The sequence below is a fragment of the Canis aureus genome, chromosome 13, assembly GCF_053574225.1.
Source record: "Canis aureus isolate CA01 chromosome 13, VMU_Caureus_v.1.0, whole genome shotgun sequence".
In the NCBI taxonomy this organism is placed as follows: domain Eukaryota; kingdom Metazoa; phylum Chordata; class Mammalia; order Carnivora; family Canidae; genus Canis; species Canis aureus.
Genome location: NC_135623.1, coordinates 48195191 through 48339369, shown reverse-complemented (window position 1 = coordinate 48339369; position 144179 = coordinate 48195191). Strand labels below are relative to the sequence as shown.

The window sequence follows — 144179 nt, the reverse complement described above, 5'->3', positions numbered from 1 at the left end:
GCAATTCAAGCTGCTGCTTCTCCTCCATCTGCATCCCATTGCCTGACGCGTGTTACCCAGGCACAAGGGGTAAGAAAGTCCACTTGTCCTCTAGTGGGAGGAACTGGGAAGTCACATGGCAACAGCAGTTGATACAAAAAGGAGAAAGGGAATGAGAGCAATAATGCAGTTTGCTCATCCTGGGCCAATGAAACAAGAAAGAGAAACAATGCTTCAGGGCAGGTGCAAAATTGGGGAAGGGAACACTACTTCTGTGAGACAGGATCAGGTAACCACAGGTTGGAGGAGGAGGTGGGAGGCTGGAGCAGGAACAGGGAGCAGGGTCAGCAGCCACACCACCAGACCTCAGAGGATGTGGTGACTATTTCTTCCTCTCTGCCAGCATCTAGCCCGCCCACACCTCAGTTAAAGAAGCCTAATTTCTGTTGAATGAATTTTCCTACAACTCGCTCATCACAAGCAGGGCCACAGTAAGGTGTTGGGGCTATCTCAGGAAGGGCTTAAGTCTCACGTGGAGTAGAGTCGGGGCTTTGCAGGACTCACTGCGGAGGGGAACCCAGGAGGGCCTTGCTTCCTAGATCCCAAAGAAGTCTACCCTCTGCTCTCGGCTGGGCCTGCTTCTTCTGTTCTACAAGCCTCCCCACAGTTTTCCAACACACTTCCCTTTCCTAAGTCATCAGAGTTTGTTGTTGCTGCTTACAGCTTGAGAACAAAGTAACAGTGCCCACATGACTGCTGGGGGTGCCTGGAAAACCACGATGTCTGAATCGAGTTTTGGTGGCCCCATAGCCACATTAGCAACTGTCCCCTGAGATGCTTTTAATCACAGCTCCTCCATACTCAGGACTCCTTCCCTCTCCCTGCCTCCACTCTGCTTCTCTCAAACGGGCCTTCCCTCTGTATCTCAGTGTTGGCCTTGTAGTGGCTTCTGCTCACTACTTTCCCTCAGCTGATTCTACTTTGTGGTCCATATTCTTTAAGGGTGATTCCAGTCCAACATCCTCCAAAGAGAGGAGCTGTCCACATGCCGAGATCACCATACGGCATTGAGCTCCCTTGCCGGCCGCAGGTCTTAAGCTACACTACGTCTTGAGCCGCCTGCCCATAGCCTCTCTTGGGGCAGACGCTGGTCTTGGGTCTGCATAGTGGTGGCCAAATTCATGTAGATAGAGAGAATCAAGATTTGTATGTAAGGTGACTTCCCTTGGAAAGGACTATGGGTATGGCAGGCTCCCTCAATGCTGCACATTTGAGTGAGGAAGAAGTGAGGGTAGGATTTGGAGAAGGGAAGGGAATGGAAACCAGAAGGCTAACTTTACAAATGAGGGATCCCCAGGGGTATCAGCAGAGGGAGCCAGGCAAATGTTTTCAAGGCTGATTAGAACACCCTGGCAAATACCTTGACAGACATGCTGTCTTGCCCTGAGTTGCTCAAGCTGAAACAGGTCTAGGGAAGCCAGCCACGTGACCGCTTGGAACAACCACAGATGGATGCAGGCTGTCAGGTCCTGGAGTGTACACACAAGGATGAGCTAATGAGGGACTTTTCAGAAACCCTGAGGCCTTATAGAGCCCAAAAGGGGCCGGCGGCCCTCCCCTGACTTGGGGTGTGGAGCACTGGGGAGTTCTGTGGCAGGAGCTTTTGTCCTCCTGGTGGCGATTCTCCAGCCAAGAGAGTGGCTTTGCCCTTGGGGCTGTGAGGAGGTTTGATTACAGCTGATGGTCAAACCTGGGGATGTTCAGTTAGACAAAACCCAGGGAAATCAATCATCCCGCCCTCATGATTCCTTCAAACTCAAAATAAAATACAATTGTAATAACTGGCATTAATTAAAACTTTGCACTTTAGAAAATGTTTTTTTTTTTAATTTTGTTCATTTGAAAGAAAGAGAACACAGAGGGGGGGAGGAGCAGAGAGAGAGGGAGAAGCAGCCTCCCCCCGGAGTGGGGAGCTTGACACAGGGCTCTATCCTAGGACCCTGAGATCATGACCTAAGCTGAAGGCAGGTATTTCACCAACTGAGCCACCTGGGGGCCCCTAGAAAATGCTTTTAAATACCTAATTGTACATCATCTTTGAGGCCTTGCTTACTATTGCAGATACTAAGCTAAGCGTGTTGAATATTTGACCTCAATAATCTTTGCAATAAACCTTTGAAATAAGGGATATTATCTCTTTTTTACAGATTAAAAAAATTAAGGGCTGAGGAAGCTCATACAAAATGCCCAGAGTCACATATAGCCAAGACTCCAAATTAACCCAAAACCCAGCCCTTACCACCATGTTCTACTTCAATTTTCCAGATAGTTATAAAACCAATGAAGATGACATTTATCAGTTTCATTTTAAAGAGGAGGGATCGTAGCAAGATTAAGAGATTGAGACACTTACTCCAGGTCACAGCACTTGGTAGATAACTGACACAGAGGGTGGTGCACCAGCTATAGTAGAAAGATAATGTGCTTGAAATCAGACAAACTTGACTCAAACACCTATTGCAGAATGTATTTACTAAATGACTTAGGCAGATTTCTCAACATCTCTAAGTTATACAATGGGATCTTTATACCTACACCAAAGAGGAATTGTGAGGATTCAATGAGATAATTTACATGATGTCAAGGTTTTAGCTTTCTTCTTCCTCTCTAAAAGCTCTGCTGTTTCCACCAAGCTGGAAAAAAATGACATATTCCCAGCTCAAGCCCACAAATATAGATATAAAGATGAGAAGTCTAATTTACTGACGGGTGGTGTTCCAAAAAGATTCCTTTAGCAGATATTATCTGGAAACCTGGATGAATTCCCCAACATAAGTAGTTCAGTAGTAGGTTGAATTGTGTCCCCCCAAAACAGTACATTGAAATCCCTACTCCTGAAACCTATGAATGCGACCTTGTCTGGAAATAGACTTTCTGAAGATGTAATTACGATGAATCCATACTTAAAAAAAAAAAAAAAAAAGAAGGCATATTGGATTAAGGTGGATCCTAATCCAATGATGGGTATTCTTGTAAGGGAATGAGGGAAATTTGGACACAGAGGCACAGAAAAGAGGGCACCATGTGATATGAGGGCAGAAACAGACACTAGGATAATGCATGGATAAGCCAAGGAATGTTGAGGGTTGCCAGCAACCACCAGAGGCTACAAGACAGGCATGGGACAGATTTTCTCTCAGCATCTCCAGAAGAAACGAACCCTGTGGACACCTCGATTTCAGACTCCTAGTCTCCAGAACTGCTAGGGAGTACATCTCTGTTGTCTTAAACCATCCTGTAGACGGTACATGGTTATAGGAGCCCTGGGCAACTAATACAGTGTGTGTGTGTGTGTGTGTGTGTGTGTGTGTGTGTGTGTTTTAATGGAGTGTCAGCTTTTGTTGCATAAAATATAAAACCAGAACAAAGGTTTGTAGCTTCACACAACAGCTATTTTACTCAGCTAATGATTATGTGAGTCAGCAATTGGGGTAGACTTCCGTGGAGCCGTTCTTCTGAGCCTAGCCGGGCCCACTCATGCACCCACCGTCAGCTGCGGAGTCATTCAGGAAGCAACTGATCAATGAAAGCCACAGCTGGAATGGCCGGTCTCTGCACTTCAGTGGGCTCGCTTAGCCACTTGTGAGGGCAGCAGGAGAGTGTCCCAGAGCCACACACAGAGCCTTCTGAGACCTAGATTTGGAACTGGCGCACCATGTTTGCATGTTTGGCCAAACAAGTCACAAGGTTAGTCAGGATTCAAACTGGGGAGGTGGGGGGGAACTGGGGAAATAAACTCCACCTGTTGATGGGAAGATCTGTCAAGTCATGTGTCAAGGGGGCTTGGATACAAGGAAGGGAATAATGGTGGCCATTTTTACTAATAGTCCACCTCAAAAGGTACAAAAAGCCACGGTTCCCATTTAGGAGGGATCTCTAGTGGGTTTTGTCCAGGACCTCTACTCCCAACAACTTATGGAACATGGATTTTCCTTTGTACTCACAATAGCTCTGTTGGGTATCTAACCCCCTACTCCTTCTCTTAGGTTTTTGAGCATCCTGGAATATTTAGGGAGAAAGCTGTCCTCATAGATGCGCCAGGTGGGGATGAAGCAAAATCTTGGGACTCACCCCTTTCCCCACTCTTTCACTCCCATTCAGTGCAAGGTGTTGGGGCTATAGAAAGTCCTCATCGGATGCTGGCCATAAAATCAGCTTTCATAGTCTTGGGACACCCAAGGTGATGGATAATGCTCACTCAGACGAGGGCCTGGCATCCTGCAGGTGGTTCAGTTTCTGAGTACTCCATAAAGGCCCTGCATCTCTAATTCCGAATGTATGATATTAGGGTCCCACCTACCTTGCCAGTCTTTCTCCCAAACATTCCATTTCACCCAAAATTTCTACCAATACTGACTATGCAGCTAATGGAAATGAGTCAGTTGGACCAGGTAGGGACTGTGGCCCACTGAGGACCCTATTCTTTTGGAAAGAGACTGGCACTACCATCTCTGACTACTTGCTACCATGAGGGAGGGTAGGCCCTGGTTCTCAGACTATCCAATTTTTTTGAAGAAGCGAACAATCTGAATTTTTCTATGAAATCCAAGGATATTTAAGTATGGCCATTAAAATCCTAAGCTTGTGTTAACATAAAACTCTAAGATGTGTTCATTGGAACTTCTCTTCAGGATAGATTTGGCCTAAGGGGCACCAGATGGTGAAATTTGGGAAAGAAAGGAATATGCCTTTATTTCTATTTCCAGTCCCGCTCCTGAGACAATGGGTACAGAACTGACTGTTTTCCTGATATGAGAACTGATGGGGGTGGGGGGGAATGGAAGACGGAGACAATGTTGGCAAAGTGTGGACCCATGAGGACTAAAGCATGTGATATTATTAGTGGGGCAGCCTAGCATGAGGTCAGCCTGCGGGGGGCGGTTAACAGCATTGCTTGCTCCATTTAAAACCTGGGATCTGGAAAGTAGATTGACCTCTTTTTTAATCAAAATGCAGTCCAGGAACCAGCAGGATCAGCAGCATCTGGAAGCTGGTAAGAAATCTCAAGCCCTACCTAGGCCTAGTGAATCAGAACCTGCATTAAAAAAAAAACCCTTAATTCTTATGTACATTAAAGTTTGAGAGGTACTGAATTAACATATCTAAGTCTCAGGCTCTCCTTAACACAATGAGTGTGACAATGCGCCTCATAGAGTACAGAAACGTGGAATGAGTTCAAGAGTGCAAAGCACTGTGCCAAGTGCTGGGTACCCCAGGCACCCAGTCATCTTAATCAAACAAGGCTTAAATTTCTACATCTACATAAAAAGAACTATAAGAGTGAGAGGCGCCCAGGTGGCACAGCCGTTTAGGTATGCAACTCTTGGTTTTGACTCAAGGGGTGATATCATGGGCTGTGAAATGGAGCCCCCAGTTGAGCTCAGTGCTCCATACTCAGCAGGATTTCTGCATGAAGATCCTCTCCCTCTACCCCTGTCCCAACTCGCCTGCTCTCCCTCTTCCATCTCTCTCTTTCTTTTTCTCTCTCATAAATAAATTTTTTTTCAAAAAGGAATTATGGAAACAATAAAAAGAATCATATGGGAGACCCTAAACTTCCCCTATTACCAATGTTTTTTTTGTGTGCAGAAACGGTTTCTGAATTCTGGTGAGACACAAGGATTCGTCTTTTTCTTCTCTTCTGTGTAGCAGCTGCAGGTACCCCCCGCCCCCCGCCTGCCTCCAGAAGGGACTTATCAGAAGGAGACCTGGTAGGACTGTAGTGAGGCATCAGCAGCTAATGAGGAACAACGTTTACCAAGTGCCTAGCACCCTGCCTGGCACGTAAGAAGTGCTCAATAAATTGCATCTTTTATATCCCATCATTAGCTTCCTATAAATGAGTTAATAATGAATCAAATCCATCCTTACTCTCGGGCTTTCTGAATCAAATAACTCAGATTCTGAACAAGTACTTTCCCTAAATCATCTATGATGCATACTGGGGAGCAGGGAAGAAGGGAGGGGGAGGTTGCTTGCTTGTCTACTTATTATGAGATTTCATAATATTTGCATTTTTCTGCTTATATAAATAAAATGTACTCTCACACAGGAAGTATTTCAAAAGATAATTAAAACCATTTGAAGTCTTGTTACATAAGAATGTTAGCATGCTGTTTCTTTTCTTGCATACTCTCTCTGGGTGGTTACACACACAATACTTACACTATTGGATTGGGTACACACGGAGTACGCAATGTATGGATCCTGCTTTTTAAGTTTCACTTAACATTTTATTGTGATCATCTACTTATCAATAAAAAGATTTCAAATACTTTTTTTAAAAAAAAAGGTTTTATTTATTTATTTGAGAGAGAGAGAGCGAGCAAGAGCTCAGTGGAGGGACAGAGGGGCTTGATCCCAGGACCCTGAGGTCATGACTTGATCCGAAGGCAGCCGTGTAACCAACTGAGCCACCCAAGCACCCCAAACACTTTTCAATGAAGACCCTAATAGTTCCCAAGTAATGGCTCCACCATCATTTATTCCTTTACTATTGGTCATTGAGGTTATTACCAGGTTTTTGCTATTATAAGTAGTATTTCAATTACAGTCTTTAAAGATAAATCTTTGGCTATATTTCTGATTCTTTCTTTCTGTTTGTTTGGATATCAATCCCAGTGAATGGGACTTCTGGTTTACAGGGTATGAGGTTGTCAAAACACTTGCTATGTACCATAAAATTACTTCCGAAAGGGCTACACCAACTTGGATTCCTACTCACCATTGTGCAATATTTATTTCCATGGCCCGAATTCAGTATCACCAATTTTTCTCATTTTTATATTTTAAAGGGGCAGAAAAGTATCTCACTTACATTTTCATGTCTTTAATCACTGCAGAAGTTAAATATTTTTCTAATCTTTATTGACCATTGTCATAATTTATAAATGATTTGTGTCTTTTATCTATTTTCTACTGTAAATTTTTGGTATGACCTATTGGTTTATAAAAACCCATTTCTTACTGATACAAATTGCAAGTATTTTCTAGAATGTCCTCCACTTTTTAATGTGGTTATGACAATGTAATATGCTGAATTTTAAATTGTCCTTATAGTCTAATTTATTTGTTGTCTTCTATTTCTATTGTTTTGTGCTTAAAAATGTCTTCACATCCCACAAATCAGCTAAATAAGGGCCTATCTTGTCTTTTAATTGAGTCAAGTTTCCATTCCCAACTGGTTTTTAATGTTCCATAATCTCATCCTACTTTTTCTTAAATTTCAAGTTTTTTATTTAAATTCTAGCTAGTTAGCATACATGGTAAAATTGGTTTCAGGAGTAGAATTTAGTGATTCAGGACTTACATATAATAACACCCAGTGCTTCTCATCACAAGTGCCCTCCTTAATGCCCATCACTCATTACTCATCCCTGGTCCACCCCTCCAACAACCCTCAGTTCGTTCTCTATTGGTTAAGAATCTCTTACGATTTGACTCCCTCTCCTTTTTTCTCCCTTACCCTACATTCATCTGTTTCATTTCTTAAATCCTACATATGAGTGAAATCATATGGTTATTTGTCTTTCTCTGACTTATTTCACTTAGCATACTACAGTCTAGCTCCATCCATGTCCTTGCATATGGCAAATTTCATTCTTGCTGATAGCTGAGTAACAGTCCATTGTGTGTGTGTGTGTGTGTGTGTGTGTGTATATATATATATATATATATATATATATATATATATATATATATATCTCCCACATCTTCTTTATCCATTCATCAGTCAATAGACATTTGGGATCTTTCCAGAATTCGGCTATTGTTGATAATGCCACTATAAACATCAGGATGAATGTACCCTTTTGAATCTGTATTTTTGTATTCTTTGGGTAAATACCTAGTGATACAATGGCTAGATCATAGGATAGGTCTATTTTTAAGTCTTTGAGGAACCTCCACACTGTTTTCCAGAGTGGCTGAACCAGTTCATATTCCCACCAACACTGTAAGAGGGTTCCCCTTTCTCTGCATCCTCGCCAACATGTTATTTCCTGACTTGTTAGTCTTAGCCATTCTGACTGGTGTGAGGTGGTATCTCATTGTGGTTTTGGTTTGTTTTTCCCTGATGCCAAGTGATGTAGAGCATCTTTTCATGTGTTCATTGGTCATCTGCATGTCTCTTTTGGAAAAATATCTCTTCAAGTCTTCTGCCCATTTCTTAACTGGGTTGTTTATTTTGGGGCCGTTGAGTTTGCTAAGTTCTTTATAGGTTTTGGATATTAATCCTTTATCAGATATGTCATTTGCAAATATCCTCTCCCATTCTGTAGGTTGTCTTTTAGCTTTGTTGATTGTTTGCTTCACTGTGCAGAAGCTTTTTATCATGATGAAATCCCAATAGTTCATTTTTGTTTTTGTTTCTATTGCTTTTAGAGACGTGTCTTACATGATGTTGCTACAGCTGAGGTCAAAGAGGTTGCTGCCTGTGGTCTCATCCAGGATTTTGATGGATTCCTCTCTTATATTTAGGTCTTTTCATGCATTGTGAATTTATTTTTTGTGTGTAGTGTAAGAAAATGGTCCAGTTTCATTCTTCTGCAGTTTTCTCAACACCATTTGTTGAAGAGACTGTTTCTTTTTCCATTGGATATTCTTTCTTGCTTTGTAGAAGATTAGTTCATCATATTGTAGAAGATTAGTTGACCATAAATTTGTGAGTCCATTTCTGGGTTTTCTACTCTGTTCCATTGATCTATGTGTCTTTTTTTGTGCCAGTATCATACTTCTCATACTACTTTTTTGGTAAATATTGTCTCAAGATGTATTCCATTCCATTGATTCATTTACTAATGAGTGAATTATTACCATACTGCCTTCATTATTGTAACTTTCTAAGAATCTTTAACTTCTGAAGGTTGTACCCAGACTTCTGATATAATCACTCAGTTAGAACTTCTAAAAATTCTGGTTATACATTTTTTTAAATGTCTCTAACCATTAACTCTGTGATAAAAGAGCCTTGTATCTTATCTTATTAAACAGACAAGTTTATTCATATCAAAAAAGCTGAAATGACTTGCCCAAGATTTCTGATCTCACTAAAAGCAGGGCTGGAATTTGAACCCAGACTGCTACAACCAGCTTAGAGCACTTTCCACCACCTCATACTATTTTTTGCTTTCATGAGGTATCAACAAAATGCAGTAGTGGATGGTTTCAGTTCAACCAGGTGAGCATTAAACAAGATGCAAGTGCCTGGGGGCACTAAATACTACAAATTTCTTCAGTAAAGTTTCTAATGTAGAGAGTGTTGAATAAAGGGTGGAGAAAGAGGGAGAGATTCATTCCAACTAGAGGTTGGAGGTTTCCAGCAAGGGATGACCTCTGTACCGAGGCTCGAAGGATGGGTCGAATTGAGATAGAAGAGAAGATGAACAGTACAGGATGGACAATATCAGAGCATAAAACAACAGTATCTTCTGGGGCTCTTTTATTTGCTCCTTTACCCCGATATCACCAAGCCAATCTGTTAGCCCTCCTGCTGACTTTCAAAATAAATCCTGACTACACAAGTTCTTTATCACATTAGTGATCATCCCTGATGCCTGAGTATGTCCCTTGAAATGCCATTCATCCCCGAGATCCCGTCTGTCTGCTGAGCTCCCAGAACAGCCTCCTTGCATCCCCAACTTTACTCTTTACCTCATGATTTCCAACTAGCTTTCACTTTTGCCTACTAACCACCACCCCCCCAAAAAAAAATCCACTTCTCTCAGAAATATCTTCTTCAGAATCAAGTGTCTGGGATAAAAGGAGTGTGTTTCATAATGATCCAAATGAAGCTTTTCAATCAAGTACAGCAGGTGACAATGTTTGCTCATAGAGCAATTTTCTGAACCGTCCATTCTGTCAGTCCTGAGTTCTTCCATCTCCAGTTTTCTAATTCACTGGATTGTGTGAGAGCAAAATGAGACAACATATATGAAACATAAATGACTCTCCATATGTCACTTGCCATTGTTCCATGGTTAAGATCACATGTCATGGCCCTTCTGCCATGTACCACAATATTGCTATGGTCTGACATGATCTGTTCTCACCTTCTCCTTTGTGGTAATGGAACCACCGACATTTTTAGCTGAGTGCATGACTACATTAAAATACAACCAAACAAACAAAACTCAATATTTCCCAGACTTTTGCAGATAGATGTGGCCAATTGACTACATTTTGTGTATAAGCAGAGTGAGTGTGAGTTCGGGGTGCATCTTCCTCCTTTCCCTGACTGGAATGTGGATGTGATGCTGTACCATCTTGGACCAGATGGAACCAGAGAACACTTTGGGAAAAGTGGAGTAAGACACAAGGGTCTGGGTTCCTCCCACCAGGGCTCTCCAGTGCCATCCCTGAGCTTATTAGATATTGATGGTTGTGTGAAAACTCATTTTCCAAACTTACTTTAGCCACTGTTATTTTGGAACTCTGTTCTCTGTCCTAATGAATGCAACATGGATGTGCCAGAGGTTTCAGAGTCTCTGTGATGTTTCAGCCCCTTACTCTAAAATGCTGGACTTCTGCTTAGTTCAGACGGTCAAGGCACAGTGCTCAGATGGGGAGTACCATTCCTGCCTGGGCCAGATAATTCCACAGTTTCCAACTGCTTCTAACAGATCTCTCTGTGCTGTGGACAACAGTGTGGACAGACCTGGGCAAATATATTGCTTCCATGGTGGGTGAGAAGACTTCAATGAATCCACCACCTATGGGTAGTGGTTCTACATGAAAGACACAACTAAGATGTGGAACACAATCCTATAGACTGGTGTAAGTTGGTTGGGTTACTTTGGCGGCCCATTTAGCAGCATATATTAAAATTAAAATGGTAATGACCTCTAACCCAGCAATTTCACTGCTCCTTATCTGGCCTAGAGACAGACTCACTGCTGTATGACAAAGTGGTATGTGAAGCATTTTCATGGACAGCAAGCAATGCTGACAGATAATGAATGTCTTCAGCATGTAGATGCATACTTTGAAACTTTCTGCAGCTATTTCTTTGATGAGATGATTCACTCATACTGATTTCACAGGTATTATTTATTAGGACTATGGTAAAGTAAGACTTTAAATAAAAGCCACGACTCAATTTTACATGGATTTGGCGAATATCATGAAGTCATAATTTGAGTGAGTTATGTTAGTGATGATCTGACTTTCAGGACTCCACAGTGGGCTTTAGTGCTCTGTGCCAGCTCAGTGAGGAACTGTTGCTACATGTCTGTTGTCTCCCCACTAGCACAGACCTTGCTCTCCTTTGCCTGGCTAGTGCTACACATAAAGCTTGTGCAGAGAAAGCTCTTACTGAGTTTTGCCTATGAACTGAGTGACAGTTGCTTTGATATTGTGAATTGTGAGAGGGCTTTGGCTTTCCTCAGTGACGAACAGCCCCAGGGAAGGTTATGGTGGAGTTGACCTGCTTGCTGTAGGTCAGTGGATTTTGACCTTGGCTGCATGTAAGAAACACCTGTGGAGGTGTGTAAAGTCTCCATGCCAGGGCTGCATTCCAGATCAATTAAATAAGAATCTCTGGGTGTGGGACCGAAGACTCTATATTACTCTAGTCCCCAGGGTACTTTCAACATATAGTCAAAGTTGAGAACCATGAATGTGGGTGATAAAACTGCCACCAGCTAGCATAAGGGACTGAAAGTCAGTGGATCTCAAGGAAAATGACAGCACCCATAGATTCTCAGACTGCAGGTGCCTGGGTGGCTCAGTGGTTGAACGTCCGCCTTTGGCTCAGGGCGTGATCCTGGAGTTCCGGGATCGAGTCCCGCATCGGGGTCCCTGCATGGAGCCTGCTTCTCCCTCTGCCTGTCTCTGCCTCTCTCTGTGTGTCTCTCATGAATATATAAATAAAACCTTTAAAAAAAAGATTCTCAAAGTGTTAAGGACTTTGCTACAGAATGTTCCCTCTGCCAGAATGTTTTCCCTTTGGATAAACAGGTGGCTGACTCTCCCATCCCCTAAAGGTCACTGCCACTTTCTCACTGAGGCTGAGTCTGACCACAGAGTCTGCAGTTTTCATACTGCAATCTGTCTCCAACCGACCTCCCATGGCCTTCCTATTCCCCCTTGTTCTGCCCTACTCTTTCCTTTTCCAAAGTACTATTTACCCCCCAAACATATGCAATTTACTTATGAATTATATGTATTGTTTATGATTGTCTCATGGCTCTAGGATGTAAGCTTCTGAGGCACAAGGATCTTTGCTTTCTTCTCTAAATGAAAGAGCGCCATGTACATGGTGGGCACTCGGTAAATATTTGCTAAATGAACACAATTTAGAGCCAGCAAAGTCCTGCTAGATTGCTTGCTCAACCCAAACTTCTCATTGAACCAATGACAAAGCCGCAGACCAGAGAAGAGAAGTGCTCCAGGGCCACAGAGGGAGCCAATGGATGAACTGGGACTGGACGCCAGCCCTCTGACCCCTGACCCCATCCCCCTTCAGTCCAGGAAGCAGGTTGCCTCTTCAGAAATGTACACACAGTCCCAAATGGTGAACCTTGAAGGCCAGCCTTTTTTTCTGCCAGCATTTTCAAAAATCTCTTTGCTTTCAGAGGGCATCATTGCCATTAGGCCTTGATGAATATGATTCAAAATTTGGGAATGTCACTACTATATGCTGTCTATCCTATAATCACTCAACCTAGACACCATATAGAGATTGGCTTTTACCTGTTTTGTTCTTTTTCTCTCTTTCTTAGCAATTTTTGTTTGTTTCTTTTTGTTTTGTTTTGTTTTCCTTAATCTGGGCTAAAATAAAGAAGCCATGAGATCTGCACTCTGGATTTTGTAAATGAGCCTGCTGCTCATCACACTTCCTGGCAAGATAAGGCTTAAATGGCATTTGCAGAAATGCTGCGCTATCTCTTAAGCAATCCGGCTCCTGTGTGGGCCCCTTGGTAACAGCTTGGCAAATCCACAAAAGGAATGCGACTATATAGTTTGTGTGCAGACCGCAGAGTTATTATGGCTTCCAAATTGCCTAGCAGGTCATTAATCATAGGCCAAGATAGGCCATCGCTGCGGCAGTGGAGTGAAAGCGTCCAGCATAATGCCAGCGAAATCATGTTTAACATGCAGCTCTTGCCGGGGTAGATATGGAAGGGGGAGAGGCAAGGAAAAAAATCACTCCCCTTTTAGGAAAGAAAACTTCTACTTATCTTTGATTTGCATTCAGTCCTCCCTCAATAGTCCTTAAGCCTGTTATTTAATTCATTTTGGTGCCAGGGTTCATCACAAAGCAAAAACCCTAAGCGAGACCTATGCAGTCTGTGACCTCCAAACCCCCTGTCTTTTCTTGTCAGTTCTATGTCATTTGTGCAGTTGAACTCCACCAATTTGAAATGCTGACCTCTTCCATAGACAACCTTATTCTCCTCCAGTGAAAGAAAGGCCCAGGGCCGACAAACCACTCAAGCGGAGATGGCAAGAAAAGAGAAAAGTGGTTGACTCGTAAATCAATTTCCACAGCCCACCCAAAACCCACACACACATTGAATTTGTATAAATTAAAAAAAAAATTGCTGAATGGATTTATAAAGAAGAGGGCTCCAAGAACAAAATAAAAAAAAATTGGGGCCAGGAAGAATGAAAGTCGAATCCCTGCTCCCCGTGGGCCCAAACAGCACTGAGGGCCTCCCCACTTCTTCTACACCTGGACTCCCTGAAGTTGTTTCAAAAGAAAAGTCGAGAATAAAACACAGGAGAAAAGTTCCATGTCCCTGGCAAAGGGGACAAAAGAAAAAGGGGTAGGAAAACCACCAGAAGAACAGAATTTAAGTTGGAGAGCCCAGGACTGACAGGCACAAGACCTGGGATGTGTACATGGCCCACATGCAGTGAGCCACGCGTGGGCACACATGCCACAGGACCCCAGGGCTGGGCGCAGGTCCTGCCCACCGGTGAGCACAGACCTGGATCATCTCCTGTGGCCTGTAATTCCACACAGCCAGTGTCTTTTTCTTGCCACGTCCATCACTTCTCTTAGATCTTAGATCTTTCCCGTCAGAACCAATCAGCAACTAGATGATGTTATTTAATTAAAATCTGCATGTATTGAGCGCCTACTATGGTTTCTGCACTAGGCATGGAGGATATGACTATAGCTCCTTACCCCAGTATCTAACAACCTACTGTGAACACAAAATATAAAAGAAAAAAATTAAGAGAGTATAAATATGAGTTTCTCTTTTAGCAAATAAATTCATTTTTCTTAGATTCTCTCCATACATTACCCCCCAGCCCCCACTCACCCATTTTCCTTGCTACCTGGGTTTTTTTTAGGCTGAGAGGAAAATCTTCAAGTCAGTTTGTGTTTTGCTACAGACTGTTTTATCTGTTGTCTAGGCCTTCTGACATCTGGGAACAAAGGAGGAAGGAAGGAAGGAAGGAAGGAAGGAAGGAAGGAAGGAAGGAAGAAGGAAAGAAGGAAAAGAAAGAAAGAAAGAAAGAAAGAAAGAAAGAAAGAAAGTTCTCTTCTTGTGTCCTGAAAATTGAGGATTTCTCCCTAATTTGAAGCACACACTAATGAACCTTTTTGTTCAGTTACATTTAAGACTTGCAAGACTTGTTAGACAGTTAATGAGGATTCACGAATTGTCAGAACTGAGAGGGAAGCATCATGGAGTTTCCTGGCTCCTTTTCCTAAGAGCTATTGTTCTCAGAGCTGCAAATGCTCCTTGTAACTCCTGGAGGTCAATGTGAAAATTGTCATCATTTCTCTTCCTGATACAGCAGAGTCTACTTAATAGAAGTGATTTGGGCAAGTGTTTCTGAATTTCAAACACAATTCAAAGTCCTTTTGTCTTGGTCATTTCTTTCCAAAAAAAAAAAAAAAAAAGACACGAGCAAATACATTAGGGAACATTGTGATGAGGGGGACTAAATAACAACAGACTATGTAAAAATTCCAGAGAAGAAATGATCTGTGTGAGGTGAGGTCAAGGTAGGCTTCCTGGAGGATGTTTGAGCCAGAGCATAAAGGGTAAAGGAATACACCAGACCAATATAGATGGCACGGGACAAAGGTTGTGGGAGGAGAAAAAGCAGGGGTGTGCAGGGATTATAAGGTGTTTGGTGTTGCTGGGTTATAGGGGTCAGCAGGGATGACTGGTGACCTGGATGGGACTGCAGGCAGAAGCTCAGTCATCAACCATTTCAGTGAGGCACTATCGCAGACAGCGGGAAGACCACTGCAGATGAAAGTGGCCACACTGCAGAGCCATCACTCTGGTGGCAGTGGTGGCATCTGCATAGTATTTTTAAAGTAGTTGTCCATGTTGGATTGGATTGGATGTGACATATACAAGGGGTCCACCTCAGAGGCAGAGACCCAGAGATGAGGAGGTCCTAAACAGAAGTAGAAGAAATCGGGCTGGGAAAGCAGGGGCTGTGTTTGAGAAATAAGTATAGGGTGTCTAGAAATCCTGGAAACAGAGAAAAAAATTTTGTGTGAACAAAGTATTTGTTACGTTTTCAGATAACATGCTCCGTGTGTTTCCTTCAGCATCTAGACGCCTTGACAGGCAAAATATCTCTAAATTAAAGCCCTAATCTGAGGAAAGAGATCAATAAATAATTAGAATATCTTCCCTGTTTTTATAGGTTTTTCAGATACTATATAGAATCTTCTGGATTTAGTGATGCTCACTGGCTGCCAGTTGGAAAGGAGGCACGAGAGAATCTTGGAACTGGCTTGGGTGTCGGGTCAAAGATACTTGGTAGGTTAGCAACATCAGAAATCCAGATTCGGAGAACAAATCTGGTATGGTCTTTCTATCAACATATTTGAAACCTCCTAAACAGCTAGTGATTACTGAATGAAGACCCTTAGAGACCTTAGGAATGGGGGAAAATAGGAAGGACTGAACATGGCGTTTCAAGACCAATGTCAGTGTCGTGGGCTTAAATGCAGAATCCAGTAACAAAAGGAACTAGTTAGGAAAGTTTGAAATTCTTGCCATCTAGGAATCTGACTGAGAACATAACCCTTTGACAGAACGTGCGTGGCATACTCTCCATGGGCTCTAGTCTTGGAAATAACCCTTCCTGGCTGGGTGATGTTGGCACAGCTAATGTCTCTAGGCCTCCACTTCGTCCTTGGTAGCTCAGAGGGTTGGAAGAGGAGGCCCTGAATTACTCAGAGCTTCCACAAACAAACTTGAGGTTGCTGTGTTGAGAGATCTGGTCTGATTTCTAACTTAGAAGTACAGACAAATATGGAAGACTGAAAGGACTGGGAGATTGGTGGTGGAACCCATGAAATGGTGTAAAGTGACGATTTTTTTTTAAGATTTTTTTTTTAAAGATTTTGTTTATTTAAGAGAGAGAGAATGAACACGAGCAGGGGGAGGGGCAGAGGGAGAGGGAGACATGGAGTCCCCACTGAGCAGGGAGCTCCATGTGGTCCTGGGATCATAACCTGAGCTGCAGGCAGATGCTTAGCCTACTAAGCCCTCCAGGTGCCCTGGTATGAAGTGAACACTTGAAGTGGGATCTACTGTAGCGGGACCCCGAGCCTCTGGAACCCGGTATTCATCCTCCTCTTCCTCCTTGCTAACAGAACCCCATTTGTGTTTGAAGCAGCCACATTCACAGCTTAAAAAGCTGTATGTGGCTACTTTTGCTTCATCCCATTAGCCACTTGACATAGTTCTGGCCAAGAAGATACAACTGGGGCTTCCAGAGGAGTTTTCAGGAAAGTACATTTTGGATGGCACAGCCCCCTTTCTCTTCATCCTCCCCTCTTAGAAACCAGAAATGATCTGAGGTGGAGCAGTCATCCTGGGACCACAAGGCGCCAGGTCACACGCTATGTACTGATAGAAACCCACTCAGCACCTGCAGCCTGAGGGCATCCAGAGCTATCATACAACCCCAATTCCTCCAGGCAGACTTCTTGTTCAGAGAGAAAAGAAGGGGACAAGAGAGGCAGGGAGGGAGGTGGGGGCCAAGTCTCTCACATTTGGTTTTACCCTTACAGGCTGGGCATCCCACACATGCCAGCCAACATAGTTCTGATCAAAATGATGCCTGGCCTTCCCCATCCAGTGATGAGTGAGCCCACTTCCCTGCAATATTCAGTATGCTCGAGACAACCAGACATAGTAAATGACTGCTTCTGGAAAAGAGCTTGCTAATAACGATAAAACTAACTGCAGTCCTCCAGGACAGAGACCATATTTTATTCCTCTTTATAGTCCTGGTGCCCCAAGTGGCCATGACGGACTTTAGGATCACAATCCCGATGAGTTAGATGATTGATGAAGAGAAAGAAACCATCTCTTTTCTGTCAAGGAGTTATTCCATCCAGTTATTCCAGTTATTCCAATGACAGCCAACATTCACTGGTGATGATTTGTCATTTGTTCTGTAGGATTGACGCTCATCCCACCCACTCCCACCCCAGGTCACATAAACCAGTTTATGGGAGTGTCACATGGAACATAGAAGAAGCTACTAATGGTCTTACCAGTGTGTCTGACAGGATCCAGAAAGAAATGGATCCCCAGGTTCTGGAGTAAATGAAGGGCTCTCATGCTTCTGTCCAAGGCCATCAAGGACCATGACACTTGCCCTAAGAAATGGAGCAAAGTGAGGAGAGAAGCCCCTGGGAGACTCAGTGAGCACTTAGGGTTGGGGTGACTATGCCAGGAAGGCAGACATAGAAGAAACTCCTTCTTTTGCTCCCTCTCATCTGCCACACTCCTCACCAGAAAGGGGTCTTGCTGGAAGCACACCGTAAGTATGGCTTCTATCTCCACCTGCATCCACTTCCAGCCAGGATTCAAAGGAGAGTTTCTAAAGCTGCTCCAGTTGTCACCACCATCATCATCACCTTACAACAAGTATCTGCAAACTGTGACCTGACAGCCAGATCCGGTCTTTGTAAATAAAGTCTTATTACAATACAGTCACACTTTTATGTGTGTATTTTCTCTGCTTCTCTTACACTACTATCGCAGAAAATACCTGCTTGTTACCCTTTTTTCTTAAGATTTATTTACGTGAGAGAGAGCAGGGTAGGGCAGAGGCAGAGGAAGAGGACCTCAATGAGACTCCCCACGGAGCCTGTAGCCAATCATAGGGTGGGATGTCAGGACCCTGAAGTTGTGACCTGGGCCGAAACCAAGTGTCGGGTGCTCAACAGACTGAGCCCCCAGGTGGCCTTCTACTTATCCCCCTTTAGAGACATGGTTTGATGATCCCAGCTCTACAAGCTGTTTCATTTTTCGTTGTGTTTTTGGTTTTTGGTTTGGATCACCCAGCATCTGAGTGCCCTTCCCTCGCATGCTCTTAAACATTCTGGTAGAAAGGGGAGCCCGTCTCCTACGATAAAAGTGGGCCAGGCCACATACTGCTTTCCTGGTCTCCCATGCATCTGGGTCTCAACCAATCAGAAGCCCCCACCCAGATGTGGACCAGACAGCAAACAGCACAAGGACACAGAGATGGCAGAGAATTCGTCTTTGTCACAATGGCAGCTGGGAGTATAGTGAGTCAGTCAGTTTCCCAGCTACAGCCCCGTGGGTGCTGGTGGGAACCCAGCATCTTGTCTTGGAGATGGTGGTGGCATAGATGGTGGTGTCCCCAGGCTGGAGGCAAAAGTGGCTGCAGTTTCACCCAACTATCCTGGAGAATTACTTTCACCAGGGTCTTGGCTGCTGTCTGACCTCATTTTCTGACTCTCAGAATCAGCCTTTTCAGTTACTCTCCCAACAGCTAAAAGCCTTTCAGTAAGTTTTTTTTTCAGGGCAAACCAGTCAGTTTACCTCTCTGTTGCTTGCAATAAAACCACCAATAAAACCACTTTTTTTTTTTTTACACTAGTAGAGCAACTAGCAGATTACAGATCACCCTCATGCTAACCTGCCTTGCTCTGAGGATAACCCTGTTAAATGTGTTCTTATGCCCACTTAACAGATGAAGATACTGAGGCTAAGTGAGGTCAAACCATCTCTTTTAGTCGACACTTTGAGTCTGTTTTGACACAGGCATGGAATCTCTTTCTTCTATGCCAAGCAAGCAGAGCTCTTTTATAACACCAGGCATGTGCTCATTGGTTAGACTTCTAAATTAAACAAAGCTCATCGCTTCTTCAAAGCCCACAGAGGCCCGAGCACACTGTCACTGCTTACCAGCATCTTGTCATTTTTTGCCTCCTTTATTCCAGTCCAGGTGGCTTTATTTTTTCATTTGGAAATGTCGCCACCACGTCATTAGCAATGCACTGTTACCTGGCAGTAGGAAGAAGCATCCTAGGCCATATGGCTGAGTTCAATCTACATGGTCACGGTGTAATCCTGTTGAAATGGCTTCCTTTTGCAATCAAAACCGAATTTCACACTTTACCAAGATGGGGACAGCTCTTGTCTTCCCCAGAGCAATATAGATCTCCCCAGGCAGCCAAGGCCAATGGAAATGGCTTTCTTCTCTAGGCCAGCAGCAGGTGGGGAGCAGGGGTGGGAGGTCAGCGTGAATGGGGAGAGGCTGGAAATGAGAGGCAGGAATAGTTGGGGAGTCAGAAGCCAAAGTAACCCTCTGCCTTCCCCACCTACAGGATTACCACTGGGGAGATTCAGCCTCTGGAACTTTGGAAAAGTAGATTTGGGATATAAATCACCTCTATGCCATTGGCCATTTTATCTCATTCACAGTTGTCATTTCTAAAGTTGGCTGACTTCTCTCCCCAGATGGGCTGACATCACAATCACTGTCCACAAGCTGGCCTCATATCAGGACCACTCAGTTAATCAGACTCCCCAGCAGTATGTGTTTTAGGCAGATAGGTCCCTATGTATTCTAATGCAGCATCATTACAATGTAGTCCGGTGTATGAGAATCACTGCTGTAAGGAAATATGAAAAGTTGATTGAATGTCACCAGTGACGTAAGATAAGCAGGATGAATGAAGAAGGCATCACTTAAAAAAATACTGATTAGTAAAGTAGTTTGTTTGCTTGCTTGTTTAAAATATATAGTACCTCGTGAGGCCATGAGGAAGTCGGTGCTCCTCATTCTTGCTGGTGAAATTGTAACTGATTCAGCCTTTCTGAAGACAATCAGGGAACGTGAAGCCAGAAGTCTTCAGAAAGCACATTTCCTGTAACACAACTGTCCTCTTTTTTAAGATAGATCTTCGGGACATGATCATGTGTAGTTGTTTGGTCATAAAATTTCTTACCACAGGATTTATTCATATGTAGCAAAAAATAAAAATAATTAGTAAAAAATTAGCAAAAAATCTCTACGTAAAAATACACAGATTGTTTAAGATATCATGATACATTTAATCAACACTTGAAATCATTGGTTGTTGTAGAAGACTATGATGAATCAGAAACATGTAACCACATGATTTTTTATTGTCTTTCTTACCCCACAAACTGTAAAGGCTGGGCTCGTATTAGACTCTTGTTACAGCATCCTGAGGGTCTAGAATAGGGCTTGGGAAAATGTTTGTTGAATTAATAACTAAACTGATTCACCTTCATATTTTAAGTAGAAAAGTGAATTATATGATGCCATTTTGTAAAAAAAAAAAAAAAAGGTAATTGTACATTGACAGTTTTTCTCTCGTCAATATAATTATAGGTGATTGCTATTGTTTTCACTTATCAGTGAAACAGTGGAAAGATTGTTATTATATCACAGATCTATAAAGCTACATAAATTTCCGTAAATAGACATCACCATTTCCAATTCTATACAACACGCCCCATATAATCCTGCCGATATTATTTGAACCAAGAACTCCAGCATTAGAGTTACAGGTTGTTTTATATTTTCGAAACTATAAAAAACACTACTACAACTACCACATGCTCTGCTATAGGTCTTTTGAGCATATCTGATTTTTTTCCTTCCTTAGGAAAAGCACCAACAATCAGAATCAGCATGTCTGTTTTCATCTGTAAAGGATCTCCAGTGACAAATGAGCTATCAGCTAAAAAGTTTACCCTCTTTAGATGCTGCAAAGTAAATGGCCTCTTCTGTGTGTCCCGGTGAAGCTGGGTAATATTCCTAGAGGTGGGGAGGTGTACGCAAAGCAGGCTTCTTGGCCTCTGCAATAGGGAAGGACCGTTTGGGGAAAGAAGATGCCCAAGGCGGGCGCTTTGTTCTCTCCAAGGCTTGCTTCCATCCTCTTGGAAAGCGGAGAGACGCTATGGACTGTTTGAAGGCTGAAACTGGATTGGTCCAGCCCCTTCCTGGGGCTGTAATGTTTGCTTATTCTGTTTTTTTCACAGCAAGGATCTCATCATTGGTTTCTATAAACCACCACTGGCTGCACCACTGTAGTCAGGTAAACTACAGGCCTCACTTTATCATGTGCTTGTGGGAGGTGCTCCTAAGCGGGGTCTGTGCTTCAAATATGACTGCACTCTGAACACCTGCAGGCAATGTCCCATTTTCATTAAATATGCTCCAAGTAGACCTCATGCTTACACTCCTCCATTATTTCAGCGGGCGCTCCATGAGATAATGATTATTTATCAAGGACAGGCTCTGTCTCCTGGAAGACTCAAAGAAGGTTGTTCAGAGAACGAGAAAAAAAAAAAATGTGGGAAGACAAAAGATATGAAGAGCATGCTGTTCTCTGCAAACCAAACCGTCCCCACAAGGAATCAGTGGAAAACAACAATGGAGAAGTTGACCAACTATTGCAGAATTATTAAGCATTCTTACAATTATAAACTGAAGCTTTGTTTCTTTTCCTGTTTCTTTCCTTTTTCTTTCCTCCCTTCTTTCCTTCTTTTTCTTCCCCTCTTCCTCCTTCTTCCCTTTCTCTCTCTCTTTCTTTTGTTAAATTGATGTTTAGGAACTTGGAAGAGCTGATTGGGGGTGGAATTACAACAATGGGGTGACAGCAACCCCAGAGGTTTGGGAGCCAAAGCAAATTTAAGTCATCACCCAGTGATGACAGATGCCATGGGAGTGATGGCCACCCCTTGAATCTCTATGAGTGATTTCCTGAAAATCTTCCTTCTACGGCTTGGAGAAGAGGCCAAAGTTCTGAATCAACCTCAACTGCTGAGAGGACAAGGCTCCTAGGAGGAAAGCAAAAGGGCACATTCTAACTCTAGTGCTCACTTTCTCCCTAGCAAAGCCATCACTTTGTGGAGATTCCTTTCTTGCCTGCCTCACCAGGGAGCAGTAAGCCATAGCAAAACCCTCTGCCCTGACTGGAGGGTGACAGCTTCCTTCTTCTAGGCCCTGAAACTCATCTGTCTCCCTGGGACCCACCAGCACAGATTCTGCTTTATTAGCTCATCCATTCTTGGGCTGCGGACACCACAGAACAACAAAATACAAAACTGGCTGAAGATTTAGCTACAATCATCACTGCATCCATAGATCATTTTTGTTTCATGGATGTAAATGCACCTGTGACATATATTTTTTTCTGGGACAAAAAAACATAAAAGAATCAATACTATTTAATTTTCATGTGTATGTTCTTCTTTCTTTTCTTTCTTTCTTTCTTTCTTTCTTTCTTTCTTTCTTTCTTTCTTTCTTTCTTTCTTTCTTTCTTCTTTCTTTCTTTTTCTTTTTTTAAGAGAGGTGGGGAGGAACAGAGGGAAAAGGAGAGAACCCTAAGCAGGTTCCATGCCCAGGGCAGTGCCTGACATGGGACTCAACATGAAGCTCCCTCCCAGGACACTGAGATCATGACCTGAGCCAAAACTAAGAGTCAGTCACTTAACGGACCGCACCACCCCGTTTCCCCTCCAGTGAATTTTCTTGAGCAACCTACTATGCGCTAGATATCATGCTAGACACTTTTCCTTTTACACATATTCTATCTTTCTAATTCCCCTCATGGAGAAACATTAGTAGCTCCATGTATGCAGTAAGGAAACAAAGATTTAATGCCCTAGTTAATCGATGACCTACAGAAATTCCCAACCAGATTTCTCGATGTCCCAAATCAAATATCTTTCGAAACAAAATTATGATCAAAGAAAATCAAAAGGACCATTCCAAGGAACCCCTCCTTTCTTCCTTCTTTCCTTCCTTCCACAAGATTTTAGTGTCAAGCACGCGCCAGATGCTGTTCTAGATGCAGGAAATATTCTTGGTGATGGGAGAAAGACGGCAAATAACATCTTGGATATGGGTCATGTTTTCAAAAGCAGACAAACCAAGTTGGTCTCTGGATCATCTTGGAAAAACTAGGAGGTAGATTACTGTTGCAAGAACACAAATATTGAAGTCAGGCAAAACAAATTCTAATCCTGACTCTGCCACCACCTAGCTCTTAGGAGCGTGGAGAAGTCATATAGCTTTTTTTGAGCCCTTCATTTTCTTTCTCCATCTACATGGTGAAAATAATAACACACCACCTTATAGGCTTGCTCTGACTATGAACAAATAAGATGCCTGGCGCTTGGGAAATGCTGGATCAGCGGAGAGGAGGCTGCAGCTATGTGTGTACATTTTAAACTGTGGCCATTGCAGGAAAGAGGCCCTCCTACACTTGCCCTGGTCTGGGCGGGCTGTCCATATGCCCAACCGCCTCATCCCTCATGCTCTCTCCCAGGCATCTTGGGTGTCTCTTAGAAAGAAGCAGCTGGGGGATCTTTGCACACCCTGACACCGCAGAAACCATGGTTAGGCGGGCTCCTTCAGCCCGGGCTTTCAAATCTCTGCTCCTTCGCCTGGCGGGTGCTTCACGGGGTGGAGGGCCAATTCGCCATGGCGGTTTGTATCTGCAGTAGGCCTGACAGGCTTGGAGAGGAAGGCGTTAATGTTTTCTGACAGGCGACCCCTAATTGTGGGAGCTTTTCTTCTCTGGCTTTCTGTGAAATTCTGACTTAGGCGAGCAGCATAACAAAGTGGTAGGGCATTGAGCGGGTCTTGCACTACACTGAGCTGGGGTGGGGGTGGGGGTGGGGGGCTGAGGGGGGGTGGCCGGCATTATTCATGAAGACTTTCAGCTGTTTTTGTCTTTTAACTAACCTTTGAGTTTGATCAGAGGGCTGGCCGGCCTCCCTTTTGCCAAAGGCCCTGCTGGCACCTGGACAATGGAGACCGACTGTTTTTCCTAGTAAAGAGGGATAGCTGGGGGAGGCCGGGGCTGAGTGTACTAGAGGTGGGAGGAGAGGGCTGAGGGTGAGGGGGTAGCCAGCTTCACTGCTGTCTTGGTCTTGGGAGAGGGGTGATTACTGATGGACAGATTTCCAGCTTCCCAGCACCAGCAGCCACTCTGATGGCCCACTCTAGGCTCAACAACTTCATCCGGGGAAAATGCACCCACTGGGCTGGTTTTCTCATTGGGTTTTCAAATGCCACACTCCCTTTCCCCCAAATATTTTTCTTTCGCTCTTCTCCACACTCCATTCTCTCCTCCCACGGGGCTTCTGGACTTCAGTCGGGCTCCAGTCTGGAAGTGTCTGGGTGTTGCCGCTAACTGTAAATAACGAGAAGGGCAAAGAGCGAGTGCGGAAGGCGGGGGGAAGAGGAAGACATAAAGGGAGAAAGGGAAGTGAGAGAGAAGGAGAAAGTGACTCCATGACCCGGGGGAGATCCAGAGAAAGGCCGGCAGAGCGCTCCGGGCACCGCGGCCCTGGCAGGGCGGGCGGGGTGGGGGGCGGCGGTGGGGCGGGTCGGCGGCCGGGCAGGGGTAGCGCGCGGCCCGCCGCAGGGTAGCCGGGCGCGGGGAGGGGGGAGCGGGGGGAGGTGCTCTCCAAGGGCTCTCGCTTTTGGCAGGTGCCGAGCTTTTGTCCCCGGCATCCACTTCCTGCCCTGACTGCCCGGACCAGGGCCCAGTCCTTTCCAGCGCACTTTGCAGAAAGTGACTCCCTTCAAGGAGTGTGGGTTGGCGCCTCTTCCCCCCATCTCTTTCCCAAAATAGCCCGGGTCGCTAGCGCATCAAAGGCGGCTTTGTGAGCGGCCGCCCGCAGGCTGCCTGGAGGGGGGCGCACGTCGGGCGTTCCGGGAGCGCGTCCCACTCCCCTCTCCGACCTCCCTCCGTTCTCCCATTCATTCTTCCCTCTTCTCCTTCTTTGTCTCTTTCTCCCTCTGCTTTTCCCCCTCGGCTGTTTTCTCCCTTTCCCCCCACTCTCTCCTGCCTTCTCTACCCCGGACTTTATTTTCGAGTGTTTCTTCCTCCTCTCTTCCGCATCCCCTCTCCCCCTCTCTCCCTCCCATCCCCATCCCTCCCTCCCTCCCTCCCATCCCCATCCTTCCCTCTCTCTCTCCCATCCCCATCCCTCTTGCCCCGGTTCTTCTCTGACCCCCTCCATCTCTCTCCTCTCCTCTCTCCCACCTCCTGCCGGGTACACCCGGTTCACACCTCCGGGCTCCGGCTGCGCCCGAGCCCCTCTCCCCTCCAGCGCCCCGCCCCCCCACCCCACCCCTGCCGTCAGGTAGCGGGGCGAGGCCGGCGCGCGCAGCTGACAGCGGACGCATGCCTGCAGCCAATCAACGCCCGGATGCGCTGCAGCTTGAATAAATCATTAAACCTGACACGCGCTCGGGGCCCGCGCTCTGCGCTGCAACTCGCTTCCTGCCATTAACCTACACACCCTCTTTTGTAACAACCTAATCTTGCATACAAAGGACGAAGGAATATAACTTCGACCTGCCTTAGAGCCCAGCCCTTCGCCTGCGCCGCCTGGAGACAACCTTAGTGTCCGCCAATCCGCTTCCCTACCCTTGACTCTGATACCCTGGAGTTTCTGGGGGAATCCGAAAATGAACCATTTCTTGGCCCAGGAGTGGAAGGAGGGAGAAAAAAGTTCAGAGGCTTCTCAACAATAGGAAAAGGGAAAATAGGGTTGAGGATATTCAATGTATCAGCGACACATCCGTAGTGTTTTAAAAGATATTGCAGTAAAACAAGCTGCTCGGAGAGCTCACTCTGGAAGATATAAAACGAGTCCTAGAAATGTTGACTCAATTTAGTAACTTGTTCCTCCGTTTCTACATGAGTACGTAAATGGCTGCGTGAATGAATGAGGGCTTCCCCACCGAGGCATAGTTTTTGTTGGTCTTGGTACCAAGCCGCCGGCACCACTTTCTACCTGGTTCAGAGAGATCATGAGAAGCTGTCATCTCTTGCACTGAAATTTTTTGCATTGCCAGCTCCAAAGCCTTTTCGTTTTCTGATTCTTAAGGAAAGGTATCATCCTCATTTTCCGGAAGAGGACACTATAATGGAATTTTTTTTTTTTTTTTTTTTTTTTTGCGAACGTTCGGGTAAGCCATTCCTAGCTCAAAAAGATGACGTGATTTTACAAAGTTAGGTTTAGAACAGAGCTACGTTTGCCTCCGCCCTAATTAATTTTTTACAAATAAAATAGCCCTATGAGCCCCTGGAAATCTTATGCCAAACTACTACATCCTTGAGATCCTGTGGGAGAACAGTCCATGTACCAGCCAAGGTCAACAGGACCGGATGGCACACTTAAAAGGGTCAATGAAGAGTTTACTGGGAGAGGAGAGAGGGATGGGACTAGGGGAAGCAAAATGGTGCAGCACCCTAAGACTACTAACAAGGGGGAGCCATTACCACCTCTGTGCCTGAGGAGCAAGAGGAGGAAGCCGTTACTACATCTTAGCAACATCTGTTGTTGTGGGAGTGAGGCCTCCTGACAAGAGCTGTGAGGAGAGTCACTGCCAAAGCAACTGAGCCCAAGCAGTGAGGAGCAGGGCTATCAAGGACCCAACCTATGGCCCTACTACCTCTCCTTCTCCTTTTGGTGCCTGCCACTGCTCCAACCCAATAGAAAGCCAGAGGGCAAGGGAGCCCTAGTGGTGAGGTCCATAACAACCAGCCTCCTAAAACACAAAGCAGAGCAGAGAAGGTAGACCTGGAGGAGGAAAGAAGCACAGTTATCAATCCAACAGGGCAGACGGTCCATTTGGTCAGTAAATACCTGTCTCCCCAGGGGCAGTGAGATGCCTGTGCACAAGACAGGAGCAAGACAGGAGCAGTCCCTGTCCTCCTGGAGTTTATTTATAATCTAGCAGCAGGCAAGTGACAGCAATCATATAAACAAAAATACAGTGTTTTCACACAGTAGTTATACTGCCAGGAAGGAGAAACAGCCTAATGGATAGAGGATTGAGTGCCTGTGGCCAGTGGAGAGCTGCTTTACATAGAGCATTCAGGGAAACTCCTTGGAGGAGGTGGCATTTGAAGTGAGGTCACCTGACCTTCCCAGTGAAGACTGACTTAACTCCACATGTACCACCAGACTTCTTCCTATGTGGTTTACAGGTAAGCCTCAAATCCAGGCTGCAATATAGATGCATGAGCAGACTGATCCTGTGAAAATGAGAGACAAGGCTGGAAGTCAAGAAGAACAACAACAGGCACTCACGTTTACATAGAGCTGTACCATCTCCCCTACCCAGCTAGTGTTAACTGCTTTACATTTTTTCCTCATGGGGCTGGGGCAACCATCAACCCCCTGGAACAAGCAGGAACACTGAAGCTGGGATGGAACGGAATGGCTGTGGCTTCTGTGTTCTAGCACCCCAGCCCCGCAAGGAGAGCCAGGTGGGGATGCACATCCCACCCCCTTCTTCTGACTACATCTCAGTCCTACTCTTTGATGCTCTCTGCAGAGAGCAGACCTGCTTCTTCTCTCTTCCTTGGTGGGCCTGCCTGATGGGAACTTGAGATTGAGTTTTCTCCAGACACACACTCCTACTTCCAATTTAGAAATTTTAAAAGGCTTTGTCAAAGGGGTGTAACGTGCGTCCCAGCAGCTCCAGCTCAGACTGGTAAGGCTCGCATCCAACAGCGCGGCAGGCAGCGGCAGATCAGGTCGGCTTTCTCGCTCTCTCTCCCTCACTGCCCACTCCTGGTCCTGGACTTCAGGCATGTCTCCAGCCTTCACTCGGTGGTCTCCGGGCCATTGTTTGAATAGGTAAGATTTCTCAGTCAATAAAGTCAAGGCACTTTTCCTCAACAGTACCCCCTCCAAAAAAAAAAAAAAAAAAAAAGTGAGGCGGGGGCCAGGACGGGGGAGAGGCCACGATTGCTGGCTGCTGGGGTCTACATTTTGTATTTCGCTGACAGCCCAGGGCCACTGCAAAGCCCGCCGCGCAGCCAATGGGCAGCGGTGATTTATGGAGCTGACTAATGCCGGCTGAATGCGGCCTGTCAGAGCGCAGTGAATGGCTTCCCTTCCCCGCACAAGCCCAGGCTTTGTGTTGCTAAGCGATTAGAGCAGATGTAATGAGATTTTGCCCAATCCCTGCTTTGCCCTTTCCTAGCTTCGGCAAAATTGTGTGTTTTTGTGAATTTTTAGAGTTTGCCTTCGCATTGTGGCAAACAACGGCTAACTTTGCCTCGAGTTTAACGAGACTGGGTATTTCCCATTCAGAAGTGACTAAAAGAACACCTGTCTTCACGAGGAGAAGGGAGGGAAAATCCCCTTTGTGGGGGCTGAAACATTATCCTAATGTTATATTCATAGCCATAAATGACTTGCTACACTTTCTTTGCATACCTTATCTGGAAACTTGCAAAGGAGCTAAATTAAAAGAAATGGGGGGTACCCCAGCTCTGGTTCTCCAAATGAGAAGATAAAAATAAAAGCAGGCATCACAAAAGCATTACTTCCCTCAAGTAAGCTCTAAATTGGCCCACTGCTGGCAGAAAGTCTGATTATTTATGGCGATGAGGAATTTACTGATTTTTTTTCCCCTTAATTACGCTCATCTCTTTGAAAGGGACTGAAGCTTCAATGTGCATTCTATAGAGGGTCATTTAGCAAAATGACATCAGACACTGTGGCGTGCTCCGTGCATCGCGGCTTTAAAAAATGATTATTCTGTGCCACTAAATGGTATAGATGTACCAACACAGACTAGATTTTTAACTCTGGAAGACGTGCTGGCTCTCCGTTCTTTGTTGGGTTTTGTAAGATGCATTTTGCGCTAGGCTTTCCGCTTGGCTGGAGACACGCAAACTGAATCTGCAAGTAATGCAGGCGGCGAGTGAGGAGCCTGCGAGAGAAGGGGTAGGATTCTGATCACGTCCTTGCTAACTGACAAGAAGCAAGCCAGCCAAAAACCCACCAATTTCTTTTTGAATCTTGGTAATTGGGTACTTTTACACGCAGCTCACGCTATTCGGATAGAGTCACAAGCTTAGATAGGCCAGTGTCTCAAAGCGACCACACATTTCTAAGCTTTTATTCATTTAAATCTAACTCCTCCTGCAGGGAATTCATATCATATGCGTCCTTTACTTAAAATCAATATGGAAAGTGTGTGGAGTGGGGCAAAGGAATAGAAAATATGTGCCTAAAAGTGAAGGAAGAGCACGCCCGCCCCTGGGAGCAAGTACTGTGAAGGCTACCTCCCCCAGCCCGAGGTCTGGTACCACCAGCCTTCCACCCACCCCTCATGCCCATTATCTCATGCGGCCTTTCCACTTTCACGATGAGAAACTCCGAATGGGGGAATGGGGATAAGGGTTAGAAAGTAAGGTGAGGACCCTCTCTTCCCAGTTTATTTTTTTTTGGGGGGGTGGATTTTAAATCCATATAATCATCTCATCAAAAGATGTAGCAGCCATTCTTCATCACCTGTTCTTTAGGTGTATTTGTATGTTTGCAGCATAAAAGAGGAAGAAAGTGACCTTTGCTTATAGACATCTTTTTCCTCTACATTTATCATAGTGTCACCTCTGGTTGTAGCACTTACGTTTGTCATTTCTGCCAACTTAGCGTGTTTCACACCACCCTCTTTTCCCCTACCCACTCCTTCCCTTTGACATTTTGAAACTTGGACAGGGACTGTGGAGTCAAGGAAAACTTGGAGGCAGCTGATAATTTTCATTTATAAAAAAGAAAAAAGTTTTATTACGAAACTAGTTTGTATAAAACAGGGTTATACACGTTTCTTGTAAGTTTGTAATAAAACAGTAAGAAAAAAAAGGCAGTGATAGAAATTTCCCAAAAGGCAACCTATCAAAACCAACTGGCTGCCACACTTGACGTTTGGACAGTAGCTGCATAAACTTTGTTCTTCTTGAACAGTATTTAATAACATCATTAATACATTAACAAAGTTTCTATAAAGTAAGACACATTGGTGCTGAAGTACATCTGGTGGCCTTTTGATCTCACCTATGAGGAGAGTTCTTTACAAAACCACATAGGAGAAATGGCAGTTGTAACGTGAACTACACATCTAAAATATGCAGAGGTAATAGCATTACATGTTAAAGTATCAAGATATACACATTTTAAACCATTTGTACAAAACTCTATAAATTTTTTCTCTTTCTCTCTTATGTACAAAAATATCTTAATATATCCCCAAACTGGTTAGGATAGATACAAATAGATTTTTCTTATAATAAAAAAATTCACAAAAGATTGGAAGCATTCTATGATGAAAATGGTAGAAAAGATGATGTGAGGAAATGGGGATGTAGGGAGCCCCCCTCCCCCCGCCCCCGCCGAGGATCGGAGTTTCAAAGGACTGAGTAGAGCATAATTTCACTGCAGACAGATGTCCACAGCTTATAGGGATAGGATGGGGGATGCTTCGAAGAGAGACACCAACCCATTTCTATAGGGCTAAGAACTGCGCTTTCACAGAGGGCAGGGAGGTGAAGGCATCCTAGCGAGTGCTTTCGGTGGTTCTGCCTGTTACTGGTGGGTGGGAGTTTCTATAGGGCTCTGCTGCTCCCTTCTGCCGGGAGCCCAGTGCCTTTGCACACAAGCTGCATTCTGCGCGTTGACTCAGGTCCTAGTCACCCTTCAGAGCTCCGGCGACAATTGGAGTGCAAAGATACAGTTCTGAGCGCATCCCTGTTTTGCCAGAGCCTTGCTTCTCAGGCAGGCAATGCTTAGTTGGGTCTTGGGGTCGGTTGCCTGATGTTATTTTATTGTTTTTCCTTCTTTTCTTCTTTTTCTTTTTTTCTCCCTTCTGACATCACTGACAAGAAAGCATGAAAGATGCAGGTTGTGCGGTCCCCCTGTAACTTAAGAAGAAGGGGAGAGGTTAGTGTGAACTTGGTGGTGGTGGGGGGGAGTGGAGGTCTGGGAGAGGATCTGTCAGGTAGAGCACCTCTTCTGACAGGTCGGAGCATCTCCCCACCTCACCCCACCCTGAGGTCTTGGAGAACTGGGCAGAGCCCGCTCAGAGGCCAACACTGAAACTAACACACCAGAATCTGAAGTCGACAAAGTTTAACAGATTCTTTAATTGGGCCCGAGAGTCTCCGTGGAGACACCCCCTCCTACAGACACTAAGACGGAGGGAAAAAGGTGTAGGAAAGGAAATCTGTCCCGTCCGCTCCCAAATGCCACCTACCTGCTTCCAAAGTCCGTTGGCACCAGGGCCTGGCCAGGCCGAGCCCCTCAGAACCAGTTGGTGAAGTCGAGCAGCTCCTGCTCCTCGGGGCTCAGGGGGTCGTAGGAGCCCTCGTCGGACGAGTAGGAGGAGACCGGCGAGCCGGCCATGGAGTTCAAGTCGTTGGAGTAGTTGGGGGAGATGGTGGGCGACAGGACGCCCGCCTGGAAGGCGGCGCTCACCGCGTCGTGTTCGTCCAGCAGCTGCTGCAGCGCGCGTATGTACTCGACCGCCGAGCGCAGCGTCTCCACCTTGCTCATCTTCTTGTTGGCCGCGCCGTTGGGGACGTGCTCCCGCAGGGTGGCGAAGCCCAGGTTGACCAGCTTGACGCGGTTGCGCTCGCGCTCGTTGCGGCGCGCCACGGCGGCCGGCTGCTGCTGCGGCAGGCTGTAGCCGAAGCCGCTGAAGTTGAGGCGCCGTTTGCAGCGCATCAGTTCGGGCGAGGACGAGCGCTGTCGCTTCACTTGCTTGGACGCTGACTTGTGACCGCCCCCTGAGGGCTGGCCGTCCGCCGCCGGGCTCAGCTGCGGCGCCTGCTGCGGCTGCGGCTGCGGCTGCGGCTGCTGCTGCGCGCTCTGCGCCGCCGCCGCCGCCGCCGCCGTGGCGAAGAAGCAGGCTGCGGGCGGCAGGAAGGGCTGCGGCTGGGGCTGCGGCTGCGGCTGCGGCTGCGGCTGCGGGCCGGCGCCGCCGCTCTCCATCTTGGCAGAGCTCTCCATGCGCAGCGGCCGCCGAGGAGTCGCGCAAGGGGAGAAGCGAGGCCGCGAGGTGCGGGCGCGCGGGGGCACGCGGGCAGGACTCGGGTGCGCGAACCGAGAGGGGAAGAAGGGGAGAGCTGAACAGTGAGGCCGGAGGGAAGTTAGAAAAACACAAAATCCCCGGAGACTTCTTAGGGTGGGAGCAGAAGAAGGTGCAAACGCTTTTCCTCCTCCCTCCACTCCTCCTCCTCCCTCCCCTCCTCCCTTCGCGGGTTGGCTTCAGGAGCCTCGCGTGGCGCTCGCGTGTGAGGCTGCCGCTAGCGCCTTCTTGTTTAAAAAAAAAAAAAGAAGAAGCAGCAGCAGCAGCAGCAGCAGCAGCAAAAGTCAGTGGCGAGCACGCCCTGCTGAGTCTCCCGCTCCTCGCCCCCTAGGGCTGCGCTCTCTTGCGCCGGCTTTCGGTCTCTCCAGCCGTGGCTCGGGCTGTTTTTATTATTTTGTTAACTCCCTTCCTTTCTCTTTTCCTTCTTTAACTCGCCCTCCCTGGCCGCTCCCCTGTCGGTGCGCCTTCCACGTTCCCTGGCCAGAAGTGAGAGAGTGCTGGGCGGCTGGAGTGCGGCCGCCTTTTCAATGGGACACCCAGCCCCAAGCGCAGCCCTGGCCCCGCCTCGCCCCCCACTCCCCGCTGCTGCAGCGGGCGGCTGCGGCCCCCGCTCCCTCCTCCTCGCACCTCCTCCTCCCACCCACTCCCTAAACTCTCCCTCCTCCTCCCCCCTCCCCCCGCCCATTCCTTGCGCCCGCTCCTTGCAAACTCTCCATTCAGCCGGGTTTGTTGTTGCAGTGCGTGCGCCTGGCGCGTGCCGGACTCCAGGCTGAATAAACAGGCGGCGCGCTCAGGGCGGGCTGCAGCCGGGGGTGGCTCTAGAAAGGGGGGGGCCGGCGTCGCGGGAGTGGCCAGTGGCTCTGGGAGTTGGGGGTGTCTGGGGTAAAGGGTTTGGGGTGAAGGGCCTCGGGATTCTCCTGAGAACGTGGAGCAAAGCCCAGAGAAGTGTTTGAGCCAAAAAAGTGCCAAAGGGCGGTGTGCGGGTTGGGGACAGTGGGGCTCTATTTTTCCTGCTTTCTTCTCCTATTTACTGTCATTCTCTTGGGGGTCTTCACTGTTTGAGGGTGCTGAAGCAGATGTGCGATTGGAATAGTAAGATGGGGAGAGGAGAACTCCATGGGAATTACTGGACTAATAATTAAATTATTACTGGACTTGTAAATAAAAGTACTGTGGAGACTGGGTCTCGCTAGCTCTGTGGCCCTTGATAAGCGGCATCCTCTCCGAGCCTCAGTTTCCTCATCTGCAGCAATAGAAGTTTGAATGAGATGGTCTCTAATGTCCCATCCAGGTGTGGAAACTAGGATTTGCTCCCCTTGGCTGAGCAAATGTAGGGAGGTGATGTCACTGAGGGGTGATTGTGATCAGCGCTTTAGGTAGCTGGAGGGCAGTGATACCCCCCAGGATGACCTCAGTTGCCTCTAGCATCGCCCCCCCCCCCCCAAGGATTATTTCCGGACCAGCTGGGGGATGCCTAAGAGGGGAGCCCTCTGGGCTATTCCTAGGGTGAATCCGAGAAAAGAGATGGGGGTGGTGGAGGTTGAGGGGCCGGAGGAACTTTTCTGGTTGGTCGGCGCCGCCGCAGGCACCTCGGCGGCCTTGGCGCAGCTTCCATCCCGCCCCAGGCGTGTGCCCGGCGGGCCGGTGGCAGGCGACTGGGAGCGGAGCCCGGCGGGGCCGCGTGCTGGCGCCGCGAGGGAGGGGGAGGCGCTTGCAGCGGTCGCTTGGCCGCTTGGACAGCGCCCACCCAGGCGCCCTTCCTGGGCCTCGGCCCTGGCGCTTTCAGGCCGCAGCCAGGTCCAGCTTTGAGACGCCTTGGGACGCGGCTGAGCGGAGAATGAGGACCAAGCCACCGGGCCCATCTCTGTGCATCTCTGGTGGAGGCGGGGGAAGGAGGCTGGGGCGCGTCTACATGGAAGGATAAAGAGGCTAATCATTCGGTTGACTTGTTCAGTAGAGATAGTTTTGATCAGAGGCCTGCAAGCAGGGATGATTGTGGGGAATTATCCAAATAATTGCTTCCCGTTGGACTTCCCTTTGTGGAGAAGGGTCTTTCTAAAGGATCTGTGGGGGTGATCCAAGGAGCCACCTTTAGTTTGTGTGACTGGCTGCGGGTGTTGCCAGAACAATAGCGCTGGTGATGGGCTGCGAGGACCCATGGCACGGGGGATGAAGCTCCTCTCTTCTCCGGCTCACTTTTCTCTTTGAAAATCAGCAAGTTAGAGAAGCAGCAGAGGAACCCCGCGTGCAGAGAGCAGTTCTGTAAACTTCCTACCGCACAGTCCCGTCTCCGCCCTCCCTCCCTCACCCGGAACCTCAGGACTGCAGGGCTCCGGGCTCTGGGGGCTCGGTGGGATTTACACCTCTGTCCTCTCCCCCCACCCCAACCTACGCCAGAAAAGGTGTTGGGAGGACTCCAAGATCACTTGTCTTCCCTTCCGGTGAGGACAGGAGGTTGTGGGGCCTTGAACAGAGCCACACCACCCCTTTCCTCCCCAGGAAGCCTCAGACAGTCTGGCCAAGCCTTGGTTAGGAAGGCCCTTCTCCCCACCTATGTGCCCCAGCGGAGGGGTGTGGTGCAGGCCTCTAGGAGGCACCTAGGAAAAACCTCCTGGACCCGACCCACTCCTCGTGAGCAAAATGTGGGGAGTAGCGAACACTGAGGCATCTGAATGCTTTTTCTTTCGCAGGCTGATTCAAGCTCCTTTCCTTCCAGTTCAGTCTCTGTCATCCCACGTTTGATGAAGGTCCACAGCCTTGGCTCTGGTGTGATTTTGCGTTGCAACTTGGAACAAGCCCTTCTTCCTCTACCGCCCTCAGTTTCTCCATCTGTGCATGCGGCATACACACCCCGGCTCATTTTGAGATGTATCTAGGACTGCGGAGAATCTGCCAATAGCCAGCAGGCTCAGTTTCCATTTCAGTGCGGACTTCTCACAGGCATAGAGATCCTAATTATCAGGGACTTCAAGGCCAGAGCCTACTCCGCCCGCCCCCCCCCCCCCCCCCCCCCCCCCCCCCGACACACACACCATCAAATGGGCTTCCAAATGGAAGCTGCAACTCGTGAAGCCCTGCATTGTAGTGGCCCTATGCCCAGGAGAAAAGACAACAGGCCTGGGATCCTTCCTCCCTCCCCAGAACATTTGTCCCTATTCTCCCCACTCCAGCCCAGAGCCAAATCTCATCGTCACCCTCCCCACTCCTGCATCCTCAGCCTGCTTCCATACCGGTTTTGCAAAATCTCTTGGAACTCAGGTGTTCCCTGAGTTCTTCTGGATTAACGGGAAGAATGTTCCTCCTCGCCCTACCCCTCCCTAACCCAGCAGTGTCCTCTCCATCTTCTCCAACCAGAAGGCAGAGTGGCTCAGCATAGTTTTGTTAGGGGCCTGGCCTCTGCTCTGGGGACTGTGCACTGCCAAAGGGAGCTTTCCACTGAAATTGCCTTTCTGGTGGTGTCACCAGTTTCGAACAAAAGACTGGGGCTTAAGAGCCCCTGAGAATCCTGCCTCTGACCCAGAGACCTAGATTATGACCCACTCCTGCATGCACACACATACTCGCATACACACTCTTGAGAGAACCACCATGTACTCTTGTGATGGGGTGGTGGCAGGACACTGACCTCCTTTGGTGGGTATTTTCCAGAATGTAGACATCCCAGAAAAATGGGAAGATTTCTCTTTTTCCTCCCAAACAATAGAAGCCCTTACCTTCTGTAGCATCTCAGGCCACTCTTCTATGTTAGGGAATCCTGGAAGTGGACCAAACCTTAGATGAAACCTTGCCTGCCTTCAGCACTGGTATCTACATGGGGAGACACTTTCCTAGTATTGCAGGGGGACCTGCTGCCTGACGCCCCAAGTCTGCCACTTTAATTTCCACTCACAGTTGAAGGCCAGGATAGTGCTACCTTTGCTCACACACCATCCTCAAGCTCCAGAATTGTGCACCTTCTCTCTGTGGAAAGGAGAGATGCTGCATCTTTTTAAAAAGGCTCCATCTGTGCTTTTTCTTTATGGGAGAGGGGAGTGAACATTAAAAGTGAAACTAGATTTTTCCATTGAAAAGATAATTTAATAAAATTGTATTTGTAACTGCATCCCAAACAAAGAGCAAATAAAGTATAGAGAAGAACAGAGGCCTTTGGTTCTTTATGTGGAGATAAGATTTTAAGTGCAGCCCTCAATTTGGGTGAGCGCTAAGCCCCAGAAGCCACAGACGCTTCAAGAAAAGTGAGTATATGGGGTGCCATAGCAGATACTCGCTTTCCAGTAGCTTATAACACAGGGCCTCCGTCCTGGGGTGGAAGTTGCTCTAAGCTTGTACTTGACACCCAGGAAAGAGGAAAAGTTTCTTACTGCTTAATCTATTTTCTCCAAGCTCACCCTTCCCAAGGTAACCTCAGAAACCTGCTGCCCAGGCTGAGTTGGGCCTCATGGGCCTGGGATGGCCTGGAAAAGGGGAGGGGGGTAGTGGGAGGCAGGCCAAATACCATAAACCACGGATTTGGCTTAGCTTCTTGGTCACAGCGTCCAGGCCTGCACCTGCATTAAGGAATCCAGGCTTCAAACAAATCTATTTGCTTATTCAATATGCCTTTAAAAGGAAAAAAAAAGCTGGAAAAACAACAACAACAAAAAGCACAAACTATTATTTTATTGTGGCGTTTTTGGTTAGGGAGGGGAGATTCGGGTGGGGTGAGGGAGTAATTTGCAGCCACTCTCACAAGTCCTTTTGAAGTTCTCCAAATAAGGAGAAGTAACGCTGCTAAATCTTTATTTTTTCTAAAGCCCCATTTATATTATGATTAAATACCTTCCTGGGATAAGCATAAAGAAAGTCGTTAATCTATATAGCTCTCCAAAGAATCAATACATTCTGAACTTTTGTAGGATTTGTTACACTCTATTTTGTTACAGTAGGCCAGCTCCTCTCTCGGTCTAGGCACATGGCTCTCTTTCCCTCCCCACTCCCCACCTCCTCCAAGAATGAAAATAAAGTAAAGGTCTTTCAGGGTAAACAAAACCAGCTGATTCTTCACAGAGACCCCATGAATAGCTGGGAAAGAAAAAAAAAAAACTTACAATAAATGGTGCATTTTTTTCTCTGCTGGGTATAGTATTCAAGGATCAGGACAGTATTCAAACAGAGGTCCATTTTTTGCTCAGCAAGAGAGTTTAGAAAAGAAGCGTGGGGTCCATTGAGAGCTTTCCCCCCTTCACAATCACAGGGTTCTATGAAACCTATATTCCATGCCTTGTCGGAGTGTTTCTGGGGACCAATTATTGCTTTGTTGCACGGCTTCTTTGCTGAATCTTTGAACAGCAAGAAAAAGCGCTCTCGAGTCTACCCTTATTTTGACCATTTCAGTCATTACTCAGTGTAATAATTAATATGACAACTGGACGCTTGAGTTTGTATAGAAACACCTCAGCTATAGGAGCGAGCGTGCAGTGGGTGGTAACGAGCCGCACATCAGCCAGAGAAGCCACACACACAAAAAAAGGAATGAATGGCCAGAGAGAAAGAGAAGGAATAAAGATAAAATAGTTGGCACAACGCAGAGGAACATAAAACAGACTCGAACTAACGGAGAGCGGGAGGGGCGTGAGGGACAATTAGAAGGGGAGGAGGGGAAAACACCCTACAGAGGTTAACTTATTTTGAAACTGTTTTCTGAATAGAACCCTGGACGGGAGTGGCTGGCTTTCAGCGGCGCGTGTCTCAACGCTTTTGGGGGGGGGGGGGCAAAGGAGGGATCCCCCAAGCTTTAGGTTCCCTCCAGGGCAGGCACCCAGCAGACCACCAGCCCACCTTCCAGCTCCTCATTTGGCCAACATTTTTGCCCTTTTGCAAAAATCCTGTTCCCTGCGTTCAACTTCGGTCTTTGGAATTGGCAATAGAGAGAAGATCAGGCGCCAAGTGTAGACGAAGGAGATGAGTGGGATGGATTCTGGGGAGAGGGCCTTTCTGCTACACCCCGACGCAAGGCCGCCTCAGGAACAGCGCCCTGCGGGGCTCCCAGCAGGGAGAGTCGGGCCCTGGGAGCTCCGGGCCAAGATGCGCCCGCGTCCCAGCCCCGCGCACTGCCCGCCTCTGCAGGTCCCCGCAAGTGCGCCCCGGGGTTGCGACCCTGCTACGTGAAGGCATAATAAATAATTAGAGGGTTTAAGCGCGTTAGCCACAGCTCATGCTAATGAGCCAGATAAGGGCTCAAGGCTAACTCGAAGTGACAGTTTGCATATAGGAGGGAAGAAAAAAAGCCCTATTTTTCCCCAACTTGATTGCTCCTTCTCAAATTCAGACTCCCTTAACCACCTTCCCCCTTTTTCTCCTCCTACTTCCCTACCTCCCATTGCACACAAACACACACTCCACCTTTTTATGACCCTTCTGTGGGGTTTCACCCAGCACAGTGTCACAAAATCCCTGGGTGCCCCCATTTGACGTGCGGAGCAAGTTCGCTCTCAGCGCGCGGCCTGGCCGCTCTCAGCCCCGAGAAGAAAAGGTTCATGAGCCTTTCCTGACACAGTGGGGAATGCACCCAAGCTCCCATGCTCCGGGAAAGACTTTAAAGCTCAGGGTTAGGGGCCTCGGAGAGCTCTGGGGGGGCCCCCGAGCGCCCTTGGGTGCTCTCTGCACTCAACAAGGTGTAGGGAACTCCTGCCCGGAGCGAAGGATGCAGGCGCCTGGGGTTCTGGAGTTCCTGAAGCGCTCCTGCCACCTCCCTAAAGCAAAGGCAGTTTGCCGAAGTGGCTGAGGTCAGTCGTGTGTCCCCATTGTGTGGCCACGTGTCCTGTGTCCATCATCATCTCCCTAAGTCCGAGCTCAGCCCGACTCCTTGCGGCGCTGCCCGGGAGTGCTGTGGCCTATAAATCAGGCCGGCGGCTGTGAGCCGCCTCCACCTCAGTGAAGACCTGGACCACTGCCCCAACCACTGCCTGGAGGGCCCAGGGGAGAGTCTGCTTATGGGAGGTTAGGAAGGAGGCCCCCACTGAGCCCGCTGTCTACCTGGGAAACTGCCAGCGCCCAGGTGGGTTGATTAACTCTTTCTTCCCCGCCACTCTTCCGTAGGCCTGGTATGTAGAGGGTCTTTTGGGGGAAGAGGAGGTGGAGGGTGAGGAAGAGGGTGATTTCTGATACATTGATATTTCTTGACGTGGGACCTTAAAGAAACAGCAACAAAACCAAAATTAAATGAGTTGATATTTGTAATGTGGTGAAAACAGTGTCTGGCACACAAACACCGTCTGCGCATTTGTTAGATAAGTGCAAGGATACTGAATAGAAACAGGAGGTATGTGCTAGTCATGCAAGACGTTAGAAAATGCCACTTTGATCCAAAAATGATCAAGGATGGTAACGCTCATTGATCCATCAAACAACGACAGAACATAGTTAGAGATAAATAAGACAATCATTGCCTTCAATAAGCTTGTAGTTTAACAGGCAGAAAAGGAGGTGTGTAAGAAAAGAAGGTCTGTTAAAACCACAGTAGGACAACAATGGAGAGTCCTCTGTCGAAAACCCCTTTAGCCTGGACTCTCAACCTCCCTCATCCAACAGGTTACCCTCAAGTAAACACACAATCTAGTTAAGAAGGGTGGATTTGTTGTATAAACACATCTTAAAGTCATCCAGCTCCTCCTCCCCAACCAAATAGTCATCCGAGGCTTCTTCCAAGTCATAAGCAGACCCCAGTGAACTAAACACACAGACACCTATAGTGTTAGGTGCAGAGAAAAAGCAAATGACTTGAAGTCAAGACACAGATTCCAGGTTCTGGAACCTTCTAGCTCTGTGTCCTCTGGCAAATTACTCATCCTCTTCCTAGACTGTTTTTCATCTACAAAATGAGGGACTGTAAGATACCTCCCCTCCAGCTCTGACTGTATAGACAATACAGGCATCACCATGGGACCCTCTAGTGGCAATGGTGCCCCTCTTTGAGCAGACAAACATCCTTTCCAGTTTGTTTGTTTGTTTTTTTTTTTTATGGGAAGAACCTTTAGGGAGCAAGTGACCTCATCCACAAACTCATGATGTAGTCCAGCACCTGCTGGTACCAGGATTATGGCTCCAGGGGAAAGAGAAAGAAGTAGGCCATTGGCTCACCAGGATTCAGGTGTAAAGGGAAGAAACACCTCACTCTCACCAACAGCTTTGCTGGGGAAACAGGATTGTCCTTTACAGGCCTGAGCAGGTTTTGGTCAGGGATTCCGGGACCAGGAAAGCTAACAATCTTCCTTTGTGGGTTGTGGGAGTCGCTCGCCACCTGCCGGGTATTTCTAAAACTGCAGGGAGGACTGCATGAAAATCTTGCAATTAGATTCCTTCCTTAGGGGTCCGTTCTATAATTTGACCCTGTATGGTGATTCAGTTCAACCATACAGGTCTCCACAATATCCACATTAGGGATAAATGAGGTGCCTGTTAATTCTCAGATTACTTCGTTCCAGTCAAGTGACAATCTGGGGTCAATCCGCCTTTTTGATAAGCTATAAACTTTTTGTATTCTGAAGATGGAGTACTAGTACTCTAGAGGTTTTCGAGGTGATAAGATACAGCATCCATTGTTCAGAGCTGTAAATAACGTACCTCTTCTGATAAAGAAGTTACACTAGCCCCACAGATACACTCTCTTGGCAAAAAGGCATGCACTAGTGACTTCTGCAGGGGGTGGAGAGGATTGGTAAGTTATTACAGAGATAGTCTTTGATATTGGCCATATCTGTGTTGCTTCCTTGACTTCTGAGATTCCAGCAACCTTAACCTCCACTCCCCTTTGGCCACTCCTTTTCGGGCCATGTCTTGGGCTTTGTCTACAACCAGAACAGCTCCACCTGGGAAATCTTCGCTTTCCATTCTCCACTCTGATTCCTTCTCATTCTCATTTCTGGACATCTCTCCAACCTCCTTTCCCAAGTTCTTTTTCTTTCTAATCTGATCTCTCCTCAAGTCAGCCTGGAAAAGCTGTGACTGGTTAATTCCTAGCCCTATAACATAAAATGCTTATCTTCCATCCTAAAAAATAGTCAACCCATTCCTTGATCTTATGACCACCTTCACCTCTCAGTCAAATTTCTTAGAACAATACTCTACACCACAGTTCCATTTATTTAACTCCAACTGACCTTCTAAGGTTTGTCCCCGCCCCTACCCCCCAGAGTTCCTCACTTGGAAGGTTAGTTTTACAGTCAACTTGACTGGACCATGGGTTACTCAGTTATTTGGTTAAACATTATACTGGGTGTGTATCTGAGGGCAAATTAACATCTGAGTTGGTAGACTGAGTAGATTGCCCTCCCCACTGTGGGTGGGCATCTTCCAATCCACTGGAAGCCAGAAAACACCAAAAAGCATGAGTAAGGGAGACTTCTGTCTCTTTTTCTTTCTCTTTCTCTCCCTAAGCCTTTGGATTCAGACTAGAACTATACCATTTTTTTCTCCTGGGTGTCCAGCTTCCTGACTGCAGCTTTTGGGGGACTTTTCAGCCTTCATAACCATGTGACCCAATTCCTTATACTCTCTCTCTCTCTTTCATTATCTATTATCTATCTGTACAAATATAGATAGATACATGGGATGCCTGGGTGGCTCAGTGGTTGAGCATCTACCTTTGGCTCAGGGCATGATCCCGGGATCCTGGGATCGAGTCCTGCATTGGGCTGCATGCAGGGAGCCCGCTTCTCCCTCTGCCTGTGTCTCTGCCTCTCTCTCTCTATGTCTCTGGTGAATAAATAAATAAAATCTTTAAAAAAATAGATATAGATATCTCCCATTGGTTCTGTTTCTCTGAAGAATACACACTAACACATTCAACAATACTCCATTTTGCTAAATGTAATAGCTACTGAAAGTCCTGCACATGGCCCTGTTGATTGCTGACCTCTTTTTGATGTTCTCTCTTCCTTTGGCCACCATGATTCTTATCCCTTGGTAATTTTTTTCTCAGTACTAGTTTTTAGTGTTCCATTCCCAGAATAAAGTCTCCCAATGGCACATGTTGTCTGTAAGTTTTAGCTTTCATGTCTTTTGCTGATGACTCTCAAATTCTTATTTTTACCCTGGACCTCTCTCTGGGGCTCAAACTGAGTGACCAGCATCGCCACTGGGGTGCTCCACTGGTATATCCAGTGTCACATGTGTAAAACCGGACTCATTGTTCTGACTCCAATCTTTACCTCCTTTTTGTTCTGTAATTCAGGGCTTGGCACCATTCACCCATGAACTGAAAAAAAGAATTGTGGGAGTTGTACTACACTGTCACTGTTCTCTCACGCTGTCTCCACAGTTGCTGAGTCTTAACTGTACATAACTTATTTCGTTGTCTGTTCATATAATTTATATAGTTATATCTACCAATTTATATAAAATCACATATTTATATAATTAAATATATATTTATAAATAAATAAATATCATTTCCCTCCTGTCTATTTTCTCCTCCCTTTTTGTGCTAGTGTGCCTCTTGATGGATTTACACAATGAGAAATCCAAGACTTTGTATTTTATCAGTCATTCATTGAATTGTGTGCATTTTGAGATATAATTCTTTTATGATTTTAAAAATGATTTTTTATGGTTGCATCTATTATATGAATGAACTATAATTTAATTATTCCCCTACTGCTGAAGTTTTAATTTCTCCCCAAACCTTTTTGCCCTGAACAGTTTTGTGTATGTTTTTCTACATTTATGATTAAACTGATATGAATTGAGTACTTAGTATGGATCAGGCATGATGCTTAGTCTTAGAATTTAGAAAGACTAAGATTTGGTCTCTGAGCTAAGAGCTCTTAATCTAAAGGGAAGGGACAGAAGAGTGACAATAAGACAAGAGAGTTTATGAGTTTAATTATAAAGGAAGTTTCAAGATGCTCTCTGAGTTGATTTGGGGCAGTGAGTCAGAGGCAGCTTTTTGGAAGCGGTACTTGGGTTAACCAATTGAGTATTAATACTTAGTCCTGAGTCTCACCACTGAGGCAGCCTCCCTTGGCTTTGACTTTGGATTTTTCTTTCTTTTCCTTCTTTTTCTAAGATCTTATTTATTTATTCATGAGAGACACAGAGAGAGGCAGATACACAGGCAGAGGGAGAAGCAGGCTCCCTTCAGGGAGCCCGATGTGGGACTCGATCCCAGGACCCTGGGATGATGACCCAAGCCAAAGGCAGATGCTCAACCCCTGAGTCACCCAGGTGCCTGACTTTGGATTTTTCTTCAGACTGAATCTCACCCTGATCTGCTTAGATTTGGTGTTGTTACCCCATTGACCAATAGCTGAGCCCATTCTGCCCTAAAACATTTTCAGTCACTCTGTGACATTGTTGTCCTGCCCTCTGAGGAATCTGGTTTCAACCCAGTCCTGCTTGTATTTTGCAGCCATAGTTATAGTTCAATGGGATGTGGTAAATGTGTAGCAAAGGACTGACTCTACTCCTGATTTGTGGTATATGCTGATTTCCATGGTGCAAATATTCCCACTATGGCAGATTTCAGGCTACCACTGTGAACGTGTTGCTGAGGAGAGATGTGCAGTAGCATATTATTATGCAGTATTTATACCACACACATGTAACAGGCATAAAGAACCTGGAGAGCATGAACAATGACTCAGTAAAATAATTATGAAGGGATCCCTGGGTGGTGCAGCGGTTTGGCGCCTGCCTTTGGCCCAGGGCGCGATCCTGGAGACCCAGGATCGAATCCCACGTCGGGCTCCCGGTGCATGGAGTCTGCTTCTCCCTCTGCCTGCGTCTCTGCCTTCTCTCTCTCTCTCTCTCTCTCTCTCTCTCTGTGACTATCATAAATAAATAAAAAAAATTTTTAAAAAATAATTATGAAATGAATATTCATTATCTTGTTTTTAATATACTTATTTAATTTTAAGTTTCCATGATTTAGTTTTTAATCATGGATGTGTTTAGTAGCAGGCTCACAAAACCTCTGGAAAATCAGCTGTCACAAGTCTGTGTGAGCTGGCTTAATACACTATTGGTCGTAAACACAAGAACTGGTCCTGCCCACCTCTTCTTCTTTTTTTTTTTTTTTGTATGATTTTTGTTGGAGTTCGATTTGCCAACATATAGCATAACACCCAGTGCTCACCTCGTCAAGTGCTCCCCTCAGTGCCCGTCACCCAGTCACCCCATCCCCCCACCCACCTCCCCTTCCACTACCCCTTGTTTGTTTCCCAGAGTTAGGAGTCTCTCATGTTCTGTCACCCTCTCTGATTTTTCCCACTCATTTTCTCTCCTTTCCCATATAATCCCTTTCACTACTTTTTATATTCCCTGTATGAATGAAACCATATAATGTTCGTCCTTCTCTGATTGACTTACTTCACTCAGCATAATACCCTCCAGTTCCTCTCAATAGATGCAGAGAAAGCATTTGACAAAGTACAGCATCCATTCCTGATCAAAACTCTTCAGAGTGTAGGGATAGAGGGAACATTCCTCAGCATCTTAGGAGCCATCTGTGAAAAGCCCACAGCAAATATCATTCTCAATGGGAAAGCACTGGGAGCCTTTTCCCTAAGATCAGGAACACAACAGGGATGTCCACTCTCACCACGCTATTCAACATAGTATTAGAAGTCCTGGCCTCAGCAATAAAACAGCAAAAAAGAAATAAAAGGCATTCAAATTGGCAAAGAAGTAGTCACACTCTCCCTCTTCGCAGATGACATGATACTCTATGTAGAAAACCCAAAAGACTCCACCCCAAGATTGCTAGAACTCATACAGCAATTTGACAATGTAGCAGGATACAAAATCAATGCCCAGAAATCAGTGGCATTTCTGTATACTAACAGTGAGACTGAAGAAAGAGAAATTAAGGAGTCATTTACAATTGCACCCAAAAGCATAAGATACCTAGGAATAAACCTAACCAAAGAGATAAAGGATCCATACCCTAAAAGCTACAGAACACTTCTGAAAGAAATTGAGGAAGACACAAAGAGATGGAAAAATACTCCTTGCTCATGGATTGGAAGAATTAATATTGTGAAAATGTCAATGGTACCCAGGGCAATTTATACATTTAATGCAATCCCTATCAAAATACCATGGACTAAAAAAAAAAAAAAATACCATGGACTTTCTTCAGAGAATTGGGACAAATCATCTTAAGATTTGTGTGGAATCAGAAAAGACCCCGAATAGCCAGGGGAATATTGAAAAAAGAAAACCAAAGCCGGGGGCATCACAATGCCAGATTTCAGATTGCGCAGATTTCAAGCTGTGATCATCAAGACAGTGTGGTACTGGCACAAAAACAGACACATAGATAATTGAACAGAATAGAGAACCAGAAATGGACCCTCAACTCTATGGTCAACTAATATTCAACAAAGGAGGAAATACTATCCACTTGAAAAAAGGACAGTCTCTTCAATAGATGGTGCTGGGAAAATTGGACATCCACATGCAGAAGAATGAAACTAGACCATTCTTTTAACCATACACAAAGATAAACTCAAAATGGATGAAAGATCTAAATGTGAGACAAGATTCCATCAAAATCCTAGAGGAGAACACAGGCAACACCCTTCTTGAACTTGGCCACAGCAACTTCTTGCAAGATACATCTATGAAGGTAAGGGAAACAAAACCAAAAATGAACTATTGGGACTTAATCAAGATAAAAAGCTTCTGCACAGCAAAGGAAACAGTCAACAAAAGTGCCCACCTCTTCAAACTCAGCACATACCTCTCTCCTCCATTCTTTCTACTTCAATCACAACGGGCGTTTGCCCCTAAATGAAGTCCCATGTGTTCATTATTTCAGAGATTTTGTACAGAGGTTCCTTTCACAGGGAGCCTCTTCCCTCAGGTCTTTGTATTTAGAGTGAAGCCTTCCAATAATTCAAGCAATGCCATGTTGAATAGGTCTTCTTGTGCATCCAACTTAAATCAGCCTCTCCAAAAACAATCACTTCTATAATACCTCTTTTTAAAACTTTATTTCTTCTTAGTCATTATCAGTACTGAGTATATCTTGCTTTTCTTTTTTTTTGTCCGCTTGTGTACTGGGAACTGTTGTTCCCTAATAGAATGTGAAATCAATGAGAGCATTGACTGTCCTGCACATTATTATGTGGAACAGTGCCTGACACATAGTACATTCTCAACAAATATTTGTTGAATGAATGAACGTATGAATGATAGCACTCAGTGACCTCACTCTGATGTTGCCAAGAAGGAATGCTAATGTAATGGCTTCAAAAGTCTCCAGAATACACACACACACACACACACACACACTTCATTTCATTTAATAAACCTTTTATCAAATGCACTTGATTTGCCAACTGATTTTATTATAATCCAAAGAAATGTCTAAATTCTCCCCAGACTTCCAGGAATAGCCTGCTTTGAATTTTATTTTGGTTAAAACCACAACTTCACACATCAATTGCATTTAGTTTATGTGGGCATTTGTGGATGGTGATCTTCAGGTTTCTGGGTTGTCTGTGTGGGAGAGGTTATACTAAGAAGTACACCATAGAAATGAGGACCTGAAGAAGCTTGCTGAGAACTGATTTTGCTGGGTGAGAACTTCCTAGTTGTTACAATGAGACATTGCATTATTCTCTAAATCCGGATGAGAAAACAGGAGCTCTTGGACAGAGAAGTTCATCATAAATATCATTTCTGTGTCTCTCGTATTGTCAGAATTGGATTTGGCTGTGAGTGACAAAAATTTCAAAATAACAAGAGTTTAAACAAAATAGAAGTAAATTTGTCCGTATATCAAAGTCTAGTCAGAAGTCCAAGGCTGCTGGGGTAAAGCTCCATGGTGTCACGAACCAGGCTCCTTTTATCTCAATCCTTCCCTCTTTTTATTCTGAAAACCGCAGCCCCCATTCCTACATTTACCTTATAATCCAACATGGCTGCTCCAATTCCAGTCAACATTTCTACATTCCAAACTGCTAGAAGGAAAAAAATAAAAGAAGAAGGGCATGCCTCCTGTAGGGACACTTCTGAGATGTTGCAGACTTCTACTTTTTCTGTTTCTTTGGCCAAATATTAAACCTGCAGTTACATCTAACTTGAAAGAAAGAAGGAGAGTGTAGTGTTTTATTCTGTGAAGTCTTGGGTTTATCTGGCTAACATTTGGAGCTTCTATTTCCATGACAGAAAAGGAAAGAAAATGCTGGCCATTATTGCCACATCTCTTTTTTTTTTTTCCATCAAGTAGATCAAGTATTTCCTAAACATCAGTGTAATTCTTAGGATGAATTGCCATACTTCCATGAAATTGGCCAGCAAGGAAATAATAAGCCCAGTCGATATAGACTGTTTACTGCTCAAAGTGGGCAACATGCTTGTCATGTTTATATTGGTTCCCCTTGTCCTCCAAGTCCATAGGTATCAGAGTGATCCAGGTGGATGCTGAGTATACACTGGATCTGTGTCACAGCTGAGGAATGCTGAGGTTAGGAAACCCATATCTTCTATGGGGGCAATGGCAACTGTCCCATCCTCCTTGCCAAAGAGAGGCATCATCTTTACTATGGGATGCAAGCATATTTTCTCTAGGGAGAGGGGAAGACTTTATTACCATGGAATGTCTTTAGGGAAGAGATCTCAATCTCTCATACTGGTCAAGAACCAAGTCTGCCCTTGGACCCAGAGGGAGACACCATTTTCCCTCTTCCAAAGCTGTTGCTGTGCAAATGTCCTTGAAAAGGCAGTCCAAGACATAGTCCAAGAAATGTCAGGGAAATACCTCTCAATTTTCCCCTTCTCCAAATTCTGCATACATGCACAGACCTAATTAAATATTTAAGGGAATATTTCAAATTTAAAAACATCCATTGGTCTAGTTACTACTCTGATTATGTTAAATGTGGTTGTTTTCTGGTCATTATTTTGGATTCTGAGACTTTCTATGCAGGACTTGCTAAGAGATGGTAAAGCCCATTTTGCAATCCTTGACTCAACACTCACTTTAAAGATTTTTAAGGGCCTACTAGGACACTGATCCAAGTGACCAGAGAGAAAGAGTTTTATTAAAGAGAAGTTTATTAGTGTGTTGTGACATTTCTCTTTTCTTTCCAGACATCCCTTTTCTTCACCTTATGCCAAATCTAGGAGGGTAAAAAGAACCTATCAGAGAACTCAGCCTATGTCCTCTGAAATTTGAGGGATATAGGGACTATGCCCAACTCATGTATAAAGCTAGGAAGCTATCTAGCTTCTTTGAATATTAAACATGGACAGATGGTCACAATGAGGACAAGCTGGACTCCACCATTGGCAGGACAAGGTATGTTTTTCTTGAACTAGCTTCCACCATGAGAGGACCCCCACAGAAACAGAAATTTATTGTGATATAGCCTTCTTTTAGTCAGGAGCTATTACCTGAACTATGTTTAAAAGCTCCCAATGGGTAATCTTCTGGGCACTTACAAAACTCCCTATGAGAAAAATAATCAGAATTTGGATATTTTTTTTGGTCCCAGATGACAACAGTACTAGATTGTGACTGTAGATGCTTCCATGAAGAACATATATCTTCCATAGTGCAGTGTATCTGAGTTGTGGGTGGGAGGTAGGAATGAAGGTTAGGCCAGTGTCCTGCCTAGAGATTTCAAAAATAAAGGGTAGGGATCTAATCCAAGGTACAGATGGTTCACAGAAAAGTAAATAGAAATAACCTTGCTCAAAACAAAAGATTTGTAGTGAAAACTATAATGAGTTTTTTGTTCTCCAGATTATCAAAGATTTAAAAATATGAACTGCAGGAGGACCTCATGGCTGGTCTAAAGGCCACATGTCTTGGTATCTAACAATTATTCTGGTCCCATAACAATAAATTTGTAAATGTTCTTAGCCAAGCAGTTTACATTAGTGTGAAGAGTTTGAATGTGATACATGGGAAGCTGGTTCTGAGTTTGCTAAGTTTATGCTGTAGCTTCTTCATCAGTCTGTGCCATGTACAGCTGAGATCAATGAGTTGGATCAATGAAGTTATGCTTAGTCCAGACAAGATCCTGTCCAGAACTACTTTAATCTCACAGCCGTTAGTTGGGTATAAGGGGGGTGCTGAGTTTCCAGAGGTAAGATATATCTCTCATTCACTCAGATACTATCACCCACAAGTGTCTACTCTTTGGTGAGGTTTATGGGCTGGAAACTTATACCCCTTTTTGTCCCAAGATAATATTGATGATCTTTTTGCTGTGCATATTGACTCAGCAGACTTGTTTGATTTACTCAAGTGATGTCTGGTCTTTTTGTGTATCTGAACATACTTGCTGACATTTCTTAATACTGAGCTAAGCAACCTCATATGGGTTGGAAAAGTTATAAAGAAATAGACAGTATCACATTTTTCTTGTGTGAACAGGTAGAACACATATGGATTGGGGGACCATACATAGCAGTTTGCCTGTGATAGTCTTGGTTGATACCTGTTGTCTCCTTATCTATACCACAAGTACATCTTTTAGACTCAAAAACTTCCAGTTTGGATAGTGAATCATATGGCCACTCTTTGGAGGATGATTTGTCAATAGCTATTAAAATAATGAATGCCCATTTTTTTTGACCCAGAAATGCTGCTTACAGCATATTTTCATATAGACATGTTCTGATATGTGTGCAATGGTGCACGTGCAAAATTATTCATCATGGCATTATCTGTAATAGCAAAAGACTAGAGACAACAACAGTGTTAACAGAGTACTGATTAAATTATGATAATCCATACAAAGAAACACGATCTATTAAAAAAAGATTCAGGAAGATTTTTCATGTCATAAACAGGGTGATCTCAATATACATAAGTTAAACACATATTTTTTAAAAAAAATTTAAAGAATTTTAAAATTTATTTACTCATGAGAGACACACAGAGAGAGGCAGAGACAGAAGCAGGCTCCCTTTGGGGAGCTTGATGCAGGACTTGATCCTAGGACCCCAGGATCATGACCTGAGCTGAACGCAGATACTCAACTGCTGAGCTCCCCAGGTGCCCCATAAGTTAAACATTTAAAATGGCAAGGTGCATAACCATGTACACAATATTGCCATCTGAAAGGGCGAGGAATATACACACACAAATACAAGCACATATTTGCTTAAAAATCTCTGGAAGAAACTGATAATATTGTCTTTGGGGAAGAGACTTGGATGCTTATAGGATAGGGAAGTGTGGGAGATTTTTCATTATGTTTTAACTTTTTGATTTTTGATTTGTATGAGTACTTAAGTCTTCAAAGATAAGTAAATGATAAAAAATATATCTAAATGAAAAAAATGAATAACCACTTAGAAATAACCCAGTTTCTTAGGCAGTTTGGATTGCTATACCAAATATACTACATACGGGGAGGTTTAAGCAACAAACACTTATTTCTCACAGTTGTGGAGGCTGCCAAATCCAGGGTGTTGGCAGATCCACCACTGGGTGAAGGCCCCCTCTCTGGTTTGCAGATGGCCATCTTCTCATCATGGTAGAGAACTCCACTCCTAAGGGCTCCACCCTCATGACTTAATTACCTCCTGAAGGCCCCAAACACCATCACATTGGAGATTAAACATTCACCATAGGAATTTGGTAGGGCAGGGAGACACAAACATTTCAGTCCCTAACAGCCAGAAGAGGAATAAAAATAGAAAGGATAACTTTCAGATCAGTAAGAGAAAACCTTTCCTCCAATGGAAGGTTAAAAAGGAGAAAATAAATAGAAAGTATGGGAAGTGGAAAATATGAAATAAAATGGCAGAAATATGAACTGGCATAAAAGTTTTTATAATAAAAGTCATGGGCCAAACTTACTAATAAAAAGAAACTATTAGATTAGATTAAAATACAAGTTATATATGTATATATATATATAATCACACATATTTGTAATCTATGTATAAATACATGCTCTGCAACTTTGACTGATTTATTAATTTCTGAAATAGGAATTTAAAAATCTCATATATACATACACACATCTATATCTTCAAGAAACAAAGAATACCCATTCTTTGCCAGCATACCTGAAAAATTACACAAATGGACCACGTACACCTGGTTACAAAGCTTTTTTTTAAATTTTTAAAAATTTTTATTTATTTATGATAGTCACAGAGAGAGAGAGAGAGAGAGAGAGAGGCAGAGACATAGGCAGAGGGAGAAGCAGGCTCCATGCACCGGGAGCCCGACGTGGGATTCGATTCCGGGTCTCCAGGATCGCGCCTTGGGCCAAAGGCAGGCGCCAAACTGCTGCGCCACCCAGGGATCCCCTGGTTACAAAGCTTTGATAAATTCCAACGAATCAAAATCATGAAGACTGGGTTCTTTAACCGTAATATAATGCAGTTAGAAATTTATAAAAAAGAAAGAAAACCAAAAATATCCCAAGTAACTTGAATTTAAATAATATACTTCTAATAACTTTTGGGTTATTGAGAAAATTATATTCCAAACTTAGAGCCAAACAAAGTCAAGACTGTATTAAATTAATGACACACAGCTAAAACACTACTTAGAAAAATCTCATTTTAAATGCATTTCTGAGGAAACAAAGAATGTTGAAAACAAGCAAAGTGTTCAATTCAAGAAGTTGGGCAAAAGCAACAAAGCAAGCTCAAACAAGGAAATAATAAAGAAGTGGGGAGAAAATGCAATAAAAAACAGCACAAACATTAGAGAAGATCAGTCTTATGAATGCTGATTCTTGATGGGCAACATGTGGCAAGATGATGGAAGATGCAAATAAATATGGAACTAAAAAGAGAAAATTAATACAGATATGATAGACCTTTTAAAAATAAGAAAAGAAAAAAATAAAATAAAAATAAGAAAAGAATGCTATGAACCGGAGTATGTCACTTTTGTTGAGACCTTGACAGACTGACTTAATTCTTGAATGAGAAGAAATAGAAAGCATAAATAGGCCAAAAAGAGTTAAATGAACTAAAATATAATCTTCTACTTTTCCTGACCCCTTACATTTTAGATCCAATGTATTTATAAGAGATCTTACCAAATTTTCAAGGAACTAATAATTTCCATCTTCTATAGTTGTTCCAAAAATCACAAAAATAGAGAAAATTTTTTACAACTCCTTGAGTAAGGCTACTGTAGTCTTGATTTCAAAGTAAGATAATGACAGTACAAGTAATAAAGTGGCAGTCTCATTTCTGTAATAAACACAAATGGTAAAATCTTACATAAAATATAAATTGACCATATCTAATAATGTAGTACAAAATAATAAATCAGAAAAAAGGAAAGTTTATCCTAGTACGTAAGACCTTACACCCAGAAACTCTACCAATGTAATTTACCATGTTAATAGACTAGAAGGGATCCATCATGTAATTTTGCAGAAAAGGCCAACTTGCTAAGTTCAACACTTTGTGATAAAAACAAACAAACTTCAGTATACTAGAGACAGAGAGGATTTCATAAATTTAATGATGGTTCGGACACCAAAACCCTATATCATGCATAATACTAATGGAGAAATTTTGGCTGCATTTATCATAAACTGGAATCCAGCATGTACATCTGGTATTACTACTTTTATTTGACACAATGTCCACAGATTAACCAGTAAATTCAGAGCCAAATCAATAAAAATTTCAGCTATAATATGGAAGAACAAGTGTGCATTAATAGATAAGTAAACTTTGGGGAAAATAAGAGCAAGAAGGGAGACTTGCCTACTCAATATTAAGGTACACTACCAAACCATTCTGTAATATTAATAAATGCAGTATGATAATGACACAGGAGGAGACATAATGGAATAAGCCAATAGAATAAAATTAAAATCTCAGAGATAGATTCAAGTATAAATGGTGATTTGAAAAATTGTACACATGGTACCAAAAGTCAAACGGGTGACTCTTAATATGCATCTCTGAGAAGAGGTCATTTCATCTCAGTTCAGAAAATTCTGATGTAAAAACTCAGTGAGGAAAAGTCTTTGTCCATGTTGTCGAAAAACTGATTCATGACATGAAGAGAGGAGAGAGAGAGAAAAACAAAACAAAACAAAACAAAACAAACAAAACAAAACAAAACAAAACAAAACAAAACCATGGGTCATGACAGTATCCCATTCACAAAGATGCAGATAGATTAAAGATCCAAAAGTGAAAGAGAAAACGAACGATAATGAAAGAAGAGAATATCTTTGTGACTTAGAGATGAGGAAGCACTTCTTAAATAGACCCCCCCCCCAAATTTCAAAAGATATATTTTTATTACATCAGAATTATTTTTTTTCTCAAGGAAGAATGCCAGTTGACAGTTAACTGGCAGTGATATATTAGGACAGACAGACTAGTGACTGAGAGAGGCAGTGCTAATATCTAGACTCTACAAATTATTCCTGCAAGTCAACATGGATAAATAGGAATCCCTTCAGAAAAATAAGCAAAGTATATAACGAACTATTCACAGCATTGGAAATCCAAGGGGCATTAGTGTTTAAAGAGAGGCTCAAACCCAGTTGTCATAAGAGAAACGCAAAATATGAACAGCAAGGGCACACTTCTTCACTTTGATCAGATTGGCAAAGAATCAGATGTTTGGAAAATGCCAGATATTGGGGATGTCTACCACCAAGAAGCATTTGGCCTTTGGTAGGGGTGTAGACTAGTATGAGCCATTCAAGGGACCATCTGACACTCATGCAGTGAAGAATGCATGTTCTCTCTGACTGAAGATCCCACCCTTCTATTCAAGACAAATTCTCACACAGGTCCCTAAGGGGACAAGCATGAAGATGTTTATCACAGAATTGTTTGGGGTGGGGAGAGTTAGGGACAGCCTAGTGAAATGGAGAAGTCAAGTGTGGTGGACACTGACGACAGAGGACTCTACACCAGTTAGGAAAGCAAAGACCTAGATGCACATTCACAGCATCCTAAGAACAGGGTGAAAGAAAGAGAAACTACGAGATCTAAAGTACATCTACGTTCTATAGCAAAGCTATGCTACAGCATCACTTATATCTATGGAGAGTACACTTGTGCACCGATATTCCCCTGCATTTAAAAAATCCAAGCCTGGGTATTAGAAATTTTAAGGGATGTCACCTCTGGGAGAAGGGAGTGGAGGTAGGGAACGAAGATAAAAGAGAACGAATAAATAAAACAAGAAGGGACCTTGTAGTTTTTGATTATGTGCCACGAAACAGTAGATTATGATTAACTCAACCCTCCACATAGGAGGTTAAAATGAAAAGGGATTGATAACCTGCAGCGGTTGGGAAATCTTCAACTTCCAAATCAGTGAAGGTCAGCTCTAAGTGTACCAGCTACACAGCTTGCGACACAGTGTCCCTCTGCGTTGCCATCCACAGCATCTGAGTGGCCTGCAAGGCTGAACTCTGGGATGCTCCTTCGAATTAAACAAGAAGAGTTTAAACACCCTCTACAAACTGCATATCACAAGCAATGGGGGTTTTTATCTTAGTGCGTACAGAAATGTTCCCTTTTTGCTGGCATATTTATTTATTTATTTATTTATTTATTTTTAAAGAAGGTGGTCACTGGTTTTCTGAAGTAGCTGAAAATTAACTGTGCTCTACCCCCACTCCAGGTCTGGGGCATTTTTAGGTGAAATTGGATAAAGACTTCCGATTTGGAGAAAAGAGATATACTATTATTTTGCTGTTGTAGAAATAACTGTTGTTTGTATCTCAAAAAGGAAGAAAGGAGTATTCAAGAGCAAGCATCTTGGAATTGGGTGGAAGGTGGTTTGACTTTGGACTGCTTATTTAAACTTCCCGGGGCTCAGTTTCCTTATATGTAAAGTGGGGATGCATCGGGCTTGAGGTTGTTGAGCAGAAGAAATGACACAATGTGTGTGGAGAGCTTGGCTCACTCATGGTGTGAGCGTAAATAAGTAGCTGTCATTGTTCGCTTTCATCCGCGGCCTGCCCCTGGAGTACAGGTGTCGTCACACTCCTCGTTCTCTGCAGTATGACAGAGAGGGATGAAATGCTGCTTGTCAGGCAGCTCCAGGGCTGAGAAAAACTCTTTTCAGGTCTACCACATGAAAAAAAACACTGGAGTCCATGAAAGGATACAGAGTCTCCTGTGGGTGGAGGTCAGGGTTTGCCCTCCCATGTCCAACAACACCAATCTTCCAATTTACCAGATATTAATATTAGGAAATATTAAGCAGATGTTCAAGGGCTCCCTTTGGACAGAAATCACACTTCATGATGTCTATATTCTTAGCGGCCAGTTGGAAGCCTGACACCTCATAGAGACTCAAGGAATCCTACACAACAACCCTTAAAATCCCCATTTGAAAGACTAAGAAACTGAGGCACGAATTTGAGCAAAGCTACACGGCTCATCAGGGGTGGAACCGATAGTCTGTTTGTTTTGCAAATATGACAATTTTTTCCCCTTTGGCAAATGCTTGATGGCTCTCACAGAATGTGGGAGGGGCAAGGGGTGGATTTCTAGCAACCTCTATTATTGGTTTGTTTTCTGGCCATCAAGACTTTGATGTTCCTGGTTTTATTCCACATCTTTTGTGAACCTCTGACTTTGTGGTATCCTTTTTCTTTTCCTACTGGCAATGAATGCCTCATCTCAGCCTGCTCATCTGAACACACCCAGGTGCATGACATCTTCCCACCTACTTGGAGTCCGCTCTCCAATGTCCACCAGCTCAGTCCCAGCCCCTACTTCTGTTTGTATTTTCTTCTGAAGGCTGAGCTCTGACTAGGTTCATTTACTAATTCCTTTTCTGTCACACACACATAACAGTAGCCTGGCTGGGGAGGCAGGGCCCTCGGTTTCACTTGCAGCTTTTTCTTCGGTGCCTGGAATGCCACCTGGCCCCACAGGAGAGGTGCTTGGTCACCCATTGTCCCACACTTTTAAACAGGCTCTTCTATTTATTGAGCTTGAGGCTATTCAGCAAGAACCGTATTCAATGCTTAATGCATTTCCTCATTCTTACGCTTACTCATATTCTCACAAGATCCTGGCAGGGTGGCAATGCCACTGTCTTTTCGGGGCGCCCAGCAGGTGTGTGAACAGCTCAAGGACAGGCGACTGCATCTTGAACCAGGTTGTGCTCTTACCTTTGCTCTTTAGCTGCTGTTCTCAGCGTTTACAATGCTCCCTTCCCTCCTGATTAGCTCTCTGAAGTCAAAGCTCGGAAAGATAGTTGGCTTAATGGTTAATAGCGGGGACCCTGCCCGCACCAGTCATCGAAATTTAAATTAGGATCCTGGCTCTGCTCCTTTGGGGACAGGGGTCGGGGAAGAAAGGATGATTTCTTGCAACGCCTGTCACTTGTCACGAGCGGAGGCAAGGTCAAATGCACTGCAGAGAACCCACTCCCCGAGGCCTGCAGTCCTGGGTTGGCCAGCCCCGCCTAACCCCGGAGGCTGCGGGGAGCCTCAGCTCCGTGCAGAGCTGGCAGCCAGGTTGGGGCTCCCCTCCCGCGCCCGCAGCACCCTCCCCTCCCCCCGGGGTGGCCCGAGCGCAGCCCTGCACCCCTGCGTCAGGACAACGCCCACCGGGGGGCGTTGCCATGGACATCCTTGGAATCTGTCCTCTCCTCCAGCACCAGGTTTAAAACCTCAGCAGCACGTGTCGCCTGCAGAACTGCCCGCCACCAAGGCCCCAGCGGTAGGGACCAGGTGCACAGGGGCCGGCATGTCCGCGGAGGTCCTGGAACACCGGGGCTCCGGCAGTAAGCTCTCCGACGGGCAGGTGCGTTGGGCGGCCTGGTTGAGCCAGGAGGGAAGGGAGTTTGGGCCTCGGTGGAAAAGGGCCCGAGCAATGCAATGTGGGTGTTTCCTCCTCCCTTAGAAGCTCACGGAGGAATCTGAATTTATTTGAAGGTGATAAAAATATCCAGGAAGGCAACAGATAGCGCAGGCCCTCAACGCCTGTTCCCGAGGGAAGGACACTTGTCCTGTGCGGCTTTAAGGGAAACAGTGCTTTGATCTCCTAGAGTCTTGGATCAGAGCCGTCCGTCTCTGGGCAGGTCACTGTCCCTCTCTGTTGCCTGCTTTCTCTGTCCTGCCCTGCAGTGGCTGCATCTTAATGATCTGGAATGGGAGATGGGATTTTTCTAGATCCACTTTCCTGTAATATTCACGAAGTGCTCTCAGCCAGCTTTCAAAATGGCAAAATTGGAAGAAATTGTATCCTTCTTCAACTTCTGGAGAAAATGAGGCCTGAGGAAGTCTTAGACTTACTCAGACCTGGGGAAAGAGAAAATTAAACAGAGTGGAAGATGAAGAAGCCTTAGCCCTGAACTGGGAATGTGAGAGAATCCTAGATGTGACTGGGGATGTGCTCGGGGTGTGTTCTGTTCTCCGAGATTCATTGCCTTTTCTCTTGAGGTGAACAATTGCAGAATACACTCTGTGACTGAGTATTGCACTCCTAGGCTCTAGGGTTCAGACTGAAAGCCCAGCTCTGGGAGATAACACCGGTTTATAGACGTGTGTCATCTGTAGGATTAGTGGGAGCGATCTAGAGAACAGATAGGCAGGCAGTGGGGGGAAGGATGGTTGATGTTTTAGTACAACTAGAGAGACCACAGAACTTTGGACTGATTTTTTTTTTTTTTTTTGAGTCCTGTGAGAAAGACTTCCTTTGAAAAAGATGTGCGGTGCTTGGTAGAGAGACCTTCATGTTGAGGAGGGACAGGGCATCAAACCCCAGAAAAAATGCTGGCTCTGTCATTGTTTAGTTTCAGTGCCATTGGCAGGGGGCCCCCACAACCATGGGGGGATGGGGGTAAGTGATCTGGTTAGGGAGCCATGGGAGGTTAGAAGACTGAGAACCATAGATTGTGACTCTTGATGACTGGGGGATAGGGAGGAGCATTTAGAGCAGGCCTGGCATTGAAAGCAGGATAGTTAACTTTGCAAAGCTTCAGGTTTTTTCATTTTGAAATTGGAATAAAAAGCCCATGTCCTAGCATTGCTATAAGAATTAAATGAAATAGTATCTGTAAAGCTCTTAGCACAGTTCCTGGAGAATGGTGTCTAGCCAGAACTGGTTTGTTTACTCAACAAAATGTGTCTGGAGCATTGGCAAGAGAGATAAGCACTGAGTCAAGCACCGTGGTTGGTATAGCTACACCAGGGTGGGATCCTGGGTATGGAGTCAGGAGCCGTGAGCTCGTGTCTTTGGGCTACTAAAGCTGTGGAGTGGGGAAGTCACCCAGCTAGGAGGAAGGGGCTCAGTCTGATATCTGTAAAACTGAGGTGGTGGTGGTTGAGGGGGGGCAGTTTGGACTAGGTTGAGGGGGGACAGTTAGGATTCCTTCCGGCTCTGAGAGTCTGCAAAAAAGACATAGTTTATGCCTTCTCGAAGCTCCCGACATAGATGAACAGAACATGCTGGACATAATTCGGACATGAGCCTGGAAAGCATGTGATATGTCAAGTGCTCTACACATAACAACCCTACAAGAGCTGTTTGGTCCATTCGTTCACCCAGCAGGCTCACTGTGCATCTACTATGTGCCAGGCACAGCAGAGTTTCTGCACCAGTGAAACGTGTATTCTAGTGGAGGAGAAAAATAAGACAAAAACTAATCAGACGGACACATCATTTCATGTAGAGAAAAATGCTGTGAAGAAAAATAGAACAGGGCAGTGGGGTACAAGGTGAGGGGAATCATAGCACTGAACAGCGAAGCCAGTGATCAAATGCAGATCTCACCTCCATACCTGGGGCACTCCTGGAGAACACAGCTTCCTCCTGCAGAGATGCACTGGAATCTAGAGTATGATGTGTCCACGGCAAGATGTCTGCATCTTGTTTCTTGTCATCTTATACCGTGGGTGTGTACGCATTAATCACACCCGATTACAAGCTTCCTACCATAGCTCCAGAAAGCACTAAGATTGAAAGTGCCCCTGGAATACCTAGCTAAATCTTGCGTGTGATTTTGAAAAATGCTCTTTTCCAAAGATTACAGAGTGTATTTGTTAGATGCAACCATGGAGATTGTATTTTTCCTGTTAAGTGTATTGCCTTGTGATCAAAATTCTTTCCTTGCTGGGTGCTAGTAAAGTTATCTTTCTCTGCCCTATTTCTCCTATTTGGTTTCTGAGATACTTTTCTCTAACTTTTACCCATCCTGGGTGTACATATATTTCTAAGTCTGCTCTCATGCCTTTTGAAAACAAGATATAGATGATGAGCCTATGTTCTGGAAGAGATTTGCCCAAGGCCCCATGCTGGATCAACATGGCGACACTAGGATCTGAATCCACCCAAGGCCATACCATTTCACAAACATCCATGAGCTTTCTTTCATTTAAAGTCCCTCAAGTTTTGAAAAGGGGAGCTGTTGTCTCAGTTGGGTGTGTCACTAGGAGGCAGAAGGATGTGGAATTATTGGATCTATGTTCAAGTCCAAGCTCTGTCCCTCATTAGCTGGGTGTCCTTGGACAATCCACTGAAACTTGCAGAGCTTATTTCCTCATTTGCAAAATAATAGCACCCACCTCCTGGTGCTATTGTAAGGACTAGAGAGCTAATTACCTGTAAACTCTTGAAACAGTGCTAGTTGCTGCCAGCGATGATGTTCATTAGCTATAAAAAGCACCAAGTATGGCTCCTGGCACACAGTGGGTGTTCATTCAATGGCAAGTCCTATTATTAATATTAATAACAAGAAAGAGTAGTATCTTATCATATGGTAAATGTGAATTTGAAGATACATTTGGGAAAAGTCATAATTAAAAATAATCTGTGCATTTACCAGTGGTTTTAAAGTCTTCCATGGTTAAGAATCATCTGGGGTCTTCTGAAAATGCAGATTCTAAGATCCTACCCCAGACACTCAAATTTGATAGGTTAGGGCGGCGGGGCCCAGACATCTGCACTTGAACAGGGCATCATCCCCAGGTAATTTTGAAGTGGAGAAACAAGGAATATTCATTGAAGAACTCTGATCTAGGAAGCTTGTGGGGAGAAAGTGAAGGGGACAGATGTGGGTAAGAGTAGGCGGTCAGGAGTAGTGTTGAATACCTGGTCTACAGGAAACATGAGCTTAATATGAATATATTGCCCGTAGCAGAAGGAATTATCTAGAATGATATTTAGGAGTCTGGGTAACTGACCTGCTACCTTCCACCTGTGGGACTTCAGAGGAGTCACCCCTTCCTTTCTCTGGCATTGTGGCATCTGCCAAATACGGGGTGGAACTAGATGAACTCTAAAGATAGGGCCAGCTCTGCCAGTCAAGTGTCATGTGGGCATCAGAAGCTGAACGGAATGCTTAGAACCAGGAGGGGGTATTCATGTCAGCTTGGGAATACCGAGGTCTCCTGTAAGGAGGGAGACCCAAGAGGACTTTTGAAGGGAGCTAAGATATTTGAAAAGGGAGGGAGGAGGGTGGTGCAGAGCATTTGCTTTAAGGAGAAGCTGAAAAGACAAAGAGAAAGCTGGTTTGCTGGTGAGGTGAGTCCTGTGGGCGGAACTCGGGAGATGAGGTACCGAGATACTCCTGAATATCAGAAAGAGGTATTTTATCCGGCTGGCCATGGGGAGCCTTTAAAGAATTCTGAGCAGAAAGAGGACACAAGAGAAATTCTGTTAGGCTGGATGGATACAGATCACTAAGAGCTGGATTAGTGTGGGAGCAGTGGGAACAAAAGAAGGGCCTGACCTGACCCCGAGGGTCATTTCTGGGAAAGGTCAGTTAGGACTTGGACATACACAGGAGCAGGAAGGTGGTGGTGATGGGAGGGTTGGGGAGGGGTGCATTCAAGTCTGAATTGCCCTAGTCATAGGTGGTGGCTGTTAAGGTGTACCTGGAATGTGTTACTTTTCTTGGAGGCCAACAGAAGAGAATGTTGCCAATGGAACCAGAAATGGAAATCTTTTGTCATTTCAAGGAAACCAGGAAGGACTAGGGGCTCAGTGTGCTCTGGAGGAAGAAGAGTGGTGTCAGAGACTCCTGTGCATATCTCTGGCAGGGTTTAAAAAGGGGGAGGCAGGGCAGTGTCCTGCAAGAAGCTGTGAGTCACAGACGGATGTAGGCTGGGGTCCCATGGTGTGGGGTCCTGCCCTGGCTCTGTCGCTGACTGCATACCTAAGGGCAATTACTTACCTTCTCTGATGCTTCTTTTTGTTGTCAATAAGAGCGGACACTTGGTAGATAATAAAACCTACCTCCTGAATTGTACCAACATTCAATGAGATGATCCGAACCGAGTGCTTGTTCTAATGCCTGGAACATTATATAGACTCTTCATACATGGTAGATTAACTATACTGGAATTAAAAAAAAAAAGACAAAAAATCTGTATTCAAGAAAAATAACATCATGGTCCATTTAGGGGTATGTAACAGTTCAGTTTTCCCATTCACTGAAGCACCCTGCTGATGATTTTGGTTTTTGCCCCACACCTTTGGTTTCGGTGGAGTTCTTGGAAAATATTAATTTTTTGAATGAAAAGAACTTCATTTTGAGGGTCTCAATATTTCAGCAGGGCTTATGATGATGCCGAGTCACTGGGAGAGCTACTGGGAGAGTCATTGGGCAGGCTCTCAACAAGGCTTCTCACTGAGCTGACGTAATACCCATTCCACTAATTTCATTAACTTTCTTACAAGAGAGTAATTGTTCTGCATGGTTTTGTTTTGTTTTTCCTCCTGGTTTTAGGTACATGCTATTTATTTGTGGGTACACAGGGAACTTTAGATATTATTATAAAACTTGACTGTATAGTTTTTAAAAATTGCAGCAAACCCTGCAATGCCAACCCTAATTGCACCTTAGTTTGCTGTCATATGAAGGTGGAAAGTGCTAGATCCTTGTCATATTTTATTTAGTGTAAGACATCCATCTTCTGGCAGGTCATTTGTGTTACTTTTATGTATTTTTTGACTCTTTCAATAACTGGATATCTTAGATCCTAGCTTACAGGACATACAGCTTTCCTGAGCATGATGCTTCCCTGAGATCCTTGCCAAAGGCCAAACAATCATTCTTGTGTATTTATAATATTTCCATCATTTTTATATGTAAACTGTTCTATTGTTTTTTTTTTCATCATGTGAATACTGCTTACAGGGCTTATTATTAGCATGATTTTCTAGATGAGGAAACTTAGAAGGCCAAGCTATTTGCCCAAAGTGTTTCAGCCAGTAATTGAAAGACAGAGGACTTCAACCCAGATCTTTGGTCTCAAACACCTATTTTTAGTACTTTGTACACTGTATTTTTCAGTGTTTTCCTGAACAGTTTTTGAACTGTATTATACCATCTCTGAGGATCTCCGTGTTGTGTGTCTATTAAGCCAAATATTGAGGCCCTGAAGGATGAGGCATTGTCTTATTCATTTTCGGATCTTAGAGCTATAATGGTGTCTGGCCCTTGGTAGGTGCTCATTAAAAGCTATTGAATCTATAGGATGACCGTAACATCACTGAATAAAGGTTTCTGAAATTGAATTCTGACCTAGGGGCATCATTGAAAATATCACTTCCCTTAACTTACTTATCTTCTCCCAGAAGTTGGGTCCTTCTGTGTAGAATATATGTAGCTTATTGTATTCCAGGCCTTAACTAGAAGAGAAAGTTTATGCCAGACTCTTCCTTGAAGATTTCACAGGAAAACATTGTAATCAAGACCACTTCATCTTGTAGGAAACAAGCTACATTGAAGACAACTCCAACCAAAATGGTGCCATATCACTGATCTTCTCACTCAAAGAAGAAATTGGTGCCCTGGCCAAAGTCTTGCGGTTATTTGAGGTAAACATTCATTTCTGCCTTGGACAATGCATAGCAGACTTCTGGGTTATTTTCTAATTGAATGCCAGGAGAAGAACATGGGATCTGGAACTGAGAGGCTTGATTTTCAGCTCAGGCACTAACATTAACCAACTGTGTGACCTTAGTGAAGTCTTCCATTCTGTCAGAACTGCTGTGTCTCTATTCACAGAATCAGAATCTGTGAATCATTCAGAATCACGAGTTGTACACATAGGAAGCTGGCCATGGTTTCAGACATCTTTTATCAAGCTTTTCCTGAATTAATTACTATCTTTTTGGTATTCCCAAAGCACTTTACTTTTAAAGTGCTTCAGGCAGAGAACCTTGGCTTAGTCATCTTTATATCCTCTACAGACCAGTTTTATGCATATTTAATGTTCACTTAAGAATGAAATTAATTAGAAGCAAAGCAAATTAGGCTTTATTTTATTTTTTAATTTTTTTGTCCTGGATTTTAAGAAGGAATATTTTTGAACCAATTATTTTTTACTCTAAATTCTTTAATAAAATTATATTGCATGGGTACCTAGGTAGCACAGTCAGTTAAGTGTCTGACTCTTGGTTTCAGCTGTGGTGATGATCTCAGGGTCGTGACATGGAGCCCCATGTTGGGCTCAATGTAGAGTCTGCTTGGATTTCTCTCTCCCTCTAACCCTTCCCCACCACCTCTCTCTCTCTCTCTCTCTCTGTCAAATAAGTAAATCTTTAAAAAAATTATATATGGTGACTGAATGCATAAATCAACGGAGAAGAGACACATCTCTCATGCAGAATTCCAAATAATTTAAGTGGATACTCTATACTCAAAGAAGAACAGCATCACTCTCCACTCTTTAAGTGTGGGGGGCACAGTGTGACTTTCTTCTAAACAGGACAGGATGGAAAGGGGATGGAGAAACCAATACACAGTAGCTCAGCCAGGTGATGAAGGTCAGTATCAACAGTGATAAGTCATGTAGGTAGGAAGAACCCTTGATAGGGCTTGATAACAGCACTTTACCTCTGTGGTCTTCCTCCTCTGAAACCATAATCCCAATCCAGCTAGAAGAAAAACATCAGACAAGTCTCAATTAAGGGGCACTGTACAAAATACCTGACCCACACTCAACAAAACTATTTAGATCATCAAAACCAAAGAGTGTCTGAGGAACTGTCACAGTCAAGAGGAGGAGCCTAATGGGATATAACCTCTAAATGCAGTGTGGGTCTGGAGTGGGAGCCTGGTACAGGAAAAGGACATTAGATATAAAGGAAAAAAATTAAAATACAGTATGGTCTTTAGTTCATGAACATGCATCAGTATTAGTGCATTGGTTCTACCACACATTCCACAATAACGTACGGTGCTAATAGTAAGGGAAGCTGGGTGCAGAGTATACGAAAAATTTCTATATGTCATCTCAGTTTTTCTATACATCTAAAATAAATCTAAAATCTATCTAAAAAAATAAAGCCTATTTTTAAAAACATTGAACATGTCTATCCATAGGAGGTGGGGGGAGGGGGATGTCTGCCTGAATGAGAGCAAGCAACACAGAGAAGAAAGAGCACTTTCTGAATGACAAACTGTTCATAAGGAAAAATGAATCTGTAAGATGCTCCTATGCAACATTCTAGCCTTTGTATTATACAGTTAATCAGCATTTTCCCTCGAGAGGTCAGGCCTTAATCAGTTAATAAATTAAATAATAGTAAATTAACAGGATGTTTTCAACCTAATAAATAAACCACAAGCAACTAAATTACCAGTGCTAGCTAAAATGCACCCGGAGGGTGTGTGTGTGGTGTGTCTGTGAGTGTGTGTACTCTGGATGAACTTTTTAAAGCATTATCTAAAACTCAACTGCCATGGTCAATAAGTGGTATTATTATATACATCTACAGAGGAGGAAGTAGAAGTCACCATACCGGGATTGGTGGAGGGGCTTTTTGTCAATGTGTATTGTGGTTTTTTTTGTTTTTTTTTTTTTTTTCAAATATATTTCAGAACTTGCTCTAGACATTAGATGGATCGGCTTCCCTTCTGCCCTTCTAAACAGACTGGCAAAATGCAGAGTTAAGTTATCCTCCTTCCCATCCTCATTGAAGGAAGATAGAAAATTGAATTCTAGGGCAGCCCCAGTGGTGCAGCGGTTTAGCGCCGCCTGCAGCCAGGGTGTGATCCTGGAGACCCTGAATCTAGTTCCACGTCAGGCTCTCTGCATGGTGCCTGCTTCTCCTTCTAAGGCCTGTGTCTCTGCCTCTGCCTCTCTCTCTCTCTCTCTCTCTCTTTCTATGAATAAATGAATAAAATCTTTTAAAAAAAAAGAAAATTGAATTCTAGTGTCTGTGGAACCACAGTATATGATGTACCAGGCATAGCGGATGCTTGATTCTGTCCCCATTCAACCTGGTGGAGGAGATATGACTATGTTTTATGCGTGAAGGAAGTGGGGTTCTGAAAGGTTGAGGCATTTGTTTAAGGTCACACAGCTAACCTATCGCGATGACGGGATCCTGGATGGGCAAACCAGGAGCTCTCTCTGGTGCCCCATGCTTCTGCCCAAATACAACTGTCCCTGCATATCTGAATACTTCTGGAGGTTTTTTTTTAATGCAAATATCATGGCTCCATCCTCCTAGTCTTTGAGAGAAAGGGACCGGTCACTAGGTATTCCTTCTTTCTTTCAGATTGAAACAGTTATCAAAGTGCAAGAATAATAACTACCTACGTCCCTCTCATCCCTATCAACCACTATTAACATTTTGACAGGTTCACTTTCATTTTTTTTCTTATATGATTATGGTCTCAAACATTAAACATCAACGTACTGTTTATAAAGAACTACAGCATTAAAGATGTGTGGCAGTCCTTTCTGATCAGTCCTGTCATGCTGCAGACTTCCTGGCCAACGCAGCATTATTCTGAGTTTAGTATACTTTTTTTCTATATTTCAGTCCTTAAAAAAAATAAAATGATATCTACATTGACAAGTGCTGTGCTGTTCACACTTGTCCTGCAGCCTCTTGGGGTCGGCTCAGTAGAGCCCAGAACATGGACTCTGCAGAGACAGCTGTGGCTTTGGGAAAATTGCATAATTTCTCTGTGCTTCGTTTCCTCATAATAATACTAGCATTTGTTTCAAAGGGTAGTTGATAGGACTGAATGACTTACTGTAGGCAAAACCCTCTGAGTAGTTGCACAATTAAATATTCAGGAAGAATTGTTCTGTATTCTTTTCTGAATGCAGTGATTTTGAGATACATACATGTTGATACATCCAGATCCACTTAATAATTTCTGAAGAGTAGTTCATACACGTACCATATATTATTTATCTGTCCCCCTATTTTGGGCATCTGTGATATTTCCGATTTTCTGAAGTCATAGACAATTCTGCAGTACTTTGTTGTCGTTTTTGGTATGCAATGTGGAAATTTTGGGGGGGCATTCAATGAGTTAATCTTTATTAAACTATAAATATGAAGATCAATTATGCTTATTCTAAACAATAATGATAGAGAGCTTCTTAGATAAAAAAAGAAAGAACTACAGAAAGAAACAGACAATAAAAATCCAGCACTTTGCTGTGTACACATTATAGAGCAAAATATATGCACAAATTTTGAAAATAAAATGCTTAGCTAAATCAACTCACATACAAATACAAATTGAAAAAAGCAAGGGCTTTGCTGAGTGAAATAAGTCAATTGGAGAAGGACAAACATTATATGGTCTCATTCATTTGGGAAATATAAATAATAGTGAAAGGGAATAGAAGGGAAGGGAGAAGAAATGTGTGGGAAATATCAGAAAGGGAGACAGAACATGAAGACTCCTAACTCTGGGAAACGAACTAGGGGTAGTGGAAGAGGAGGAGGGCAGGGGGTGGGGGTGAATGGATGACGGGCACTGAGGGGGGCACCTGAGGGGATGAGCACTGGGTATTATTCTGTATGTTGGAAAATTGAACACCAATAAAAAATAAATTTATTCTTAAAAATAAATAAATAAATAAATAAATAAATAAATAAATAAATAAATAAATAGAAAAAAGCAAGGGCCTTCAAGGATAGCATTTGGAAAAGAAAAATTTAAGCTAGAATTTAATTGCTGGTCCTAAGGCTTGGACTTTTTAGTCTTATTTATTTATTTTTTTTGAGAGAGAGGGAGAGAGACAGAGAGAGAGAGAGAGAGATGATGATGAAGGGGAGGGACAAGCAGAGGGAGCCCAACTTGGGTTCCGGTTCATGACCTGAGCCAAAGGCTGATGCTTAACAGACTGAGCCACCAGGTGCACCTCAATATATTGTTTTAAAAGAAACTACTAAGTGGTCCTCTAAACTGTTAAATTACCCTGTAACATTTATGCTACCTTTAGTTTGCTGTGGGAACACTCATTTCTCTATACTTTTAAGGTTAGTTGTTTATCATTGCTTTTTAATCTTGGACAGTAGAAGGAGTAGGATGTACCAATTTATCATTTTAATTTTTGTTTCTCAGATTACAAGTGAGATGATAAGGTGTTTTTTCATATTACAGGACCTTAGATTTTATTCCTTTGTAAATTGTGACTTGTACATCCAGATTTTAAATTTTTTCTGTGGCAATTTTACCTTTTCCTTACAGATTTCTTGACATTTTATGTAATCTGAATACCTTTCTGTAGAATGACAAATATTTCCTCCCAGACTCTTTATTTTACTTGAATTTATGGTATCATAATCATACTGAACTTTTAAATTCTAATGTAATTAATATTTTCAGTCACTTCTATCCCTTCCACATGTGATCTATGAGCCCTGTCAGAAATCTTAGAAAAAGTATAAAGATCAGAAGGATGCTAGAAGACTAGAGAGAGTCCAAAGCCTTGATTTTTTATTTTTCTTTTCAAAACAAGGTAAAAAAATCTAGAATGAATTACTTAATATAGTTTGTCAACATTCAAAAGGAAATAGCAAGGACCAAGAGTCAGGCAGGGCAGGGCCATTAGAGGAAACAAGAGTAGCTCAGTAGAGCAGAGAGACTGTGAGGGCCCCAGCGTGTTTGTTGTGTATTTACATCTCTCGTGATATCAGGGTGACTGAGGTAGAAGAGCGAGTGTTAGATGGAAATACAGACAACACCCCTACATCATGTAGTTGACACTAAACCTCTGGACCATATAAAATGAAGCCAAAGATAATAAAAGGTAAAACTAATGAAAGAATCTAAACTACACTTTATGCAGTGTTTCCTAAATAATATTCCTTCGAATTCTGTATGTGAATAGGTATTTTATTAGAAGAGAGATCCAAGGGTAAATAAGTCTGGAAAATTCTCCGTCTAGATTTTGGAAAGCCATCGCACACACAAACATATTAAAGGCCCTGGGAAGCCCTACAGAGAGGGTATTTATCCAAGGTTATGGTGTCCGGTATTCCCCAAATGTATTTGGCCAGGCAGTCTTGCTCAGGGAAGGCCTACTGATATTTTGCAGGCATTAGTGTTCCACTAGATTCATGCTGTTTTAGAGTTATGAGCTCCACACCATCAGTTATAACCTAGGTTTTGGGGGCCCAAGGAGTAGAACTGTATTGGGTTAAGAGTATACTGTCTAGAACCAAACCGAGTTCAACACCTTGTTGCACTGCCTATGAGCTGGATGAGCTTGGAGCAGTTATATGACCTCTTGGTGGCTTAGTTTCCATATTTTTAAAAATAAAGGTAATAAGAATCTTTCACAGGGCTTCTGTGAAAATCAGATGAATTAATGTTTGTGGAGTGTTTGTTAGAGTACCTGACACATGGTAAGAGCGCAATAAATGTTTATTCTCGTTTCTGCATATCAGTTTTAGAGAGCCATTGAACTTCAGGGAGTCTTAAGTTCTCAGCAATGTGAAAAGGTGTTAAAGGATTAGGATTATTTGTCTTGAAGAGGGAAGATGGGGCAAGGACATATTTGAAGGGCTATTCTGGGAGAGAAATACTACTTTTTCTATTGCTTCAGAGGTAAAAGGGCAAGGTGTAGAAATCACAAGAGGCATATTTGGAATCACTTAAAGGCAACATTTCTACTGTGGAAGGGTGCCAGAAGGCATTACACAGAAGTATCCCCACTGTGAAAACAGCCAGTGAAAGGCAGGGCAGAATCTAAGCAAAAATCATGGTGTAAATAGACTTACTTGTTCTTAATAGAGACAAAGGCCACAAATCTATCCAGCTCCCCTAAGATTGGCGATGGAGGGAGAACATTCCATATGGAGAATCCTCTGTACCCTAGGAGTCCCTCACTGCAATCATATCCATGTTTTTTTTAAAAAAAGATTTTATTTATTTATTCATGAGAAACACACAGAGAGAAAGAGAGGCAGAAACACAGGCAGAGGGAGAAGCAGGCTCCATGCAGGGAGCCCAACATGGGACTTGATCCTGGGTCTCATGATCAGGATCAGGCCCTGGGCTGAAGGCTGCACTAAACTTCTGAGTCACCCGGGCTGCCCAATCACATCCATGTTTGATGACAGGACCATCCTTCGATGGCTTGCAGCATAGCAGACATGCAGCAGGGACATTTAACTACACCTTAGTACATGCTCAGAGTAATAAACCAAGGACTAAGAGTTGTGTGAACCTAGATGACCTGGACCCCTGTCCCAACTCCATATGGTGACAGCTTCATTAGCCCCTCGCCGTCAAGAGTGCCTATGGGCATCCCAACTCCTCAAACAAAACCTGAGATCTGCAGAGTGAGGGCAGATTTCCATGGTCAGGCTTCATTCCCTCCCTGGGAGCCCATCTTTTCCTCGGATGATTAGCACCAAAATCGCTGTCCCATGAAGGGAAGCTGTTACCTGCCAGTGGACCTGTGGACTTGTTGACCTCAGCTAGTAACAATACCAGAATGTAACACAATCACTTGGGTATTTATAACAGAGATACAGAAGTACTGTGTTGGCTTCATGGGGAGAGACTGAAGCAGATGTTTTCATGAACTGGGGTCAAATAGTTAGGAAGACACCAAGATGAAACTTGAAAACATGTGAACTTGAAAACATCTCACTGTCCTCAGTTGTTCTGATTTTCGGTTCTTCATGCATTTATTTAAACATTATCTGTAGCTCTCTGTATTTTTAGCCTCTACTAGCTCGTGTCCCGCCCCTTTGTGGAAAAATAGTCTCTTGAGAGTCTTTGCTGCAAGTGGCTTCGTAATAGGCTGTAAAATCAGATGTCAGGCCCCTGGGGAGGTTGCAAAGAAGAGGTCTCCCTCCCTCTGCTAGCATTCCACTAATCACCTTACTGTAAGTTCTCTAAGGAAGGGAATGAGCAAATACATGGATGGAGAGTACTGAGTTCATGGGTATTCTCAATTAGCACCGTTTACTTGATGGAGACACAGAGGTCTGACTAAGCAAGCTGCCCAAGGTTAGACACTTAACCAAAACTGCTTCAGAGGTCACCTCCTGTCTTCACGATGGACGGGGCTTTTGGAAACAAATGGAAAAGGCCCAGTCGGTATTGGCCACATTCACATCCTATGCTCTGCCTGTACCCAGAGGACCTGTGCCTTTTCTGTATCAGATATTCAGTGAGCTCATCCTCTCATATTTATGCATTCAATTAATGTTTTGTTTTTGTTTTTGTTTTTGTTTTTCTTGTTTTTTGTTTTTTGTTTTTTTTTTAGCATCCACTGCTTACAGATCCTGTAAAGGTGCTGGGGAGACTGGGGCGAGTCATGGTTGTTCTCTGCCCCTACAGAAAGGAGAGAAGCTCAGGGGCCCACAAGGCAGAGTCAGCCAGGAAGGGTTTCTTGCAGATGGAATGTTTGAGCTGACACCTGAAGGGGGTGGCCAGGAGAGAGAGGAGGGGGGAACTGAATTCCAGAACAAAGAACCACATCCCTTAAAGGCAGAGAATAAGCAAGCAGTCAGGCCGTAGAATCCTCACATCCTTTGTATCTGCCCACCTCAGAGTTCCTGGGGACAGAGGTTGGGTTGCAGGGTTACATGTAGGCAGATATGCCATGTTTACTATGTGAAGTTTGGACTTTAAGGTCCTGCCTGTAACCTCTGGGCCTGGAGAGCAGGACAGGATCTAGAATGAATCACGAGGGTTGCCTTGACCCCACTGGCCGTAGATCCAGAGCAGTCGTGAGCGGTAAAATGTCTACAGGAACACTGCTCCTTCAATCAAAATAAGAAGAGCTTTGAGCTCCATTAGGGGTGGGGAAAAAAAAGTTCTTACCACCCAGATGACTTCTTAAAATTTTCTTTAAAGGCCCTAATATGGATCATGATACAAAGAACAGCCATGTAACTCACTCCCTGCTTAAGAAATGACCAAAGTCCCTGGGCTTCCTCCCCAGATGTAGGGATTAATCTGAATCTGATATTATTCCCACCCATCCTCTTAGACTGTGCTATATATGGCTGCCCATTAGTGATGTAGGGCACAGAGTTGCAAGCTTTGACTCTTCGTAAAGTTGGAATTGTATGACGACTGTCATTCTGCAGCTTTCTCTCCTGATGATGGCATGACAAACGTTGCCATGATGATCTGCTCAGTGTTCTCATTGGTTCTCCCTGCTGTGTGTTCATGTGCGACTGTACTGCATCCTGTCCCACTGGTGGGCATTTAAGTTGCTCTCATTGTCCACCCGCACAGGTGGTGCAGCACTAACCCTCCTGCACGGGCAAGGGTTGACTACAAGGACTTCAGATTGAACACTGGTGTGGGTTTTAGCCGCTCAATCACTTAAGAGCTGGACATGTCTGAGAAAGAGCAACACAGGATATACTTTCTGAACTTTTATTATGAAATTCGATCCCACATGGTGACAATTTAAAGAGTGCCATGACCCCAATCACATGAGTTGTGATTGCTCTTTGGGAGCCCTGGACTGAAACTGGGCCTATTCTATCTTGTGACCCTTGGGGTGAGCAAAAGTATGAAGAGGAACACAAGGACACAACTGTTCTTTTCTCTAAAGAGGCCCCAGTTCTCCCCAGAGAGGAGTCTCCCCTGAGTTGGATGCAACTCCAGCTAAATGAGGGGAAGGTGAAGGGATAATCTAACAGAGACGGAGAAGACAGAGGCCAGAAAAGGCCCAGAGATTACAACGGAGATTTTTCCAGTGGGATCAAGTGTGTCCCTGAGGACGGTCTCCAGAGGGCATGAATCTGGCTGATGGTGCAGCTTGAACCCACTTGAGGAGTCTTTTCCAGGGCAGGGTGGGCAAAAATATGGTGCTCACGCCACAATTTCATCGTGTGGCCCACACTTTTCTGACGGTGTTTGATTTCCTATTCATCCCAGTGGATTTACTTCCAGATTATTGCTCTACCAGGGTGGTTCCGGGCCCTCTCACAGGACAAGATGGGCAAAACATATAAGAGGTCCCCCTTATGCCTGTGTCCCCCTCTCTACTCCTGTAACTATCATTTCTTACCCCAAATACTACAGGGGCCTCCAGACTGCTTCTGCCCTTGGCCCATGAGGCTACTCTTAAACAGACCACCTCTTTCAAAGTGTGAGTCAAGAAAGGTATCTTCTCTGCCTCATTACCCTCCATAGCTTCTTATTACCACTCTGAGCGAAACGTGAAGTCCAGGGAAGGGCCCATAGGTCCCTGTCGGTGACGGCTCACCTCATGTCCTGTTGCCCATCCTCTTGCTCATTCTGCTCCAGACACTCTAGGCCTGCTTGGCCTTCCTCAGTCATATTGTGTGCTGTCTTACCGCAGGACCCTTGCACTTGTGGTTCCCTCATACTTTTCTCTCTTGTTGACTTCAGATCTGTACTTACAAATCATCGGCTTATTTTTTGAGCTGTTCCTGTTTAAAATAGCACCTTATGGCAGCCCCCCCACCCCAGAATATTCAATCCCTCCTTCCTGCGTTATTTTTCTCCATTCAATCTGAAGATTGTCTATTCTAAAAATAAGTAGAAATATATATATTTCTACTTATTTTTCATAGTTACTGTTAATCTTCTGCTTCAAGAATGTAAGCTCAGGAAGAGCAGGGATTTTTCCCACCCTGTTCACACATATCCCAGCACCATGAACGGTGGCACATGGAAGGTGCTTGGTTGAATGAGTTGTTGAACGCTCCTGTCGGTTTACGTGAGACCAATGATTTGGGACATTCTTTTTTTTTAAATTTTTATTTATTTATGATAGTCACACACACAGAGAGAGAGAGAGAGAGAGAGAGAGAGAGAGAGGCAGAGACACAGGCAGAGGGAGAAGCAAGCTCCATGCACCGGGAGCCCAACGTGGGATTCGATCCCAGATCTCCAGGATCGCGCCCTGGGCCAAAGGCAGGCGCCAAACTGCTGCGCCACCCAGGGATCCCGATTTGGGACATTCTTAGTGAATATCTTTGATTTTCCCCCAGAAACCTCTGGAATAGGCCAGAGCTTAACTTCGTTCAAGTTTATTCTAAGGCAACAGCCTGTAGTGGTGCAAGAGACTCTCCTTTGCCAGCCTAGTCTTGTCTGAAAGTACCTTCTGCTTTTCTTTCTCCTTTTTGAAACATGCTTTAAAGAAAGAAGCTGAGAAAAATTTAGGGTAAAGCAAATAAAAAGGGAGAAACATCTCATAAAACATAAGGCATCTTGCCTCCCTGGAGAATGTATATTTACATCAAGTTGAAAGAGGCGAAGCATAATAGTAAGTCTTTACTGTATATCCATCAATGAAGCCAAAATTGTGTGAGGTGCTTTTCTCCTTTTTTATTTTCCCCCTGAGCTACGAGGTAATATTATTGTCTTTATTTTAACCATAAACCAAAGTTCAGGAGGACCAACTGTTGTGTCCAAGGGTGGAAAGCAGCAGAGCCAGAGCTTGAACTCAGGTTAGTTTCCAAAGCCCACTCTCCCCACTGTACCCTTCTCCTTTTCTCCAGCAGTGAAGCAGAAGAAGAAGGAATGGACCCTAAGCCAGAAAAGACCCAGAAGGGCAAATCCATTTTTCACCGTTGTGAATTCTGTGCATCTGTAGTTTTATTCACTAGTGACCAAGACCCTTATTTAGAAAAGTTTTCCTCAAGGATGGGAGCAGGAAGGGGTTTCTAGCTAATCCTTATTGAAATCAGAGGTTCATTTCAGTTTCTTTTTCTCTGAGTCCCCATGCTCTCTGCTCAGCCATCCTGATTAAGGTGTTACCTTGCTATCTTTTATGAGTTGATTCTGTTGGACAAGTCATGAAATTGTCTTCACAATTCCCTTCCACAATTCTCCGAGCTTCCCTTGCCTTCACTCAGATGTCTGTGATGTGGTCAACTTGTAAACCTACACAGACTCCTTTGCCTAAAAATAAAAATTAATTTACTAAAAGGTAGCTGTGATCATAATTGGGTTTGGAGGTTCATCTCTAAAGCCTCTCTTAGCAACCAAAATTATTGGTATCTAAGGATCCACACTGATAAGCTGGACAAACTCCAGTAAAGAAATTGCATGCCAAACTTGAGAGTTATTTATTAACAAATTGATTCAAATGGGAAAGAAATAGTTTAAAGAGTTTGGCGGGGTGTCCTTAGCTGAAAACTTCACTCACATTTAAAAGATAAATGTCTCTTTTCATTATAAGTCTGATATTATAACGCTTTTGGCAACTAAATAGGAGTTATACATAATCTCATAATAATTCACTTGGATGCATTTTATTCTAGTCTTTTTCTTTTTTTCTTTTGGCCCAGGCATAATTTTTTAAAATGTGTTTTAATTATCATATACTTATATGCATCCTGGGTATTTTCCCAAGTGGTTGTCATTGCAACCATTTAAGAAATAAATTTTTCATTATAAAAGTAATAAGTGTTGTTTTTAGAAAAGTCAAAGTATGATAAAAAATAGAAAGAAGGAAACAAAATTATCTGTAAATCCATCATCTGTAGACTACTACTGTTAACATATTTTGGAGTAGATTACTGACATGGCTTTATGCATGTTGTTGTTACTTGTTTTTTTTAAGATTTTATTTTTTTGTTTGAGAGAGAGAGAAAGAGAGAGTGAGTGGGAGAGAGCATGCACTGGTGGGGATTGAGGGCCAGAAGGAGAGGGAGAAGCACATACCCCCAGGACCCCGGGATCATGACTTCAGCCAAAGGCAGAGGTTCAACCAACTGAGCCACCAGGTGCCCCCTTTGGTTTGTTTTTTATTTTAATTGACGTAAAATTGACATACACCTTGTCAGTTTAAGGTGAACACCATAGTAATTTGATATTTTTAAATTTTTCAAAATGATCCCCACCAGAAGTCAGGTTACCATCGTCACCATCCAAAGTCATTACCATAGTATTGACAAAGTCCCTGTGCTGTACATCACATGCCCATGACTTATTTTCTTTGTAATTGGAAGCTTCCACCTGTTAATCCCCTTCATCTATTTCTCCTGCCTCCCAACTCCTACCTCCTCTGGTAACCAACATTTGTTTCCTGTATCTATGAGTCTGTTTCCATTTGTTTTTTTTTTTGTTGTTGTTGTTGTTAGTATTTTAAATTCCTCATGTAAGTGAAGCCTTATGGTATTTGTCTTTCTCTGTCTGACTTATTTCACTTAGCATAATACCTTGGGTCCATCATGTTGGTACAAATAGCAATTTTTTTTCTTTAGAGTTTTCTTTTTTATGGCTGAGTAAAATTCTACACACACACACGCACACACACACACACACACACACCACATCTTCTTTATCCATTCACCCATTGATGGACACTTAGGTTGCTTGCACAATTTTGGCTATCATAGTGAACATAGAGATGCATGCATCTCTTCAAATTGGTGTTTTTGTTTTACTTTTTTCAGATAAATACCTGGAAGTGGAATTGATAGACTGTATGGTAGTTCTGTTTTTATTTTTTTGAGGAACCTCCATACTGTTTTCCATAGTGGTTGCACCAATTTACGTTCCCACCAATGCTATCCAAGTTCCCTTTTTTTCAACATCCTTGCCAACACTTGTTATTTCTTGTCTTTGTGATAATAGCCAATCTGACCAGTATGGTTTTGATTTACATTTCCTTGATGATTAATGATGTTCAACATCTTTTTATGTACCTGTTGGTATGTCTTCTTTGGAAAAAATGTCTATTCAAGTCCTCTGCCCATTTTTTAATTGAGGTGTTTGTTTTTTGATATTAAGTTATGTAAGTTCTTTATATATTTTGGATACTAACCACTTATTGGATGTACGGTTTGCAATTATCTCCTAGTTGCTTTTTTTTTTTTTTTTTTTTTTGGTGGTTACCTTTGCTATGCCAAAGCATTTCAGTTTGATTTAGTCCTATTTGTTTATTTTAGCTTTTGTTGCCCTTGCCTGAAGAGATTGGTTCAAAAAAATACTGCTAAACCCAGTGTCAAAAAGCTTATTGCCTATTTTTTTTTAGGACTTTTATGGTTTCAGGTCTTACATTCAAGTCTTTATTTTGAATTTATTTTCATGTATAAGATAGTGATTTAGTTTCATTCTTTTGTATGTAGATGTCCAGTTTTCCCAGCACCGTTAATTAGGGAGACTCTCCTTTTCCCCATTATATATTCTTTCTCCTTTGGCATAGATTAATTGACCATATATGCAAGGGTTTATTTCTGGGCTCTCTCTTCTATTTCATTGACCTATGTGTTCATTTTTTATATATCTTATTTTATTTAAATTCAGTTAATTGATGTATAGCATATCATTAGTTTCAGATGTAGAGTTCAGTTATTCATCAGTTGCATCTAACACTCGGTGCTCATTACATAATATGCCCTCCTTAGTGCCAATCACCCAGTTACTCATATGTGGAATTTAAGAAACAGAGGATCATAGAGGAAGGGAGGGGAAAATAAAATAAGATGAAATCAGAGAGGGAGACAAACTATAAGAGACTCTTAACTTAGGATCTATGGGTTGTTTTCGTACCAGTACCATACTATTTTGATGACTATGGCTTTGTAGTATCATTTGAAATCAAGGCATGTAATATTTCCAGTTTTGTTCTTCTTTCTCAATTTCTTTGGCTACTTATGGTCTTTTGTAGTTCCATACAAATTTTAGGATTCATTGTTCTAGATCTGTGAAAAATGTCTTTGGAATTTTGATGGGGATTGTATTGAATCTGTTGAGTGCTTTGGGTAGTGTGGGCATTTTAACAATGTTAGTTCTTCCAATTCATGAGCACAGTATACCTTTCCATTTATTTGTGACTTCTTCAATTTCTTTCATCACTGTCTTACAATGTATAGGTTTTTCACATCCTGGTTAAATTTATTCCTAAGTATTTTATTCTGCTTGAGGTAATTGTAAATGGGATTGGTTTCTTAATTTTTATTCCTGATACCTCATTATTAGTGTATAGAAACACAACTGATTTTTGCATGTTTATTTCCTCTTCCACAGTTTTACTGAATTTTTTTTTTTTTTACTAGTTCTAGTAGTTTTTTGGTGGAGTCTTTAGGGCTTTCTATACGTTGTATCATGACATGTGCAAAGGGTGATAGGTTTACCTTTTCCTTTCCAATTTGGATGCCTTTTATTTTTTTTTTCTTGTCCAATTGCTGTGGCTAGGGCTTCCATGTTTTGTTTTGTTCTTGGTCTTAGAGCAAAAAATTTCAGCTTTTCACTGTTGAGTATGAAGTTAGCTGTGAGTTTCTCATATATGGCCTTTATTATGTTGAGGTATGTCCCTTTTATGTCTGTTTAGTTGAGAGCTTTTGTCATAAACGGATGTTATATTTTGTCAAGTTGATTTTTCTGTGTCTATTGAGATGACTGTGTGATTTTAATCCTTTGTTTTGTTAATGTGTTAATGGTATATAGCGTTGACTGATTTGTGAATGTTACTTGCTTTTCATTGGTGGCACATCTCCATTGAGTGATTCCACTATAATTCTCCTAATCATTCCCCTATTGTGGGAGTTTAATTAGTTTATAAATTTTGGTGAATTTTTTTCCCCATAAGTTAGATCTCCAGAATTATAAAAACTGAGTCATGGGGCATATGCTGTTTTATGGCTATTCCTAAAGTAAGAGGCTTCTCTCTGGAAGTGCTTTTGTGAAGGATGGAGTGTGGATGTTGAACACAACCATCAGTCTGTCTTCCAGGCTTTTTGCCACCTCCCACCTTTCTCATCCCTTACACCACCAGCTGTACTCTTGCCAATGAGCATGCCAGAGGTGTGTCCACTCTTGGTTCATGGCCTTGCTGTATTTTCTGCTCTACATGAGGCAGGAATTTATTATTTCTTCCTTTAAACTTTCACCTTAGGTAAATAGCAGGTGGAACTTACCCCTTCTCTTTCTATCTGAGCCAAGAAGGATGACATTGGTCTTTGCTTTGTTTAGGAAATTACCTCTGTTTGTCTGGAAAGCTTCAGAGCAACTGTTATCTCTCTGATCTTACCTCCTCCACATACTTTTTCTCTCTTTAGTTGGGACCCTCACATTGGGCTACCTAGTCATCACTGTCAAGGGTGTATTTCTGCAGTTGGTGCCCATAAACAATGGTTCCATCATGTGCCCTTGGGGATTATGCAGAAGAGAGTGTGGCAAGAATACCTGTGTGAGGTTACTTATTATTGTGCTTGCTATACTCAGGGGTTTTCATTTTTAGTGCTTTGCACATAAGTAAATAATAATGATAAAAGCTGATGTTTGTAGAATCCTCACTGTATCCCTGACAGGGAAGGCATTGAACAAGGTCAGAATACCAGTAACTTTCTGGCCACTTCTGGCAAAGCACCATCATCTCTGATTTCATGTTTTACAACTTAACCTACTCACAGAACATAATTCTAAACTATGAAGTGATAATCAAAATTAAAAGATGTCATCATTTTAATTATCCATGTTTTCTCTTCAACTGTATGCCCTTAACAATCAAGGAGAAAATGCACTTCCTGGAGCACCTGGATGGCTTAGTTGGTTAAGTGTCCTACTTGAGTGATTTTGGCTCAGGTCATGATCTCGGGGTAGTAAGAATAAGCCCTGTGTCGGGCTCCACACTGGATGTGGAGCCTGCCTGAGATTCTCTTTCCCTCTCCCTCTGTCCCTCCCTCCTCTTAAAAAAAAGATATACTTCCTGAACTATAATATTGATGAATTTCATGTTTTGGAATTTTAGAATTAGTCGAGTTAGATTTCTTTTCAGGGTACATTTTGTTCATTTAAATGTTTGGGACAACCTCTATCATTTATTTGTTTTAAGAAACTATAGAGCATATTCTTGGCTTTTCTCACAAAGAATGGCTCTGTCAATGAAATCAGACTTTCTGAATGAGAAGCAGATGACTACCATGCATTTAAATTTGAGAATCAAAATACATAAATGATTTTTTTCATGACAAAATTGATGATAGCTGAAACATCACCAGCCAAAGACACTAAAGTTGAGGAGCTATAGTATTGTATTTTTTTTTTGTTTTTGGCACTTAATAAAACCCACATATACATGAATCTTCCCATCTCAATTAGGCCTTGTGTGTCTACCCTATTTAGTACTGCAGCTTGTCCTTGCTTTCCCCCAGGACTGGCTATAACCTTCACTTGCTCTGCTTTGTGTTTTTCCCCTTGGCCTTGTTTTATCATAACCATTACAAAATAATACAGAAATCAGTTATCTTTTGTTTGTTATTTATCTCCCACAACTTAAATGTAAGCTTTGTAAAGGAAACTATCTTGGGTCTGTTTTTTTCACTGATATATATCAACCACCTGGGTTGATCAGTACCTGGAAGATACAACATATATTTTTTGCATAATCTGAGTGAAAAGTAATTGTATAAAAATATGAATGGTAGCTATACTAGCTAATTTTCATTGAGCATTTACCATGTATCCGAGGGTATGTATACATCATCTCTACCAATGCTCCCAACAAATTTATGAAGCAGGTATCATTAATATCACCAAATTACAGACAGGAAAAGGGAGCTTTAGAAACATGAAAGTAAATTGTTTAATCTTATAATCCATATGAGAACTTTGATATAAACCCAATAAGCCTGACTCCTGGGGACTCTATTTAAGCTGGGCAATGTTGCTTCTGTGTTATTAACTTACTGAGATATTATTATTATTGAGATTCTAGAGGATTTCATTTGGGAAAGAAGGTTTCCCTATGTAAACATTTTTGACAACTGCTTCCCTAGATATATGAACCAAACCAAAGTCTTAGGTTTGCAACTCTAGGCCTTTAGATGATTTACATGTGATTAAATTCTGTAGCATTTGCACTATTTCCCCCACTTTTGTTGCTTGGTTTTGTAAGGAAAAGTAAACAACTTTCAATACTTTAAGGACTTCCTTCTTTATATATATATATATATATATATATATATATATATATATATATCCTGTTCCTCCTTTCTCTGTGTTTTATTGTGTTGTTTTACTTTGGTTGTGTGTGTGTGTGTGTGTGTGTGTGTGCTTGTGTTTCAAGTAGGCTCTATCCTGGGCATGGAGCCCAATGTTGGGCTTAAACTCATGACTTGAGATCAAGACCTGAGCTGAGATCATAGTTGGATGCTTAACCAACTGAGCCACCCAGACACCACCCTAGTTTCGTGTATTTGTCTGTGTTAATTCCAGTGATTTTCTCCTTCACACTCCCTATTCTCTTTTCTAGGAGAATGATATAAACCTGACCCACATTGAATCCAGACCTTCTCGCTTAAAGAAAGATGAGTATGAATTTTTTACCTATCTGGATAAACGTAGTATGCCAGTCCTGGGAAACATCATCAAGATCTTGAGGCATGACATTGGTGCCACTGTTCATGAGCTTTCCCGGGATAAGAAGAAAGACACAGGTAAGAAACAGAGGGATTCTACAACACAAGCAACTCGACATTCTCATCAAAAAAAAATACTAGAAAAAATAATATCTACCACTGCAGGGGATTAAGCTACAGAAGGTATGTTAGGGACCTAGAGGAGTACGTAGCACATTTTAGACATTTAATATTTTTTTTCACTTCTTCAAGATAGTTATTTCTTATATTAATAATTTTCTTTCTCTTGCTGCAATTTTATATATTTTAAATTTTAGCAATCATGAATAAAGCTATTATGAACATTCATGTGCAGGTTTTTGTGTGGACATGAGTTTTTAGCTCCTTTGGGTACTTAGGAGTGTGATTGCTGAGATGAACTGTTTTTCCCCCAAAAAATAATCAAAACACACTTTTTTCTACTGTAAAATCGAAAGTTTTTTTTTCCCCCCAAACAGTGAAGACTTTGGATCAAGGGGGTTTCAAGCTCTGTAGCTGAAAATAACATTCTAATTGGCAGAGATGTCTTAAAATGAGGAAAGATGTGGGTCTTCCCTTTGCACAGGCCATTGAAACATTTTCTAAAAGATACCCCCAAGGCCTTCCCAGCAGATCTCTTCTCTTCCTGCCCTTGTCCTCCTATGGCTATCACCAAGACAAGGAAAGTTTATTCCTGGATTTTGCCCCTGCAGAGTGTGGAGAGCCAAGCACACGGGCTCAGGTCACTGAGGGGCAAGCACTTGGAATTCCTCCTCAGATCAACCCTTATTTGCCTTCCTTTCCTTCCACCTCCCAAGCTGCTTTGCTGATGACCGCCTTCTCTTGCTGTTCCGGCCACCTGCTCGCAACAGGAACTGCAGGCCCTCAGGACAAAGGGCCTGCCGGATCTTGGGGCAAACTCTGCCTCTGCTTGGAGCAGGTGGAGGCTAGGCCAGCTGGGGTCCTGGGGTAGGAAATCAAAGCAATTGAGCAGACAGGCAGCTCCTTGGGGAGCCAGGAAAGATGTATGTAGATCAGCTAAAGGGCGGGTAGCCTGAACTGGAGGCTCAGAAAAGAGGTTCTTAATGGAGATGTGCAAGAATAGTTAGGACTCCAGAGGTCCGGAACCAGAGAGTACTACACTTGGTGTGACTTTGGGCAAATGACTGACCTCCACGATCTCCCACTGCATCAAATGGGGGTAACAAGAATCTACCTTGTAGGATTGATGAAATAACACTGGTGGAACATTGGGAACCCTGTAGAGTCTGTTTAAGAATTTAATAGATTTCTCTATTCTTACCATTATCATCATTGTTATGATAAATCATGACCCAAGCACAGAGTCATGAAAAGCCAACCTGTACACAACAACTTTTTCTGAGAGTCTGAGAACTGGCAGATGACCTCAAAGGTCCTACAGCCCAACAGACTCCTTAATATTTCATTGTAAAAAATCAGAGGCCATGACTTGCCTTCAGGCACAGAGTAAACTCTGTGTGGTTGTGGGTAAGCCTGTGTCAAGCCACCCCGGTGCAGCATACATCGCGGTAGGAGCTGGGGGGAGAAAGTCTCAATACTACCCTTTTGGAGGCTGCAAGGGCAACAAGACACCCCGGTGAATATAGTCTAGGGACAGGTGTTATGATGAGGGCAAAGTGATGGAATCTGGCAGAGTGTTGACATTTGAAACAGTTGACATTTGAGCTGGTGAAGACAACACTGGTAGGTCTAACCCTTGAAAACAACACGTGTCTCATTTTATTTATTCAGGTTGTTGGTCATCCCAGTGCCTACTGGCTGCCCCTATCTGACACAGCTTCTGGACCCCCGTGTCCTCAGAACAAAATAGTGGCTCAGGGTGCCCACAGTTCTGAAACAGTACTGTCATGCCACTGCAGAGAAGGGTGGCTCTTTGGATTTCTCAGTTTTGTGAACTGGAGTGTGGGCCCAGAAACAGATCTTTATAGGGAAAACAACCATCCCTTTGCAGAGTTGTTCTTTCCATGGAACTCAGTGGGAGAATGATTAGAGGAAGAAAAGCATCATGGTAGACCTGAACCTTTGATTCTTTCACTCGACAAAGTGCCCTTTCTTTTGAGGGGCTCAGATCTCAGGAGTGAGTCTGACAGCAGGTTGAAGTGGGAGATCTGAACCCCTTGAATCAATTAGGCTAAACCACTTTCCACTCTCATTTTTAAACCATTCAAAAGGCCATGTGGGTGATAGAAAATGAAAGTTTTCAGTTTCTTAATTGCTAAAGTTCCCCACCCAAAACAGCTTAAGGGAAGGTTAATTATGGTGACATGTTAAAGAAACCTCAACCTTCTAAAATGCCTCCTGGAGGAGCTGATGTGACTTTAATAGGATTTTAATCCAGAGAGTCTTTTGAATACTTGAGGTCTATTCTCTTGCTACCCTCTCTCCTGAGGACCTCAAAGCCTTCTTCTACCCAACATGAAAGAGCATTAATATCTTCCATCGATCAATCTACTAATCCTTTTACCTTTCCCTTTGAGTCTTCTGCATGACATTACGTTTAGAGGGGGGATGGAAAATCCCTACATGGAGGCAGATTGCAGGCAGGAGAAGCAGACGGACAGAATGTCTTGGCTAGACAGAGGTCTAGGATTATCACCTTTTGAGAAATTTATCCAATTGGAGCTATTTTCCAAGAGCAAATGGACATCTGGTGGATTTTGTTCAAGTTGTGGTAATTATAAGAGTCCTGCGGTAGAGGCAAAGGGAGTCCAAAGTGCCAGTATGACTATATTTTCTGTGGGGAGTGGAAGGGCTGTTTATATATTTATTCATCTTTCTGTCTGTTTATCTGTGTTTCTATCTGTCTGGCCTGGGAGCACTTAGGATTTTGTCTTTTTTATTTGTATCAATTCCTGAAGCAATGATTTAAGGGAAAAAGTTATTGTGAAGAGACAAGAGCAGCATCATTACACTCATTCCTTTCTCCTTCCCACCCCACCCCCCGCCCCTGTCTTCCGGCCCCCTTGCTGCTCCAGCAGTACTGCCAGGATGGGCAGGGCGCTGAGAAGGCTGAGGCTTCAGAGAAGTTATGGGGGGAGGAAGGATAGAATTCCTTGGAGGAGCCTGAAAAGCCCCTGGGGTTGTGGGCAAGATGGTACACATGCGTGAGTTTCAAAGAGGTCATGGTTCCCAAGGAGGTGAGGACCCTTAGAGAAAAGCTGCTTAGGGCTGTAGGGGCTCCAGATGGCTGGGCCACCCGTGCCTATCTTTCCTCTCTCCCTTCCTCTGTGCTTCCATTCTTGCTGCCCTCTTCCCTTTGTCCTCTTCTTGGTTCCACATCTTCTCTTGTGTGTTTCACTTTGCCCCAGTGACATCTCTCAGTGCTGAAGGTGCACGTGGCTCTGGGTCTGCAGGAGACCAAGGATCTGCATGTTTGTAAAAGGATTGACAGCCTTTTTCAGTCTACCTGGATGCTTGCTGGGTGTGTGGATGTTGTCCTAAGTCATGACAGCTGGGGATTAAACTTCTGTTTCAGCAGAAAGCTTTATGGACACAAGCAGACCCTCGGCTAAGAGGATAAGCCAAAGCAGGGGGGTGTGTACCAAGCCCAGAGTTGGAAACGGAGCCTCTTGGTGTGGTTGGTATGGGGCTTGCTACCTCACAGTCTATGAGAGTCAGCTCTATTTGCTGGTGAGCAAAGATCCAGGGCAAACCCAGTCCATTTGCCAGATCACATGGCTCCGAGCTAAGGAAAATCATAAATTTATAAGCAGTCTCTCTATAAGAGGGATCCCTCATTTGGCTGCCAAATCCAGTGTTTTCAGAATTCTTTCCTGTTAGATATTTAAGCTTCACCACAGTCATCTCAGATAACTAGAGCAAGCAGATGCCACTATTCTCATTTTCAATATTAGGAAATGAGACACAGTGCTCATTTGGGACAGTGGAGACTCCACAATCCACGTGGCCATTCCAGTTTACCCCGTCAAATACCTTTTCTCTGTGTGACAAGTGTGTTCCCTCGGTTGAAGGAGGTGATAAGAAAATATGAGATGATTGTAACAACGTTGGTTTGCCATTCATGTTGGATTGAGGGAGCACATGATAGCCACTCAGAAAGGGCCATGAACGTAAGAGTCAAGACTTAGGGTTTGGACTCCTATTCTGTGTACTGCCAGCTAGATTTGAATCCCATCTGACCCTCTGACAGCTGAGTGACCTCATTACCTCTTCTTCCTCATATGTAAGATAGATCTAAGACTGACTTGGCCACTTTTTAGGGCTTATGGGGAAGATCATGGAAGATAGCCTGAAGGTTATGGCATTTGATGGATTGAACTTGCTTGAGTTGAGTAGCCCTTGAACTTAAACATCTTCAGGCCTCAGTAGGGAGGGGCTCTATGACCTACAACACCAGCCCACCATCAGGCTACTTGACACCATGAGCTGCACGGGTAGGGGCACTGACCAAGGGTAATGATTTAGAGTTGATGGCAGACACACCCTGGCTGGGTCCAGCCTCCCCTGGCAGCCAGAGAGACTAGTTCATGTGTGGGATGATGTGGGGGGGAGGGGCTCTGGGAATGACCTATCATTTCCAAACATTACTTCCTGTGAACACGATTTTGATGCTTCCCCTTAACCACTTGGCTGTGCGTCATGTTGGAAATAGCACTAGTCTAAGAGACAGAAGGCCAGCTTCTCCTGCAGGTTCCCTTCCTTCTTCACTACCTCCCTCTGTTCTTGCTTCCTTCTTTCTTTTCTTCTCCTCTTCCTTACCATTCTGACAATACCCATTACCCAAAACAGTATCCTCTTTTTTGGTTTGTTTGTTTGAATTCTCTTCAAAATATTTGTAGCATTTGGCCATGATACCCAAATCTTTAGTATTTTATAAATTATGTGGCTCCTACCTATTAAAATCCTAACTCTTGAGGGTTTCTTTCTCTTTCACTAACCATGGTTGGCTTTGCCATCTTCCACTCTTTCATTCATATCTATACCCTAATTCAGTTAATCATTCATCACTGAGCACCAACCCAGTGTCAACCACAGGATAGGGATGCAGTAGGAACAAAGATACTCATGGTGCCTAGACCCATGTGCCTTATTATCTAGTAGGTAGCTCCTAGGTGGCATGATATCTGTAGGAATAGGGAAGCGTGGTTTGCATCAGGGGCACTTAGGCACACAGAAGCCAGCCTCAGGCATGGTAGGGAGAAGGGGGAGCAGGATCAGGGAGGGACACCTGGAGAGACACAGACATGATAAGCAAGAGGCTTTAGATCGGCCATAACTCTGATCTAAAGATCTAAGACTGTAAGTGGCAGGTGCTCAGACTGAGTGCAGTGTAAGCTTTCAGGAACCAGAATTCAGTATCTGGGGATACAGTGGGCAAATTGCTAGTATATTTGTTTATAAGATACGTGACATCTTCCAAAGGATATTGGGAGGATAGTGTCAGTTTAGGATGATAATTGGAAAAAGGATGCTGTGTGTCATTTTTTTACTTATTCATGATATCACACATTCCCATTCATCCATTCCATCATTGATTTATTTCAACACATTTTACCTCTTTACTTCATGCTAAGGTGCTTTCATTCGTTTGATTTTCATTCTTATTTTTTTCACTATTATTTTAACATATGAATGGAGAGATCACATGATCGGTCTGTCATATCACTGATGAAAGTGAGCCCTGAACTTACCACTCCTCTGCTCTGTCTAGGAGGAGGCAGGAACACTTGGTTCACCCGATCTTGCCAAGACCCTCCTGAGAGGCATTCCTTCTCTGGAAAAAAAGCAGAGGCTCCTTAGAAGAGAAAAATAAAACCCTCAAAAGTCTTCATCCTGCAGGATGTTGGCACACTACCCTTTTCCTTTTTGGGGAGTTTCTCTGTGAGGCTGGAGGCCATTGCCTCAGAGGAGACATCCAGGAGCCTGGGAAGACAGGATGGGAACACCCTTCTATTTTGGGTCTAGGAAAGGAGGATTTATTGCTCTCCTTAAGACAGGCTGGAGGCAGAAGTCGGGGGGAAGGCTGGGTGCCTCATTGACTAGACCCTGGGGCTGATGGACGTCTGTCTGGTGAAGGGAGGGGGTTCACCAGAACACTCAGCCTGCTCCTTGAACTGTTATAAACTTAATAGGCCTTCTCTGACCCATTGGTCAGGAAGCAGGCTCCCACCAGGCCTGTGGGGCCTCTTGCTCAGGAGCGCTCCTGAGCCAGCCACCCCTTGGCGTCCGGGCTGAGCAGTTGACCCCGACTTAATGAGACCACGACGTGGGTGTCCAGGGCCAGCTCTCTTGCAGGCTGCTTCCCTCGGAGCCAAATCAATATTTATTAATGATCTGTCCCCCTCCAGTGCCTCTGGCTTCACAGAGGGCCTCTGTTGTACCAGCCTGCCCGAGTCATTCATTAACGCCGAGCCTAGTGGCCGGTGAGGCGGTCAAGGGGCCCACAGAGGCCAGCCCACCGTGGAGATATTTGCAAAGGTCATTAATGAGCTAATCTGATTTAAGTTTTCAAGATGAAGGCCTGGGTCATTGGGGTCAGTCTCTATTCCCAGCACTCTGCCAGGGGTGGGCGGGGGAGAGGCCCGCCACTGCCACTGAAGAAGAGAAAGGAAATGTGAAGGTGTCTCCGAGGAGCTGAGAACTTTGCTGTTAAAAAGCTTCTACCCTTAGCTCCAGGGGGTCTTGGAATGGGAGATGAGGAGGACACAGGGCTGTCTTAGGGATTTTCTTCCAGAGCTTTAGATTCCTGCTCTAGTTCATGGCCCCCTTTCCATCTCCAGCTGGGAGATCAGGAATCTAAAATCACCCGCCTGCGACCTCTCACCTTATTCTAAGCCTGCGCAGCAGAGTCTTCATTCTGTAGTGAGCTCAGTGGTCTTGAACAAGTCCCTTCCCTTCTTTGAGCCTCAGTTTGCTCATCAATAAAGCAAAGAATCACATCTACCCCCTAGCATTGCTTCAAGAATTAAAACAGACCATGGAAGTAATGCACTTAGCACAGTATCTGTTGCATCCTAAGTCCTCAAAAAATTAACTTCCAAGGAAAAAAAAACGGTAATTGTAATTTTTGGTATAGAGGTTAGGGACACAAGTATGAACTCCAACCCTGCCACCAGCGGTCTCTGGGACCGTACTTAAGCAGAGAAGTGTCCCTGGGTTTTCTTTGTGAGATTCAAGTATAAGGATGGCAGATGGACCTACTGTGGGTAGGTTAATTCTCACCCCAACCAAGGAAGCAGGGCAGGGATTGGCTGCCTCACCCATTTCATAGAGGGGAAGCCAGAGTCTCAGGAATTTAGTAATTTGCTCAGAGTTACAGAGTTTGTGGGTGAGAGACAGGAAAGTTGGACACAGATCTGCCAGCTTCAAGCCTGGGGTGTGCACAGCATTTGCACAGGATGAGGTGTAGGCTCTGCAGCTGGGCCTGCAGCCACTTCACCTGCCCTGGGTCCCCTCAGCCTCTCCAGCTCTGAGGCCATGTGAGTGTCTTCAGCTACAGATGAAAGGGCCCTGCTTCTGCGGGACACCTGCTTCATCAAGGTGGAGGTGGCAAGAAGGACTCGTGTCTACCAACCATAGGCTTCCGCTGTTCCGCTGTTCTCTGAAAACGAGCCATCTGCCCATCCTTGAGGGGGCCCACCTTTGGTCCCCTGTGTTGTACATTGGCCTTCCCTTCTGTCTCCAGCCCTGGGGACTTCAAGCTCTGGCATCACACAAGAGATTAATGGTCTTGCAGCTTCATAGAAATAAATATGGATCTGTAGCCACAGAAACATGCAGTGGCTCTGCCTCTCCTAACTCTTGAGACACATACCTGCCTGCATATACGAGATGTATGATATATGCATATAAATACATGCGTAATGTTGAAATAATTAAATGCAACAGACTGTAAAAAAAAAAAAAGTGCAGGCTTCATATAAATATGTCAAGGCTTGGTCCTGTGCTGTATGGGGTCCTCTGCAGTGTCCACACTGCTTGCTTCACAGCCTTGCTGAAAAGGACCTCGCGTCCCCCATTGCCAACAGCCAGAACCTGCCTCTCGGGTCTCATTTCCTTAAGCTCCGTCCTGCTATCCAAGGGCTTGGCTGGGAGACCCTTTCTCTTAGTTGTGAGGCCTGCCTGGAGGCTTCCTTCTCCCGCAGATGACACATAGGCTTTACCCAGCGACCTCTGGGAGATGATACTTTAACCTCAGGTGAGGTCTGGAGAGGGGACAGGAGAATGAGTCCAAAGGTAGGGCTGAGCTGCTGCCTGGAGAGCGAACCAGAACCATCATTCCTTGTCAGTGGGCCTCCTACAATGACAATAAGGATGATGATAAATCCAAATACATACAAAGCACTTGCGTGTGCCATACACAGCACTAATCATGATTCATGCGTTCGTTCCTCTAACCGAGTGCACCCTGTTATCATAGTCATTTTACCAACAGGACCCTGGAGGGCAAAGAGGTTAAGTAGTTTGCTCAAAGTCCCAAAGCCACCAAGTAGCAGAGGCAGGATGTGGACCCAGGCAGTTCAGCTCTGAAGTCTGCACGGTAAGCCACTTGTGCAGACTGGCTGTGTACTGGGCCTTTTCTGGGTGGCGACAAGGCCCCAAGGGTGCAGGTGGGCGCCCCGCAGCCTTGCAGGACTGCCTGCGAGATCCTCACAGCCTCTGTGTCAAGGCCTTGGGCTCTGTGGGCTGCTTCTAACTGTCTCCTCTTTGCCGAGACGTAAGTCCTTTGAGTTCTGCGACCTTATCTTTGATTTTTTTTTTTTTTCTCTTTTCCATCTAGAGATCTAAACGAAGTCATGGGGTCCAACTCGTGTTCTCCCTTTGGAGGAGAAAACAAAACCAAACCTTCCCAGAGCAGAAAATATGCTGGTTCTGCTGCCCTCTAGTGTTGAGTAGGGGGAGGCCCGCACCTACCTCTGAATGGGTGCATCGCGTTTCTCCCTGGGTGAGAGAAGAAAGGGAAATGGGGGTGGGAGTGAATGGGTGACGGGCACTGGGTGTTATTCTGTATGTTAGTAAATTGAACACCAATAAAAAAAAAAAAAAAAAAAGAAAGGGAAATGGGATGGGAAGGAACACGGAGGCTGTCGTTCTGGAAGCAAGCAGGGTGGACACACTGGTGGAACTGCAAGAGTATTTTCATGTATTTCCCCTCTGGACAGCCTCAGCCTTTAACAGACATTCCTGTGGGGCTCAAAGACAAAATCCAGAGGGATTTATGGCAGTACCCCAGGTGTAAAGAAGGTGGAAACGGAGGCCCAGGCTGGGGAGTCTGCTCATATCAGAGCTGGACTGCAGCCCAGCTTCTGACTCCAGTCCGCGCCCCCCCCCTTCTTCCTCTTCCTCCTTTATCTTCCTTTTTATCATCATCATGAAAGTCTTTGCACCTTAATGGTTGATGCAGATAAGCACTTACTGTGGACCCAGTCACTGCACTGGGATGTGTCACATTTGCTGTGACATGCAAAAGTGCAGTAATATCGAGAGATATTCTAATCCCTATTGGGAATAAAAAGTCAGGCTCTGGGACACCCGTGTGGCTCAGCGGTGGAGCTTTTGCCTCTAGCTCAGGGAGTGATCCCCGAGTCCTGGGATCAAGTCCCACATCGGGCTCCCAGCAGGAAGCCTACTTCTCCCTCTGCCTGTGTATTTGCCTCTCTCTGTGTCTCTTATGAATAAATACATAAAAAATCTTTTAAAAAATCCACTCAGGCTCTGAGAGATAAAATACTTGCTCAGTTACATAACAAAATAAGCCACAGACTTTCTAGTCTTGCTGGAAGACTTCCTACTCTGCTCTCTGAGCTAAGGGCAGAGTAAAAAAAAAAATTCCAGGAGTTCACAGGTGAACAATAGCAGTACTCACTACGGGCCTGTGCGGTTGCTGGTGAACCCCACGTATCCCCTCCTTTTACCTTAGATTGTTCCAATGAAGCAGGGCTGCAGGGAGCTACCATCATCCCCATTTCACAGCTAGGAAGACCGAGGCACGAAGAGAGTCAGTAATCCACTCTGGGTGCCCGGTGCTGAGTATAGGGACAGCACAGCAGCCTCAGGAGGCCAGCTCTGTGCCACAGTCTTGGTGGCGCTCAACTGACTGACCTTCCCTGAGGTAAAGGGAGGTAGGTAGCTGTGGACTCAGGATGGACCCAGGCTGCCCCAGACGCCCTGAGCTATGGTGAGCAGGCCAGTGTCAGGCCCAGACCCTCGCCCCGGGGCCCGGGGTCACAGGTGATGCATGAACCAGGGTCCCCCTCGCTGCCTGTCTTCTCCCGCCACTGTGTCCGTGAGGAGCCTCCTGCCCTGTTACCTGTTTCCAGGTACTTACTGCTTCTCTTCTGTCACCCCCCCACTAGAATGAAAGCCCCACAGGGTTGGGACCCCCTCACATCCTGTGCCTCCGGAGATGTGTTTGGGGCACCTCTCTGACAGGGTGAGGGGTGTCCTGAATCAGAAGGGGGGCAGCAAGACGAGGCTGGCGAGGCCTGTCCCTGGGGGCGGCGGCACCTGCTGGAATCATGGACCGATTCCCAGGGAAGAGACATGCTGGGCGGGGAAAGGGTGCCCTGGTGGGGAGCTGATGGGGTGCTGACATTGGGAGAAGCTGGGGTGGTCTCGGGGGGACCCTGAGCCCTACTTGAAGACAATAGGGTGTCCTGTCTCAGGTCCTTCCAAACCCCAGTAAGGAAGAGACCTCGTTATCTCTCCTTCCAGGATAATTTGAAGGAGAGATAACGAGGTCTCTTCCTTACTGGGGTTTGGAAGGACCTGAGATGGAACTGGAGGGTATTATGCTGAGTGAAGTAAGTCAGTCGGAGAAGGACAAACATTATATGTTCTCATTCATTTGGGGAATATAAATAATAGTGAAAGGGAAAATAAGGGAAGGGAGAAGAAATGTGTGGGAAATATCAGAAAGGGAGACAGAACATGAAGACTCCTAACTCTGGGAAACGAACTAGGGGTGGTGGAAGGGGAGGAGGGCGGGGGGTGGGAGTGAATGGGTGACGGGCACTGGGTATTATTCTGTATGTTAGTAAATTGAACACCAATAAAAAAAAAAAAAAAAAAAAAAGGAAGAGCCCTCGTTTTCAGGGCTGACAACTGAGCTCCGCTGTACAAGGCAAAGAAGTGACGGACTCAGGAAGAAAGAAAAGCCTGGGGAAAAGTCCAAGAGACCAAGTGGGGAGCCAGGTGCCATGTCAGGTGAGCTGGACACGGTCATCGCAGAGTCCAGAGTGCAGCAGTCGGGCCTCCAGAGGCCCACGGACGGAAAGAATCATCCTGGTGGCTCCGTGTGCTCATCTGTAAAATGGGAACAGTGAGGACAGCCGGGCCTGGGTGGCTGTGCGGGTCAGGCAAGGTGGCTCCCGTGATGGGTCTAGGACGGTGCCTGGTACCACATGAGGCCCGATAAGACTCTGCCGGAATCCTGCTGCAGGGTCCAGCCTTGAGAAGAGGCCTCCAGGCTGAGGGCCGTGGGCATGAGGCTCGGGAGGCCAGCCACAGCCGCTCCAACGCCCCACACTGGCGGGATGCGTGCGTGGTCAGCAGGGAAGCACTGGGTCGCCCAGGCCTGAGTGCGAATCCGGGCACCCCTTTTCCTACGGAGGAACCCTGTGTTGGGTCTGCCACTTGACCTCTCTACGCCCCCTTGACACCGCCAATGCCCGCCTGGCGAGTTAACCGTTCAGAACAGCGCTCGGTGTCGGTTGTCATCGCTCACGGCGGCGGCCGACGGTTTTGTGCCTCCTATGGATGGAGCAGGGCTCTGGAGGGACCGCGGTTAGTGCAGTGGAAACCGCACCGCGGTGCGCCGGCTGCCCGCCTGGGGCGCGGACGGCGAGCACAGGTGACGGCGAGCACAGGTGGCACTTCCGCAGTCTGGTCACTAGATGGCTCGCATGCGCTTCCCCGTCCGCCTGCGCCTGGCCCCGCGGATCCCAAAGACCTGCCTGACCCGCCCGGACCTACGGACCTAGGGACCTACGGACCGCGGACAGACAGAAGCTGCGCCCTTTGCCTGCAATGTCCTGCGTCCTCGCGGTAACGCTCGCATTGAGAGATACCTGGAGGGATGAGCACTGGGTCTTAAACTGTACGCTGGCAAATTGGATTTAAATTTTAAAAAATGTAAAATAAAATAAAAGAGCTATCCCACCAAAATGGTAAGTGCGGTGGCAGCGCACGGTGAGGCCTCGAAAAATCACCTGCTTCTCTTCCTATTGATGTTGCCATTATGGCCAACTTCACAGTTAGGACTGAGGCTCGAGAGCCGAGGATGCAGCCTGGATTCCGAGCCAGACCTTGCTGACTACAAGGCAACGAAGTGAAGCTTGCTCTTGCTCTAAACCTCATTTCATGTAATGTTTGTTCTTCTCCGGAACATTGTCTGGTCTCATTCATTTGGGGAATATAAAAAATAGTGAAAGGGAATAAAGGGGAAAGGAGAGAAAATGAGTGGGAAACATCAGTGAGGGTGACACAGCATGAGAGATTCCTAACTCTGGGAAAGGAACAAGGGGTAGTGGAAGGGGAGGTGGGCGGGGTGGGGGGGCAGGGTGACTGGGTGACAGGGAGTGAGGGGGGCACTTGACAGGATGAGCACTGGGTGTTATGCTCTATGTTGGCAAATCGAACTCCAATAAAAAATGTATAAGAAAGAAAGAAAGAAAGAAAGAAAGAAAGAAAGAAAGAAAGAAAGAAAGAAAGTCTCATTTCTGGGGGAGCACTGGGGGCCTTGGCGCCGCCCCGGCCGCTCCCCTCCTCTTTGTCCCCAGGTCTCCCTAAGCTCTGTGACTTAGTTTCCCTGGAGCCACCGCTCACTTAACATCTTGTGTGACTTCAACAGGTCGGGTCTCGTAGGCTTTCAGGGCTGCAGGATTTCATCTGTACAGGAGAATCCTGACGCTTTCCTTGTTTTAGAGATTCTTTAGAAACTGCCAACTGGACCAGACCTGACGCCCCAGGGATGGTTGCTGTCATGAGCGCCATGGAGTCAGCATGACCAGAGCTCCCTCTTCCTTCCTCCATCCCTTCTCCCTACCCCCTTCATTCCCTCTCCTCCCCGAGCACCTGAACCACAGTGTGCTCACGCACAGGTCCTGGCCTCATGCACCTTATAGGGTGTCCTAGTCTCCCCCCCATTCCTGGGACCATTGCACCCCACCTGTGTCTTCTTCCCCATAGGCCACACTGGCTTGTGCATCATCCCCTCTCCCTACTAGGGCAGCTCCAAAAAACAAGTCTGCAGATTCTTTACCTACTATGGGGCACCATCAAATCCTAAATGGCTTGACTCCATTTTTCTTCATCAGTGACTTTCACACTGGCTTTGGCCTCAAAAGATTCTTCCAGGATGATGCCTGGGAGCCCTTGGGAGGGAGACATGTGATGGGAAGGTGGGATCACGAGGGGAGTCTTGTGGGCTTATCCTGGCTTGGAACAGAACAGCTCTGGTTTCATCTAATTTATATTCTGAGGTTACATGCAATACTCTTCTACTAAAGAAAACCATAGGGGACACCTGGGTGGCTCAGTGGTTGAGCATCTGCCTTCGGCTTAGGGTGGACCCCTGGGTCCCAGGATCAAGTCCCACATTGGGCTCCCCACAGGGAGCCTGCTTCTCTCTCTGCCTGTGTCTCTGCCCCTCTCTTTGTGTCTTTCATGAATAAATAAATAAAGAAAAGAAAACCACCAGGAATCATGCTACTATACCATCATGGAGGGGAGGGAGGTAAATTTTGAGATAATTCAGAGAAAATCTTCAGGAAAGAGATTATACTGGGGAATATGTTCTAAAATTATTTTCCAAGGTGCTAAGTGAAATAAACCAGACAGGGAAAAACAAATAAAGCAAGGTATCCCCTCTACATGTAACTTAAAAAAAGCTTACCAAACTCATGGACATAGACAGTAGATGAGTGATCACCAAGGCTGGGGGCTGGAAGAGGTAGGGAAGGGTTAGTAAAAAGGTATGTTTTAGCTCTAAGGTGTGTGAGATCTGAGGACCTAATGTAAAACACGGTGACTGCAGTTGATAATGCTGTATTATATAACTGACGTTTGCTAAGGTAGTAGAACTGAAATGTTTTTACTAAGATAAATATGTGTGAGTTGATGGATGTGTTAAGTAGATGGGGGAAATGTGTTCGTGATGTATATCCATGTAAGGTCATGATGACGTGCACTTTAAATATCTCATGATTTTATTTGTCAAGTATACCTCAACAACGCTGACATTTAGGAAAGTTAGTTTTCAAGGAAAACGGGAGTTAACTTCCGTATTAATCGGGTGGTTATATGGGATACCACTGGCCCGCCATTGGTCTAATTGCAGCTGATTCATGCTTCTGACCTTGGTGAGGCCTTTGGCGGTGTCCTGCCAACCTTCCGTTCAAGGCTTTGCCCTTTCTGTGTTTCAGTGCCCTGGTTCCCAAGAACCATTCAAGAGCTCGACAGATTTGCCAACCAGATCCTCAGCTATGGAGCTGAACTGGATGCAGACCATCCCGTGAGTCCTTGCGCCGGTGGCCCTCCCAATGAGATCCTCTCAGTCCTCCCCGCCCTGACTATGCTCCACTCCCTGATCCCCGGCAGTGTGTCTTCAACTGTTTGCTTGTATGACAGACATGTATAGAGTGTCTTCTTACAGCTGGTCACCACCATTGTTTCATGGTCAATATCCTTGATGAAGCAAGTATGGATTGGCCTCCAGAAACCAGCGTGTGTGTACACACACACACACACACACACACACACACATATCTAAGTGATCTTTCTTTCTGACTTCACACAAGTACAGAGGTTTAATTCAGTAGTTTGGGAAACAGTAAACCACTGACAACTCTACGAGGAACAGCATGGCAGGGGTGACCTGGGAGCTGGGTCCTAACACCTGAGCAAAAAATGCAAAGAGAATGCAAAGAGAACAGTATATGCAAAGGCTCAGTGTCCTGAAAGTATCCAGACTATTTTGTGAGGGCTGGCTGATACCTTAGGTGGGAGGGCCAGATTTTTAAAAGGTCTGATGTGGGGCCCCCGGGTAGCACAGTTCATTATGCACTGGATACTTGGTTTTGGCTCAGGTCATGGTCTCAGGTCATGGTCGCAGGGTCATGAGATCAAGCTCCATATCGAGCCCTGCAGTGGGAGCTCTGAGCTCAACAAGGACTCTGCTAAACTTCTCTCTGCCCCTCCCTGTGCTTGCTCCCTCTCTCTCTCTCATTCTCTCAAATAAATAAATGAATAAATAAATAAATATTTTAAAAAGAAATAAAAAAACAAGAGTCCTGATGTATCAGACAAAGAAGTCAGACTTTGTCCTGTGTCCAGAGAGCAGGAGAGCAGGTCTTCTGGTTTCTGATGAGAGGATCAGGGTAGGGGAACTTCATCACCATTTTTCGTGAGGTGGAGAATTCAGTCTGGACTCAAGGCCAGGGCCCATTCTGACATTCTCCAGGTGAAAAATGCCACCATGATATTGGCTGTCACTCACTCTCTGCCCAGGCAAATGGCTTCTTAATCTCTACATGACTTGGAGGCCGTTGTCAGCTACAGCAGTTTAGTGCAACTCTGAGAATGTCTGCATGTGGCCTGGAGTCTGTTTTCTTACATCTCTAGGGGCCTTTACAGGTGAGTAGTTGTGAACTTGCTCTTCACGAAGGCTCTTTGTAGTAAGCAGAGCAGATGTGTCCACTTCACAGACGCACTGAGGCCCAGTGGGAGTAAAATGACTTTTCTAAGGTCCTGTACTAATCTTTGTGTCTTAAGACCTTTAACCCAGTGTTCGCTGTGCTAGAAGACAAAGGCCTAGCCAGGGGGCAGAAATTGCAGTGCTTTCCCAGAGGCAAAGAGAGTGCTATTTCTAGAGTAGGCCAGCGTTTTAAAATACAAACAAGTGTTGCTAATTATAGTTCACATAGTAAACCCCTTATTGTGAACTTAAAAATACAGAAAAGCATGAGGAAGAAAATGAAGATCACCCATAATTCCAATGATTTCTCTTTTCCTCTTGGTGGCATTTTGCACTTTTCTTTTTTTACAGTGAGAAACTGTTTTATTAACAGGAACAAAGGTGAATTCCCTCATGACACCCAGACTTCAAAATAGAAAAAAAAATTCACCTATTGTCACACTGTCCCGAAATAATTGGTGTTGATTTTGGTGTGCTTCCTCCCTCATCCCCTCATCCCTTTCCCCCATCTCTTTCTGTTATTTAGATCTTAATATATGTAATCAGATGAGGCATATCATGAAATTATTATATATGTGATTTTTTATGCAATGTCATAACTTACTAAGCAGCCCCTATCAGCAAGCATGTTTCTAGTCTTCCCATTACAGTCGTTTTCTGGTCCTTGCATCCTGACAAGGAGGCCACACAGCTTCCTTGATTCTCACTTGTGAAGCGACTTAGTCTCAGGATAGGAATCATATTTTAGTCTCCTAATATATATATATATATACACTTCAGTACCTTCTCCCCAAAAACACTAAAGGTAAGGTTGGATGATTTTGACCCCTCTTCACCTTTCTGGGGACAGTGCGGCCTTCTCCTTGTGGGGCCCAGGGGTAAGAGACGTGCCCTCTGGGAGAGGCTCTAGATCCCCCTTGAGAGGTCTTTGGCAGTGGGCTGTGGGAGCAAAGCATCTGCAAAGAGATCACTCCTCTGAAAAAGCCATCTGGCCACATTGACCCAGTCAGTGGAGTCCACCCATCAGAACGTTTTCTCCTCTTACCAGCCTCCGGGCCTCCTGCCCTGACCCTAGATCCTTCTGTTGGCCACACTTGCTGCTCACTTGGGGTGGAAGGGAAAGAGGAAAGAGGCCCCAGACATGGACACGTCCCTCCTCTCATTCTTATGTCTCCTCAGGCAGATAAGCCAGTCTTAAAATTCTCTGGAATCTATTTCTCCTTGCAGACCCAGCCCACATTTTTGGTTCCCTGGCCTCTTGCTCTGATGAATTTTATCATAAAGGAACAATTTTGTCAGGTACATGGTCTTCTCTATAAGGAGGCCAGACTCTCTCTGTTCCGTCATTAGATCCTGGGAACCGATGGGCCAAGGACAGAGTAACCCTTCAGAGCACTTCCCCACACCCTCTCAGGCCCCCCAGAACTTGGCTGCCATGTGTGAGGAGTGACGGGATGTTCTTCCAGAAAGGACCCTCTGTTCTGCTCCATCATGGTGACGGGCAGTATGCTCTCCTGCCCTTGGCAGTGTACACTGATGTTTAACTCGACATTTCACTTCAAGGCCTCCAAAACAGCCGCCCTGAGGAATGCAGCCAAGGAAGGATTGTTCCTGAAATGGAGAGTAAAGGGCATTTGCCTCTCAGTGTCAGCCAAGTGGGAAAATGAGCTAGGAGAGCTACATCCCTCTCTGCCTTTTCTTTGGTTGCCAGTGTCTTGCCCTCCCTCCTCCCCTCTGCTGTCCTCCCTTCTCTGAGCACTTACTAAGCAAACGATGCTCATAGCCTCCATTTCCAGAGCATACAATGGTGTGCCAGTCACTGCGCTAAGGGCTTTGGCAGCAATTAAAAAATTTAGCTGTTGTAGCCATCCCAGGAGGGTTGTGTTTTCTCATTCGGATGGGAAATCTCAGACGGGGAGGGCCATGTGGCCCGTACATGTGCGAGCTGCATCCCAGGCTGAGGAACAGGGCCTAAAATGATTCACAGTACATGACCCCTGTCCTCCAGGGGTGGAATACAGGGAGTGGCCATGTCTGCTCTTCCCAGAGGTGACTGGGTTACAGCTTCACAGTTGGGCAGTTGCTTGGTAGGCAGAATCCAAGGGGTCTATTTGATTCCCGTGATGAAATGGACTCTCCTTTCTCCGGCCATTCTCCAGCCTCAGGGGTCCTGTCCACGCTGTCTCCTTCACCTGGGATACCTTTCCTTATGCTCTCACCTGCTCTTTCCCTGCTGCAAAACCTCTACTCGTTTTCTAAGGCCCAACTCATACGTGCGCCCCCCTGAAGCCTTCTGGCTGCCTCTTTCCCAGGCCAGGTTCTTGACACTGATACCGTAGAACTGTGTGCATCGTGTTTCAGGGTATTGAAGACAAATAAATCCACTTCCTCATGATCTATGACTTCACAGAAGGCATAAGACATAGACGTATAGACATATAGATACACAGTCACACACACACACGAGTGAAAGGGTTACATGCATTCTTTCCAAACAAATACATGAAAAAAAAAATCTCATGATCAAACAGAAACACCATATGCTAGAACTCCATTTTAAGCATATGTGAGTCCTGTTATCTCATTAGAGACTTTGGAAAGCCTGCAAACATAAGACTCATTCAACCTAATATTCCTCAAACTTTTTTTGTTTTACTTATGGAACCTCCTTTTAATGGAATACCTAGCAACATTATCTTAAAGGGTAGTGTTCCATGAAATGCAGGTTGGGTAATATTTAGTTTAAATCATGAGGCATAAAAGCACATGATTAAACACTAAATTTAATGAATCTGATGGCATGTGCTATCAGTTCTAAGGTCACTGTGGACTGGAGTGGTTAGGGAGGACTTCTGAAAAGAGGGAGATGTGGATTGAGCCCTCTTAACAACCACAGTAGGCTAGCCACTTATCAAATAATCCCCAAATCCTCATGGCTTAACCCAAGGGAGAGTTATTTCCAGTGTAGGTCAGTAAAGAAATTGCTGTACACAGTCTTGCAGAGACTAAGTCCCTTCTACTTAATGGCTACACTTTGCTCCAAGTCCTCAGAGCCCTTTTCATTCTGCCAGCCCTTGGGGAAAAGGGAGCGAGAATTGCTCCCGGGTTTTTATGAGCCAGGTCTGGAGGGAACTCACATCTTTCACTCAAATTTTATTGACAGTAGCCCAGTCACATTGTCACTATGAACTTTAAAGGAGAATGAGAAAAAGTGGCGAATGATGTTCTATGAAAGGAGGATGAGTCACAGAGCAGCCATGGAGCACCAGCGGCCTCTGCCACACAGACTCTAACCTCAGAGCTTCCTATTCTAGTTCCATTGGCACCTATGCCAGTGTTTAGGCTGAAGATCAGCACAGGGAAGCTTTTTGGGAGAGAAAATTTTAGTCTACACAATTGTCCTTCTGCATTTATTTCTTCTACTATCTAAAGCTCTCAAACTATTTTTCAGTTTTTCAGATGTAGATGTTGAGTTTCTCTTCTCTCCAGAAAGAGCCTTGCACTTCCCAAGCTCAGGGCTATACTTCTGGTACTTCTCTCCTCTTTCTTTCTCCCACCTAAACTTCTTCACCTAAGGGCCTCAATGGCGTCTGTTCTAAGGATGTCAGCCAACTGAGTCATCAAAGACTTGTGCTCCTCCTCAGTTGCTCTGCCAAAGCATAATTTTCAAAAAGTTAAAAACAACTGTCATACAGGTATATAGTCAACGTTTGTCAAAAAATCCATTAACTCAGGAGAGAGGAAACCAGCAAGATGAAACATTGGTGTGATGGGAGCTACAAAAGACCAAAGTATGGATGGTTGTTGAAAAATCAAGTGCTGGAGTGAGATCATAGAGATAACTATACAAGTGATTAATGTTCTAGAAATAAATAAAGCCATAACTGTGAGTGTTCCTTTTTCTACTGGACAGAAATCATAACTTGATCATAAAATAGATATTTTACTACTTGTCCATCTTCTATAAGTCAGCATCTCACTTTAAGAGTTTGCACCTTACTAAGTAATAAATTGCATATCAAATTAAGTATACATGCCCCTCAAGTGTATAGTGGCCTTGTTAAGCAGTGATTTAAATTTTTTGCATAATTTTTGATAGTTCCTATTCAGAAGTATGCTGAGTATGTCATGCACTGGAAATCCAGTGATAATTAAGACAAATAGAGTCCTGAGTTTAATGATATTAACAAGCATAATGATTGTCTAAAAGGAGAAATCCTCAGATTGCCGGGAAAGTGTATTATAGAAGAAAACCAATAAACTTGGGAAAAAAAAAAAACAAGGAAGGTCTTTAAAAATGCAGTTTAACCAGGATGGAAAGGCCAAGTAGTAGCTTATTGGTCTGGAAGAGTGGGGAAGAATATTCCCATAAGAGGTAATAGCATTGTGAAGGCCTTAATCAGAGGGAAAAGCCTGGCATGTTTAAAGAATTAGAATAAGACCAAATTGGACAAATTTGGACTGTAGTATGCAGAACTTCAATTGTAGTTCAACACAGAGCTGAAAACACAGGTAGAATCAGATTGTGCAAGACCTAGTGGACTGTTTTAAAAATATTGGACTTTTCCTACGACTGATGAGAGGCCATTGGAAGCTTTTGAGGAAGGGAGCGACCCCACCAGATTTGCACTTTACAAATCTACTTTGGCTGCAAGCCTGGGGAGTCATGGAGAAGACACAAAGAAAGGCCACTTGGGAAGCAGTTGTGATAGTCCAGGTGAGAAGTGATGGGGTCCTGAACTAAGGGATGGCAGTGAGAATAAGGTAAAAAGGACAGAATTAAGATATTTGGAAGAAATAATGATTATCACAAAAACTGATTATCAGATATGAGAGAAGAGAGGAGGAGGAGAGAGGTAAAACAATGACCCCCAGGTTACTGGCTCGGACAACCAATTATCTGAATTCTTCCCCAAACAGACTTCTTGGCCTTATTGATGGCAGCTACAGCCAGCAGCAGAGAGTGGGCAAGGGGCAGGGCTGCCCTGGTCTATTGGTTTGCAGATCTCTAGCCAGTGCCTGCAGGATGGCAATGGCAGATACTGTACCTTTTTGAAACTCTTACCTGCTGTGTGCTGTCCTTCATCCAGTTGGTGTGGGACTGATGGAATACAAACAGCCTCTCGTTATTAGCATAGATGGAATAGAAATAGCAAGGTAAGAGTTCTACAAAGGCTGTTTAGAAGGCCTAAGATTGGGTGATGGGGCACAGTGACCCATTCCAAACTCTATCCTTTTTGTGTTCTGAGTCAGATTTCTCAGCTTTTGGATTTCCCACCATTTTGCACAAATGGGTCATTTTTTTTTCTTTTTAGACTCAGAATTTTACTTGGTTCCCTGCCTATGTTACCTGATCTAACCCTCCCAACACTATGAGGTAGCCCATGGTCTCATTTTACTGATGAAGAAACATGGGCTCTGAGAGTTAAACTGATCAACCTCAAGCCAAGCTCCTAGTGACTGGGATTAGTAATCCACCCAGCATGTCTAACTTGAAGCCACTCATTCTCCTGGCTAGTTTAAAGATGGCATTTCTAAGGTTTAACCTCGGCCATGAACATCAAGAAATGATTAAAGATCTTAGTCTAAAATACCCAGAAGACTTTTCCATGTAGTTACACACTCCCTGAAATTCCCACAAAAACAAAACCACACACTTCAACCCTCAAGTTGCAAAAATTCTGACATTAAGGAAAGTGATTGAATGCAGACTGCAGGTGATGTTCTAACTTTGCATCCTGTAGAATTCTCTCCATTTTGTCCCTTCTACTCCTCCCTACTTCCCCCTCCTCTCCACTCCTCCTTCACCAACAATATATTTTCCTGTCAAAACATACTTGGTTACATGCAGTGCAACCAAAATTGCTGCTATTAGCTTAATTGAGACGGGGTGATTATAAATAAATTACATGCAGTGCTACTGAAATTGCTGCTATTAGCCTAAATTGAGACAGGATGATTAGTCATCATCAAGTAAAGCTTAATTCAGAGTGTACTTAATTCAGAGTGTACTCCACACGGCTGCAGAGGCCCTGTGGTCATCTGGCAGCTCAAATGATGCAAGGCCAAACCACCAAGAGATGGACTTCAAAGCCACCATTCTTTTTCACTGGTAACTGAGGGACAAAGGTCCTTGTAGCCTGGTTGGTGGGGGCTTCTTAAAGGTTGTTAATGAACTTGTTAGGCACTTAGAACTAGAGAGGACTGTGGTTAGAAACTTTCCCTGTGGAGGATCTGTATAGTATGTTCTACATGTGTGTGTTGATATATCTCAATGTGTGAATCTTCTGTTACTTCTTCATAATGATTTGAGATGGATTTGCAGTACTATTTTACTTTACTAAAGAAATCCACACTCACAGTACAAAACTTCAAAAGCATAATAGTATAGAAAAATACCAGTTATTGTTTCCCATCGTCATAACATTTGTTAGACTCTGGTGTACTTTTTCCATCATTTCATTTGTGTGTTCCCTCTAACAGAGTTGATACCTACAGGATATACAATTCCACACAAAGCTTTTTTTTACTTTTTATCTTTGAACTACTAGACGAACTACCTAGATGAAGTACATTAAAGATCAAAGATGAAGAGCCAAATAGAGAAGAGAAATTGTCATGGGCATCTCATTCCTAAAGGCAGCCTGATAGAGTAGAAACCCGTGGGTTCAGGGAAGTCTTGCCTCCTCATCCTGGTTTCCTGCCTCAATCCTCAAACCTCAGCCTACCAGCATGGGTACAAACAGAAAACCCCAGGGGAGGTGCTGGTTCTGCAAATGGCTCTATCAGCTTCATTTTCCTCATATCTAGATCAAAATATAGAAATATAGAAACAGATATTCTCCAAGATGCCTTACAGGTGCAAAAGTCTATATTATGATTTAAGGGTTGTAGAGAGCCATTTATTATTGTTAAGTAAGACTGGTAGGTGAAGATAACTGTGATGATCACTCCTTAAGATTGGCAAGCATTAGGTTTATATTTTGAGTCCTTAGTATGCCGATGTGTTCTTCATTTAGCCTGGTAGGTAGGTTCCTAAAGGGATACATTTAATGCTGCTTGGAAATTAAATCAGGACACCTGGCTTCCTGACTGTATCATCTCAAGGCAACTTACCTTTGCCCAGTAGGAGTGCACCAAGGGTAGTTTTAAATTTTCAGATTTCTAAGCCTTCCTACCTGTAATTAATGATTCCAAACCATTCGGTACTCTAAGGAAAACAGAAGAGTGATGCTTTGTAGTAACTGTGTCATGGAATATTTTCTAAACTAAATAATCACTTAATTTGGTAGTGTACTATTGTAGTTAGGTTTGTAATAAAAATATATGGTATTTTAATTTTCCAATGTGAAACATTTAGATTTCTCCATTTCTCAAAATATATCTTAAGAAACAAATTCTTTCTTCCTTCCCTCTAATCATCCCTCCCTCCTTCCTTCTTTCTGTCATTTCCTTGTAGTTCTTTCTGCATGACAGGCTCTATGCTACAGATTCTCAGACTATGTATATATATGGACCCCTGGTTAGTTGGAATTGCTGGCAAGGCCTGATTTAAAACAATGACAGCATAGGGGAAGAGAGGAAAAAATAAAACAAGATGAAATCAGAGGGAGATGAACCATAAGAGACTGTTAATTATAGGAAACAAACAGGGTTGCTGGAGGGGAGGGGGGTAAGGAGGTGGGGTAACTGGGTGATGGACATTAAGGAGGACACGTGATGTGATGAGCACTGGAGGTTGTATAAGACTGATGAATCACTGACCTCTACCTCTGAAGCCAATAATACATTATATGTTAATTAATTGAATTTTAATAAAATTTTAAACAGAAGAAAAAAAGAAGAAACAATGACAACAACAACCAACCAACCAGCCAATCAGATAAAACAAAGCAAAAAAAACAATATCTAAAAATCGGAGTATTTGTCCCTTGAGAAGACTCCCTTAAATATTACACTTCACATTGCAAGCTCTTGTTTATGATTCATTAACACCTTGGTTTGGAGGGATGGTGGGGCAGAGAAATTGCAAGGTAAAGTGCGTGGAAGGAACGAAGGAAGTTCTACAGTGATGATGCTAAGTCTCTAGTCTTTTTTTTTTTTTTTAAAGATTTTATTTATTCATGAGAGACACACAGGAGAGAGAGGCAGAGACATAGGCAGAAGGAGAAGCAGGCGCCATGCAGGGAGCCCGATGTGGGACTTGATCCCAGGTTTCCAGGATCACACCCTGGGACAAAGGCGACGCTAAACTGCTGAGTCACTGGGGCTGCCCTCTAGTCTTTCTAAAATTCAGATTACAGTCGTTTCCTTTTTGTAAAATACCCCCTTTCCAGATGTATTAATATATATTTGACATATCACATTGCATTAGTTAAAAGTGTATATAATACAATGATTTGATAGACATATATATTGCAAAGTGATTATGACAATAAGTTACTTAATACTTTTATCACTTCACATGATTACCATCTGTGTATATGTGTGTGTGTGATGAGAATACGTAAGATCTACTCTCTTAGCAACTTTTGAGTATATAACACAGTATTATTGATTATAGTCACTATACTTATGTTAGGTTCCCAGAATTTATTCATGTTATAACTGTTCATCTATACCCTTTGATCAACATCTGCCCATTTCTCCCAGCCCCAGCCCCTGACAACCACCATTTTACTTTGTTTCTATAAATTCAGCTTTTTTACATAGAAGTGAGATTTTACATAGAAGTGAGAGGATACACTATGTTTTTTTTTGGATACACTATGTTTTTGTCTGACTTATTTTACTTAACATAATAGCTTAGTCCATCGATGTTGGAAATGGTAGCATTTCTTTCTTTTATGGTTGAATAATATGATATATATTATGTCTGTGTTCTACTATTATACTAAATATCATATAATATATATAATATGCATACATATTTTCTTTATCCATTCATCTATTGGCAGACTCTTAGATTGTTTCCATATCTTGACTTTTGTGACTAATTCTGCAGTGAACATGAGAGTGCAGATGTTTCTTCAAGATCTTGCTTTCATTTCCTTTAGATACACCTCCAGGAATGAGATTGCTGGCTCATTTGGTAGTTCTGTTTTTAAGTTTTTGAGGAACCTTCATACTGTTTCCCACAGTGGCTGCACCAATTTCTACTCCCATCAACAATATGTAACGGTTCCCTTTCTTCCATATCCTTGCCAAAACTTGTTATCTCTTGACTTTAAAAATAAAAGATTTTATTTACTTATTTGAGAGAGAAAGAGAGAGGAGATAGAGAGCACAAGCAGTGGGGAGAGGGAGAAGCAGGCTGCCTGCTCAGGGAGTCCGACCCCAGGATTGGGATCATGACCTGAGCTGAAGGCAGACATTTCACGACCCAGGTGCCCCTCTCCTGCCATTTTTATGACAGCCATTCTAACAGGTGTGAGGTGATATCTCATTGTGGTTTTGATTTGCATTTCCCTGATAATAAGTGTTGGGCATCTTTTCAGGTACTTACTGGCTATGTGTATTTCGTTTTTGGAAAATGCCTATTTAGTTCCACTGCTCATTGTTTTAATTGGAATTTTTTTTGGCTGAGTTGTTGTTACTCAAGTATAAGTTCTTGTACTTTTCAGGTATTAACCCCTTATTAGATATATGATTTGCAAGATTTTCTCCCATCCTTTTGATCTCCTTTTGATTTTGTTGGTTGTTTATTTTGCTATGCCAAAACATTTAGTTTAATATAGTCCTGCTTGTTTACTTTTGCTTTTTTTTGCTTGTGCTTTTGGTGTCATATCCATAAAAATCATTGCCAAAAACAATGTCAAGAAGTAATCTTGAAAAGAAGAACAAAGGCAGAAGTATCACATTTCCTAATTTCAAATTGTATTACAAAACCATGGAAATCAAAAGAGTGTGGTACTGGCATAAAACAAAACAGACCAACCAATAGAACAGAATCAAGAGCCCAGATATAAACCCATGTGTATGCAGTCAATATTTGGCAAGGTAGCCAAGAATACTCAATGGGGGAAACGATGATATCTCTTCAATAAATGGAGTTGGGAAAACTGGACATTCACATGCAAAAGAATGAAATTAGATGCCTGTCTTATACCATTCACAAAAATCAACTTGAAATGCATTAAAGACTTAAATGCAAGACCTTAAACCATAGAACTCCTAGAAGAAAGTGCAGGGGAAATGCCCTTTTACTCAGGCTCCCTTCCGACTAAGGGATATGTTGCACTCACACTGAAAGGCACTGTTGGCTTCTTTTCACTGTTTAGAAATATGCTGCTAATGAACTGTTGGGGAAAGACGACCTGCAGGTTAGCCTCAGAGAAGTGATCATCATCATCTCTATAGATTGAGCCTGATTCCTCTGTTGAGCCCCTGCCATGGTGTAAAGTTTGACAATTTCTGAATTGTAGTGAAAAGAGCATGAAACTGGGTGATTCAAACCCTCTCTTCATCTTCGCTTGACTCCTCTTTCCCTGGGTCACTGTTGATTTGAGAAGGATGGGGATAATCATACCGATCAACCGTACAGGTTTTTTGTGAGACTTATAAATAAAAGAAGTCCCTAGCCCACACAGACAGGCACATAGTAAGCACTCAATGAATAGTATTTTAAAAAATTGCAATAGCAGCAAGTGTGTATTTGTTTGTTTATTAAGAAGTCGGGAAGTAGTGCTAGACACATACCACTCGTTAGGAATTTAGTAGATATTGTATATTTTCATCATGAACGTCTATCCTACTAAGGGCCTAATTTAGCAAGTTTGTGAGTTAGAAATGCTATAGATGAGGGTGTTTTTTTTTTTTTTTTTAAATCTGTACACTGTTTGCACTTTGAAGTTCCACAGCAGAGAGGCCTACGCTGAGTTGAAGGTGTTGCTAATGCTGTGCCATCCATAATACTCAGTGGGAGAGCTTACCCTTTGTTTCACTGAAGCTTTATTTTCAGAATGTAAATCTTAGGAAGGAGAGCTAGACTGTCAGGGCTCACAAGCCCCCATTCGAATCGTGCATAAATATGCTGGATGTCCCTGCTCAAGCCTTGAGAAATTAAACATCTTCTTTCTCCTAGGGTTTTAAAGATCCTGTGTATCGAGCAAGACGAAAGCAATTTGCCGACATCGCCTACAACTACCGACAGTAAGTCCGCTCTGCTTTGGGGGAAAAGAGAAGAAGCACACACCTAGCTTACGTTTTCCTCATCCGAGTTTGGAGAATACTAGCATAGAGTCCTGCCTTCTTTGTGTGTGTGTGTGTGTGTTTAAACCCTCCCTTTAATAACACATGTTTTTTTTTTTTTTTTTTTAAATGCTGGTAAACAAAACAAAATTACCCACTGCGCAGGGGCCCAGCCCTCTTCTCAGCTTTGTCCCATCCTTAGGCACTAATGTCTGACGTAATTATAAAAGGCCTCAGCCCTGAATAAAACAGCCTCTGGTATTCTCCACATTAAACAGGGGGAAAGGAAAAAGAGAATCATTTACATTCAAGGAGGAATTGGCTGCTTTACTGAAATAATGAATGAATCATTTGATGTTTCAGATAAGCCTTGCCTCAGTGTTCTACTTTTATCTGATCTGACCCAGCTGTGTAGGATAATTTTTGGATGAGTTCCTTTTTTTTTTTTTCCCTCGTCTGGGATTCTACCCTATTTTAGCCAAAGGAAAATGCAAATATCAAGGATATCATTTGGGAAGAGAACTGTTTTTGCTATTTTGAGTCCTCAGGGACTACAGAAATGCCACCATGGGAAACATGGTGTTTGAGGCCTGAGCTCCATTCCTGAGTTAAGGACATGAGAAAAGACAGGCTCAAAAAGAGACTTAAAAGTTGACCAGAGCCCTGAGGGAATGGTACTTGAATAGCTTTGATAGACTATGGGGAAGATAAGGAAGAGGGTAGGGTTCTTTTTACTGGGTACAAAGTTATCTTCCAGATGGAAAGACCTCCAGAAAAAGTAAGACAATTTCCTTCTCTGAATGACTCCCAACAGTGGAAAAATTCAGAACTGTGCTGACCTTGGTTAAATCTAGGTGCCTTTGGGGATCCCTGGGTGGCGCAGCGGTTTGGCGCCTGCCTTTGGCCCAGGGCGCGATCCTGGAGACCTGGGATCGAATCCCACGTCAGGCTCCCGGTGCATGGAGCCTGCTTCTCCCTCTGCCTATGTCTCTGCTTCTCTCTCTCTCTCTCTCTCTGTGACTATCATAAATAAATAAAAAATTAAAAAAAAAATCTAGGTGCCTTTGGGCCTTGGCTTATAACAAGCAAGAATCATGGAATATGGCAACCCCCCGTCCCTGTCTTTGCTTTAGCATGATCGGGTGGACACCATCCAATCAGGTGTAGACAGGAATCCTTTTTCAGGTAATCAATAAGTAAATTGTATTTATGATCTCCTTGCTATGTCTGAGGCTTAGCTAAATGCTTTGCTTACATGATTTCATGATTTCATTTAGAATTCATAATAACTCCTTATGTTTCAGATTGGAAAACTAGTGTTTAATGCAGCTGAGTAACTTGTAGAGATCATATAATTCGTAGGTGGCATTGTCCAGTTTTGAATTCAGGTTTCTTCAACTCCAAAGCAAACTCATCCACTTCACTGAGTGCTGGGATTCTCAGTCAGGAGATCACATTTTTCATATAAGCCAGGGGCTTCTTAGGAAGTACATTCATTTACTGCTTAGCTGTCAGGATTTGAAGGAAGAAACTGATCCCCTAGCTTCTTTTCCATAAAAAATGTTAAACCTAATGAGGAATCATGGACTTGATTGAATGCCTCACCATCCTGGATGTTTATCAAGTAAGTTAAATTGATTATTGAGAACCATCTGTGGATGGAACCATCTGTGGCTGGCTCTCTGAGGAAATTTAGAGATCTAGTCAGTTTCTTGATTTTTACAGTTGAATCTCAGATGGTTAAGTGATGTGGCGAAGGCCATGTGACTAGTAGGGGTGAATTTGTTCTCAAATTCAGAGCCTATTTCAGAACTCATTTTAGTTCCTCTTTTTAAAACTTGTGATGCTGTTTACCATCCCTTTCTTCTTTGAAATAGTTTCTTAGCTCAGTATCTGGCACAGTGAATTCCCATTATTCAATAATTATTTGCTTAGGGCAGCCCAGGTGGCTCAGCGGTTTAGCACCGCCTTCAGCCCAGGGCGTGATCCTGGAGACCAGGGATTGAATCCCCTGTCAGGCTCCTTGCATGGGGCCTGCTTCTCCCTCTGCCTATGTCTCTGCCTCTCTCTCTTTCTCTGTGTCTCTATGAATAAATAACATCTTTTTTTTTAAAAAAAGAATTATTTGCTTACATTTTATTTGAGACCTCCAAGTCGATACTTGTGGCACTTCTGCAATTATTCCCAGACACGCACAGAATGGGGAAAAATTTGAGTTGCTTGCTTGATACACAAGTTTCCAGGTCGAATAAGGTGACACCACCTTCTTATTTCAGCTCTTATACTATAAATAACTACCTTTTGAGATCTATTTAGAGTCACGTTTGCCAAATTTTTGTACTTTTTGTTGATAATTTTAACATTTAAAATGGCCCCCTAACACTGTGGTAAAGTGCTGTGTGGGGTTTCTAAGTGCAAGATGGCTGGGATGTGCCTTTTAAAGAAAATGTGTGTGTTAGGTAAGCTTCGTGCAGACATGAGTTACCATGCTTGAGTTCAATGTTGATGAATCAACCATATATATTAAACAAGATTTCTTTATATAAAGGTCACACAAAACAAGGTTCAGTATTATCAGTTGATAAAAATGGGACCAGAAGCTCATGGGACCCTAGTCCTGTGTTTCCTTTTGGACCAGTGGTTTAGCGTTCAGAATTCATGATGACTATACGTAGGATAACTATCACATACAATGAGAATCGAATGTTTTCCCCACTCTCCACTGGTTTCCCTCCTTCCCTTCTGGGGCTTCTTCTCAGTTCTCCTTGGCTTGTTCATCCCACCCCAGAAAATGTAATGTCTTTCAGGACTGAACTGTGGCTTTCTTCCTTGGCTTCTGCCAATAGCCCCCACATTCAGATCTCTGGGGCTTTCCCAGTCATTATTCCACAAAGGGAATAAAGCATAAACTCATGCATCATGAGTCCTAGAATCACAGGATATTGATCAAGTGATAAAATATATCTACTAAGTTCCAGAGCCTATCCCAAAAGTAAGACAAACAGGGTCCATGTCCTCCGGGGGAATACTGAGGAAGACAATGACAAAAGTGCGACACTTTTAATGACAATAAATGTGATAGGTATTACCAAAGTCAAAACTTGGGTGTCATGAGGCCATATCATTAGGAGTTTAAATGTAGACTGAATGAATGGGTCAGCAAGAAGTAACCTTTAGGCTGAGATTAAAGATTGAGTTGGAGTTTATAGCCAAAGAGAATGGAGGTGGTGAATGAGAGGAGGGGGCTGGTTAGCTCCAGGGCTTTTGCTTTGAGATGTGAATATTTGGGGTCAGAGTGAATTACTATAGAAAATAGAAAAGCAGCTAAGTCCCCTCACTGCTAGCTACCCTCATCTCTGCCCATCTGCCATGTAACACTCTGACTGCCCTGACCAAGAACATTTAATAAATCTTAAAACATTATTTGCTGTTTTTTCTCTAGCTCCTTTATGTGTAAGGTTAGCTTTTGTATTTGAGTTCTTTCCAGTGTTTGAATGGATGCTTGTATTGCGATGTATTTCCCCCTTAGGACTGCTTTTGCTGCATCCCAAAGATTTTGGATGGTTGTATCTTCATTCTCATTAGTTTCCATGAATCTTTTTAATTCTTCCTTAATTTCCTGGTTGACCCTTTCATCTTTTTGCAGGATGGTCCTTAACCTCCACGTGTTTGAGTTCCTTCCAAACTTCTTGTTGTGATTTAGTTCTAATTTCAAGGCATTATGGTCTGAGAATATGCAGGGGACGATCCCAATCTTTTGGTATCGGTTCAGACCCGATTTGTGACCCAATATGTGGTCTATTCTGGAGAAAGTTCCATGTGCACTTGAGAAGAATGTGTATTCAGTTGAGTTTGGATGTAAAGTTCTGTAGATATCTGTGAAATTCATCTGGTCCAGTGTATCATTTAAAGCTCTCGTTTCTTTGGAGATGTTGTGCTTAGAAGACCTATCGAGTATAGAAAGAGCTAGATTGAAGTCACCAAGTATAAGTGTATTATTATCTAAGTATTTCTTCACTTTGGTTAATAATTGATTAATATATTTGGCAGCTCCCACATTCGGGGCATATATATTGAGGATTGTTAAGTCCTCTTGTTGAATAGATCCTTTAAGTATGATATAGTGTCCCTCTTCATCTCTAACTACAGTCTTTGGGGTAAATTTTAGTTTATCTGATATAAGGATGGCTACCCCTGCTTTCTTTTGAGGACCATTCGAATGGTAAATGGTTCTCCAACCTTTTATTTTCAGGCTGTAGGTGTCCTTCTGTCTAAAATGAGTCTCTTGTAGACAGCAAATAGATGGGTCCTGCTTTTTTATCCAGTCTGAAACCCTGCACCTTTTGATGGGGTCATTAAGCCCGTTCACATTCAGAGTTACTATTGAGAGATATGAATTTAGTGTCATCATGATAACTATCAGCAAATAGATCCTACACCTAAGAGAAGAAGGGAGTTAATAAAGATTCGAGCAGAACTCAACGAAATCGAGACCAGAAGAACTGTGGAACAGATCAACAGAACCAGGAGTTGGTTCTTTGAAAGAATTAATAAGATAGATAAACCATTAGCCAGCCTTATTAAAAAGAAGAGAGAGAAGACTCAAATTAATAAAATCATGAATGAGAAAGGAGAGATCACTACCAACTACAAGGAAATACAAACGATTTTAAAAACATATTATGAACAGCTATACGCCAATAAATTAGGCAATCTAGGAGAAATGGACGCATTCCTGGAAAGCCACAAACTACCAAAACTGGAACAGGAAGAAATAGAAAACCTGAACAGGCCAATAACCAGGGAGGAAATTGAAGCAGTCATCAAAAACCTCCCAAGACACAAGAGTCCAGGGCCAGATAGCTTCCCAGCGGAATTTTATCAAACGTTTAAAGAAGAAACCATACCTATTCTCCTAAAGCTGTTTGGAAAGATAGAAAGAGATGGAGTACTTCCAAATTCGTTCTATGAGGCCAGCATCACCTTAATTCCAAAACCAGACAAAGACCCCACCAAAAAGGAGAATTACAGACCAATATCCCTGATGAACATGGATGCAAAAATTCTCAACAAGATACTGGCCAATAGGATCCAACAGTACATTAAGAAAATTATTCACCATGACCAAGTAGGATTTAACCCTGGGACACAAGGCTGGTTCAACACCCGTAAAACAATCAATGTGATTCATCATATCAGCAAGAGAAAAACCAAGAACCATATGATCCTCTCATTGGATGCAGAGAAAGCATGCATTTGACAAAATACAGCACACATTCCTGATCAAAACTCTTCAGAGTGTAGGGATAGAGGGAACATTTCTCGACATCTTAAAAGCCATCTATGAAAAGCCCACAGCAAATATCATTCTCAATGGGGAAGCACTGGGAGCCTTTCCCCTAAGATCAGGAACAAGACAGGGATGTCCACTCTCACCACTGCTGTTCAACATAGTACTGGAAGTCCTAGCCTCAGCAATCAGACAACAAAAAGACATTAAAGGCCTTCAAATTGGTAAAGAAGAAGTCAAACTCTCCCTTTTCGCCGATGACGTGATACTCTACATAGAAAACCCAAAAGTCTCCACCCCAAGATTCCTAGAACTCATACAGCAATTCGGTAGCGTGGCAGGATACAAAATCAATGCCCAGAAATCAATGGCATTTCTATACACTAACAATGAGACTGAAGAAAGAGAAATTAAGGAGTCAATCCCATTTACAATTGCACCCAAAAGCATAAGATACCTAGGAATAAACCTAACCAAAGATGTAAAGGATCTATACCCTCAAAACTATAGAACACTTCTGAAAGAAATTGAGGAAGACACAAAGAGATGGAAAAATATTCCATGCTCATGGATTGGCAGAATTAATATTGTGAAAATGTCAATGTTACCCAAGGCAATATACACGTTTAATGTAATCCCTATCAAAATACCATGGACTTTCTTCAGAGAGTTAGAACAAATTATTTTAAGATTTGTGTGGAATCAGAAAAGACCCCGAATAGCTAGGGGAATTTTAAAAAAGAAAACCATATCTGTGGGCATCACAATGCCAGATTTCAGGTTGTACTACAAAGCTGTGGTCATCAAGACAGTGTGGTACTGGCACAAAAACAGACACATAGATCAGTGGAACAGAATAGAGAATCCAGAAGTGGACCCTGAACTTTATGGTCAACTAATATTCGATAAAGGAGGAAAGACTATCCATTGGAAGAAAGACAGTCTCTTCAATAAATGGTGCTGGGAAAATTGGACATCCACATGCAGAAGAATGAAACTAGACCACTCTCTTTCACCATACACAAAGATTAACTCAAAATGGATGAAAGATCTAAATGTAAGACAAGATTCCATCAAAATCCTAGAGAAGAACACAGGCAACACCCTTTTTGAACTCGGCCACAGTAACTTCTTGCAAGATACATCCACGAAGGCAAAAGAAACAAAAGCAAAAATGAACTATTGGGACTTCATCAAGATAAGAAGCTTTTGCACAGCAAAGGATATAGTCAACAAAACTCAAAGACAACCTACAGAATGGGAGAAGATATTTGCAAATGACATATCAGATAAAGGGCTAGTTTCCAAGATCTATAAAGAACTTCTTAAACTCAACAGCAAAGAAACAAACAATCCAATCATGAAATGGGCAAAAGACATGAAGAGAAATCTCATAGAGGAAGACATAGACATGGCCAACATGCATATGAGAAAATGCTCTGCATCACTTGCCATCAGGGAAATACAAATCAAAACCACAATGAGATACCACCTCACACCAGTGAGAATGGGGAAAATTAACAAGGCAGGAAACAACAAATGTTGGAGAGGATGCGGAGAAAAGGGAACCCTCTTACACCGTTGGTGGGAATGTGAACTGGTGCAGCCACTCTGGAAAACTGTGTGGAGGTTCCTCAAAGAGTTAAAAATAGACCTGCCCTACGACCCAGCAATTGCACTGTTGGGGATTTACCCCAAAGATACAAATGCAATGAAACGCCGGGACACCTGCACCCCGATGTTTATAGCAGCAATGGCCACGATAGCCAAACTGTGGAAGGAGCCTCGGTGTCCAACGAAAGATGAATGGATAAAGAAGATGTGGTTTATGTATACAATGGAATATTACTCAGCTATTAGAAATGACAAATACCCACCATTTGCTTCAACGTGGATGGAACTGGAGGGTATTATGCTGAGTGAAGTAAGTCAGTCGGAGAAGGACAAACATTATATGTTCTCATTCATTTGGGGAATATAAATAATAGTGAAAGGGAATATAAGGGAAGGGAGAAGAAATGTGTGGGAAATATCAGAAAGGGAGACAGAACGTAAAGACTGTTAACTCTGGGCAACGAACTAGGGGTGGTAGAAGGGAGAAGGGCGGGGGGTGGGAGTGAATGGGTGACGGGCCCTGGGGGTTATTCTGTATGTTAGTAAATTGAACACCAATAAAAAATAAATTAAAAAAAAAATAAAACCAATGGAGTACACCAAAAAAAAAAATCTTAAAACATTAGTTTGAAGGCCACTGACAAATTACAGTTGTGTCTTGGGGCACCAAATTTTTTATCTTGTAATAATTACATGAGTGGGAGGACCTGAAGTAAAATAAGACACCAAAGATAGGGAAGGCTATGCCATGTGCCAGAGTATCTTGAGTGCCATATTTGATTGGTGGAATAATTCAGAAACAATATTTTCTACTGAAAACTTTTTTTTTGAAGATAGATTCTAATTGGTTTGACTAGAAGTCTCCTATTCATTTTAAACCAAATTGACACTCTTCCTAAAATATCTTAGTTTATTTTACTTAATGAGATCATGACTTGGTAAAAATAATTGACAATTTCTTCAAAGACCAAGGATCTCATAGAATCTCAGGTCTCTTGATTGAAATCGTGGATGGAATAAGATGTTCTATGTTTAATTGCTAAGTAGATCATGGAAGTTGGTTTGTATGTGTGAGAGACAGAAAATAAATTCTGAAATACTTAGTATATCCAGGCAGCACTTTAGATATGACTTAATTTGATTGCCATTACAACATTACAAGATATATATATATATATATATATATATATATATATACACACACAAATATATATTTATGTATCTCAGAAAGTGATATTGCCACTTACAAAGTGGCATATATATATATATATATATATATATATATGCAGGGGAAATATATATATATATATCAGAAAGTGACAATAACTTGCTCAAGATCCCACACTTGTTCCTTCCTCCGTTCCTCCCTCTGACTCTCTGGAGTCCTCTACATTGGCCTTAGTCTCTCGCATCGGTCTCATCTCTTTTGGAGGTGAGCACTGTGCCACTGGGCTGAAACTCCAACTCACTCACAGGTTCTATCTCTTTCCAACAGAATCCACACGAGTTTTCTCACTGAGTCTCATTGGTTCGGAGCAGGACATGGGCCCATCTCTCACCAAGTCTGTATGACTAGGGAAATAAGACAGTCTAATTAGCCAGACCTGGTCACTGCCCAGGTGGGAGTGGTGGAGTCTCCTTCCACCCGAACCTCAGACTGAGAGGGGGAGGAGAGTGCTTTACTGAAAGAATGGAGAAGGTATATTGAACCCCTGGAACAGCAAATATCAACCAGGGGGACATCTTGGTACCCAGGATATTACTATCTCTTAAAATTTTGTTACAAAGTAGCAAATATCTTTCTTTTTAAATAAGAATCTGGTCTATGGCCATACCACCCTGAACGCGTCCAATCTCGTCTAAATAAGAATCCGTTATAATGATAATTATGCATTCATTACCCAATGGTATCATTGATCAGCACCAAGATTAGGTAATTTATATATAGTGTTTCACCTAATTTTCTTCTATGTCCTCCAAATATTTATCATTAACCCATGTAGCAGCTGCACACACTAGGCTTAGAAAGGTTTATTAAATTTCTAGGAACACTTGAGTGACTCAATGGTTGAGCATCTGCCTTCAGCTCAGGGCATGATCCTGGAGTCCCGGGATGAAGTCCCACATCGGGATCCCTGCAGAGAGCCTGTTTCTCCCTCTGCCTGTATCTCTGTCTCTTTCTCCCTCTGTATGTGTCTCTTATAAATAAATAAATAAAATCTTTAAAAAAGTTTCTAGAGACTATTTAGCTAGGCACTGCCAGAACCAACTAGTGAACCCATCCCTGTTCATCATCAAAGCCTGCTTTTTCCTTCCATTAGCACTTAGCCCTAAAATAATGGTGCATCCTCAGGCAGGGGCTTACCTGATGTGCTCTTCACAATCCCTACTGGCCATTACAGGGTCTTCTGAGATTATCCTGCTTCCAATTCTTAAGCAAAAATCTATCTTTCACCCCTAATCCCTCCCTACCTTTCTGTGGAACATACAGTGACTGTGTTAATGCCCTTGGATGAGCTACAACTTTGAAAGGGCAGGAGAAACCTACTTTGGAACCTGAAGATGATCCATAATTTTGAAGTAAACAGCTCTGCCTTGTCCCAGACATTGTGTACCCTGTTAGGAAATAGCCCTACAGTGCAAAGAACAGTGACTGGTTTTTAAAGTCAGGCTTTGTTTGATTTTCATTTGTTTTTACTGTTGAGAACACAGTAAAATGTTTTTCAAAAATACCCTTTGAACTAATGACTCTCAAACTATACTCTGTCCCCTGGGAGCTTATTGGAATCCAGATGCCTTGGCTTTCCCTCCCCCACAGATTCAGGATCTCCGGGGCAGGATCCAACATAGACTTTAACCAGGTCCCTGTAGTTCTATGTGTCATAGCAGAAGATGCTACATAGGCATATCTTATACCTAGCATGTTTTTAAATACCTTTATAGCTTCCTAAGGTCAGAAATAGCAAATCTAGCCATGCTCAATAAGCAAGGGTCTCAAACTCACAGTCTACATATTAAATTCACTTTACCCCCCAAGATATAATTATGTTAGTTGACACAATAGAAACCAGGACATTGCTTTACTTGAACTTGGATGCCTTTATTTAGAAACAGGATGCATTCTTCAGTTGTCTTGGTCTCACCATCTTATTGTCCATACCTACTATTTTACCAATTTGTGTTACCTGCCGGGTCCCTGCAGTTAAGCAAACTTCCACCCTGGTAAAAATTGGAAAGATGGGATAGCTGAAAGTCCAAGTGATTTCCAAAAGTGAGGCAGAGATCTCCTTGGTGTGGTTGGTGAGTTGAGAGCTTGTATCATTGCTTTAACCAAATTGTATGAATGTTTCCTATATTATGAAGTAGACTTTTCCTCTTACAGATAACTTATGAAATCCCCTGTAGTCCGGGTGGCAGTAGCTCACAGACCCTGAACCTATCTCCCCCTGCTAATGCTCCTTCCTCTTCTTTACACTTGCCCTACTGAGGTCAGATATTTCATACCTGTATTGCAGTGGGCAGCCCATCCCTCAAGTGGAATACACTGAGGAAGAAAAGAAAACATGGGGGACAGTATTCAGAACCCTGAAGTCCTTGTATAAAACCCACGCTTGCTACGAGCACAATCATATCTTCCCACTTCTGGAAAAATACTGTGGCTTCCGTGAAGATAACATCCCCCAGTTGGAAGAGGTTTCTCAATTTCTGCAGAGTAAGTCTACTTCAGGGACAAAAGTGAGGAGGAAGGGGAGGGGAAAGGGAAGAAAGTAAATTGAGGCCAGTGTGAGTGTATTTGTGGTAAATAATACATGCAAGTTGCTTCTCAGAAAAACAAAGTTCACTCTTGTGTCCTGCCTCACCATTATCCACTTTTTGTTCACTCTCATCCAAGACAAAGCATCATGTGTAGATTTTCCCATATCCATGTCTCTGAAAAGCACCTTTTCCTGTACTCACAGCACCAAGTGCCCAGGCTGGGCTCTACTAGTAGTTCCCGCTGTGTTGTGAGATGGTTGCTATGTGCATTTGTGTAAGAAATGTACTCTCTGTGGCAATGCTGAAAGCCCTGAGCTCTAAGTCTGTGCATTCAACTGGTATGACTCTTGCTTTAACTGTCTCCAGTGGAGGAGGACTTGCCTCAGTTTAGTCATCTGTCAAATAGAGACTATCTCTTGGGGAAACTGTGGGAATGAAATAAGACATTGCAGTTGAAAACACCCAGCATAGTGCTACATATACAGTAGGTGCTCAGTGAATCTGGACTGATTGGAATCTGAGTAGCTCTGTGGGGAAATACATTATTGGGATGACTGACCTCTGCATATTATTTCCAAGTGAGGTAAGTATTTTCCTCTCTACCAAGAAGCATTAATGAAGCAAAACCAAAATAAAACTATCAGCTAACACATATTAAATACCCAATATGTGCCAGGTAGAATGAGAGAAAGTGGGAAGATAGACCACAGGTTTACAGAAATGAAGAAGTTTCTATGCCTCCGAGCTATGTGGAGATGGTATGTAGCCAGCTCTGGAGCAAAGAGCCAGGGAAATTCCGTGGCAGGGAGGAAAGTGGAGGCTGGGATAGTTTGGGGATGGGCTAGGTGACCTTTTGGGTCCCTTCTATTTAGACAGTCTCTAGTTATCAGATAAGGAAGGGAACAAGAGGTCAAGCAGGGTGAATTTCAGTCTGAAGGTCCAAGGAACATAGGAATAGGGGCAAGGAGGTCCTAAAGACATTCTCTGGCTGATTATCCATGTTTCCATGGCCAACAGTGAGACAATAAAATGGTGATACTAGCAGCTGGGGAGTTATAGAGAAGTAATTAAGAGGATAGATTTTGAAGCCAGACTGATCGTAGTTGTAACCTTGGACAAGAAATTTAACTTCTCTGTGTCTTAGCTTCCCCATCTGTAAAGAGGAAAGACTACGAGCCTCTAACTTATAGGGTTATTAGGAGAATTGGTTAGTATTTATAAAGTGCCAAGAACAATGTCTGACATATGGTGGGCAGTATACAGTGTTAGCTATCTTCATCATCATCATCATAATCATCATCATCATCATCACTGTGATTATTATTCTCCTTCCAAGTTTGAAACAAATTGACAGACAGATATAGGAGCCAGAGAGAGGATCAACATGTCAACTTTATTACTGCTAAAAGCTACTTGGAGAATGTAGTATGGATATACAAACAAAATGGAATTTCTAATACTTCACCTCTGAATTACATAAACTTTCCTGCCAATTCACTGTTGAAGTGTAGATTCCATTGCATGGCCCAAAGGAGACCAGAATGCTCTCTGTGCTCTTCTGTGGGAAGACAGTCAGGAGAGAAAGGGCCAAAGAGGTCAAACTCAGAATATTCCTTTTCTTTTCCCACATGTTCCAATCACAGAAGTTCCTGTTCTTTCTTGAGTGTAGTGTGTGAGGGGCAGTAGAGAAGCTGGAAGTGTTCCTTTCGTACTCTTCCCTTCTGGAAGAGGAATGAAAATTCCCTCCCCGGTCTAGATACTTGAGAAATAAGGAATACGTATTTCATCTTAATAAACATTAATGAAAGCTAAATTTATTAAATGTCTCCAATGTGCTAAGGCTCTGTGCTAAGCACTTTATTAGCTCACTTGATTCCTGAAATAACCCTAGTAAATATCTATTCACATTTTTCAGAGGAGGAAATGAGGCTCAGAGAAATGAAGTTACTTGACTCAAATTGCCCAGCCACAAAGTGTAGGGGCAGAGATGTGAAGCCAAATCTACCTGGCATCAACACTGATGCTGCTAGACAGCTGGGAGCATTGCTTCCCTACCCATAGGTATCCAGGAGCCTCTGGGCTCTGCCATGATGGGCTTTGAATTTTCTTTCTCTGCATCCCAGCTTGCACTGGATTTCGCCTCCGACCTGTGGCTGGCCTGCTTTCCTCTCGGGATTTCTTGGGTGGCTTGGCTTTCCGAGTCTTCCACTGCACTCAGTACATCAGACACGGGTCCAAACCTATGTATACACCTGAACCGTGAGTATTCTCCTGTTACCAGTATCCAATCACAGTAAGCACCATTGCTTGTCACTCCAGGAATGATGTTTGCATTCATGGAGGGCTGATCCACAGGACTAGTTTTCTGAATGGTTTGGTGGTAGCACAAAGAGAGAGATCATCTCTCCTGGGTATTTTCTCTGTCCAAATAGATCATATTGATTGGTGATTTGGGCATCTTGTGAACCACCCATTCAGATCCTCACTGGTCATGGGAATATGAGATAACATTCAAGCGCCAAAGGGATTGTAGGAGTCAGAACTATGATGTTCCAAATGTGAACAAGAACAAGTGGTGGCCAAACTATCTCAATACATCCAGAATATACATCTAGTTGATTCTCATCTTTTTATGTCTAGATGTGTCTTATCTCGAGGTAGAGAATGGCTGACCACTGTGCCCCTGACTTTGGGATTTAGCCATCTTCTTAATAAAATAGAACTTATGCATCTATACAAAACATTAGGATGCCCCAAATGTTTTTTTTCCTGTCCACAAGGTTTATAACTACAAATCAGAAAAGATCTCTTCCTAATGAACCTGGCACATAAAGTGTCAAATAAATGTAAATTTTCTTTGCTGACTGACTGTTGCCCCCTTCTAGAATAAGAAAAGAACAGCACTATTGTTTTAATTTAATTTTTATTTCTCATGAGTAATAATTAAGCAAGTTGCATCTGCCCAGGATGTCAATAACAAGATGAAGACTTGGGGTGGGAAGCGTTTGTGGTCCACAGTTTGCTCAGGTGTATGGGAGGAGGTCCATAGGAATATTGGCTCTTCTGTTCTGCACCCCACTGAGCGTGCACCTAAGACCCCTTGGTTGTTGTTCCCTGACTTGCCTCTTATTTTTATTTCCCCTTCTTCCTTTTCTTTTGTATGTTACCTCATCTGATCCCAAACTTTGTACACCACTATGAGTGGGAGTGAGATCATAAACTTAAACAGCGTACTTGCTTTCTACCTGCCCATTTCTCATGTAGAAAGACTGAGTCTGGCTTGGCTTATAACCCTAATTACTTCCAAGCTCTGTGCTTTATGTCTTTCAGTGACATCTGCCATGAGCTGTTGGGACACGTGCCCTTGTTTTCAGATCGTAGCTTTGCCCAGTTTTCCCAGGTAAGGAATGGATCATTTTGGCCTTTTAATTAATCATAGGATTGAGACCTGGATTGCTCAAATGAATTGAACCCATGGAGGGGCCCTTGTGTCCTGTGCAAGAGTGGAAACCAGATATAGTTTTGTGATCCCACTGGGATGGGCATATGGTCCCATGGAGGTTCTCAGTCCAGGGACCACAGCATGGGGTTGGTGAATCACTCATCCTCTGAATTACATATGTGCTGTTGAATTTGCTAATCTCACTTGTCCTACCAGGCTTAGTTTAAGAGCCTTTTCATCCATGAATGCCTGTTTGATCCCCACATGGAAGTAACTTTACCTTCTTCCAAGTTCCCCTGGCACCTTTCTTCTCCAATTTTGGGCCTTTCCACTTCCTACCTTGTCAGGCAGTCATTCTTATATGCTTCAATTAAAGAAGATAATTATTTGCTGAGAGTCCAATGCCAATAGCCTAACTCACAGCTGGCAAAAACTGATGAAATAGTTGTTTTTCTTCCTGTCCACAAAGTTTATAACTACAAATCAGAAAAGATCTCTTCCTAATGAACCTGGCACATAAAGTGCCAAATAAAGGTAAATTTTCTCTCTGACTGACTGTTGCCCACTTCTAGAATAAGAAAAGAACAGCACTACACTATTGTTTTAATTTAATTTTTATTTCTCATGGGGAATAATAAGCATGTTGCATCTGCCCAGGATGTCAATAACAAGATGAGGACTTGGGGTGGGACTCAACAAGATGACATTACCATCAAAGCAACAAGCTAGGCCTTGATTCATCTACCATAATAGTGAGCTTTTTACATGAGAGAAAGAATCCTAATAATTCCTTCAGGGCACTGAAAGGCTAAATCATGGTTGGGTAGCTGGGATTATGGGAAAATTGAATGATGCACCCACACATCACACCGTGCCACCAACCAGCTGTATAACCTGTGTGCCTCAGTCTCCACAAATGAGAATTAATACAAAGCTTTAACTATCAATCTTCTTCCTCATAGGGAAAGTTAAAAATCTGATGGAATGAGTCATAAGCAAATATTGGACCAAATATGAATTTCAGAGTAATGAGATTGTATGGGAATTTTATAAGCCATTTCCCTCAGCTAGAAGAAATAAATATTTTCATTGTTGATTAAAGAGACTACCACTTAATATCTGAAATAAGCAAAAAAAGATTAATTAACTAAATGCCTACTACGTAAGGGAGAATTGCACACAATCTCTCCAAACAAAGAAAACTTGCTTTTATGTGAGGTTTGGGGAACTGTGGTGTTCAGATATTGTTGGAGTTTTACAAGTGGAGTGCTTGGGGATTGGCTGAATTTTAACTCAGAAGTGTCACCATTGGGCTGAGGCTGTTGTTGACTGGCTGACTTGACTTTCAGAAGCATGGTTCCTGCTGTCAAGATGTCACTGATTGCTTGGAACAGCTTTAAAACTGGGATTTGTTCCTATGGTCAAAGAATAATTAGTCTTTTTCTTAGAGAATAGGAACTTTTTATTCTCACTACCAGGAGTTATTCTGCTCAGTCAGAGGCTAAGTGACAGTCCTCCGTAAGCCATTTCCATTTGGATGGGCCACCAGAGGAATGGACAATTATCTGAGTCAACAGATAGATGCTACTGGCCCAGTAGTGTCACATCCTTCCAACTTACACCTGGATGGTCCCAAGCAGGGTGTCGTTTTGAAAGTTCCCTGAGCACATTTTTTATGGACCTAAAAGGAGGACTTGCTTCCTACTAGAGTGCAAGATGGGATGGGGATGAAGCACAGGGAAGTCTTTAGACCCCTTATTTTAGGCAAGCTTTGGGCTCACAAAGCGTGGTGACCATGAGGGGCACCTGGGCAGCTCAACTGATTGTCTGCTTTCGGCTCAGGTCATGATACAAGGTCCTAGGATCAAATACTGCATTGGGCTCCCAGTGCTCAGTGGGGAGCCTGCTTCTCCCCCTCCTTCTGCTGCTCCCACTGCTTGTGCTCTCTCTCTCTCTTTCTCTCAGATAAATAAATAAAATCTTAAAAGAATTACTTTCTTAAACAAACAAAAAGAATGGTGACCATGAGAACAGAGCACTGTTTCAATGGCTTTTGTTAGACTCTGGTATGCCTGGACAGGATGGATGGAGCAGAGATGACAGGAGGGGCAAGAGAGGAGAGCCAGGTCATCTGAATTTAATTCACTTTAACTCAGCATTTTCTCAGCATGTAATATGGGCCAGGGTTTGGCCCAGAGAGGGATACAGAGATGAAGACCATGTGGCCTCTTGCTTCAAAGTAAGCCCAATTCTTTGTCCTTCTCTGTCTATACCAATTCCTTTGATTATCTCACTTAAACTCATGGTGTTAAATGTCCTCTCTATCCTGATGACAAACACATTTGTATCTTCAGCCCAGACTTCAGTCCCCAAACTCAAACTCATGTATCCAACCACCGACTCAATCTCTCCACTTGAATGTCTATTAGCCATCTGTGGTCATACTGTCCAAAACTGAATTCCTGATCTTCCTGTTAAAACCTTCTCCAACCACAGTCTTCTCTATGTTAGTTCATGGTAACTCCATCCTTTCAGTTGTTCAAAACAAAAGCACTTAGAGGACATGTTTTACTTCTTTCTCTCTCCAATACCTCTAACCAATCTTTCCGAAAGTTGTATGTGTTTTTCCTTCAAAATATGTATAGAATCGGACCATTGTCCATCAACATCCACTGTTACCAAACTGGTCTCAGCCACTATTGTTTCTCACTGTGGGACTGAGGGGGCCTCCTAACTGGTCTATATGCCTCTACTCTTGATCCTCTACACTGTCTTCTCACATAGCAGCCAGAGTAAATCTTGGATGACATAAATCAGATCTTGCCGCTTCTTTGCTCAAAACCTTGCAGTGGCTCCCATTTCACTGAGAGGAAAATCCTAAACCTTAAAATAGCCAAAAAAGATTCTATAGGACTAAACTCCAGATCCCTCTTTTTTTTCCCCTTTGAAAAAACTATTTACTTTTTTCCAAATAGTATTCCAAATATGTGTTTTACAGACAAAGGTCACTATGGTTCAAAAACATCCTATGGAAGAAAGTATCTTTATAGACATTGGGAAATAATTTTAATAAAGGAAAAAGTTCATATTTATCTAGATGTAGCTATGTTCCATAGGAAGATTTAAGCAACCAAAGTGCGAAGACAAAATCACAGTGGCTTTTCTTGCCACACAAAATATTGATAATCTTCCCTTATAGCATACTCTTTTTTTTTTATAGCATACTCTTAATTGTGAATTGAGACAAGTAATAGATGGCATATGACCTTTAGAAGTAGAGCTCCAACGGATAAGGGGACAGGAGAGTCAAGCATCAGAACGAATTCAACTGAAATACCAACTGGCTTTGACCCCAACCAAATTCAAAGTCCAGCTAGAGGCCCATTAGAGATAAACAGAAATTGTAGTATCACTTTTACATGGTTGTGCCACTTAACACTATTAAACCCAATCTATCTGGATCAAAGCTAAGCACACCCCCATCACTAGATCGGTCCTCGTCCTATCCCATGTTTATGAAGGCTCCACATTATAGCTTAGTTCATCTTGGGGGAAGAGGACCTTCCAAGTTCTCAGAAGAAGCCATCTTAAATCTCTGTCTGAACCGTCTTTTACCCTGCCCTCCCATCTCCCACCCTGAGGCAGGTCAGTCTCACCAAAGAGGTATGGCTTCTGTCATCATCTCATGGAAATTAGTTCTGAATAGCACTAGAGAAAGATCTGTGGGAGCAGCATTTGGTTTAAGACAAAGGAATGTGCCTACTCCAGCCCCTCCCAAATCAGAATGAATTCCATATTCTCCCTTCTACTGCTATAAAGATCTCCCATCTAAAAGCTCCCCCTCTTTCTCCTCAGGTCCCTCTTTGATAGAACCTACCACTCTCCCCACTCTTATTCTGTTCGACCCTTACTGGTCCCTTCCTGTTATTTGAACTTAATGACATTTCTCCTACTTAGAGAGCTGTTTTACTGGCTGTACATGTGATCTGTATGATGCTCTTCCCTCAGATGTCAGTAGAGCCAAAAACCTTGCTTCCATCAACTCTTTGGTCAAATATCATCTTCTCTATGATACTTGCTCTGAAATCTTTTTCAAATTTCAGTCCCTCCTCCCCCATTCTCCTGGCACTCCCACTCCCTCTGTCCCTTTCTTCTTTTGTTTCTTCTTTCCAAACAACTTATTTATCCTAATATACCTAATATGCTTATTATTTATTGTCTGCCTCCCCCCACTTAAATGTAAACACCATGAGTGAAGTCCAGGATCTTTATTGACTTCGTACACTGCCAACTACATAAAAGGCATTCAATAAGCATTTGGAATGAATCAATCAATGAATCATTTTTGAATGAATCAATCAATTATGTTCATTTGTATATATACACTCTGTCTGATACAAGGCAGGCTGGAGAAAATTTGTAAAAAGGACAAAGACAAAGAGACCACTAGGGGAATTCTATAATTGGAGCTGTAATGAGAAGTGGTCCATAGCATTTCATACTCTCCAGCTAGTATTTATCTGGAAGTATGTATGGCAAGCATTTGTCAGCAATTCTCCTGTGGTGTCTTCAAGATACATGATTAAGGCACTCATCTTGTATTCCAGGAATGTTCCTCTTGAGCTTTGGGAAAATAATCACTGAGCTGGAATCAAGGAATGGAGTTTTATTTATTTTTTTATTGGAGTTCAATTTGCCAACATATAGCATAATACCCAGTGCTCATCCCATCAAGTGCCCCCCTCAGTGCCCGTCACCCAGTCACCCCCACCCCCCGCCCACCTCCCCTTCCACTACCCCTAATTCGTTCCCCAGAGTTAGGAGTCTCTCATGTTCTGTCTCCCTTTCTGATATTTCCCACTCATTTTTTCTCCTTTCCCCTTTATTCCCTTCTACTATTTTTTTATATTCCCCAAATGAATGAGACCATATAACGTTTGTCCTTCTCCAATTGACTTATTTCACTCAGCATAATACCCTCCAGTTCCACGCACGTCGAAGCAAATGGTGGGTATTTGTCGTTTCTAATGGCTGAGCAATATTCCATTGCATACATATACCACATCTTCTTTATCCATTCATCTTTCAATGGAGACCGAGGCAAGGAATGGAGTTTTAGACACAACCTACTGTGTGACCTTCAGTGGGTCACCTCCCTTCTCTGTTGTTTATTGGTAAATACAAAAAAAAAAAAAAACAAGTGATGAAGTAAGGTTTTCTGCTCTGGAGATCTGTAATTCTATGATATGTGGCTAGGGAAGACTTAACAGAACAATCAGGGTCTCTCTGGGCCCTTCTGAAGACATCTAGTTACCCATCCCCTTCCTATTATGGTCAAGCAGAAGGTTGGAGCTGAAAGTGAAGTTTGAAGTTAGGAAGACCCAGCCATGCCAATGACTCTGTTTCTCTACAATTATAGGAAATTGGCCTTGCTTCTCTTGGTGCACCTGATGAGTATATTGAGAAACTCGCCACAGTAAGTCCTTTCTGCCCCTGGTGGATAGTGAGAATGCAATAGGCTATAGCACTCAGGTTTTCACAGCCTTGATCCTCCCTCTGAAAGCCAGGTCACTGGGGGGAAAATATCAGAATGTGCTGACTTACATTTACACAAGTGAAATGTATATATTTTCCTTAATGGTCTGAGTTTGAAATCAGCTGCATGCAAAGTTTACATGTAATTAAAAAAGTAACTTCAACACCAATAGGCTGTAATGATAGCCCTAGAGAACCTTCGGGCATAAAGTGTGTGTGGTGTGGGGTGTGGGGGGTGGGAATAGCCTGGATTCATGGCTGTGAAGAGGAAGTATTTACTCTCTATCTTTGTGCTGGAGCCAGCGTTGGGAATCTTTCCTTTATTAGACGGGTGGAAATGGAGGTGAGCTTTCCTCATCTTATCAAACACTTCCTTCTCCCCAGTGAATATGATGACTCTCATCCAGTGAAGCATGGCATCAGCTACTCTGCACAGGAAGGGGTTTTCTTTCTACAGACTCTTTTCCAACTTGAGTTCGTCCCTCCCCAGCATCTGAGCCATGTTTCCCATAATTTGCTCAGCCAAGAAGATGAAAATTAAAGCCTTGTAAGGGAACTAGGGAACACAAATTAATACAAATTTAAATTTATCATTAATATGTATCAGTTTAGAAGTTTATGAATTCGGTTTATCAGAAGGGCAAAAACTCCCAAAAGTTTCTCTCTCACTGACCAGTGCTCTGATACCCTGAGCAAGTGACTTCTGCTTCCTCATCTTTAAAAATGATTACATTAGTTTATGTTCTGGAAAAAGTATATCATAAGAGTCTGAAGAGTTAAGTGTGTGTGTGAACATGAATTTTTAAATATCAGATTCTATGTGAGAAGCAGCTTTTAAAGAAGTTGAAAAACTTAATATAAACGCTCACTTGTAGGAAGAAAATAAACTCAAAACTCATAGCATCATGTCACCTGCTGTGACAATGATAAGAGTAGTCATTGACAACCTAACTTCTCAAAAAATTATCCAAAAAAATTTTTTTCCTATTGATACACTGGGTTGGGAACAGTTCTAGGTTCTTGCTCTTTGATCTGCTGTGTAACTGGGTGCATGTTGCTTGACCTCTCTGGGCTGAAAACACATCATCTGTATGTGAGGTCAGGCTGACTAAGCTGAGAGGTTTCTCAGATTTAACATTATCTAGTGCAATAAACAGACTTAGCTAGTAACCCATCTCTAATTCTCCGAGACTATAACTGTCCCCAGCAGCTAATTGACCCCAAAGTTTCTCTTGGCCCTGGTCAGTAGGGTTATGCCTGGATTACAGAATCATCTTCCCCAGGCCAGGCATCTAGGATATGTTGGCCTGGGAGCTGTTTAAAGAAAAGGACTTGGTTATTCGAGGAGGATAAGTGCAGTTGTTGGCAGTACATCAGAAACCCCCCAAGTTTTAGCATGGATGGCAGGATGCCCTCAATGATTTTATCACTAAATAGTGATCTCCTACCTCCCATGACTGAATTTTATGGGATTGCACGGTAAGTCTGACCAACTAAAGGGGACATCTCATTTTAGTTAATGCCACAGAGAAGAAAGCAAAAGGGGTTGAGGAGTTCCTGTCATATAGGGTTACCCATTGGGATATCTTCTTGAGGAGTTCTCGATACTTCTTCTCTGCTTCCTATTACATCTTACATTCAGCCAACTCTGGATTCAACCAGTGACTGGGCAGAGTAAGACATAGGACATGGAGAAGTGACCCCAGGTCACAGTGATTCAGAGAATAGAGCTGGGCAGTGCCTGTCCTTAGCCTTGAGGCATCTGCTACCCTTCCCTTCCTTGGAGTGTGCTCTCAACTTCACTTTCCATTCCAGATTTACTGGTTTACTGTGGAATTTGGCCTCTGCAAACAAGGAGACTCCATAAAAGCATATGGTGCTGGACTCCTATCATCTTTTGGTGAATTACAGGTATGACCCCATTTATACCCATTTTGAGATTCAACCCAGGGGTTAATCCTCAAGTGATTGGTATCTTAGCAGCTATGATTTGTTCATGACTTTGGGTGTTAGATGTAGAAATTGAGCTGCAAGTCTACGAGTCTACAAAGCAGAAGGGCTTCCTGACCCCCAAAAGGCTGAGCTCTGCATACAGATGTATGCAAATACATATGGTTGGCCCTCACATCTCTACTGATCACCTCACACGAAAATGGCTAGAGGGATTTACTCCCTTCTATCTGGACTGTAGACTTTAGATGGGCCATGAAGGGTAGGATCTAGTATAGGGAAATTTAGTTTACTGAATTTGGGTTGGGGTGTGGAAAGATTAGCGACAAGATGGAAGAAGGTATACAAATAGCCTATGGAGAGGTAGCAGAAACACTTGACCCTGATTTAACTGTGAAAACTTTGCACTTGCTGCCCTGCAGTACTGCTTGTCTGACAAGCCAAAGCTTCTCCCCCTGGAGCTGGAGAAGACAGCCATCCAGGAGTACACTGTCACAGAGTTCCAGCCCCTGTATTACGTGGCTGAGAGTTTTAATGATGCAAAGGAGAAAGTAAGGTGAGGTGGTGACCCAGATGGGGTCAGAAGCTCTTGGGGCCTCTGGATCTGGTCTCGTGCTTCTGTGGGTGGTTGTCCAGGAGAATGGACTCCAATGCTCATAACAATGGTGTGCAGCAGGCAGAGCTTCCCAACCCTTGTCCCTTTCAATTCTCTGTTTGGGAGGGGTTCTTTAATAGGACCCCATATCACAGATTATTGTCTGGACATATTGACCCCTGCAGACAACCCTGCCACTGGATCTATGCTTTAGTCCAGCTGCCAAGTCCAGGCACTGAACTCTCCTGTGTACACAGTAGCCACAGAAGGCCCCCAACAACTCATTCCTAGGAATCTTCTAACCTGGGGGAATCCCTAGTTCTCTTTATTCTCCTGCATCATTCACCACGCCAACTCCTTCAAATCTTCACCCCCATGTAACCTTCTCTGTGTGTCTTTCTCTAACCAATTTGTTTAAAACCCCTACCCAGTCCCACCCCATACTCCTTACCCACTTCTGCAATTTATTTTTCTCCTTAGTACCTGCTAATGCTGAATATAGTATATGACTTAAGCTCCATTTGTGTAGGAATTTTTGTCCTTTCTCTTTTCCTGTTTTTTTCCCAGTCTGTTTTTTGCCCAATATATAGTGAGCATGCAATAAGCAATAGGCAAATCATCAGTCTCAGAGGCAATTCAACAAAAGGCTTATGGAGATGGAAAGGTAGCAGGACTCCCATTCTCAGCCCTCTGAGCTGAGAGGGCTCAGCATATATATATATATATATATATATATATATATATATATATATATACACATATATTTTTATATATATATACATATATATATATGTTTCTGCAACCCCATGAAGTTGGGTGTGCCAGCTTCCACTGCACTGTGCTTTGGTGATGGAGTGTAAAAGCTGGCCCACAGGTCCACATGGTTGGGCCTACGATGACTCTCTCGTATCTCTCCAGGGCCTTCAAGTTCTCTTAGTTACTCATTTCTAGTTAATTCCTGAATATCCACCCCTTACTGGGAGCCTAACGTTCCTCTAATCCTAATGATTCCTCCCTGCCATTCCTGGGACCCTTTTATGGTTATAGGTTTCAATGGATTTTTCCATTACCCCATCTGGGTAATAATAAGAAGGAGGAAGAGGAGAAGCAAGTTAAATATCCAACACCTAGTTATGCACCAAACATTGTTCTAAATGCTTTTCATGTACTGATTCATTTAATCTTCAGATAAGACTATGAAGTTTGCAGGTGGGGTGCAGAAGTGTAGAAGGGATAGGAGACTCACCCAGGGTCATACAGCTAGTAAGTGGTTGACCCAGGGTTTAGACCAAGGCAGTGGAGCTTAGAGCCAGAACCCATAACCACTCAAATGGGCCCTCCTGATGATGACTTTCTAACCTGGGAAGTGATCAGTCCCAGACCATCAGGGAAGAGCTTGCAGAACCTGGACTTTTGGGCCTTTGAAATCCCACCTGCTATGTCAGTGCCCACAGCCCAGAGGAGACACCCACAAAAACTCCATCCTACTGAGAGTGACTCACAGAGTCAAAGGGAATGCTGGAAAACAGGGTTCAGAAAAGGAAGTGATTCTCTCAGAATCTCCCACCTAAGAGAAACCAGCTTCAGGCATTTTCAGTTTCAAGATTCAAGTTCTAAGCATAAAGAAACAATGCTGGGTGTGGTCACGTGCCCACTGCCTGGCTAGAGGAAGAGTGGACCCTGAGACAGACTGCCTAGCCAAAGCACTTCTAGTGGCATAGATGCAGATTGCCTGAAACAAAGATGAGGTGAACTATGGGAATAAGAGGGAAGAAATGCAGAGTGGGCCAAATCACAGACATGCATTATATGCTTCATGTCACCAGCAGGGTTGAGGAAGCTCTTATCAGAGGAGGAGAGTTGGAGAGACATAGTTAATCATTTGTTCTTCATGAATCCCTAGTAACTAGTGAAAGAGAGCAGCTAACACTCATGTAGCACGTACTCTATTCTATAATAGCACTTGCTACGACCATCTCAGGTAGTACTGCTCTTGCTCCAGTTTTATAGAGGAAGGACACTGAGGTGCAGCCTGCAAGGGCTGTCATTGGCAGAGGTGAGTTTGAGCCCAGAGCCTGGCTCTGGAACTTGGGTTTCCAGCCACTATGATCTACCATTCTTGCCAAACTTGGGGAGCCCACTAGTTTCCCTTAGAATTATCTTCTCAGTATGGCAGCTTCAACACTCAACAGAAGCCAACTTAGAAATATCATTTGTGATGTTCTTGCAGTTTATAGGCTATGTGGGGACATCTTATTAATTACATTGCTTGATGTCCCTCATAAGGCTCTCCTGGTACATTCCTCCCAGACCCAGAAATGCATCAAGAAGGCAAAGAAGTGAAGAGCACAGACCAGAGTCAGACTACCTGAGTGTCTTCTGAGCTGCACGATTTATTGCCAGTATGACCTTGGTAGTCATTGAACCTCCCCAAACCTCAGTTTTCTCATCAGTAAAATAGAGATAGTAGTAGTATCTTCCTTCTAAGGGTTTTATGAAGATTAAATCAGGGATGATAGTTGTAAAGAGCATAGAACAATTAGGACTTCACATAGCATTTAGTACAGGAGAGGCATGCAGATCATGTTAAATTTCATTAATAACATAGTGTTTTCTTCCATTCTTGAGAGCTATGTTTCCCTCCTTGGATTGATTTCCGAGCCTCTCATAGCTTACTTATTTCTATAGCATTCTTTGGATAGATTTATTTGTTCTTTTGATTTTCTTTAATGGTAAGAATTTTGGCCTTAATGTATTCTGTGCTTTTATTATAAGCTTTCTCTGCCCTTTTGGAGATTGGTAACTAAATAAGCATGTGCCTATGTGTGTTTGTAAATACACTGAGACACATATGCAGCACACAGAGGCTGCCCAAGGGGATCTCACTAGAACTCCATTTCACCTCTCAGCCTGGTTTCTAAAGCCCCTGTTCTAGTGAGATTTAAGTAAAATGCCACTGAGAAATCTTTTAGGATTTTTTTTCCCCTGAATTGTGCCCTTTACTGAGCTCTGTGGATTTGGTTTCAGGAATTTTGCTGCTACCATCCCACGGCCTTTCTCAGTTCGTTATGACCCATACACTCAAAGAATTGAGGTCTTGGACAATACGCAGCAACTTAAAATTTTGGCCGACTCCATCAACAGTAAGTAACTTACACCCCAGGAGGCCACTCTCTTTACCAGAAATAAAGTTGTATTTCCTAACCCTCACCATAGGAACAATAAGAAATTAATCATAAATTTCACCATAAGAAATTTATTAAATATTGAATGAGGGAGAAAAGCATCTCCAGGTAAGCCATTTGTTTGTCGAGGGAGGAAAACCTTGGGATAAAGGCCAGAATTGCTTTGAGTATCTTTTCTTCTTTAACTTTCCTAGATTCCACCCTATGTCCTACCACTGTATCAGCCTTCCACTGTGGCAGGTCACTACCATGTTCCTCTTTCTCCTTTGCCTACACTATGTTTCCTCTAAGCGTACAATGGGTATTGCTGTGCCTGGAATTTCAGCCCTTATTAGGCAGGTTCTAGGTATTTTATTGGCCATCTATTAGCTCATCCATGGGCCTTCCACTCTTCCAGGACAATGAGGATAGTATAATAGTTGCTCATAAAAAACAACAGTGTTAAATTGTTCTTCATTGGATTCTCCTTCTAGTGCTTCAAACTCCCCTCCAGCAGCACTGACCAGCTTTTACTTCCCATACTGCCTCCTGGCTTCTGGCCATTGTTCATGTAGTTCTTTATGTTTATTTATTTATTCATTCATTTTTATTTAAATTCAATTAGCCAAAAAATTCTTTATGTTTAAAATACTCTCATCCCTATTCTCGTTTAGATGTCCCCAATTCCAGTTCATCTTTTAAGTCTTTGGAGGTATCTCTTCTGTAAGAAGACTAGTTTGGGTGTCCCTCCTCTGTCTTGGCAATCTCACAGATCCCTCACTCAGAGCACATATCACTATATTGTTTTATAATTATGTATTTGTCTGACTCTCCAACAAGACCTGAGTAGAAGACTAGGTTGGGTTCACTGTCAAATCTCTGGTAACCAGCCCTAGTCCTAAAAAAAGTATATTAGGTCCTCATGCGTTATTAAATGGATGAATGAAACCACTGAGGGAACGAGCAGCCTAAAGGGAGGAATTCTAGGCCAAGTGGAGTTTCCTACCTTATGTAACACTAACAAAGGCCAAAAAAAGGCAGATGGGCTTGAAGTATCCCTCTAGGACCCCAATGATGTTTCCTGTGGCCACTTCCAGTAGTAGTAGAACCATCCCTGGCCATTCTAGTCATTCCCTATTAGGTATAGCCCCCTGTGATCAGACAGTTTGAAGAAGTCCAAGGCTTTTTCATCACCACCTCATAGACCCCATTTTGGACTCTCAGCTGGAATAGATATGTTCACCTGAGGAGGCCAGCCAACTGTTCTAGGGGCTGGAATGTAAGATAGAGGGGTCAGTCCATAGCTGCTTTGTCTCTCTTTCTTATTTACCCTGAAAAGTTAAAAGTAACTCCAAAGGCTATTGTTTCTTAGAGAATTTTCAAATCATAGAATAGCACATTTAGGAATTAAAGGGTCCTTAGTGACCTTATGTAAGACCCTATTACCTTTCTATACTTCTGTTCCCTCAGGATCTAGGAGAAAGCAAGGCCTGTCCATCTCAGGGCCCCTTACACTTCTTTGAAGTGTCTTTATTCCTGTGGCTTGTTGGCATGTGAATATGGCATGAATAGGAGCAGCTCCATCTTAGTCCAGTAGTCTAGCAATCTAGGCTGAGTTATCTATGGAGATCATGCATTCTCAAACCTAGTATATATCAGAATCAGTTGGAGAGCCAGTTAAAAATAAACAGTGCTGATTCATAGTCTCAGATTAAATTTACTAAATTGTGGTAATTTGTATGAGTTTGTATTTGTAATAAGGTCCTAGGTGCTTCTGACACAGGAGGTTCATATGAACCACACTTTCATGTTTCATGGCTTAGGTCCTTGTAAGTACCTATAGATGGTACTGTAAAAGAAAAAGAGAGAAAACAGTTAACTCCTTCCAGGAAAGAAGGAGCTAATTACATTAAAGTTTGTAAATCCCTATGCTGTAACTGCCCAAATCCTGTCTCCATAACTAATTTGTAAGCTCCTTGAAGGTTGGGGTGGTACTCCGCGTATTCTTATATCCCACTGATTCCCTAATGTGTTACACATTGTAGAAATTTAAAGCATGTTTTATCATGATGTGAGTGGCCCATTGTTTTTTTCTTTGTAGGTGAAGTTGGAATCCTTTGTAGTGCCCTCCAGAAAATAAAGTGAAACCCATGGACAAAACCTGTCAACTGAGAATCTGTTCATGGAAATCCAACTACTTTCATTTCATCTGAAAAAGTTTGAAAAGCAAACCTTAATTTGAATTGACAGCCTTTAATCCTTTTTGGAACAAGATGGAGGATGAACAAATCAAAATAACTTGAAATGACAGCATATTAATGCATACCCAAAAGCATAATCTTTTGGGGTCATTTTTGATTTAAAGATGATAATCCTATACTCTCAATTCAGTTAAAATCAATAATCTGTCACAGTTCATCAAAGTTAATTAAAATTGGGACCTGAAAAAAAATTGGGACCTGATTTGCTCAAGCTTCATATATGCTTTTGTTACTTGCCATAGAAAATTCCTGAAGGAATATATATCACTCAATGTAAAACACAAGCCTGTCATTAGAATTGAATTTGTTGATTTAATGTAAATCTTAACCTACAAAAGTCATTTTCTATTTCAGTAAACTAAGATTCTAGTTATTGCTGTGCCTTACCCATGTAGATTTCCTTTAATTCATGAGCCCATTAAAATAGTTATAAAAATCGAAGTTCATAGCATAATATGAAAGCATTTCTGTATAGTTTATTGGACTCATAGATACTGTTGTAGAAGGTAATAGAACTTCTCACCTGACTCTCACAACTTTCAATATCATTTTCCAATTAATTGTTATCTGGTTTGGAGATATTTTGCAGACATGTGTGATGCAACAGATGCTAACCGAAGGCTTAACTGAGAGATATTCCATAATACTCATTGAAATAATAAAGGAATACATTATTAAAAAGCAAATCCTCAAACAAAAGTGAGAATTTTAGTTATGTTTAAAAAAAGACAAGTGGTTAGAAAATTTTGCAGTTTCAAATGTTTCTTAGAAGGAAATATTCATCTCCATTGCCTGAGAAATACTTTAACTGGATAATCTTGTGACATGAAAAAATGATCAGCCTCAGATTTCCAATCCATCACAGGTCACTGTGATAACCTAAGTTATGTCTGGATGGTCAACAGACTGATTTCTGTTGGCATATGTTTTACTGAGAAACAGCAGGGAGAATAGTAGCATCTTTAAAGCTATGCTGAAATTTTCATGCCACTTTAACACTTTATTTTGGAAATAGTTAAATCTTAAAGGATTTGCATAGTACTTCTTCACATGTGATTCTCAGACCAGCTATATCATCATCAACAATAAATCCTGGGCACATCCCAGTTCTATCCAACTAGAATATCTGGGGATGGAGCACTAAGATCTGTATTTTTAAGTATCCCAGATGGTTTTTTTTTTTTTAATTATGGCCAGCCAAGTCCATTTGGTACATTACATTTGAGAAAACTTGACTTCTGGTGGCCAGTTCTGCCAATTGCTGATTATGTCGCCTTGCAAAATTTACTTTGGATCTCGGTTTTACTTGAGCAATGAAGGAGCTTAACTGGATAAATCAAGTTTTCTTACAGTCTTGGAATACAATTCAAATGCTGACATATGTCTTTAAACAGATGTCCCTGATCCACTAACAGTGGGTAATAATACCAGCCCAAATATCCTACCTGGGTGGAAAGAGCAATTTGGTCTGATGTATCTGAGATCTCATTGTTTGAAGTTGGGTTTTCACCCCTGTGTTTATTTCCTCATGCCTCTGTAGAACCCACCGACAAATGTTTATTCTAGAAGTGGTAATGTTGTTTTTTCTGGTTTCTTTAGACCCCAAACACTCTGCAAAGGGACTATTTTGATAAATATCTCTGTACAATAAACATATATCAGAGAACCTCTTGATTTTGGAACTAAAATATTTTATAGTATTTTAGACTAGATATCTTATTTTGTAGTGATTTTTAGTCTTACTGAAAATAATTTAATGTGTTTTAAGATAAAACTTAGGTTTAGTTTGCAATTTTGCAGAAAGAATTACATACTGAATAGAAGATAGTCTTTGATTTTTTTAGTAATGTGTTACCTAGTACTTAGCTCTTTTTATCTGGATATATAAACCCAACCAACAGCAAAGGATTCAATATATTTTCATGTGTCAGTATTATCATCTGTTTAATATTTAGTAAATGAGCTCTTTTTAAAGAAACAATAGTAATGCTTTACTGATAGTTATCCTATTGTGTCCAAAAAGGAGAAATACATGTAAGAACATTCAAATTTTTAGTACTAGTGTTCAATAAGTTTCTAAAAGGATGAATTTAAATTTCAATTCTAGGTTCCTAAGTTATATGACTTAACTGTGTATCAAAAAATCTACACTAAAATGTCAACTTCATAATATCATGAATCTTGCCTGTCTTCATCTCTAAAAGCCTTAGCATGTATTACATAGTAGGTGCTTAATAATCTTTAAAAAAATTTCTGAGTGAGGCAAATCATAGATGGTGTAGTGAAGATTATCTCACAAATAGGCTATTTTGCAAGAAAAAGTTGAGAAATAACTAAATTTGCAATTTTTCCCTTTTAAATGCTGTAGGACATTTTGCATCTTAATCTAATTTATGGTCTAAAAAAGATACTGTGCTTTTAGACTAGATTATGGCTAGGTGGTTTGTATATATACTGCTTCAACAATAACTGGCATATGAAAGTTCTTAATAAATGTTTATTAATTAATATAGGAAGCAAAATTGCATAGATGAAATGTTTTGGTTACTCAGTGGGGCTGACATGGTCAAAAGCAATGACTGACTTGCCTAATGATTGCAAAAAATTACAAAGGAAAAAATAAGAAAGGGTATAAAAATGGACTCAGCAAAAGAAAGAGAAAAGAAAATGATCAAAGCTTCTTTCCAGTGGAATGTGTACCCACCCCACTCCCACCACATACACAAAATCCCTGCCTTTTAATAGCTTTCCTGTGTAGTTTCTTTATATGTGCTGCCGAAACAAGCACATTCTTGCGTAGTTTCAAAAACTATAAACAAGTAGATTTGATATATACTAGTAATGGTTATCATAGTTTCTGTGCTGTGAATTTTCTCATTTGTAATCTCACATTCAACTCTTGTAGCTCCAAGATACAATTTACCATCTCACGTGTAGTAAGCTTGAAGAATAAGCTCAGAGTGATAAGTAATTGCAGAGAATGTTAAATCTAGCCGTCCAGTGTGCATGTGTGCACTTGAACTTCAGCCTTTATTTTTTTTCTCAGATAATTTTTTTGGAGATAAGTGACACCCAAAGAAAGTAAATACATCAGTATCCTTTATTGAGTTTATTAAAATTGGTGCATACTTTGGATGTCTATGATTTACTCTTCCTAGAAGTAAATTTGGAATATCTACTTTAAAAGAAATAGTTAGTCCTCCCTGAGCTTTCTTCATTCCTAAAGCTTCTCAAAGAAATATCAGCTGCTCCTGTCCTTTTCAGCGATCACATTTTATTCTGCAAATGGAAAGGTTTGTGGCAAAAGGCCAATTTCCACTATTCTTTGTGAGTGGGGGTGGGGAGTAGAGTTTGGGCTTAGAAAAGAGGGATTAGGAATGCATCTTCTTTAGTCTTTGAGTTTTTCCCTTATGTCTCTAAAGTGTGGGCTTTAAGTTTCTTTGAGAAGTTACTCATCCCATCACACACACACACACACACACACACACACACACACACACACACTATCCCTTTGACCTCTAAGAAGACACAAGATGATTTGGAACTGAGTTGAGGACTCTGCCAATACAGGCATAGAGTGGCTGGTCCTTTCCATAAGCCTTTACCTACCCTGTTTGTGGGATAATGTATTTCAAAGCCATTCTTTGGAAAGTCTTTGGAGATTGGCACCACCCAGAAGTGGAGAATCAGCCTGGAGCCACAGCATTACTTGGAAAAGGTAACTGTTGGACTATGAAGGCTTTCTAGCTCCCCCAGGGTCCTAATTACTACTCTTCTCTGCCACCATCCCTAAGGCTGTGGTGCCTGGTGAGTTCCATTTCCTTGGCCTAACAAAACGTCAAATTTTGGAGGAGGAAAGGAGACAAAAGAACCTTTCCAAAACTTTCCGTTCCCGGAATGTCCTTGGGAAAGTCGGACAGACAAGAGGCTCTACGCTAAGTCCCTCTTGGAGAAAAAAATGTTTCCCAGAACAGAGGGTAGTCTGGGATTAGAAAATAGTCATTTTATGACACGATGTGCTTCCTAAGAGAGCATGCTGGGGGCTGGAGGGGAGAGGACAAGAGTATCCCGGCCTTCCAGAGCAGAGCTCCTCAGCACCGCGGACAGCACCCATGCCAGTGAGGTGCCCTAGGTGTGGAAGGGAGTGGGGCAAGGGAGCCCCAAAGCCTGTCCTCTTATGGAACAAAGGTCGGGATAGGCTAAGGGCCGTGACGAAGTTAATACAGAGGCCAGGAAACATGACTCTGATTGTTGTCTCTGCTCACCGTAGATTTGACATTTTGGCTGAGTAACGGAAAGACAACAGACAAGTGTGACATTTATTCCCTCGGTGGTAATGACCATTTTTTGTGCTTTATACAGAGTAAATACAGGTCTTTCTTTCTTTCTTTCTTTCTTTCTTTCTTTCTTTCTTTCTTTCTTTTTCTTTTTCTTTTTCTTTCTTTTGTGGTGCACTCCCACATTATACTGTTTGAAATGGGAGGATGGAACATTTCTCTGTAGCACTGCTCTGGCAATCCTGATTCAAATGCCAGTTTTTCCATCAAGCTGAACCTCGTTGGGCAGACTCTTACTCTCCCTGAGTCACATTTCGTCATCTGTAATATAGGGAGGATGCATGTCTACCTCACAAGATTGTCACAAAGAGCAAAAAACATATCACATATATAGAAGCCTCTCAGTCGCTTTCAGCAGCATCTAGCAATTTCAAATGTATATTATTCTGTTATAAAGCACAAAAGACCTCCCTTTAGAATTGATTATTAATTTTTTGGTAGTCTTGCTCCAGCAATAAGATCTCAGTTGGTTCCTCTTTCAAGAAAGAAAAAAGAAAGGAAAGAAAGAAAGAAAAGGAAAGAAAGAAAGAAAGAAAGAAAGAAAGAAAGAAAGAAAGAAAGAAAGAAAAGGACAGTTATTGGAGTGCCCTACATAAAGACTCTCTGGCTTCCACTTGAGAAATGAATTTAAAGCAGAATTTAAACCTTTCAACACAGTTCAAATCTATATGTACATATAAATTAATATTGTGAGCAGGAAAATAAGAAATCTGTATCAACTTGAAGCTAAAATTGTATCATGAACAGGACAACTTTGGAGATTGAAATGGAAATGTTTGAAGCTAAAGGTAATAGAACTTTACTTTCTACCTTTTCTGACATTTTCATGCCATTAGGCATTTCTCTTCATCCGGAGCTATATCATTACCAATGCAGTTTTACATCACAACGTTCAAAAAACTAGCATTTGCTCTGTTGCTAAGGACAGCATTTCTCAACTGAGAATATCATGTTGTGCTCATTTTATGAAATAGTTACCAGAAACAAGATTTATCTAGAAACTGGTCATCCTCTAGAAGTGTTGTTTTACTGAGGAACCAATACAAGAAAAATGGATTCACTTTGCTTCCTAATTTGAAGATCACCTTAGGAGGGGGGAGGGGCAAGATGGCGGAAGAGTAGGGTCCCCAAATCACCTGTCCTCACCAAATTACCTAGATAACCTTCAGATTATCCTGAAAATCTATGAATTCGGCCTGAGATTTAAAGAGAGAACAGCAGGAATGCTACAGTGAGAACAGTTCGCGCTTCTACCAAGGTAGGAAGACGGGGAAAAAGAAATAAAGAAACAAAAGGCCTCCAAGGGGAAGGGGCCCCACGAGGAGCCGGGCTGAGGCCGGGGCGAGTGTCCCCAGGACAGGAGAGCCCCGTCCCGGAGAAGCAGGAGCTGCACCAACCTTCCCGGGCAGAAAGGGGCCCGCAGGGAGTTGGAGCAGGACCCAGGAGGGCGGGGATGCCCTCGGGCCCCCTGGGACACTAACAGACACCTACGCCCCTGGAGAGTGCGCCGAGCTCCCTAAGGGCTGCAGCGCGCACGGCGGGACCCGGAGCAGCTCGGGGGGGCTCGGGCGGAGGAAGCGGCTCCTTGCGGAGGGGGCGGCGCGGTTCCAGGAGCAGCTCGGAGGGGCTCGGGGGCGGCTCCGCGGAGGGGGCTGTGGGGCGGGAGCCCGAATCCAACAGCGCAGGCCCCGGAGCACAGGGCGCCAGGACACAGCCCAGGATCCGGCCTTCCCCTGGACAGGCAGAGGCCAGGAGAGCCCAGGACAGCAAGGACGGTCCTGCCCCGAGCTGAGCAGATCAGCGGCCCCGCCCCGGAGCCTCCAGGCTCTGCAGACGGAGAGCTCCGGAGCTACTGCGGGGGCTGAATCCAGGGCTCCAGAGCGGCCCGCTACTGGGGTTGTTCCACCTGGGGCCTCACGGGGTGAACAACCCCCACTGAGCCCTGCACCAGGCAGGGGGCAGAGCAGCTCCCCCAAGTGCTAACACCTGAAAATCAGCACAACAGGCCCCTCCCCCCAGAAGACCAGCTAGACGGACAAGTTCCAGGGGAACTCATGGGACTTAAAGTATACAGAATCAGAAGATGCTCCCCGGTGTTTTTTCTTTCTTTTTTGTTTTTTTTTTCTTTTTTGTTTTTGTTTTTGTTTTGTTTTTTGCTTTTTGATTTATTTCCTTCCCCCACCCGTTTTTTCCTTTCTTTCTTTTTCTTTCTCTTATTCTTTTCTTTTTTCTTTTTTCTTTTTCTCTTTTCTTTCCTTCTTTCCTCTCTTTTTCTCCTTTTCCCAATACAACTTGCTTTTGGCCACTCTGCACTGAGCAAAATGACTAGATGGAAAACAAAGTCATCTCAAAAGAAAGAATCAGAAACAGTCCTCTCTCCCACAGAGTTACAAAATCTGGATTACAATTCAATGTCAGAAAGCCAATTCAGAAGCACTATTATACAGCTACTGGGGGCTCTAGAAAAAAGCATAAAGGACTCAAGAGACTTCATGACTGCAGAATTTAGAGCTAATCAGGCAGAAATTAAAAATCAATTGAATGAGATGCAATCCAAACTAGAAGTCCCTAACGACGAGGATTAACGAGGTGGAAGAACGAGTGAGTGACATAGAAGACAAGTTGATGGCAAAGAGGGAAAGTGAGGAAAAAAGAGGCAAACAATTAAAAGACCATGAAGATAGATTAAGGGAAATAAACGACAGCCTGAGGAAGAAAAACCTACGTTTAATTGGGGTTCCCGAGGGCGCCGAAAGGGCCAGAGGGCCAGAATATGTATTTGAACAAATCATAGCTGAAAACTTTCCAAATCTGGGAAGGGAAACAGGCATTCAGATCCAGGAAATAGAAAGATCCCCCCTAAAATCAATAAAAACCGTTCAACACGTCGACATTTAATAGTGAAGCTCGCAAATTCCAAAGATAAAGAGAAGATCCTTAAAGCAGCAAGAGACAAGAAATCCCTGACTTTTATGGGGAGAGTATTAGGGTAACAGCAGACCTCTCCACAGAGACCTGGAAGGCCAGAAAGGGCTGGCAGGATATATTCAGGGTCCTAAATGAGAAGAACATGCAACCAAGACTACTTTATCCAGTAAGGCTCTCAACAAAATGGAAGGAGAGATAAAGAGCTTCCAAGACAGGCAGGCACTGAAAGAATATGTGACCTCCAAACCAGCTCTGCAAGAAATTTTAAGGGGGACTCTTAAAATTCCCCTTTAAGAAGAAGTTCAGTGAAACAATCCACAAAAACAAGGACTGAATAGATATCATGATGACAAGAAATTAAAAATTAAAAATCAATTGAATGAGATTGTAACTCTCATATCTCTCAATAGTAACTCTGAACGTGAACGGGCTTAATGACCCCATCAAAAGGCGCAGGGTTTCAGATTGGATAAAAAAGCAGGACCCATCTATTTGCTGTCTACAAGAGACTCATTTTAGACATAAGGACACCTACAGCCTGAAAATAAAAGGTTGGAGAACAATTTACCATTTGAATGGTCCTCAAAAGAAAGCAGGGGTAGCCATCCTTATATCAGATAAACTAAAATTTACCCCGAAGACTGTAGTGAGAGATGAAGAGGGACACTATCTCATACTTAAGGATCTATCCAACAAGAGGACTTAACAATCCTCAATATATATGCCCCGAATGTGGGAGCAGCCAAATATATTAATCAATTAATAACCAAAGTGAAGAAATACTTAGATAATAATACACTTATACTTGGTGACTTCAATCTAGCTCTTTCTATACTCGATAGGTAATCAGAGCACAACATCCCCAAAGAAACGAGAGCTTTAAATGATACACTGGACCAGATGGATTTCACAGATATCTACCGAACTTTACATCCAAACTCAACTGAATACACATTCTTCTCAAGTGCACATGGAACTTTTTCCAGAATAGACCACATACTGGGTCACAAATCGGGTCTGAACCAATACCAAAAGATTAGGATCATCCCTGCATATTCTCAGACCATAATGCCTTGAAATTAGAACTAAATCACAACAGGAAATTTGGAAGGACCTCAAACACATGGAAGTTAAGGACCATCCTGCAAAAAGTTGAAAGGATCAACCAGGAAATTAAGGAAGAATTAAAAAGATTCATGGAAACTAATGAGAATGAATATACAACGATTCAAAATCTTTGGGATGCAGCAAAGCAGTCCTGAGGGGGAAATACATTGCAATACAAGCATCCATTCAAACACTGGAAAGAACTCAAATACAAAAGCTAACCTTACACATAAAGAAGCTAGAGAAAATCAGCAAATAGATCCTACATCCAGCAGAAGAAGAGAGTTAATAAAGATTCGAGCAGAACTCAACGAAATCGAGACCAGAAGGACTGTGGAACAGATCAACAGAACCAGGAGTTGGTTTTTTGAAAGAATTAATAAGATAGATAAACCATTAGCCAGCCTTATTAAAAAGAAGAGAGAGAAGACTCAAATTAATAAAATCATGAATGAGAAAGGAGAGATCACTACCAACACCAAGGAAATACAAACGATTTTAAAAACATATTATGAACAGCTATATGTCAATAAATTAGGCAATCTAGAAGAAATGGATGCATTCCTGGAAAGCCACAAACTACCAAAACTGGAACAGGAAGAAATAGAAAACCTGACAGGCCAATAACCAGGGAGGAAATTGAAGCAGTCATCAAAAACCTCCCAAGACACAAGAGTCCAGGGCCAGA

At 43.2% G+C, this 144179-nt stretch overlaps 2 protein-coding genes and 1 long non-coding RNA gene across 4 annotated transcripts; 2 read left to right on the top strand and 1 right to left on the bottom strand.

Moving 5' to 3' along the window:
- Positions 1-29846: 29846 nt before the first annotated feature.
- On the bottom strand, positions 29847-32734 carry ASCL1 (achaete-scute family bHLH transcription factor 1). 2 transcript variants are annotated; one of them, XM_077846117.1, is made up of 2 exons: positions 31342-32734; positions 29847-31003 (listed from the first exon to the last, which is right to left on the bottom strand). In XM_077846117.1, the coding sequence occupies exon 1, from the start codon at positions 32094-32096 to the stop codon at positions 31389-31391; it is 708 nt and encodes a 235-aa protein (XP_077702243.1). In that variant the 5' UTR covers positions 32097-32734; the 3' UTR covers positions 29847-31003; positions 31342-31388. The 2 variants fall into 2 exon arrangements, with proteins under 2 accessions (XP_077702243.1, XP_077702242.1); XM_077846116.1 differs by having other exon boundaries at positions 29847-31009; positions 31342-32733.
- Positions 32735-33105: 371 nt separating this feature from the next.
- LOC144282449 (uncharacterized) lies at positions 33106-36314 on the top strand. The gene is made up of 2 exons (XR_013350888.1): positions 33106-33681; positions 34866-36314. It is a non-coding gene; the product is annotated as an uncharacterized LOC144282449 (long non-coding RNA).
- Positions 36315-56731: 20417 nt separating this feature from the next.
- PAH (phenylalanine hydroxylase) lies at positions 56732-136785 on the top strand. Its single transcript, XM_077846115.1, has 13 exons — positions 56732-56889; positions 62803-62910; positions 80502-80685; positions 95052-95140; positions 107406-107473; positions 117932-118128; positions 120296-120431; positions 121503-121572; positions 127034-127090; positions 128965-129060; positions 129522-129655; positions 132722-132837; positions 134960-136785. The coding sequence occupies exons 1-13, from the start codon at positions 56833-56835 to the stop codon at positions 135001-135003; spliced, it is 1356 nt and encodes a 451-aa protein (XP_077702241.1). The 5' UTR covers positions 56732-56832; the 3' UTR covers positions 135004-136785.
- The last annotated feature ends 7394 nt before the right edge of the window (positions 136786-144179 follow it).

Bases quoted from the DNA above. Each gene is read 5' to 3' on its own strand.
- PAH (XM_077846115.1), top strand. From the start codon at position 56,833: ATGTCCGCGGAGGTCCTGGAACACCGGGGCTCCGGCAGTAAGCTCTCC. The intron at 129,061-129,521 runs GTATGACCCCAT...GCTGCCCTGCAG, and splicing joins CATCTTTTGGTGAATTACAG to TACTGCTTGTCTGACAAGCC. The intron at 129,656-132,721 runs GTGAGGTGGTGA...ATTTGGTTTCAG, and splicing joins GATGCAAAGGAGAAAGTAAG to GAATTTTGCTGCTACCATCC.
- ASCL1 (XM_077846117.1), bottom strand. From the start codon at position 32,096: ATGGAGAGCTCTGCCAAGATGGAGAGCGGCGGCGCCGGCCCGCAGCCG.